Below are 144,179 nucleotides of genomic sequence, written 5' to 3'. Positions count from 1 at the left end.
CGAATTGCGACTTGAAATTTAGTACATCATTGTATCAACAATGTACTAATGGTAAGTCCAAAGTAACTGCAACAGAAAAAAAGTGGTCATGGGTCAACGAATAGTTTTTTGGAAACAATAAAGTATTCGAAAATAAATATATTTTGGGAAATAAAATAGAAGTATTTATAAGCATAATGGGCTCTTAAAATATTTGCGTAAGTGCAAATTTATACGGAGAAAACAATCAATCATAATACTAGTATTATGCGAGACTAACAAAACAAATTGGTTATCTGTTTTTGTAAGAAAGGGATCTACGCATATATACAAACTCTGTTCTGTCTTATTTCTGAATTGACTAATTTAATACGACTGTTAACAAGTAACATATTTATACGTTTAAACAAAACAGAAGATAAGTAGTGATCAAATTATTCAAATAAGGGACAATATCCATCTCAAGTTATATCACAACTGGAATAACAATTATGCCCTTCGGAATAGAATGGCGTCATTCAATATTATATATAGATGAATAACTCGACCAGATATAACCAGTTATAAAACGCCTCTTAAACCAGAATTTTGTGTTATCAGCGAGATCTCTGTTGCTGGCAGAATGAAGTATAAAGTGATGTTTTTTCCTAAATTTAATTCTATGACAAATTCATTTTCATACACTGACTCTGTAAGCCAATATGCTTTTATGTTATTATTTTATTATAATTCAAAATATGAAAAGAATAAACAAAAGGGCGACATTCAATGAACCAATTCCTCAATAAATTAAAACATGCAAAATGACTAATGAGATATGAGATAGAATTAAATGAGTCCTGTTAAGTGTCCTGCTGAGCTATTTATCGGTTTGAGGATACGTTCATTGAATGCCGCCTTTCCTTGTTGATCTCTATCTCATATTGCCTAAATAAATACGATACTACCTCAAACAAAACATTTATAACCGAACAGTTACAAACATGATATAAGCTTATTTTAATATTTTGGATATAAGCATTGCGTCTCAAAAAAACAGACTGCTTGTCTTTCTAGAGTCAGAATTGATCCCAGTGACTCAGCTGAGTTCTTGAATAAATGTTCTAATTCAAGCACTGCAGCCAGTAGTCTTAAATATCTAATTCTATTTTTCTTTGAAAAAGAACATTTTTAAAATGCTTCCACTATTGTAAATAAGGTTGTCGTATAAAATTTGGTCTCAAAGAAAATATTTCGAAATATTCTTACTGACGCCAAATCAAATATAAATGAAAAGGGAATAATATGTAGATTTTATGATTGACGTATAATTTGTTGCGACCTAATGACTAAAGCAGTTAGTTTAGAAGATAGTGTCTGTATACACATGTGCACATTCAATACTCATACCAGACTAATTCATTTGATAAAACTATTCATGAGTATTTGATAACAGTTATTAGTCGTTATTATATTAAGCACGAGCAAAATAAGTTCCCTGCTGTCTTTTGTAGTTTATTATTTATTTTCTTTTTGTTAATAAAATATAGCAATAAATTCAATTTAGATAAAGGTCTAAAAATGAAAACAAGAAAAGCGTTCGGACAACGAAGATCTGCAATTTAAATTTTGTTGTGATTAATGCTTCCGCGGGATCACTTTTTTTTAGATTTCTAAAAAAAAATAAGTAACCGAGAAATATAACATATTTTAGGTCGTTATCATATAAGGTTTCATACTCATTTGATATATATCAACATAAAGTGTATAAAAGGCCGGTAAATAAATCTCTCATCTGTAACACGCGATTGCCTCAATATTTCATGGAACGGTTCGAACCATTAAATACAAATCTTGGTAAACAGACAATGAAAGAAAACAGATATAAAGATCATTGTAAAGTATATATACATTGAACTATTTTTGGTCTATTTTAACCCATTAACGACAAACACAGGTTCATTTGTTGAAATAATGGGGAAAAACTGTGCTATTTTACTTACAAACAATGATTCAATTACAATATTATGTTATATCATTTTTTAAGATAAAAAGTTAACTATCCATTGTTATAAAGATTGTTGGACTTTAAAGAGACTTTTTGCATAATGGTTATTTTCCCTTCTTTGCTAGAAATCTGTAAGATAAATGTTACAATTCACTCGAAAATATTTGGAAACAGTATTTTTGACACGATTACGTCATTTCGTCTGCATGATAACAATAGTATGCCCGCATGTCATTTCTCAAAGGATTGTTGATTTTACGCCCGATATTTACTTGAAATTAGTTTCATCTGTGTGATCGTTTAGATACGTGTACTAATCGTGAGTGAACACATGCAATCCCATGTAGCACTCTTACCAACTAATATAAACTAATATATATTTGGCTTTCCTCAGTCCATCAAAATCTATCTCGAACATGTGCAAGATCAAGGCATTCGAGAAGGAATTGTTTGCAGTAAATTATTCATTGCAAGCTATCTAAAATGGAGCATCGTCTCCTGCTAAAAGTTAAAATTATGTAACTCTAGTATGTCCAATCCTACATCAAAGAAGAATTAAGACAGTTTAGGAAAGATAGAGATGGTGATTTTTCAAGTCAAATGTGAATATCATGTAGTTTCTTAAAAACAGGTTTGTCCAAATTTGATTCACATACAGATGAAATAAGTTTCTTTTTTAAAATCACTATTTGGTAACGATAAATCTACTGGTTGAGAATCTAAGGATGTTTACGCCAAAGATTCTACTTTTACATTTTCTCTTATTCCTACTTGTAGTTTAACTAATTCGTTTCTACCAACTTGTTATAGTATTTGGCGCTAAATGACTATAATTTGTCAGTGTCGCCGTTAAACCCAAACAACAAACGTTTTAACAATCTATAACTTCAGCTCAACTATTATATTGTCAACTTCCCGATTTCGTTTAGGGACAAAAATGTTTTGGGTAAATTTTACGTTATTTTATGTATGAGACAATTCGTTTGAATAAGAAAATGTTTATGTCGGCAATTTATGCAGTTGTCTGCTGTATTTTATACCATTGCATTTGCGCTTGTAAATAATAAGAAAATATCGCCTATTACTATCGTGATTCAATATTTTGAATTATTCATTCTGAGAAGAAAATGTTTATATTTTGGCAGTTTAACAATTTTCTACTTTAATTTATCGATATACAAATTCCTTTGTATTGACTTTTGTTAAAAAAAAGTTTACATTTTTGATAAGACGATAGCAAGATACAAACCTCAGGCGATGCAATACGCGATCTTCAGACACTAAAGTAAGACGAATCTTAAATCATACAATTCGTGAACCTTAGACAATACAATAGGCAAATCGAAATGATAACAAAAAGAAAGCCAATGACGATATCAATCATACATTAAAATTGAAAATGAAATTACCTTTGAGTAATTTTTACTATAAACAAAAAGTAAACAACTAATTACTTTATTTTGCCGCCAAATAGCAGTACGGTCATGGATAACAGAAAACAGTCTTAGTCGTGTCAATTGTAATATATAAAAGAAATCTATAAAGGTTTTTCACTCATCACTCATTTACGCATGGAAGTTTCTTAATTCGTACTTAAATCACTACGTAAAAATATATATGAAATGTTCTGTATAAATGCAAACAATAATCTGAATACAAATGTAAATCAATACTTATTTATGTAAAAATGCAGTTTAAGAACCTCCAACATCTTTCCTACAACACTTACAGTGAATGTGTATGTATAGAAACCGGGAAGAAAGGGAACGTATATATTGGCCGTATAGAAGCCGTTTTTGTTAACCACCGTGTTTATTAGACGCCTCGTGCACGCGGCGTCTAGTAGATATGCATTCGTTTAGTCAGCAATGGGGAAAATTTTAGTCTTGTTTTTGTTTAATTTTTTTGTTCTAACAAAATTACACAATTTTCAGATTTTCGGATAAAAATAGCTTTTTCTGATGATCAACATGTCCCCGAGCGTCATGGAATTAAATAAACGTTCAACAAAAGATATACTTCCATGGTTAAATATCACATTCTTTTTACTTTTATCTTCTTTTTTTATAATTTACAAAAATAAAATAACGTGCCAATGAGCCAGTCTATATTCTTAAGCAGGAAATTATCGAGCGGAATATTTTCGGCTATTATCAATATCAACAGAAAGGGCCGAAAAGTTGCGTTTGAGGAAATTAGGGTATAATCAGCGTAATTCCTTTAATTACCTTAATATATTTTCAATCTATATATTGTATCGACGATATATAGAATATCTTTTACAACAAACACGGATAAGTGAAAACTTGCATTTTGAAAAATAATAAAAAGGGGTTGAATTGTAAATCTTAAATTTAGTATACAAACATTTAATTATGCCTCGGTCAGTCGGGGAGTATTTCTTGACACTGTAGGCTAGGTGGATTTTGGTAAAAAAATTTAACCCTTATACCCTTTTAGGTGTTTAAACCACAATACCGAAAATAAGATATTTTCGCGAAGCTACAAAAATAAGAATATTGCATTTATCTGTTTAAATAATTATGCTACAGCATTCTATAATTTTACAGCAAATCAAAATTTCAGAATAAAAAAATATCTAAAAAAGTGCAGTTTGAACCGAAAATACATACGTACGAAAATACCTCAAATGGCCGTGTAAAGCGAAAATAAGATCGGGTCTACGAAATTGATATAATGTATTAAAAACGTATTTTTGTTGTTATTAAATTTAAATATAAGTTATGAACCATGTTTACAAATTTTATTTTCGTAGTCGCTTTCTTGGGTTATTTTAGCATGCATATTATTTGGGTAATTAACCATATTTACCGATCAAACGTGTAATATTTCATTACAAAACATTTCATTCTTTATTATTTCATTCATACAAATTATTTAATAACAACGAAAATACGATAAAAATGCAATAAAAACTAGTTTATTTCTCTACCTCTGTCTTTGTCTTCAATTTATTGTTTACCAATCATTTCATTTTTATTTGTTACCCAGTTTGTTTTGCTTGGAGTAGACCTTTCAATCTTTGTCAAAACAGACAAACATTGTTTACTGAGTATTCAGAATTTCTGACATGGCATTACTTTGCGAACTTATGCATTAGGTTGTAGACCCAGGCGGCCCGGGATCGATTCCCGGCACCGGAACACACTTTTGTTCTCAAGTTTGTTTTCGTCTTCATTAATTCAACACGCAGCACATGCCAAAAAAAATTGATTACAGCTTCGGATATTCAACTGCAGAGAGCAATTGCTGATTTTGTACATTACCTGTGACTGTTCACATCATTTTGCGGCGTCTTTTGTGTGCAGCATCAACATTTAACTTGTCTAATTATTTATATTCGCAATTTTGAACTACATTATTATTTTCTGTATATGCATTGAACGACGGGTTTCTCATGGAAATTGCGTTGACTACAGATGTAAAAACATTTTTGAGCTGCATTAACACTGATGCTTAAGTTTTTTAACTAATTTAAAGATACCAAAATAAAGAAACAGACAAACCATTTAGAGTTTAAAAGCAGTAAAATTAAGTATAGGTTAAAGTCTCAAATTATTTATATAATCAATCGACTTACTAGATTTGAAATACTGCAATTCTACTGGACAAAAACTAATTTCAAACACTAAGATAACTTTAGTTGTCAAATAAATTTGTTCCTGTTTTTTAATGTATGGTTGTTAAATGTTAAAATATATTTATTATCAATGTTGGAACTTATTTGCAGATCAGTGGAACTTAATTGTCAGTTCTTTACTCGATTTTCTTCATTGTGCACAAGTTAAAAAAGGAATAATAGTGTTTTGTCATTTTTTCTTGAAATATAATAAATATTGAATTAATGTGTCTACACGACTCTAATGCATTGCCAAATGTTAGAATGTTTTAGAAAGAAATGCATTTTCAGCAAATTCTCTTCGTAAAGCTGTATTGTCTGCTTTTTGCAAATGCTATTTATCAAATATTATTAGTCAAATGTGTGCTTTTCTATTTCTTTATATTTATTGCAAAACATTATACAATATAATGTTCAATAATAAAATACAATATATATCAACAGTGTTCAAATTCAAAGTATAAGAGAGTTATTATGTTTTATTTCTCTACATTAATTACAACATCTTATAACATAATAAATTCAATGATATGTTATATTATTCTTTGTTACAGTACACGATTTTTAAGGTTAATGTCATCGTGTTAAACTTTGAATAATTTGTTCGTTACTGCCTTGGTAGATTTAACAGAAAAAAGGCTCATAAAGGCAACAAAATATGAAAATGCGATGCTTCATCAGTTTTTTATGTATCTATTTTTGTAATATAGGAAATCACTTTCACTTTCCTCGGAAAATAAAGTAAACAGTTCACGTTCTCCGATAACACAACTTCATTGATATTCTCTCTTCAAGATTTAACCGGATCAAGTAATCATCTTCACAATTCTACCATGATAAAACTTTACAATAAAAGTGAAAATAACAGGCATAGAATCTTTTTATGGATAGCTTCTTGTTTTTGTAACTTGTATTGGTATAATATTTAAGTTATTTCATTTTCATACTAGTACACAATATACAAGAGAGAATAGTAAATCAGTACAATTTAAACATTTTGAATTTACACTGGATATACTTATCGTCTTGATCCTATAGATGATCATAGTGAAATAAGAAGTCATTTATTTAAATACTCTTAGTAAGTATGTATCTATTACATGTAATTTGTTGAAATGAAATGTTACAAAACTTTGTCAAATGATGTAAGCATAGTCAGGACGGATCCTTTTATAGACGAGATTGGCAACAGTGTCAAAAAGCCCCTAATATCGGGTACCGCTAATTGTCCATTGAATTTATTTAGCTTTCCTTTAACATTAATTTTTTCACTTATGTCAGTTAAATCAGCATTGATGCCAATACTGTTTCATTGTTAAGATGCAGTATGGTAAAAAGGGTAATGCTATTACGATTGTGTTTATTTCATAATTTCCCTAAACCCATTACTTCATGAGCATTTTGTGAAAAATGGCTGTTTTCATTGAAAAGTCTCCCGTTACAAGTTCAAATTGCTATAATACTATCAAAACTGCTTCAACACTAATCAAACTTGGCACAAATGTTGGCTGGACCATTGCCCTTGCAACAACATGCTCAGGCTTAAATTTTCTGTTACCATGGCAACGAGGGGACATCTCAAAATTGCCAAAAATCACTATTTTGCGTTGATTTTTTTCATCAAAATTGATTTCAAAGTGCTGCGACTTCTCAATGGATTGAGATAGAGTCAAATGCTTTTCAGCGTTGGTTACACGTTACCTTATGATCAATCTGGGGTCATTTACAGTCTCTCACAAGTCCAAAATTTTCTTGGCGATGAGGGGGACTCCGCCCCCCTTCAAACCCCCCCCCCAAACAGAAGGGGGCACATCCCCCTTCTGGCAACCCCCTGATGTATCTTTTGGTTGGGGGGCCGCGCCGAAAAAGAGGTCACTTTTTTTAACAACATTTCTCAAACAAAAACAAGTGTTTGGGGCCTAAATAAGGCATTTTTTCATCATTTGAGACAACAAAAAGGGGGGGGGTGAAAAAGGCGTTAAAAGGCGTGTATATGAAGTAATGGGTTAAAATGCATAGGCGAATTTATAAAGATTCCATAGAAAATGCGCCTGGTTTCAATATACACACGAGCGGAACCAGATTCGTGTTACATTGAGAACAATCTAAAATCCGTACGTTTTTATAGAATTTTACCATATAAAATATAAATAATTTAATTGATATTTTGTAATAAATATAAGGAGTTATTTCGATTTATGTATTTCAAGATACTGACGTATTTACCTTGCAAGTAAACAAGAGTACTTGCATGATATCTTTGAAGTATGCTTGGTATAAGGTTCAAATATTAGCCAATGTAAATCATTATATTAATGGGGTCCTAATCTTTATATTTGAAATGTAATCGTGTAATTTAGATTATACAGTTTTTTATAGTTAAAAGAATAAATTATTTGTTATGGCTTTGAAAAACATAATATGCCATATATTTTCTCTTTAATCTTGTAATCTAGAAACGTATATTTGTAAATTGTAAGTAAGCCTTTTTGTCTTCATTATTACCACTGCTGCAGCTAAATATTTTTAATACCTCTGAAAGATAAAGACAAGTACACAACATGTTCACAATGGAAATTTTTGTAGACCAATTTAAACTATTCTTGTCACTTATCCAACGAAATTGGCCATGCGCACTGTGATAGTCGTGGTATTTTGGACAAAATCTGCAGACTGAAAGACGGTTAAATGATTTCTTATTATTTTGGTTTTGCAAGTTTATTGTTCATTCAGACATTTTTACACCAATTTGTCTCGGTCTATTCAATTATATGTATGCCTTATCGCCTTAATTTCACAGATTATCTAATAAATTGTATGATCTATTGACATGAGTGTCAGACTAAGCAATTGACATCACTTTCTATAATGCTACAAAAGTGTACGAAAAAGTGCAATTTATATCTAAAACCTAATTTGGCATTGCATGAAATTATTCTTTATATGTATTATATATGAAGTGTATTTCAATTAATATCAGAATTATACATGTATATACAGTTAATTATAGAATGTAAATTGAAGGAAAGATTTAGATCACTATAGATAAAGATACAATCGTTAACCTTAAAGATATGCTTATGATAACAATAACTCTGATATATAAAGTAATTAAACATAAATATTAGTTTTAAGTGTTGTTTTTCTTTTGAGGTAAAAAAAAACATTTTCCATTTAACGTTTTGATTTTAGTTAAAATTAGTAAATTTAAAATACATAGCTAATTCTAAATTCACCAAATATTTTTAAGATAAACTTGTATTACTGTGTAGTTTAAGTGTTTTCCTTTCAAAAACTACTTCGAGATAACCCCCTTTTTTCTTTTTTACTCTTACAACAGAAAGAGTTAAATAGAACCGTTTAAAAGTTTAGTTCTTTATTCATCTCAACACTATTGCGTTTACTATTATTTCGGATTTTTTATCGCTTAAGATTACTTACAACGGTAATAAAATGTAAGTGTTAGTGACTGCTTTTTTCTTTGTTTCGTATTACTCAATCATACCAAGCTGTATTTCTTACTCATTTTCGTTTATTTCCACTGCACTCAAAGCATCTTCATTTTTAAAAATATTTTATGACTACAATAAAAATAAATGTACCTTCAATCTGTATATCAAGACTTATATCGGTGAAAAAATTAATGGAAGAAATATTGCATTAATTAATGAACTGATTACAGCAGTATGACAACAATGCGTCTAGTCAAAAGAAAAGAAATGATGGAAGGTGCAATAATTTGGAATAAATGTACATGTGGTGTTGCGGGGAGTAAGCTACAATTGAGGATATTTCAATTTAATCTAGCAAATATGCCCGACAAAATAAACAAAAACGATAAAACACAAGAAACGGATAAAACTGCTAATTTTGTAGAGAATAATCTGATTGTTTCTTGGTTCTTAGGAAATTAACTGATACATTATCTACGTCATACAAAGAAACATTCTACGTAACGTTGAATTCCAATGATATTCTATAATGAAAGATAAGATGTTTCTGCTACCTGTGTGCTTCAAGTGTTTGAAGTATTTAATTTGCTTTGTTAAAAATAAATCACATTGTTTAAAACGCGTTATTATCGGTACAATATCATTTGAAGATTAAAATATTTCATGGTAATTAGCTTATGAGATTCCGAAGACGAATATATCATTTTGAATAAGTTGTTTGTACATTAAATTCTACCTCAATGCTAAGTATTTCTCATAAACACAATAGACCAACATATCAATTATTCACCGATAAAACAAAAGTGTCTTACTGTACATTGATGCAGTAATATTTAAAGCGTGATGGTCATATTGTTCTTGCGTTTAAACTTTAAAGTTATTAAAATATTAGTTAGTGCTTCAGACATCACTCGTAATACGATGGATTCATATGTTACTCATTAGAATTGGATCTTCATTTATTGGCAAGCTATCAAATTCTAATGAGAACGGATTCAGATTGTTAACTAAAAGGCAATCGAATATTTCAATTATTTTGTATTGCATCCTTTAGGAATTTTTATGTTTACAGCTATGACATTGTTATAGTAAATAAAGTAAAAAATAAGAAAACAACTATTTCTTTTGTTGATTGTTTCTTTGTTCGGTTATACGTTTTTCCTTTGTTTTCCTTACAGCTAAGATATAGAATATAAGCTTACCAGATGACAAAATGACAAAGAAAAAAAGCTTCATCAAAATAGGAATCGTGCATGAAACACTGACGACTATAGAATCTTGCGATGCACAATTCAAGTAGTTTTCTTACCTTAATCATATGATTAAAGCATATTCTTAATAAACTTTTTGTTAGATTTTTGTGCTTTTTGTTGTTGTTGTTTTAATTGTCTCCAATAGTGCCAAATCTTAACATTTTTATGGCGATATAGTGAAAATGATGGGGTGCAGAGTCTGAGGAAAGACATGACTCTATGCCAACTTTATTTTCTTAAACACAAACACAAAAATATTTTATGAGATCAAACCGCTTGATAGTATATAACGAAAAAAATTTCCTATCTGACTGAAAACATCCGCCCTCATGTAACCACAAATCGCGATATTGTAACACGTTCCGTTCTGTGAGCCTTCTAAACTTATTTGTGCATGAAAAAATAACAATCTGTAGTAGTACTCATTTAGTCTCTTTTCAAATTGCTTAAGAGGTAGATGTGTATGGTATTATATTCTAAGCTCATGCAAATTTAAATAACTTCTATAATAGTTTTCAGTTTGCTAACCAAGACATACGCCTTTAATCACATTAGACCAAACTAATTGCATCAGCATTTCATTTGTCTCAACAATAGTACCCTTTCAAATGAAATTACATTTTACTTTATGAGTTAATACAAAAAAAACATTGTTCGAAATCAATTTAAACTGTACAATAATTGCTTATATTGTGTGAGAACAACAAAACGAAGTAGAAAGTAAAGTGATGATAAGTGATCAAATAATTCAAATAAGGGAAAATATCCATTTCAAATTATCTCACAACTTGAATAATAATTATGCCCTTTGGAATAAAATGGCGTCATTTTACATAATATTTGTATAGAAGTACAAATAGAAATATTTCATATATCTTGGTGTACAAATAAATGTCCGTTGCAACAGATATTTGTTACAAGTATTGAAATTTTTAACATTCATTCTAAGGGTGTAACAGCTTATAATTTCGAATGCATTTATCAATGATATATCTTACACTTAAACAATTAGCAACTTTTGTATTTAAAGCTTTCGCATTGAGAAATCAGATGTTATTTCAAACCACCTAACATTTTTCCTTACCATGTCAGCAGTGACACTGTTTTGTTGTTTTTTTCCTGTGGTTTCATGTATGTTAAAATTGTAACGTTTTGTTGACGTTTGAACAGCAACTACTGGCTTATTGTTTTGTAAATTGTATAAGAGTATTGTATTGTATAAACTCATGAGTTGTAACCTTTTATTTAATTAACTATCTATCTAGCTATATTATTATGTTTCTCAAAGCAAAAGTTTTGTTGATATGATATTAGAAACAATATTAAGAAAATCATTTCTATATACGAGAATAAACAATTCAAATCTGAATAATTAATTCAAGATTAAAATAAAAAAATACGTATCAAAATCTTTCAGATTAGAGACTAATGATTACATATTTAATGGCCCTTTATATCGGGATTGAATAAGTGATTGCAAGCTTGAAGTTCCATCATTAACTTAGGTTAAATATGTCTTTAAAAAAGTTTCTGTTTTGATGAGTAAAGTTAAATATATAATGTATACATCTCATTTATTTCTAAGAAATCTAAGTCTTTTAGAAAAAATTCTCGGCTGGTGATGGGGCAAAAATGTAGCTGAATAAATATCAGAATCCACATTTGAACAAAAAAACCATTGGGGTGAATACTTATGTTCATGCTGTCTATAAAGACAAGTAATTGAATATATTTGTTGATGATACAATATTATTGACTGGTCAATTTCCCAAAACTATTTTTATCTTCCTATATATTCCAGCCTAGATATACCATAATTTAAAACTAATGTTTAGCTTAAAGTAAAGAGTTAAACTAAAGTTTTTGAAGGACAAAAGCAAAACAGAAAGGCAGTCAATATTCCTGTTCAACAACTTGAGACTTGATGAAAAAGCTAAATGGTCCTGATAAGTCTTAATTTTATCAATTTCAATCACATAGCTAACAAGAAACATGTGTAGGGCGTTTGGTACAAAAGAAATAGAAATAAATGATAAAACAATTCAACTCGGTGTTCAAAATACGTCTAAGTATCACATAGGAAACTACTATACGCTCCGGAATTGAATTGCGTCATTTAAGGTGATAAATTGATAAATTAGCCAACAAAAAAGAGCCTGCTATGTATCCTGCCATAAGTAATAATAACATAGCTGTCAATAAGAAGTAAATGTATGATAACTATAGTAAATAAGTTCACTTTTCTGTCCTACATATTCTACATTCAATTATTTTTTTAAATATGTAAAGGAAGCACTTTTAATATGTATATATCACACATCACAATCAGGAAAGTATGTCATCCCTTGAAAGCAATAAAAACAAAAGGTCAACAGGGATAATTGTAGCGAATCGGTTTGTGTAAGTGTGTTCGAGAGAGATAATAGAAAATACAACCAAACAAATATTAAGTATTCAAATATTTATTGATCTTTGGTATGATTAATATCATTAAGTATGATATTAATAAACTTGAGATGGATAGGTCTATACGTGCGTCGAATATTGGGGATTCTTATAATTTTATTTAAGAAAGAATTTATCACAAACAGTGGAATTTTATCCGCTAAATGAAATTCACAGGTTTGGAGTTTCGAATGAGAGGAAATTATATTCGCGAGGGGCTCAAGAGCCCCGAGTGAACATTGAATGCCGCATCCGAAACGACAAACGGTGAATGTTTCAGTGATAAAAATCACATGTCTAAATATCAAGCAATCAACAGTGGTTCTGATAGCATATAAACACGCCCACATATTTGGTCCTTCCTATGTTCACTAGTTTCGGGTCGTATTAGAAATTTACATTACGATTTATATTACTCGACAATGGTATCTCAATTGTAATCGGGTTGACAAATATATCCTTATTGTCGGTGTAATACGACCTAAAGAAGCATTTGCTAGAAAAACAAGTTTAAAAGATCACTGTCTGCTATTAGACATTTATTCATTTAGCAATGACTTGGGAGCAAATAGGTGTCAACCTCTTAATGGGCTGATAAAAGGTGCCACTTTTATTGGCAGTCAAAATGAACATTTAATAAAATGCCAACATACTAAATCAAACATAAAAACCTTTTATACTCGTTACAGACGGTCAATTAAAAATGAAGGGACGTAAATGCTGTTTCAGTAATAGGATAAAGCGAAAATAAAAAGATCGAAATTATTATTTTATGTAGAAAATATATCATAATGACATTTTTATCTATCGTCAATTCCACCTAATATGCAAAGCAATTTTATCAGCATATTCATTTCAAATGTCAGAAATTAATTTGATAACTATATAGAAAAACAGCTGGAAACAGTTTCGGGTGAAATATATGAGGAAATTTCTTTACAAACATATTTAATTTAGTTGATATTTTAGTAATAACAATAAGCAGTGATTTCCATGTATGTATTTCAAAATACATCAAATAAAGTGACCAAGACACTTTATTTGCCTTTATGACATATTTGATGTAATATGTTTAAATTGTTTACGTTATAAGTAGTCAATGTATATATTTATGTCAATCGGTTCGCTATTTCTTTTTATGTTTGATATGTTGTCATGTAATTACAATATACCCGCTTATTTAATTTCATGGTAACAAAAATGGATCACTTATCTGACAAACACGCAATAAATATCTAGATGTGCCAAAGTTACCGGGGAAAAAATGAAGACTTAAATGACTGTTTAGTAATTTGTTCCAGAAAAGAAATGGGATTTGTTTATGCTATTGGGTTTATACTGACATTTTAAACATCACTTTGTCTAAGTCTTTTCAATTTTATGTAAACTTACTACGCTTTATTTCTTTTCATTTCACAGATTGTCAGATAAATATAAATGCGTCTCAGACGTTGCAGACAAGATAACTTATATCATATTCTGGAGGGAATACAATACAAAGTGTTATTCATTTCATAAATTTGAAGTAGCAGTGTGCCCATCCAAAAATAAATGGTTATGTATATATGAAGACCCTTAGCCTGAAAAATGGTATAATTTTCATTTCTCAAAAGACTTATATTCTAACTAGTATATTCAGTAAATTAGTATTTTGTTTAAAAGCATCTTTGTTTACATTTTGGTTTCTTAATAATACATCACTGCATGTTCAGAGCTATTTTTTCAGTTGTTGATTTAACTATTATTGAAACACTATTAGACGTATGTTTGGCATTTATAAAGAATTTAAAAAATATGTATTTCCGGGGCAAAATATACTACCTTTAAAATAAGGAAAACATATCTTACTGTGGCCAACTGTAAAAAGTTGCCCCGTGCTTCACTTCAGTGTTGTTATATCTTTCTGGTTCATCGCGATCATTGATGCCAGCACTATTAAGTGTTGAGAATTAAGTATCGCTCAAGCCGATGCTAGGGGGCATGAGGGATGTTGCACTTATTCATTATACCTCTTGTACAGACTCGATCAAACCGAGTCTGCAATTTTCATGTATCATTATTGATTAATGCTTCCGAGGGATCACTTTGTTTTCAGATTTTTATACTTCACAACAGCAGGTGTCAAGTGCCGTGTGGCAGCTGTAAAAAGTTGTCGCGTTCTTTACTTCAGTATTCTTATATTTTTCTGGTCCGTGGCGAACATTGATGCCAGCACTTTTAAGTGTTGAGAATTGAGTACCGCTCAAGCCGGTGCTAGGGAGCGCGAGGGATGTTGCACTTATTCATTTTACCTCATATACAGACTTTATCAAACCGAACTTGCAATTTTCATGTAATTCTGTTGTGATTAATGCTTCCGAGGGATCAATTTGTTTCCAGATTTGTTTACTTTAAAATACAATGTACTATCATAAATGTTTTATTTTGAAATGTGAGTATCAACATTGTTTATGATTAATGCTATCTCTAAAAATACTTTGGATTATGTTGGATTATGCTTCAAATGAAACATGAAAAGACACAAGTAGCATGCAATCATTAAACTGCAATAAAATTACCTTACAACATACATGTTCTTTTATTTACCGGTGGTCCTGTGTAATGGGATGCATTCATTGAATGCCGCCTTTCCTTGTGGATTTCATATTCTCTAAATAAATATAATACTACCTCAAACAAAATATTTATAACTGTACAGTTACAAAAAATGATATTAGCTTATTTCAAAACTTTGGATATAAGCATTACGTCTCAAAACAAACAGACTTTGTACCTTGCTAGAACTAGAATTGGTCACAATGACTCAGTTCAGTTCTAGAATAAATGTTCTAATATTCAAGCGCTGCTGCCAGTCGTCTTGAAAATTTCATTGTATTTTTCTTTGACAAAGAACATTTTAAGATGCTTCTACTTATTTGAATAAGGTTGTTGTACAACATTTGGTCTTAAAAAAATATTCTAAATGACGCCAAATCAGGTATAAAAAAAGCATATAATTAGTGGACTTTATGATTGACAGATAATTTGTCGCGACCTTTTGACTAAAGCAGTTAGTTTAGAAGATATTCTCTGTATATACATGTACATGTAAATATTCAGTTCTCATACCAAACTGAATCACTTGATAAAACTTTTCGTAAATACTTGAGAACAGTTATTAGTTGTTATTATATATGGTACGAGCAAAATAAGTTCCCTGCTGTCAAAGGTACTTTATTATTTGTTTTTCTTTAGTAAAAAAACCATAACACAAAAACATTTTCAATTAAGATAAAGGTCTAAGAATGAAAACAAGAAAAGCGTTTGGAAAAAAATCTGCATTTTTCAATTGCTTCCGAGGGATCATTCTTTCTCCAGATTTCTAAAAATGAGTTACCGAAAAATATAACACATGTTGCATATTTTTTGACATATTCTAGGTCGTTATCATATGAGGTTTCATATCCATTTGATATATATCAATAGAAAGTATATAAAAAGGCTGGTAAATAAATCTGTTATTTGTAACATGCGATTGCCTCGATATTTCATGGAACCGTACGAACAATTAAATACAAATCTTGGTAAACAGACAATGAAAGAAAACAGATGTAAAGATCATTGTAAAATATATACAATGAGCTATTTTTGGTCTATTATAACCTATTTACGACATAGACGCGTTCATTTGTTGAATTAACGGGGGGGTGTAAATGTGTTATTTTACTTACAAACAATGATTCAATTATAATACTATGTTATATAAAGAGACTTTTTGCAAAATGGTTATTTTGCCTTCTTTGCTAGAAATCTGTAAGACAAATGTTAAAACATATGAAAATAATTGGAAACAGTAATTTTGATACGATTACGTCATTTTGTCTGCATGATTATGTCATTATCGCCGCATGTCATTTCTCAAAAGAATGTTTAATTTTTACGCCCGATATTTACTTGTATTAATTTTCATCTGTGTGACCTTTTAAAGAGATAAAATATTATAGAGGTGTACATGTTAGATTCCATGTAACACATTTATAAAATTCTTACAAAATACAGTTTGGCTTCCCTCAGTCTATAAAAAAATATTACTTCTTTTAAGTAATCGATCAGGATTTCAGATTGAACTGTGGCAAAACGTTTTTGTTTTGTTGTTGTCGTTGTTGCTTTTTTTTGTAAACTGGCTCTATACATTGTATCATGAACATGTGCATGATAAAGGCTTTCAAGAAGGAAATGTTTGATAGCAAAATATTCATTGCAAGCTATTCAAAATAGAGCCCTCTCCAATTTTATATCTTAGAAGATCAATTACATCAAGACAGTCACAATGTGGCCATACCACGTGACTTTTCGGGTACGGAACACGCCGATTTTTCACCCGATTCAGGTATGTTTTTTATTCATAACTTATTTATTACTCAACCGATTTTGATGAGATCAGGCACAGAGTACCCGTAATTATATCAGTTATCCACGGTATATCAAAATTCTGAAAACCCCTGAATAGTTTTTCAGAACATTCGAGTACAGTTTTCTTTTCATAGCCTGGGCCGAGGGGAACGGTACACACTCATTTGGCATAAAAGGCGATTTCTAGCAAGTCATATGTTTTTTGACACTATTTCATAGAAAAATACATGTTAAATCTGATATATTTACTATGTCCAATGTATTGAGTGAATGCAGTGATGTTTTAGCATATTTTCATAAAGTGATGTTGAAATGATACGGAACACACTGTTATTTCAAAAGATACGGTACACACACAATTTCTGTCTTTGGAACAATTCTAAAATAAAATATATAAAAAAAATAATTTAAATTATAATGTGAGTGATTTTTTTCATAGTTATACATTTTATTAATTTAAACGAGAACCTTGGGACCTGTTTTGCAAAGTATCATTATGCCTACAGTTTGGTGTTAACAGGATTATTCAAAAAATAAAAGAACATTTTGAGAGTACGTTGCGCAAAATTCGATTTTATATGTTGAGCAATTAATATTTGGCTATAAAATGTTAAAATTTTAGGGAGGGATACAGAAGACATTCAAAATTTTGTTTTGTTTTGATTTTCATTTAAAAGCAATAAGGTATATTCTTTTGGATTATAAAACGAATTGTGAAATTTATGGACATCTGTTATGTGCGATTATTATTTCATTTAATTTGTTTGTTCGAATATATAAATGACTGTCTAAACGTAGTATGAATATATAAACAAACAAGAAGTTAGGAGTAAGTTGGAAATATATGTTCCTTGCAAAATGTTGTTTAAATAATCGAATTTGGAGAAAAAACGCTGGTTTTGATGTAAGTGGATTTTTTAAATCACGGAAAGTTTAAAGTTTTTTTCGGCCACATGATATTTGGTATGAATCATCTGCCAGGGTCCCAAACTAACTGCATGTATCTAAATTATCAAATTATCTACATATGGACAAATATATTTCGCAGTTTTTTTACGTGCAATCAAAATTAATGAAGAACCCATATGGGAACAAGGCCTGTTATAATATTTAAATAATACCCATTTTGTCAATCAAATGCTATGGATTTTGGAGGCTGCGTTCTGTTTTATATACTACATGAAGTAGGTACGAGACCACAAGTGACTTCGATGTTTCGATTTTTTATGTGAGAAAGTTTCCTTTCTACCGTTAAGAATGTCGGTCGTTTTACTCAGTGCCCGTTCGTTCTTTGATTTATAACCAAAGGGGCACTTGTAAAAACTCGGAAGTCGCCACATGATAATGTCAGTTTTATGAGCCGTGAAACCAACCCAAAAATGACTATAATTACATGAATGAAAAGTTTATTTTTAAAGCTTCATGCCTTTAAACATTAAAAATTTAAGCAATGGCGACTACATTTTTTATTTGTTTTGGGTCGTCAAAACCAAACAAATAATGGTAGCAAAATTTCAGGCTCTGATATGCTTATTTGCAAAATAAGAAAGTAGTCCGAACCCCTGTAAGCGGTTACTTACCTTTATATGTACTCTAACGCCTGAAAAAATAAGGGGGGATCACTGTGTTAAGATTGTCAAATGACGGGCGCATTAATTTTCAAGCCTTCTCGGGAGAAGAAAAAGTAGTTCCCGATTGGTCAAAGATTTCAAATATTGTGTAATTCTTTACAGATATACATGTAATATTAAGCTCCATGATTATTTACATCAGTGTCAAACGAAATTAATAAGGGTTACAAACCCTAATTTAGAATGATATGGTTTTCTTCAGGCTGTTATCTAATAACTTCCCCCCGTGGTCGAGGGGTTACAAGCTCGTTTAGGAAGAGAGATGTCCCTGAGTTCAAATCCAAGTTAAGGCAACTCATGTTTTTTTTTTTTTTTTTTTTTTTAATTGTTTAAGCCAAATAAACAATGAATTACATATCAGTGTTGCAATAAGCCTTATAGCCAATTTACTACAGTTATGACACTAGAAACAACATTGGTGGCCACTATACAAAAACAAATTGGTTTACAATCTCACAGCCTTCACCCTTTTCTGACATTCTGGGACCCAAACAAATTCAGCGCCTTCTGTGATTTGATTTAAATTAAACATGACCATGATATTGCCAAAATTGTACCTAATGACTTGCTTATCATTAACAAAATATAAATATATATAAATTGTTATCCAAGTTAATGATACTTTTCAGCGATTTAGGTAAATGACCTTGTGTTTTATTTTTTCAGGATTGAATCCAAAAAGACATATCTTACTTCACTTAAACTAAAAGAAAAAACAACATCAATAAACAACAATAAACACAGCATTATATAACAACATTTTCTTTCTACAGAGCGCAACTACCTGATTCTGTAAAGATCGAAGTGTTTAACTATCCTAGGTGATTTTAAATAGGACAATTACATGTTGTAAATGTTAAGCGTGATCTCTTGAAATATACCAGGGTTGTTCGGAAAGTTTTGAGACTGGGTCAATATTTAGCGTTGGAAAAGATAAAAGCAAACAAGAGTTTACTATGTATTACTTTAATACCTCATCTATTATATAGTGTAAAAATTTCATAACAATAGCTTCATGTATACAAAAGCCTACAAAGCGTTAGGCACAAACACTACCGGTGACCCGGCGCACGCAACGACGGTTATCCGACGTTGCCGTTATTTCCAGAGTTTAACGTCACCGTAGAAAAGTCAACTGCTACTCCTTTTCAAAGTATCTTCCTTCACAACGTACCACATTTCTCATGCCTCGTAACCCACTTGGCGAATACATTTCTATACCAGTCAGATTTAAATGTTGCAATAATGCTAATAACTCTAGAGCGCCCAGTTCAAACTAGGTCCTCACTGAAAGCGCGTTTCTTGGCAAGTGTCAGTTTCCTTTCCTTGTCTTTTGTTGACTTTTTCTGCCATCCCGAAACTCTTTATGCCATCTAAATACAATGGTCGGTACTAACAGTACGTCCGTTGTTTGCCTGTTCTAGAAAGTTGCTTAGTTTCTGTTGGCGTTTTCCCAAGATTAACGCAAAACTTAATAAAAAAACACGCTGTTCCTCTTTTGACGGTGTTTTCCATAGTCGTTGTCTTGTCGCGCACGTATTGCTAATAATGATCGGTGGTAACGGCTTAAACAACTAGCGGAAATGACGTCCTTAAGTTGGAAGTGACGTCATAAAATTTTCGTGACGTTTGGCGCGCAATTTTAGGGGCTCTTTTTATTCAGTAAGAAAACTTATAACAAAAAAAATAGTCGGCGTGCGCCAGGATGCGTAGAACAGGTGTTGCTATGGAAACGATTATTATGCCGTAATAAGTAACGTTTACAACGTTTTTTTAAGACATAACTCGGATAAATAACATATTAAAAGCTATAATTTGTATTAAATAATATTCGCAGCTGTAATTAGAAACAGAGAAAATCATATTGTCTCAAAACTTTCCGAACAACCCTCGTAGTGCACAAATACATATAAACATTAAAAGTAAGCATTATGATACATTGCAAAACAGGTCCCTGGGTTCTCGTTTAAATTAATAAAATGTACAACTATGAAAAAAAAATCAGTCACATTATAATTGATATTAAATTTTTAATATATTTTATTTTAGAATTATTACAAAGACAGAAATTGTGTGTGTACCGTATCTTTTTGAAATAACAGTGTGTTCCGTATCATTTCAACATAACTTTATGAAAAATATGCTAAAACATCACTGCATTCACTCGATACATTGGACATAGTAAATATATCAGATTTAACATGTATTTTTCTATGAAATAGTGTCAAAAAACATATGACTTGCTAGAAATTGCTTGTTATGACAAATGAGTGTGTACCGTTCCCCTCGGCCCAGGCTAATGAAAAGAAAACTGTACTCGAATGTTCTGAAAAACCATTCAGGGGTTTTCAGAATTTTGATATACCGTGGATAACTGATATAATTACGGTACTCTGCGCCTTAATCTAATCAAAATCGGTTGAGTAAATAAAATAAGTTGTGAATAAAAAAACATACCTGAATCGGGTGAAAAATCGGCGTGTTCCGTACCCGAAAAGTCACGTGGTATGGCCACATTGAGTCAGTCAGAGATAGAATTGGTGATTTATCAAGTCAATGGTTAATATCATGTAGTTTGTTAAATACGTCTTTGTCCAATTGCAAATTTGATTCTTATTCAGATGAAACAAGTTTAAGTTTAAAATCACATTTTGGTGATAAATCGTCTGGTTGAGCATTTGCGGATTCTTAAGTCTGCATTTTTTTATTTCTCGTATTCCTACTTGTACTAATTCATTTGTTCCAGATCTTTTTAGACCTAAAGGGTTCGGGGCGCGGTATTACCAGTAATGTGCCAGTGTCGTGCTAAAACCAAACAAACAAACTATTTACCTTCAGCTCAACTATCATATGACAAATTCATTTTCATACTTTGATTCAGTAAGCCAATATGCTTTTATGATATAATCTTATAATAATGTAAAATATGACAAATCAAAAGGGCGACATTCAATGGACGCATTCCTCAACTCTTATAATACAGTTTTTAATAAAGGATATTGGAAACTAAAGTTCCACAAACTTTAGAGGTGAATCAGTTTTTTTACCTTGAAATGCATTCTTTATGTGGTCTTTGTTTTGATTGTAGTGCCATATTCTGTAACAAGGTGGTAAAATGGACTAAAAAAGCGGACTTGTGATTTATAAAATAATTTTCAAATTTATCAAATGCCCATATATCTTGAAACACACATGCAGAAATCAACGATTTTTAATTAGCATAAATATCGGTGAAACAAATCGTTTCTTGTATGCAAGATATATTGTATCAGTTGATTTTTATAAGGTACACAAACATTTTTGTCTCTATTGATAAGTTTATCTGTAATATTTCTTTTATTATTTTTGAGAAATAAAACCTGATTAATTCTCACTAGTCTAGTACTATTTATGTAAACTTGCATTTTACTTTAAACAGTGTGAATTGCTATAATCAACTGTATATTGTGAACTGTTAGTCCTTTAAAAATAAGTAAATTATTAGAATATAATGATTTTTATCATTGCCATCTCTTGGAGCGATGGAGCGATGTACACAATAATACACAAAAGTCAATCTATGATCAGGAAAGTTGTAAGTATTTTTTATCTACTGTTTTCCATCAAACCCATGGGTCACACAATAGTTTGTGTATAATATTTGGTAAAATAAATTAGATCCAGTAATCCATGCCCAAAGTAAACAACAAGCATGATGTTGATATTTTCATCATATGAGCATTGATACATGTATGTAATAAAATATACCAATAACCTCTGATCAACTAAAACAATATTGTCATTTCTATATAAGCTTTACAAAAAATGAGTCATTAAAAAACATATTTACCTAACTTTGTAAAGGAAAATATATTATTTTAATAAATATTTGATTTCTCATACCGAATACCAATTAAATATTTAACGCTTCTATTGCTTTCTGTCACGTTACTTTAATGAGGAAATTTCGTTGTTGCACGATAAATGAGGAATTGCACTGATGCATTCCATTTTTACGAGGAATTGCATCCAATTTTGTTACTAGACACTTAAATACAGAGACATTTGTATGCAATCTAGAACTTTTGTAAAACAATACTTGTCTGTAAAGTAAGAGCTAACATGCTATTATTTATTTGTTTTTTGTAAAGTAAAGGCAACGTCTATGTTTTGAAGAGCAGGGTCCTGGAACATACATTATTTTATTTGTTATATGGGCAAACTGTACAAGCAAAAATGTTTGAAATTGCACATAATATCACTGCCCTGTCGCTTGAAACGTTTCTCCCGCATGAAATTTACTGAAGATTAATTTGGAGGCAAATCATTTTATATAATATCAAAGTGAGATCTTGCAATGTTTTCTTTATAAAAATAACTAAAACGTTTCCTCACATGATATAATAACTTACAGCTGTTTGGTTCAACAGTTCACATTTCATTCCATGTCCATTTTGACATAATATAGATTTTGTCGATACATTCAATGTTTTCCTATAATCACGATATTAGCAGCGTGACGGATGTAAGCATCCTATATCCTATTTGGTAGGCAGTTTCCAGATCGTGTGTACATACATATAATTTAATTATTGTCCAATCTATAAAATATGTCAGAATAAATTAAACTGATAACGATACTAGCGAAGATCCATCATTAAACCAAGTCAGACTTTACTAGTGTTTTTCTTAGTGTCTTGCGTATAGTTCTGGGTGATTTCATAATTAAAAAAACGTCTATGGCTTCGGATTTGCCTATTCATTATTCAAACGGATACTATTGCGATTTTAACAACATAAAAGTCTTACATGTATTAGCAATTTCAAATTTTGTGGCCAAGTAGTTAAAGCGTCGGACCAGTAATCTAAGCATTGCTGACTTCGTGGGTTCAAATCCCGTCATTGGCAATCCGCATTACTTAGTACTGTTTGGTTCCAGAAACAGAATTGAAAATGTTTCAATTAGCTTTTAGCCTCCAACACAACTTAAATATATTAGTATAAACTGCAAAATTTCTAAATTTAAAAAAGAAAATAATATTTACTTTAACATTGTTGAAACGATTCCACAGAGTAAATGACAAGTGTTAATTGATCTATATTGCCATTGAATAGAAAATAACAGAACATTAGAACATCGTTATAGAAGTTTAGGAAGATGCAAACGATTAATTTTTTTCGCTTGATTTTACTTATCTAGAATATCGTGTAATTGTTGAACACTTTGTCATTTTGTTTGGTCTACTAAGTTCCGGGTCTTTGCTTTTACAATTAGACAGCAATTTTATACACGGATAATAAATTTGTAGATTATATTGTTTTGTTTCTTAATTGATTGATTCCACCAATATGATATCTAATGCTTTAATGTTTCTATTCGTGTCAAATTTTATGAACATCATTATGTTACATTAATAATGACATACAACTATTCATATATTCAACTTATTGTGTACAAGTTAGGCTCTGAAATACTTCTACTAAATTTCATAAAGAAGTCGAAGCTATGATTAAAAGTAAAATAGAAAAATTATAACTGTAAATCAAAAAAGGACATAAAAATGTAAATTCAAAGTGGTTTAAAAAGGTTTTAAAATTCTACTTTTGAACGAATAAAATCATATTCAAAATAACATGATGAATAAGTTACATACAAGGTTACCAAAAACAACATACAAACCTAGTTTTATTTAGGCTGTTCGTGGACGAAGGTAGCAAGTTCAGTCTACATCCCACAGTCCCTCTCACAAGCTACATCATAATTAAACATTTGAATAAATTTAAAACAAAAACAAACAAAAATAATCAATATACATATGCCATAAACTCAGTAATGTTAATATTTTTATATAATGAAGTCACCAGCTCTTTTTATAATATTATTTATTTAAGTGTTAAAGAAATTCTAACATGATAATCTGAATAAAATTGACATCATCTTAAGAATGTAATTCTGTGTGTTCTGGTGTATCTATTAAGAATTGTTGAGTGAAAATATTATTGCGCGTCTCTAGGACGCCATGTTTACTAACATCGTTTATACAAAGAACTTAAAAAACATTAAGAACTAAGAAAAACAGATATTGGCACTTCTCATAAATCTAGGCATTTTATTTGTATATACATGTATATATTTACTGAGCGTAGGACATTTATAATTTCGGAGTGTTCTGGGAAATGAAATCAGTTGAAAACACAATAATCAAGTTCATGTTCAAACAATCACTTCACATTTAGTTTTTAAACTTTTTATTCCTTGGTTTTAAATCTTAGTCCTTGAATGAGTTAGCTTATTCTGATCACTTCTCGATATTCATTTCTATACATTTTTGGTACAATACATAGTTTAGTTTGGTACAAAACGTTTCATACTTAACAATTTACAAGCAAAATTTCAAAATATTTGTTTTTATGCTGTTTGAACTTTGACTTACATGTAGAACAAAACAGATGTTTGATAATAACGTTCATCTTAAATTTTTTATCCTAAAGTTATAAATGCTCATCAAGTCAAAAGATGTGAAACTATAGTTTTCGTCGTAATATAAAGAAATTAAATTTTATAATTGTAAAAGCATGTAACGTAATCAGAACTTACAATATATTAAATACATTAACAACATCTGCTTTTCACTAAAATAAACTAATATGATAAATATAACAGTAAAGCCTTTAATGTCAAAGAAGATGACAGTGTGTATTAAATTAGATAAACAATTTCCGAAAAAAGAAAATGTGGGCTTTATATGTGTCTCTTTTTTCTTTGAAATTAATGAGCATTCTCAAATACTTGGCAAGATCTAGTTGTGATTTTGGTTGTGACAAATCATGACATATATGTGTCAATTATTTTGAATTTGACATTGTTTTGAACAAGCATTTTCTCGTTTACCATATACAATAAACACTAACACTTTGAATGACACAGGATTAAAAACAGTGTACATATAATTTCATCAATTCATTATATTAACTTATCAAAAGTAATAAAAGATAATGTTAGTTATGTCATTTCTTAACAAATTAAACAAACAATATTGCTTTCCTTTTTCTTGTTGTAGAAAATATTGGTCAGTCAACAATTTGTCAAGTACTGTACGTATATTTTCCTATTTTATCTTAGGTTTTAAATTGAAAAAGTTGTAAAATATCAGTTACCGAAAAAAGTTTACAATAAATCTGAAGTTAAAAAGAGGTTTTATAACAAATTCACTTACATAACACTAATTCTGTAGCTGTACACCAATATGCTTATTTTCATACGCAAAACTAGCATTTCTTTAACGCAATGATAAAACATCCACTAAAACGAGGCGTTTACCTTTTGAAATATTGATAAAGGGACACGGAGAAGAGTTTGGTATTTACCCTAGAGGTCAATGAAAAGATATAGAAATATCAAACCTGCAGCATACTATTACATCTATTCTTTTGACAGTTATAAAGTATGATTTTTAAATGATGTAAAATAAGATATGAATTAGAATTTAATGGAAAGTCAAATATTCCCTTCTATAAATAATAATAGAAAAGATTTAAACAATTTCGATGAAATTTTATAGTGCTGTAAGCGAAAGGCTTAAGATCACTCTCGACTCAGTGCCTGGAACCAACCAATAATAAACAATGAGTGTCAATTGAACGTCAGCATGCCCAAGACAGCTGCTGAACCCACACGACAAGCAATCCTTAGATAACTAGACCGATGCATTCCAAGCCTCTCAAAAATATATGCGTACAATAGCAAAAGATCTAGATATATTGAATATAAAAATTTGTTTATAATAAACAAAATGCTGAGCTTTATATATTAACTATTGGTCTTATGTGGTAAATGACACAGTGCAGTTCCAGAATGACTGTTCTCTTATTCATAAGTACAATTCAAGAATTGCAGCTACTCGTTTATTGGCGTCCGCGCCGAAGCGCGGCGCCTTTTATGGAATGAAATCAGATTTTGTGAAAGGGCGACAGCAACTTCTCGAGCCTTTTAGGTCGGTCATAATAAAAGCCGATCATTTCGATTGGTATGAGAGTGCTTGATTATTAATTAAGAATGAAATGTCGCCATATGTTACAATGAATAGCGAACTGGAGAATTTCGCAATGCAAACATTTTCAAATGAAATAACCTTTTCCGTCAATAAATCGCGCTCTTGGGTTTTTTTTATTTATCATGTTGTAGAACACAGTGGGTTATCATGGTATGTTATTGTTGTACATGTATCCTAGAATGATCAGTTGATGACCTGAATATTCCGAAAATCTATTTATAGATATATCTATTTATCACTCCTATCGGTAATTCCCGGTCTCTCCCGGTCTATTTTGACCGGGATTTACTAGTGACCGGCGAATAGTACCACACGTTTATTGTCCGGTCTCTCCCGGTTTTGGAGTAGATGTTTGATATCGTTACAATTCGAAAAAAAACCAACAACAACAACAATAGCATGTTTCATTTTATCTATATGAGATAAAAACAACAAATATGTACAATAATTGAGAAAAAGGTACATTTTTATAGTATTAATATGACATTATCAACTTTGAAATATTTTATTTAATTTGTTATTCGTGTTTAGTAAAGATGCCGATGAATTATTCAAAGTTACAAATTAGATTTTATGAATTATTCTATTGATTGGTAATTTAAAAAATGATAAAGAAAATACAAATGTACATGTACATGATTTAAGAATAAACAATATTATATATTGAAAGATTAACCATAATTTACTGACTTTTTCCAGTTAAGTTTTGATTTATAATCGTCGGTCAATTCTTAAAATTTATTTTACAATTTTAATAATAAAAAAAAGAGAAGTAAACATAAAAACTCAGTATTAAAATAGCACATAAAACACAAAAAAGAAAAGACAACAATATTCATAAAATTTGTTTTGTTTTTTTTTTTATTAAAATTAATAGATATAACAATTATTGTATAATAAACAATTATGATCAACATGGTAATATAACCAGTGTCATATTTTTACTAAGTGTGAACAAAAACCTTAAGAGGGGGTCTTCGCTAATAGCGATAACATAATAAGGGACAATTACACATGTTGAACATGCGTTACACATATGGATTATAGATAATTGTATACATGTATATCCGTTGCTATTAATAACCACGATCATAAAGAAATAACAAGTAATATTCCTAATCTCTAGCATGAACAATGTCTTTCGTCCGCTCATTCATAAGTGATATACAATATTGGTAGTTTATAAGAATATCTTGTCATCATATATCTACTAGTTCATCTTCACTTGCTGCATTTCTTGCTTGGACGCCCTTTGATGCTTTGCATCAATGCTTTTCTTGTATTATCTTTGTTAGAACTCTTTTTTTTTTCATTGACAACGGAAACTTTCGTAATTTCTTCGAGTATAATTAGGGTAGTCCTGCTGCATCTCGTCTGAAATTAGAATATTTGGAATAGAGTATTCTAACTGGCGCCAAATCACATGTAAACGAAACGCCTTTAATGGGTTAACTTTATCATAGACATATAATTTGTCGCGACTTAGTGATTAGTTTAGTCATTTATGAAGATATCCTCTGTATACACATGTAAATATGAAATTCTTATACCGAACTGATTGACTCGATTAAACTATTCATAGATATTTTATAGCCACGAACAGAAATAAGTTCCTTGCTTTCTATGGTAGTAAATTATTATTTTCCCTTGTCAATAAATAATCAGGATCAATTTGTTATTCAAATTATTTTTTAAAGTTTGCACAATGTCTTCTTCAAGTTTGACATTAGTCTAATAGCTTTGGAAAATAAATTGTAAAGCGTTTTAATTATATTCTCCAGGTAGTTATGTTTTTATACTACTGCACCTTTGCAGCCTCGCTTTTCATTGGGTCGGGTTATATTTTCAAAGACCCGTTTATATTGGGCCACATTACCTGTCAAAAATGTTTATAACTAATAATATGCGTGTACTTTTAAGTATTGTATTGTTATATCCGTTAGATCTCTAAAATAGATATAAGACGCACCCTGGTCAGATTTAAAATAAATTTAAAAAATGACATAGTACTTTTACTTTTTATATATGATGATATATTTTAAATCATAGTCTCCTATTCGTGGCATGCATTTTTTGAGCAAAACACTTGAATGTTTCCAACAATAGAAAGTGTGTGTAAAAAATGACCGATAAATAAATATTTCATATTTACATGTTGTTGACTCTATATTTCATGGATATATACGAACCATTCAATATATATTCTTGTAAACAAGGCTGTGATATAGAATAATGCTATGTATATAAACAATGCGCTATTTTCGGCTTTTCTAACCTATTTACGAAATCGAAGTAAAAGCATTCATTTGTTGAATGAAACAACTATGTTATTTAACTTACAAGCAATGATCAGATAACATTCTTACATAATATCATTCGTTAAGAAATCATTAGTAGCAAAGATTTATTTGGCTTAATAAAAATGCTTACTTTACTGTAATTTGTGATTTCCTTCGTCGTCGTCGTGGTCGTCTAAAAGACGATTTTAAGAAGTAAGCTTTACAATAAATATGACCCTCACTAATTTTGATAGATATGTCAATATTTCGAAATCCCTGTTGTGACATTTCAACTTCTTGGGTTCCTTGGTTCACTTTATGAACTTCATTGGTTCAAGATCTTAACATACATAATTCACGAATTCACAATTTCAACTGTATGAATTCAAGATTTCAACTTCATGAATTCACGATTTCAACATCACGAATTCACCATTTCAACTTCACAAACTAACTTTGTGATTTCACATTTTGAACTTAACGATTTCAACTTCGTAAATTCACGATTTAAACTTCGTCAATTCATGAATTCAACTTCGTGAAAGTAACATCTTGAGATTGTAAACCTGAAATCGGGAATTTCAAAACATAAGTTCATGAATTTCTGCATGAAATATGATAAACAAGATCAACAAGGAAAGGCGGCGTTCAATGAACGCAACCCCCACATGACCCAGCAACAAGAACCAATGGCAAGGAGCCCAGGGGGACCCCAAACAAAAACAGGACAGGGCAAAGACAGAGCACGGACAGGTTAATGAAGTTGAAATCGTGAATTCGTGAAGTTGAAATCGCAAGTCCACAATGCTGAAATAGTGATCATGAGTTGAATGCGTGAATTTGCTAAGCTGAATTCACGAAGTTGAAATCATGAATTCATGAAGTGGAAATCGTGATTTCGTGAAGCTGAAATCGTCAATATAAAGTTAAAATCGTGAATTTATGAATACTGTATGAAAACGTGAATTCACGAAGTTAATTTGTGCATTCACGCTGCTGAAATTGGGATTTCAAGCTGTTCATATGTCCCCACTGTCCTTTCGTACAATAAATCAATATTTTCTTCCCCCAATGATTGTTTGTCTTTGACTTGCATTAATATCAGTTTATCACACTAACTATACTTATATATTTAGCTTTTTTAACAAACTAGAACTTCAGCTCAGCTATTATATTTTCATTGTAAAACATTATTGTTTTTATTTAGGAAATATTAACAGAAATCTACTGCGTAAAATATACTTATTATAATTTTATGGAAGAGATATTTTCATTTGAAAAAGAAGGAAGTGTCAATGTCAACAATTAATCATTCATTGTCTGTTCTAATTTATCTCATTTCATTTGTTTCTGTATTTGCCTTTGTAGATAAGTAATATAAAGAGCATCGAAACACGAGGCTATCTGATTTGTACGAGGGGGCGTAGCCCCCGAGTATTAATCAGATTGCCGAATCTTTTGATGTTTTTTCTCTTTTGTATCATAGTCAAACATAAAAACACGTTCCCTGATGTCACAATATGAAACCCCAGAAAAAAGGAACCAATGAACGAGCATCTGAATATGATATTTCTATCGCTATCCCTTTCTCTGCCGTCACAATAAGTAAACCCAAACAAAAATGAGCCAATCAATGGACATGCTCTGGAGTGCGGGTAACTAATACCTACACACCAGTTAACGCACTGTGCATGTATATATACGCGATTTAACAGTGACACGTTTTCAACAGAAAGGTCCCTAAACTATGATACAATAACAAGATATCGCCTAACACCAACGCAATACATGTATAATATATTGAATAATTCATTCTAGTAAGTGGAACTATCAATATCTATGATACAATTTAATACACAATATTAAAGCTACTAAGGTGATATTTCAATATCACATTTGCAATGTTCATAAATATTATGTCCGGTTTTTACTGAAATTCAAATGTCAATGTTTTATGAATTTGCAGATAATATATTCAATGCATTTTAAGCTCATAAATAATATTTTAACTATCAATCTGATAACAACGCTTGCATCATCCTTATATTCATTAACACCCACCAAATGTTCTAAACGTATCTGATCTTTGTCATATTGATATATAATTTTCGCGCAGCTAACAAATAAGTACATTTTACTATTTATATATGTCACGTGATCTTAAAGTATGAAGACATGGGTTTTACAGTCAGTAATTTTTGTGGAATAAAATGCAAATTAAAAGTTGTATGGACTAAATTTTTGATGGATTAGTAAGATATTGTGTTGTTTCACATGCCGCCGAAAGGAAAGCAACAAAAATAAAAAGGAAAATAGAAAAAATAAACGTAAAGAGATTTCGCCTTTGTTAGAACAGACATGTACACATAACACAGAGCGTGTAGACAATGGACAAACGGGGTTTGCCAGTTTACCTACTATTTTACCTGTGTTAACTAACAGAGATAGTTATGACGTAAACAATCAATCAAACGAAAGGAACATCAAAGTGACATATTTGTATACAATACACCAACAGTAAGTAAAATAAATAGTGAAATGAGTACAATGGGATCTTTTCAACAATCATTTCCTGGCCAATTATTGCAGTCACCTCCGTGTAAGTATAATCAACAATATCTTGGTCCACTACCGCCAGGTACACCGATGATGAATCAAGGTACAAATCAAACTCCACCATGGGCTATAGCTATGATGGAAACTATGAACTCCCGTCTTGATAAGATCGACTCCCGACTTGATAAAATTGACAATATTGAAAAAGTAGTAAACTCAATGTGCTTGAAGCTCAATGATCTAGATATTAAGGTAAAAAGTATAGAGTCGCGAGTTTGCGATGTAGAAAACAACAGTACATTTATCAGTGAAAAGTATAATAAGCAAACAACAGAATTAGCGTCAACTAAAGATAGTGTAAAGACCATGCAAAAATCATGTGACACGTTAAATTCTAAAATCAAAACAATAAGTAAAACCCAGGAAGAACTTAGAACACGCATCTTGGACAACGAATTTAGAAATATGAAGGACAATCTAATATTTTATGGCTTACCGGAAGTACATACCACATCACCGGAAGCAGCCATGTTATTAACAAGTTCCTCTACAAGTAACACTGACCAAAATATTAATGTTCCGCCACAAACATATGATACAGCAACAGACCCTCATTCATGTGCCTCTATTGTAAAAGAATTTATTAAAAATACATTAAAAATCAGTACTGAGATAGAGTTTGATAGAGCCCATCGCCTTGGTACACTAACCAAACCCGAACATCCAAGACCAATTGTTGTGAAATTTCACAAGTATAGTCACAGAGAATTAGTAAGGAATACAGCTTTCCATATGAAGGATGTCCTTAAGCAACATAGATATGGTGTTGGAGTACAGATACCCAAAGAGTGGCGAGATGCGAGGAAAGAACTTAGTACAGTCTACCAGAGTGAAAAAAAGAAAGGAAAATATGTCCGATTCGTTGGGGAGAAATTATACGTGAATAACGCACACATGTGGTTCCAGTCATAGCGCTTCTTAGAGGTGTCAAGAAGAGCAATTACACATTTTATCTTGGAATATAAATGGACTGGTTCGAAAACTGTGTGATCCTGACTTTATAGAAATAATAAAGGAAAATGACATTATTTTATTAACAGAAACGTGGCTGTCAAAAAACTCCCATTATAATTTAAATATCGATGGCTATTGTACTGAACACTTATATGGTAACAAATCTATAAATTCTAGAAAAGGGAGACACTCTGGTGGGATTTCTATTTATTATAAATGTAGTTTGAAAGACAAAATTAGTATTATTAGCAAAAATCAAAGTGGTATATGCTGGTTAAAAATTTGTAAATCTATTATTACTTGTGATACAGACGTTTATCTTTGTTGCACATATATCCCTCCACGTGACTCACAAGTATTGAACAGATTTGATATTGATATGTTTAATCAATTCGAAATAGATATAGAAAGGTATAAAATGTTAGGAAAAGTCCTTGTTACAGGTGACATGAATAGTCGCACGGCAGAAGCATTAGATTTTATTGAATTTGATCGTTATTTAGATAGTAATTAATTATTATTAGCGAATGATTACAATTGTACTAGGGTAAACAAAGACCACGTGCTTGACGCACATGGGATACGCTTAATTGATTTTTGTAAGGCGACAAATCTATTAATAGCAAACGGTCGTTTACACCTTGATAAATCTATAGGTGAATACACATTTATTGGTCATAATGGAATGAGCGTAGTTGATTATCTCTTATTTAGTAATGAAGATTTTCAATATATTAAAGAATTTGAAATATGTAAACCAAATGATTTATCTGATCACAATGCTCTTCATTTTTGTATTGAGAGAATACGCCCACAACAAAATCCACGTGACCCAAGTTCAACCCATGAACTATTTTTAGCGTGGGATGACTCAAAAGTTGATATATTCCGAAATTATTTATCAGTCGATATAGAACGGCTTACACAGATAAGCAATAATTTGAATAATGTTTCTGTAAATGAAACAATAAAATCTTTTACGACATACATGCAAGATAATGCATTTAAAGTATTTGGCAAATGCAAAAATACTAATCGAGAAACAAATTTAAAAACTAAGAAAAAATGGTTTGATAAAGAATGCTATGAGGCCAGAAAAGCATTAAATAGAGCAAGAAATGTATTTTTGAGAAATAGAACGAACGAGAATAAAAGCATTTTCATAAATAAAAGAAAGGTATATAAGAATATAAAACTGAGATGTAAACGTTTATTCAAAAAGACAGAGGGGAAACGAGTGTCAAAATTAGCAAAATGTAACCCAAAGTCTTTTTGGAGAAATGTAAGAACACAATACAGGCAACCTACTATAGAAAATAGTAACATAAGTATTGATGATATGTATATACATTTTAATAGTTTGTACGGTTCTACACCACTGTATGATCATGAAAATAATGATGTACATAATGATTACGTATATGATAATGATTTAGATGTTGAATTTACATCGATGGAGATAAAAAATGCAATATTTTCGCAAAACAATTCTAAATGCCCAGGTACTGACCATCTGATTGCAGATTGAAGTATTTAAAAATTCAATTGATATAATTTGTCCATTTCTCACACGCTTTTATAATAAATTATTTAATGATGGCGTATTTCCTTAATGCTGAGGAGAAGGTATTATAGTACCAACTTTTAAAGGTGGGGCTCCTGAAGCAAAACACTTTTGCGAATTACCCTAAATAATATTTTGTCCAAAAATATACTCAAAATTATTAGTTGATAGACTTATTAAATGGGCTGATAAACATGAAAAATTTATTGATAATCAATATGGTTTTCAAAGGAATAAGTCAACTATTGACTGTATTTTTGTTCTACATGCTATAATAACAAAGACTTTGTCGAATAAGAAGAAACTCTATGTAGCATTTCTAGATTGGGAGAAAATGTTTGACCGTATTGATAGAGTTTTATTATGGAGAAAGTTACTCTGAATGAAAATATAAGTACAAAATTTGTTACTACAATCAAGTCAATGTATGGTATTGTTAAATCTTTTGTAAAATATAAAAACATGCATTCTGATCTAATTAATTCTAAGATTGGAGTGAAACAGGGAGATCCAGCAAGTAGCATATTGTGTTTATTTTTTCTCAATGATATATAAAATAATATAAATAGGAACATTCCTGGTATTGTTGACATTGATGATATACAGGTATTTTTGTTGTTATTTGCAGACGACGCTGTAGTTTTCACACATGATCCAAATTCATTACAATCTATCTTGAATGATATAGAACATTATTGCAATATGTGGAATCTGAAATTAAATGTGTCTAAAACAAAAGTAATGATTTTTGAAAATGGTAGACATACATCTTATGATTTCTTTTTGTATAACACAAGAATTGAAATTGTAGAATCTTTTAAATATTTAGGTGTGTATCTTTTTAAAAATGGAAACTGGAACAGAACTCAAAAATATATTGCGCAACATGCGTCATATTCACTACATAATTTATTTATTGTATGTAACCAGTTGGAACTTCCAGTTTCCCAAATGATAAGTTTATTTGATAGTATTGTTTTACCAACATTAAATTATGCTGCAGAAGTGTGGGGGCATCATGCTGGTCCGAACATAGAAATTATACATACAAAGTTTTGTAGAAGATTGTTATGTGTAAAACAATCAACCAATGTAGATGTGTTATATTATGTTAAAAACAGATGCCGACAATGGTGTAACTTATAGTGGTAAAAACTGGGCATATACTGTTAAGACTATTTTAGAGCAGACTGGCTTGTTTTATATGTGGGAAAATCAGTTTACTATAGATATCGATTTTAGTATTATTAAACAACGAATTTTAGACATATTCTATCAAAGTTGGTATTCCTCAATTAATAACTCGTCTAGATTAGATACATATTGTTTATTTAAACATTCATTCGAATTTGAAAACTATTTGGATTTTATCGTTGAACCGAAATTTAGGGTAGCTTTATCCAAATTTCGTTCATCTTCTCATAATTTGGCTATTGAACGTGGACGGCATAGAAATATACCATTTTGTATTAATATGTTCTAAATTCCAGGACTTAAGATCAAAATATATAAAGAGATATTATTATACGTGGCCAACTAAACAGAAATTTGTTAATCTCATATGTGCAAAATCAAAAGCAATAATTAATAATTTAGCAAAATATATATACTATGCAAACTTGCGAAATAACTAGTCATCTTTAATGCAGATACAGATATTATATTATTGTGCTCTTCTGTAAACCATGTCTTTGTATAAAAAAAATTGTATTGCTATGGAACATGTTGTTTTAATGCAATAAAATATTTGTAGTTGTAGTTGTAGTTGTAATTTAGACGTATACTTTTATCCACGATAACCTCTTATGCAACTGTTTTCGTGCAATAACATCTGCAGAAGTCCTCGTAATTGTAAGATATATGTTATAGCTCGTCCTGCGAACTTGGACTTTAAATGCGTCCTCATGCTTTCGCAGATGTTAAACATTATGCATGTAAAAAGTACAGACAAACATTCTACGTAAAGTTGAATTCCACTGATATTCTGTAATGAAAGATAAGATGTTACTGCTACCTATGTGCTTAAAGTGTTTAAAGTATTTAATTTGCATTGTTAAAAATTAATCACATTGTTTAAAACGCGTTATTATCGGTACAATATCATTTAAAGATTGAAATATTTCAGGGAAAATGATAATTTGCTAATCGGTTTCCGAGGACGAATATATTACTTTGAATTAGTTATAGATACATTAAATTCTGCCACAATTCTAAGTATTTCTCTTAAACCTAATAGACCAAAAATATCAATTATTCTACAATAAAACAAAGGTGACTTTCCGGTACAATGAGGTAGTTATAATATTGGCTGGTGGTTCAGACATCACTCTACGATGCATTAATATGTCTCTCATTAGAGTGATCTATATTATTGGAATGGTACGTAAATTGTCATGCGACAATTCTTAAATACGATGTAAGAATGTTAACTGAAAGGAGCCAACTATTTAAATTATTTTGAATGAAATAGAGAAAATAAGAATCCCTTAAGAAAGCCCAACACAACACAAATTGAAAAATGTTGCAGGCTCAGTTTGATTGAGCCTGTTGATGGACGGTACTGTCAAGTGCAAACTACCGTCAACGCCCCCTAGCACCGGCTTAGCAGAATTCAACATTTAACATGAATTGGTACAATTTTGGAACATCCCCAGATGTGTTCATATGTCGGTTATCATGGAACCTTAATTGTGACACGTAAGTGCCATTCCTTGAAAAGCGGCATATGGTTATATGACTTCTTTTTTATATTTTTTTATGTTTAAAGCAATGACATTGCTGCATTGTTATACAGATAATAAATAAATTGGGAAACAATTTGTGCTTTCGTTGGTTTTTCTTTGTTTGTTCGTTTGTTTATTTGTTTGTTTGTTTTTCTGTGTTTTTTAATATTTTTAAAAAACAGCTTAGAAATAGATGATGGACTTACTATATAACAGCAAAAATATTATCATAAGATTCTCAAACAAATGTTTAATATCCGAAAAAAAGGAAAGTCCTCTTAAGCGCTAAACAGACTGACTTTACAGTCAGAGTCTTGAGAACCTTCAAATTATATAGTAAAAGAGGATTTTTTTTGTTTCAATAACTGTATCACATTTCAATGAAATTTTTATCTATGTCATATTCTTAATCAACTCTAAGACTTGCTTACCTGTTGAAATCGCCTTCTTATTATTCTTGAAGTTTTCATCAGCAATGTTCTTATGGTAAGTCCAAAGTAACTGCAACAGAACATAGTCAACAAATAGTTTAATAAAGTACATGTATTTGAAAATAAATATTTTTTTGGGAAATAAAAAAGAAGTATTTATAAGCATAGTGGGCTTTTAAAAGCTTTGCGTAAGTGCAAATTTATACGGAGAAAACAATCAATCATAATACTAGTATTATGCGAGACTAACGAAACAAATTGGTTATCTTTTTTTGCAAGAACGCGTATATAAAAACTCTGTTCTGTCTTATTTCTGAATTGACTAATTTAATACGACTGTTAACAAGTAACATATTTGGACGTTTAAATAAAGCAGAAGATAATAAGTGATCAAATTATTTAAATAAGGGGCAATATCCATCTCAAGTTATATCACAACTAGAATAACAATTATGCCCTTCGGAATTGAATGGCGTCATTCAACATTATATATAGATGAAAAAATAACTCGACCGGAAATAACCTGTTATAAAACCCTCTTAAAACCAGAATTAATGTGATCAATGAGATCTCTGTTGCTGATAGAATTAAGTAAAGAGGATGATAATCGCAAATTTCATTCTATGACAAATTCATTTTCATACTTTGATTCTGTAAGCCAATATGCTTTTATGTTATAATCTTATTTTAATGTAAAATATGACAAATCAAAAGGGCGACATTCAATGGACGCATTCCTAAACTCTTATAAAAAATTATACTTAAACATTAACAGTTGTAAAAACAATGCTTAATTATTCACTTTAACGGCGCGTGTGATTTTTATAATATGATTTAACTGACATTCAAAGTGTCTTTCTTTACTTTTATGCAACATAGCTAATGAGATATGAAACAGAATTTAATGTGTCCTGTTTAATGTCCTGCTTGGCATTTTGCCTGTGGTCCTATGTTAGGGGCTGCGTTCGTGGAATGCCGCATTTCCTCGTTGGTCTTTACTTCATATTCTCTAAATTAGTATGATTCTTCCTCAAACAAAAAATATTTATCCGAGCAGTTAAAAATGAAATAAGTTAATTTATAATTTTAGACATAAGCAATGCGTCTCAAACAGACAAACTGTTTGCCTTGCTAGAGTCAGAATTGATCCCAATGACTCAGCTCAGTGTTTGAATAAATTTTCTACTATTCAAGCACTTCAGACAAACGTCTTAAAAGATGCTTCTACTTATTTATATAAGGTTGTTGTATAACATTTAGTCTCATAGAAGAATATTTATGATTGACGTATAATTTGTCGCGACCTTATGACTAAAGCAGTTAGTTTAGAAGATATTATCTGTATACACATGTGAACATTCAATACTCATACCAGACTAATTTATTTGATAAAGCTATTCATAAATATTTGATATTTAGTTATTATTGTATTACGCACGAGCAAAATAAGTTCCCTGCTGTCAATGGTAGTTTATTATTTATTTTCTTTTCGTAAATAAACTATAGCACTAAATTCAATTTAGATAAAGGTCTAAGAATGAAAACAAGGAAAGAGTTCGGACAAAGAAGATCTGCAATTTTAAATTTTGTTGTGATTAATGCTTCCGATGTATCACTCTTTTTCCAGATTTCTAAAAAAGTAAGTAACCGAGAAATATAAAATATTTTAGGTCGTTATCAAATAAGGTTTCATATTCATTTGATATATATCAATATAAAGTGTATAAAAAGGCCGGTAAATAAATCTCTCATCTGTAACACGCGATTGCCTCAATATTTCATGGAACTGTTCGAACCATTAAATATAAATCTTGGTTAACAGACAATGAAATAAAACAGATATAAAGATCATTGTAAAGTATATATACATTGAGCTATTTTTGGTCTATTATAACCTATTTACGACATACACACGTTCATTTGTTGAATTAATGGGGGGGGACTGTGTTATTTTACTTAAAAACAATGATTCAATTATAATATTATGTTATATCATTCTTTAAGATAAAAAGTTAACTACTAGTATCCATTGTTATAAAGATTGTTGGACGTTAAAGAGACTTCTTGCATAATGGTTATTTTGCCTTCCTTCTTTGCTAGAAATCTGTAAGACAAATGTTAAAATTCACTTGAAAATATTTGGAAACAGTTTTTATTTTTTATATGATTACGACAGTTTGTCTGCATGATTACGTTATTATGTCCGCATGTCATTTCTTAGTGGATTGTTCGATTTTTACGTCCGATATTTACTTCTATTAATTTTCATCTGTGTGATCTTTTAGATGCGTGTAAAAGTATGTGAGTGTACATGTGTAATTCCGTGTAACACCCTTATCAACTAATAAAAATACATTTTGGCTTTCCTCAGTCTATCAAAAAACTCTTATTTCTTTTAAGTAATCGATCAGGGGTTAAGATAAAAATGAGGCAAAAAGTTGTCTTTGTGAACTGACTCGAGCTCGTTAAAATATATCTCGAACATGTGCAAGATCAAGGCATTCAAGAAGGTAATGTTTAACAGTAAATTATTCATTGCAAGCTATCTAAAATGGGACCTTGTCTCCTGTTAAAAGTTAAAACTATGTTACTCTAGTATGTGCAATTTTACATCGAAGAACAACAACTTTATCATTCATGTCCGTGAAGGAGAGATAGTGATGGTATAGATTAGCTTGGTTTGGTAACGATAAATCTACTGGTTGTAAATATAAGGATTCGTTAGCCAAAGCATATGCTTTTTTCATTTCCTCTTATTCCTACACGAATTCTAAGATTTAACTTATTCATTTGTACCAACTCTTTTCAGGCCTACTTGTAATAGTTTTCGGCGCGCTTTTACCTGTAATGTGACAGTATCGACGTTAAGAACAAAACAACATTTAACAATCTATAGCTTCAGCTCAACTATTATATTTTCAACTTCCCGATTTCTTTTAGAGACAAAAATATGAAGCGTAAATTTAACGTAATGTTATGTATGAGACAATTTATTTAAATAAGAAAATGTTTATGTCGACAATTAGGCAGTTGTCTGCTGTATTTTATATTATTGCATTTTTTTTGCATTGGCCCTTATAAATAATAAGAAAATAACGTCTATTTATATCGTGATTTAATATTTTAAATTATTCATTCTAAGAAGGGAAGGTTTATATATTGGCAGTTTAACAATTTTCTACTGTACTTTATTAATATACAAATTTCGTTGCATTGACTGTACGTATTGTTAGCAAAATACGAACCTCAGATGATACAATATGCGAACCTCAAGCAATAAAGTAAGACAAAATGGGCGAACCTTAGACATCGAAAATGATAACAAATAGCAAACCGAAGACGATAACAATAAGTCTCTCTTTTTAAGCTAAACTAGGCCAGTCGTATAACACTTCATTAGCCAGAGTTTTGATTTTTTACTGTGTTTTACTTAACTATGGTGGCTGATTTACGCCATGTCGTATTTTCGCGTCTTCGTCCCAAAATGCGAAAACACGAAGGGACGACAAAGTTGGACTTTCGTCTCTTCGTGTTTTCGCTTTTTCGCATTTTCGAGGCAACAAAGCGAAAATACGACAGAAGGAGGGCGAAGCGAAAAAACGACACATAAAATCTGTCGTATATTCGCATTCCATTTGTCGTATTTTCGCTTTTCCGCGTTCAAAATACAAACATGCAAAAACAAAAAGAGACGACAAAGTATTACTTTGTCGTCCCTTCGCCTTTTCCCCTCTCGCATAGTTACATGTTCGCATTGTTACATTTTCGCATTGTCACATTTTTGCGTTCCGGTTGTACATTCGAATGGAGACATCAATTCATTATTTAATAGTCCTATATAAGATATGTTGTATTTACGTAGTTGTATAATTCAAAAGTATCATCCCGCTCCTTACACATGTAAAATAATTAAATAATATAACAGTAAGGCTTTCAGATTGTTTTGAATCAATAAAATATTTAATGCAACAATTATTATAATAAATACAGTAATTTGTTTCTACCATCTTTAGATTATCAGTATATTTTACTGCGTTCCGCAGGTCTTTAAAACAAAGATCTCTTGATGGTTATTCTGTCTTCCCCATATTGCACGAATATCAATAAAAGGAGAACTATAACAATTCATAGAAAAATTCAAAAAACATTGTATTTAGATCATATCGTATGATACTGTGCTTCTCTTAGTTCACGGTACTTAACTCAAGGAAACAATAAATGAATGGTACAAAAAAAATGTCATTTGCTGTAATATTTAGGTATTTTCAGATTGATGTCTCCATGCGCATGTGCAACCGGAACCCGATAATGCGAACATGTAACAATGCGAAAAAGCGAAAATGCGAAAATGTAATGAAAAAGCAAAAATGTAACAATGCGAAAAAGCGAAAATACGACAGATGGAATGCGAATATACGACTTTTATGATTTTATGTGTCGTATTTTCGCCCACCTTCTGTCGTATTTTCGCTTTGTTGCCTCGAAAATGCGAAAAGGGACTTTGTCGTCTCTTCGTGTTTTCGCTTTTTCACATTTTCGAGGCCACAAAGCGAAAATACGACATGGCGTAAATCAGCCACCATACTTAACAGCTTAAGGAGAAATCAAAAGATTAATCGTGTTATAAAATGTAATAGTTGTAGATATAAAAGTATTATCTAAAACACAGATTTTTAATTATTATTTGTACAGAAGTTTAAATCAAATAAAAATTAACTAACGTATTTACCACTTTTCCACGCCATGATCCAATGTCAGAAAATATATTAAGAAATAAAAGCAATGACATAAGTAAATTATGAGGAGTAAAGAAAATATTATCCATTGTGAATATACAGAAACGATTTGATACCAGACAAACTGTCTAGGCATCTTTGCACTTTGAAACATAAATTGTTTGTTATTAAAGTCATCTTCAGTTTACAAAACGGTTAAATTCTGCCCCAATTGCTTTCAGGTGAAACATAAACATTTGATTGTTAGAACGAACCTTTTTCATAAAAATTGAGATTCATATTTGTTTCGCTTATGATAAACTAATGATCACGCACAGATCAATTATATTTCTTCTTTTTAAGGAAAAGAAATGTACAGTTTTAACATTTTGTATACAAGCAAGCGCCGGTTTTTTTTTTGAAATATAAACAAGAATAAAAAATCATGGTAGAGGAGCACAATATCGGGAGAAAAAAAATTCTCAAAGATCAAGCTTTGTTTCGATTGACCATTATAATAATTCATATTTAATACTTGCATTTTTTGTCCGTTGATATTATTTTAAATTCCCAAATTTTATTCATCCCCCTTTAAAAAGAAATAACAATTTTGGATTTAATTTTTGGACAATAGTTAAAAAATATATTTTAAATAAAAATTTTAAAAAAACCAAAATTTTTTGGTTAAAAGGGATTTTGGGAATTTTTTCCCTACATGTTTTATCGTTTAATTCATTTTAAAAATTTCTACCTGTTTTTTTTCTTTTTGGATTTCAAATAAAAATCAAAAAATTTTTATTTTAATTTAAAAAAATTGCCTTTTATTTATTTTAACGAACCCCCGAAAAATTAAATCACATTTCCGAAAATTTATGAAGTATTTCAATTTTTAAAAACCTCTTTCCCACAAAGATTTAAATCATGAAATTTTTAATTTTAGGAATACTAAATTTAAAAAAAGGGGCAAAACCTTTTTAAGAAATTTTTAATTTTTAAAAATTTTAAAAATAATTTCCATTTAAGTTTAACCCTTTTAGTTTGGTCAAATAAATTAGTTCCTGTCGTTTTAAAATTTTATAATTTTGGTTAAATTTTTTTAATTTATTTTTTAAAACCCCTTTGTTGAATTCTTATTGAAAAAAATTTTTATAAATTTATTGTAGATTTTTTGCTCGTTTTTTTTTTTCATTTTTTAAAATTTTTTAAAAAAAATTTTTTTTTTTTAAAATTTTTTTTAAAAATTTTAAAATTTTTTTTTTGGGGGTCCCCCTTTTTTTTTTTTAAAAAAAATTTTAAAAAAAGGGGTTTTTTTGGGAAAAAAAAAAATTTTTTTTTTTTAATTTTTTTTGGGGGTTTTGGTTTTGGGGAAAAAAAAATTTTTTAAAAAATTTTTGGGGGTTTTTAAAAAATTTTTTTTTTTAAAAAATTTTAAAAAAATTGAACAAAACCCCCCCAAGGGCCCCCCCGGGGCCCCCCCCGGGGGAAATTTTTCCCCCCCTTTTTTTTCCCAAAATTTTTTAAAAAAAAAAAATTTTTCCTTTAAAAAATAAAAAAACAAAAAAAAAAAAAACCCAAAAACCCTTTAATTTTAAAAAAAAACCCCAAAAAATTTTTTTTTGGGGGGGAAAAGAAAAAGGGGGGAAAAATTTTTTAAAAAATTTTTTTTTTTTTTTTTTTTTTTTTTTTTAATTTTTTAATTTTTAAAATTTTTTTTCCAAAAAAAAAAATTTTTTAAATTAAAAAACCCCGGGAAAAAAAATTTTTTTTTTAAAAAAATTTTTTTTTTTTTTTTAAAAAAAAAAAAGGGGGTTTTTTTTTTAAATAAAAATTTTTGGGTCAAAACCAATAACCCATTTAAATTGATATAAATTTTAAAAAAAGAATAACCCAAATTGGGTTTCCCTTTTTATGTATTTAAATTTACAACCCAAATTTAACCCCTTGCTTTTTTTTTTCCTTTTTGGAAAAAAATGCAAAAAAAAAGTTTATTTTGCTTTATTAATAAAATTTTGGTAAAATAAAACGTTATATCGACAAAACAAAAATTTAAAAAAAGAGAAAACTTAAAATGATATTTTTGAAACATTTTGATGTTAAGTATGAATTAAAAATTTTTACCCAAAAATTTTTAAATCATTATATCAAGGGGTCGAAATTTCATTTTGTTTAAAATTTGTTTTTTGGTTTTAAATTTAAGTTTAAAACCGTTTTTTAATAGTTAAAAAAAATTAAAAAAAAATTTTTTAAATTGGGGTTTTTGGAAAAACAAAAATATTCCCCATTTTAGTTCTTTTTAATTTTTGTAACCCTAAAAAGGGTATTTTTTTGTAAATTTTAAAGTAAGGGCCTTTTTAATTTTCACTTTTTGTTTTACGGGCGGGGCAGCAAAAAAATTTAGGGGGTTTAATCCCCTTTTGGAAAGATAAAAACAAGGGTAAACAAATTTTCCCACAAGGGGAAAATTTTAAATTTTTATACCCAAATTTTAAAAACTTTCTTCATTTAAATAAAAGGGAAATGATCATGCGCACCTTTGAAAAAATTTTTCAATGTTTTAAACCAAAATCTGCGGGCTGGAAGAGGGTTTTGAAAATTTTTTATTGTTCTTTTAAAAGAATTTTTAAATAAATTTTGGTCTCGGTCTATTAAATTATATGAAAAGGGCCTACTCGCCCTTAATTTCACAGATATCAAAAAAAAAGGTTTTATGAATTTTTATGCCCAATTGGAATTTGCCAAAAAGAATTACACTTTTCTGAATAATCCCCTACAAAATAAACGAAAAAGTGAATTTATATCTAAAACCAAATTTAAAAAATTAAGTTTTTCATTGAAAAATTTGAAAATTTATTTTTTTTAGGGCCCTGATTATTTGAAGAAATTATTTCAATTTTTAATAGAAGATTTTAAAAATGTAAAATAAAATTTTAAAAAATTTTGGTTTGTAAGTTTAATTGTAATTTTGAAACATTGGATAAAAGAATAAACCCTTTTTCCCTTTAAAAAAAATATCCTTTTTTTTGATAATTTAATAGCAAAATTAAAAAAAAATTTTTAAAAGTTTTAAGGGTTTATGAATTTCAAAAAAATCTTTCCATTTAATGTTAAACATTTTGAAAACTTTTAAAATTTAATTTTTTAAAAATTCGAATGTTTTATTATAAAGTCACAAAAATGTTTTTAAAAATAAATTTGTAATTCTATTAAAAAAAAGTGTTTTTTTTTTTCGATATTTTTTCCAATAACTTTAAAATTTTTCCTGTTTTATTCTAACAACAGGAGGATTTGAAGGGAAATTTTTTAAAAATAAATCCCGTAATCTCTCAAAAAATTTGGGCCATTATTTGGGAATTTTATTGCAAAAGATTAAATTTTTTTGTTTAAACACTGCAAGGGTACTGTTTGCCTTTTTTTGGGTTTTTTTTTCCCTTAAAATATAACTCCCGGGTTAATTTTGCCCCTTTTAAATTTTATTTCCCTGGCTCTCAAAAGACTTCTTTGTTTTTTTAAAAAATTTTTTAATGTTTAACAAAAAAAAATTTTTATAAACCTTAAAATTTGTTTTATCAAGACTTAACTAAGTAAAAGGGAAATTTAAGGGAAGAAAAATTCCCATAAAATTTTACTGATTACAAAAATTTTATCACAACAAGGGTTTTCTAGCCCAATAAATTTAAAAAAAGGGGGGAAAGGTGAAAAAACTTGGAAAAAAATGTACATTTTTTTGCAGTGGGGTTTAAAATTTGAGATTTTCAATTTTAACTAGCAAATATGCCCGACAAAATAAAACAAAAACAAATTAAAACAAACCCAGGGAAATAAAAACTTTTTAATTTTGTAGAGAATAATCTTTTGTTTTTTTGGTTCTTAGGAAATTAAGAAACTTTTAACCCAAGCATAAAAAGAAACATTTTTATAAGTTGAATTCCATGATTTTTTAAAATAAAAGGGTAAGATTTTTTTCTCCCAAACCTGTGTGCTTCAAGTTTTTGAAGTTTTAATTTTCTTTTTAAAAATTTTAAAACTTTTTAAAACCGTTTTTAGGGTAAAAATTTTATTTAAAAAATTAAAATATTTAAGGGAAATTCTTTTTGGGAAAATTCCGAAGACGAAATATTCTTTTGTAATAAGTTTTTTTAAACATTAAATTCTACCCCCCAATTCTAAGTTTTCCCTCTTTAAACAAAAGTAGAACCAACATTTTAAAAATTATTTTTTACGATAAAAAAAAAGGGGTTCTTGCTTATATTGTTTAAGTAAAAATTAAAAAACTTTGAGGGTCATATTTTTTTCGCATTTAAATTTTAAAGTTATTAAAATATTGGTTAGTGCTTCAGACATCACTCGTACTACTATGGATTCATATGTTACTCATTAGAACTGGATCTTCATTTATTGGCGTGCTTCCAAATTCTGATGCCAGCATTCTTAAGAACGGATTCAGATTGTTAACTAAAAGGCAATCGAATATTTCAATTATTTTGTATTGCATCCTTATTAGAATTTTTATGTTTACAACTATGACATTGTTGCATTATTACTTATGTAAAAGAAAAGAAAACAACTATTTCTTTTGTTGATTGTTTCTTTATTTTTTGCTCGTTTATACGTTTTTCCTTTGTTTTCGTTACAGCTAAGACATAAAATATCAGCTTACCAGATGACAAATGACAAAGAAAAAAAGCTTCATCAAAATAGAAATCGTGCACAAACATTAACACTGAAACACTGACGGCAATAGAATCTTGCGATGCACAAATCAAGTAGTAAAACAACTGGTTTCTTACATTAATCATATGATTAAAGCATATTCTTAAACTTTTTGCTAGATATTTGTTTTGTTTTGAATTGTCTTTTGTTGTTGTTTTTAATTGCCTCAAATAATGTCAAATCTTAACATTTTTATGACGATATAGTGATGGGGTGCAGAGTCTGAGGAAAGACACGACTCTATGCCGAGTTTATTTCCTTAAACGCAAACACAAAAATATTTTATAGACCTTTTTACAGTACGATTTTTCCATAGCAACGTATGTTGCATTTTGCGCATGTGCATTCTGCGTAGGGCAAAAGCGCAATACCGATAGACTTAAAGTCTTTAAAAGACGTGATTTCAAGTTATGTCACCCAGAAAAAAGAAATTTTGGGATGAATTAAAGCGGTAAGTACTTAAAACGTGAATTGATATTTATAACAGATATACAAAATTAGCGGGACTTATAATTCAACGACCAAAAATCCTCTGTTCATGGTATCATTAGGTGACTTTTTCATCAGTAATTTAAATTAAAACAGCAGGGTGTTAAAGATCACATTTTATTACCCATGTATTACATAATATTACATAATATTACACAATTGGTATTCCTTTGAAAGTGGATTGACAAGGCGGTAAGTGTCAAACAGATTGACACGTGACCGGTTGTTATTTGCCAGCTACTTAACAATATCATTCAACCGGGTCGTTTTAGTACCATGACATAGTTAATTTCTTAAAATTATGAAAATGATTAATCGTAATTTAAGTAATTGTTATGTATACCAATCTAATCAATGTTTATTGAATTTGTGAAGTGACAAACAGTGACCGTGACGTGCATTTCCATGTGTTACAAGGAACCGGACAAAATGTGTGTTATTCCACCACCCATCTTACTAGTAACTTCACAAGAGTTTGAAAAATTATTTAAATATTATGTGACTTAAACAATTTCTGTTTGGCATCACAGTCAAGTCGGATAAAGGATAAAATTAGCTAAACTGGAAACTAAAAATGCATTATATCACGTGTTCCGACATTTTTCTCAGAATGATATTTAACTTCGATTTTAAATGTTAATAGAATTTATATTAAAATGTTATATATTACATGTATATGTAATAAAAATATTTTTTAATATAGACGTTTTCAACAATTAAATTGACTTCTTTATTTGCTAATATATATATATTTCCACATATTTTTACAATAATAATCTCAATGTCAGGTCAGTGATCGAAAGGGGGAATTCTTAAACAATCGTCTTTTCCATGCCTTTTTGGGCAATCCATGCCTTTTTGGGGCAATCTTGGCCACAAAGCTATGAAGGCATCTTTTGTGTTTCTGTTAAAAGCTATTTTATATGATTTTATAATTTTTAAATTCTTAAACAATCTCGGAATTGTCTATGAATTTCTACTTCATTTCTATGTAGGTCATGGCTTTTTTACACTACGCAAATTGCGCATGCGCGAAAAAATACTACTTACGGTCATTTTTCATAGCAACGGACCGCGTCGTAAAAAGGTCTATATGAGATCAAACCGCTTGATAGTATGAAATGAAATATATTATTAAATATAAAGATTGTTGACAGGTTATATGGCCCTATATAAACGGCTGTTCGTAAATATAACCCGAGCCGCTAGGCGAAGGTTATATTGCAAACAGTCGTTTATATACGGCCATATATCCTGTCAACAATCTTTATAACGAATTTATAATACAGCACGCATCATTTTTTAGAGAAAAAAGTAAGATTTCTTCATGAATCGACAGTAGCCGTGTATAAAAAAACTATATAAACGTCATGATTATCCAATGAAAAGCGACGTTTAAAACGTGCAGTATTATAATACCTATCTGACTGCAAATCATCCGCCCTCCTGTAACCATAAAGCGCGATATTGTAGCACGTTCCGTTCAAATTGCTTAAGATGTAGATGTTTAAGGTATTATCTAAGCTCATGCAAAGTTAAATAACTACTATAATACTCGTAGTTTTCAGTCAATTAAATGTAACCAAGACATTCGACTTTAAGCACAGCAAGGAACCGATAAGACCAAACTAATTGCATTAGCATTTCATTTCTCTCAACATATGTACCCTTTCAAATGAAATTACATTTTACTTTATGAGTTACTACAAATAAATATTGTTCGAAATCAATTTCAAACTACATTTTCTTATCTCCTGTATATCCCAAGCCTAGATATACCATATTTCTAAAATTATGCTTAATTTAAAAACGATTTACTTAAGATGTTGGGGAAAAGGCAAACAGAAATGCAGTCATATTCCCTGTTCAACAACTGGAGACTTGAAGAAATGCGAATAGTCCTGTTAAGTCTTATTTATCAATTTATCAATAATCCTAACAAGAAACATGTGTAGGCGTTTGTACAAAAGAAATAGAAATAAATGATAAAACAATTCAACTCAGTGTCAAAATACGTCTTAAGTTATATCACAATCGGCAGAAAAACTATACGCTCCGGAATTGAATGGCGTCATTTAAGGTGATACATTGATAAATTAGCCAACCAAAAATAGTATCCTGTCATAAGTAATGATAACAAAGCTGTCAATAAGAAGTAAATGAATGATAACTATAGTAAATAAGTTAACTTTTTTCTTTCCTATATATTTCACATTCAATAAATTTGAAAAAGTATTATTACGGAAGCACTTTTTATGTATATATCAAACATCAAAATCAGAAAAAGATGAGATCGCTTGAAAGCAATAAAAACAGAAGTTCAACAGGGATAAATTTAGCAGACTTGGTTTGTTTAGTTTGTTCGTGAGTGATAATTGAAAACACAACCGAACAAATATTTAGTATTCAAATATTTATTAACCTTTGGTTTGATTAATATCATTTAATATGACATCATTAAACTTGAGATGGATGGGTCTATACGTGCGTCGGACATGGAGGATTCTTATAACTTCATTTTACAAAAACCAAAGATGACTTTATACTTGACATAATATAATACGGATATAAACAAGCCATAATATATACCTTATTTTGTCTGTGTACAACTAGTTGATCAAATGATAAAGAAGCATTTGCTAGAAAAATAAGCTAAAGAAGCATTTGGTAAAAAAAACAAGCTTAAAAGATCAGTGTCTGCTTTTAGACATTTATTCATTTAGCACTGACCTGGGAACAAATAGGTGTCAACCTCTTAAAGGATAGAAATTTAATGACGTATAAAAGGCGCCAATTTCGTTGCCAGTCAAAATGAACAATTAATTAAATGCCAACATACTCAATCAAACATAAAAATATTTTAAACTTCACTCCTTACAGTCGGTCAAGATAAAGCGAAAATGTAAAAAAGATCGAAATTATTATTTAATGTAGAAAAGATATTGTACCAATGTTTATCTTTCGACAGTTCTATCTTATATGCAAAACAATTTTATCAGCATATTAATTCCAAGTTTCAAAAATGGATTTGATAACTATAAAAAAATCAGCTGGAAACAGTTTCGGGTGGAATATATGAGAAAATTTCTTTACAAACAGATTTAATTTAATTTGATAATTTTTGTTATAAAGATTAGCAATGATTTCCATGTCTGTATTTCAAAATACTAGTACATATTAAGTATTTTACTTGCAATATTCAATATCTAATAAGCTGTCCAAGACACTTTATTTGCCTTTATGTCGATAAAAATAATGTTCTTTGATATATGTGATGCTATAGGTGTGATAAGTAGTCAATAATTATTTCAATTCGTTCGGTGTTTTTCATTTTATACATGTATCTTATATGTTGTCATGTTATTAAAACTTTACCACTTTGGATAACAAATTCCACAAACACGGCAATAAGTATTTAGATACTGCCAATGTTACCGGGGAAAATTTAAGACTTGAATGACAGTATAGTAATTTGTTCCAGTACAGAAATGGGATTTTTTTATGCTATGGGTTTCTAAGTTTATTGGTTTATACAGACATTTTTAACATCAATTTGTCTCAGTCTTTTCAATTTTATGTATACTTACTTAGCTTAAATTCACTTAATTTCACAGATTGTCAAATAAATGTATTATCTAATAACCATGCGTTTCAGACATTGCAGACTTCATTACTGATATCATATTTTGGAGAGAATACAATACAAAGTGTTGTTTTTTTGCCCCTTAAATTTAAAGTGGCAATATGCCCATCCAATAAAAAATGGAAACGTACAAGTGAAGACCCATTTGCCTTAGAAAAACTGTAATTTTCATCTCGTTTAGGGCACACGCATTATTTTACTTGGGGACCATATGCCGCTTTTCATGGAATGGCACTTACGTGTCACATTGAAGGTTCCATGTAACCACCATATGAATACATCTGCGGATGTTTCAAAATTCAAAATTGTACCAGTTGTAAATGTTGAATTCTGCTTAAGCCGGTGCTAGGGGGCGTGGACGATAGTTTGCACTTGACAGTACCGTCCATGAACAGGCTCAATCAAACCGAGCCTGCAACATTTTCAATTATTCCGTGTTGGGCTTTCTTTAGGGATTCTTATTTTCTCTATTTTTTGCGGACAATAAGTTATTGTATAGTATGTTCTGTTCATATTAATATGTATGTGCAAAATCGTCCAATGCAATGAAAAAAGAAGTTTAAGCAAACATACAAATTTTGTATTTTTTTCCTGCTGCAATATGTTTTTTGAATGGTTTAGGCACGTTTTCGTAGATCTGATTTATATTTATATACTGATGGTCTAAAGGCGCCAGTTTCTGGCAGTTTGAAATGTTGATGAATTACAAAACATATAAACATAAGATGTAGACGTGCAAAACATGGACAGCATTGTAACTGTTTCTTTGAAATAGGAACAAAAACTATAACAAAACACTACCTTAAACATACCGGCACGCCACATTTGGTAATATCTAACCGACCTTTAATTCATATTGTTGAAATTGAAAACTTAAAACATAATCATGATGTTTGGAAATTTTCAGTTTTTAAAATGGCTTGGCTTCATTCAACTTGTTATGATATAGACTTGCTCCGTCACAAACAGTCTATCACATAATTGTATCCTCTGCCAAAAATCATCCGCCAAGACAGGTCTATCACTTCGTTAAATGTTTCTGAATATGATTTAAAAGTCAAATATGTGTATTGTTTGAGATCCTTTATGACCTAACAGATAAACTGTTTTTTAACGTTTATTACAACGCTCAGTAACCTTTTGGTTGTCAAATTATACTTCAAGTTGGCTTATATATCTTTATAAATAAGGAATAAAACGTCACTGACATTCATAAGAATATTATTGCAATGTTTATGACAAATACTGAGTCTTACATGTCCATATTTTAGCTTGCAATTTGCATGCAACGAGCGCATTTGCTTTCAATAGAAAGAACGAAGGCTTTTTGTTATTGCTCGGAAAAAAAGCCGATGTTAACGCAATCTTTTTTGGGTCATATCTCGGGTACTGATCCCCCTAAACGACTTTTCTTGATACCTTATTAATAAAAGCCAATTTTTCCGCAAGTGATCGGGTACTGATCCTACTTGATTTCTATATCAATGCTGAGAGATAAATGGCGTTTAAACTAAATGTCTAAGATCTCAAGATCAATTGTAAAGAAGAAATTATGTCTCGCCCGAGGCTATAACCAGTGATCGTTGCTTACTAATCTCAATGTTCTCCGTATTGAGGAGCTAAGCGGGCGGGCATGGAATCTGAAAGGAAGCACGCAATGCAATGAAAGTTCTAGAAGTGTTGAAAACAGAAACTATTCTACTACCATCTTTAACATTTATGCAAAATACAAAACAATAAAGAAGCAATTCAAATGTGCAAAAAGATGTTGTATGCTATACTTGAAATTTCTTTTTACATGTATCTGGAAATAATTCTTATTCTCTCAGCATTTAGTTTGACAATAACAAGAGTTCATATTTGCCTAAAAATTGTGATTTATTTAGCATGACGAACAGAATAATCTTTATTCATCCTTAACAATTTTGTCGGCTATATTTAAAAAGATAATAAATTATTAAACCCTTCGCCCTGCGGCCTCGGACTTCAAATACGTCTTCGTGCTTCTGTTGGCACACTAAAACGGTACATTAGCCCTCTACTAATGAATGATTTTTCCATTGGCTAAAAGCCAAGAAACAAAAAAAAATTTACCTTTGTCAGTTCAAAACGGCCAGCTTCTTGGTTTCTTTCACATAAAAGGAGTCTTTTATGCGAAGAAAAGGAAACTTATTTGCATCTCAATATAATCTGCAAATGAGATTTTTTAAAGAAAAGAAAAATCGGGTATATGTCTCTATACACAAAGAACATCTTTTAGAACATTTTCTTTCAAACTCAAACCTCAAAAGAAAAGTGAACCCAGCATTTGGTTAGTTTTTCCAGACCATTTCCGTCTGTGCGCTGGAGGGAGTATGAAAAACTGTACTTAAACAGTTGATCGATTCACATAATGCGAGAATGGTCTCAATGTTGTGTTCCATTACATCTCTTCATAACGATGAAAGTATAACAATATGCAAATATTTGGTGCAATCTTAAGGTGTATAAAGTTATAGATTTTTATATGTGGATTTTAAAATTATTGTACATATTGTGATTAAGAAGGATTACATATTACCTACCGTGAAAGAACTATTGAAAGTAAGAGGGGTATGCATAAAATCGTCCCTAAACCTATTAAAATAGCAATGGCATATTTTGTTCCGGAACATTTTATTCTAATTACGTGTACATTTTATAATTAGTCATTGCATGTAACAAAGCTTTCAACAAACTACAATGAGCTTAAAGTCATAAATGTAAACTTCCATTTAGCACAAACCTAAAAATCTGATAACATATGCTGATAACCGGCGTTCTTAAATTTTTCCATTACCGTTCATGGACAGGCTCAATCAAACCGAGCCTGCAACATTTTCAATTTTGTCTTGTCGGGCTTTCTTTAGGGATTCTTTAATTCTCTCTATTTTAGTACTGAACAAGGTCAGTGAGTTCTGCAGTTGAAAAGAAATGAGCCAGTAAAGCAGCAAAGCTTTTCGTATTCAAGTAATTTGTTATCTTTTTTACTTGTCTACTTATTTACATGATTTTGGGACCCCATATCTACTCTTAGACTATTAAATCTACAATATACCTATCAATTGTGTACATTACCAGTGATATCAAAACGAAAATAAATCATAGCGACATTATGTGACAATAGAAAATGTAAATATCTGCCTACTGTGAATAGATTTAATGACTATTTTACATTTTCTTGATGAGACAAGTTGGTGATATATTCTTGACATGAGTAATGCTAACATTACCAGGACCACCTTGAATTGGACGGACAATTCAATTATTTGAGATTGATAAATTAACTCGATTACATTAAACTTAAAACAAGTGGGGTCTTTATTGGAATTTGGGATACTTATAAAAAAATATCAGATATTTGTCACCTGAAGAGTATCGCCGACGATAAGGCACGATCCACTATACTTATTTTGTTGATAGGACTTATGAATAAGCAAATAAAGTTTTTTTTTTTAAAAAGACGACATCGGAGCTCCTAGGATGACTGCGGTGTTTTCCGATAAATACCAGAACGCCATGTCGGTGACGAGGTTATTAAAAACAAATACAACAAATGTTTATGTAGAATATTTATCATAAAAAATAAAATCAAGAATGCAGTAAAACAGCAGGAATGACGTAAGTCTGAGATAACTTAGACACTTTATCACTCTTTTTTTTACATTGCAGTATTTTTAGATTGCAGTACTATCTCATATTTGCTTACTTAAATCTGATCCGTGACCTCATTTTATGTAAAACATATCTAAATGTAATATATTAATATTTTCATAGTTAATCAAACGTACTTACTATACTTTTTACATTCTTAAACATGAAAAAAATGTTTGAAATAATTATTAGAAACCGTAACAACAATTCAAATTATATACATATCGCACAAATATCTATACATATTCCTTCATATTCTAAACATATCGCTAAAGGCTAATTCTGCATGTTTGTCAATGTTTTTAGATATGCAAATATTTATTTTTGCTGCGGTAACTTTGATCTTTACTGCCCCAAAGACCAACAAGTCATATAACAGTATAAGATACTAACATTAAAGAATAAGTGAATGCATTCGTTACGTTGACAGTGAGCCATGTGGCCTCTTACTGAACCCAAAGGACCACCCTAAGTATGTTTCAACCAAATATGACATCTCTCAATATATTAAGACTTACGAGTTTGTTTTATTGGTTTGATTGGGTTTTACGTCGCACCGACACAGTATAGGTCACATAGCGACTTTCCAGCTTTAATGATGGAGAAAAGTCGAGCATTATTTCTTGAATTATTAAGCTGGGTGGATAGTTTCCTCACTTGAAACAATACAAAGTCTCTGTCGGTATTCGAACCCACGGCGTTGACGGGCAAGTGGTTTGAAGTCAAATACCTTAACCACTCGGCCACGGACGCCCAAGACTGAATTAGCAAAAGTGTGAAAATCTATTTTGAGAATCGGTGCTCTTGACTTTGACCTCAGTGTCTCTTCACTCCACCTGATCAAAGATGTGTACCTACCAAATATGAAAGGCAGATCGATTTATAAAGGTTGTATGAGCAAAGTGTAAACATCTATATTAACAGCAGTGATATTTACCTTGACAAGGTGATTTAAACATATAACTATAACCCATAGTTGTCATGTATGTACAGATTACTTGAATAAAAAATTAAACTGATTAAATAGAAAGTGATGAATATAATTTCTGTTATTGTGTGAGTTTTTACGACAGGAACTTTATAACAGAAAGAATATTTTACATAAACGAATATCTGTTTAAATTCAAAGAACAACAATAACGAAAAGGTTACAAATTCTTATTTAAGTTTTTGTTTAAAGAAATCATCGAAGTTACTTACTGATTGATAAAAAACATTCAATAAATTAAGACATTTTCAAATATTAACTGCAAAATGTGTTATGCATCAGCTAAATGGACTCCTCAGATACTGACGAGAGTACCATATGACACAACGATAGCACCATCTTTATGTAACAACATATATGACTTTTTAACAAATCATATCAAATAATTATAATCTAGTCCTAGGACAAGTTGAATTGATTTCACTGCGTCAAACTTAATCGTAGAAATATAATGCAATGCTGAGTAATATATTATATCATATTATAGTTGATTCCAACTTTACAACAAAAGCATTAAAATTTTATTATTTTGAAACTTCAAAATAAAAATCAACAAGGTTTATTGAGGGTCTTGTGTAAAGGCCGCAGATCGTCTCCGGAACAAAGGGTTGTCTTTCAATTCTATTCCAATTTCTTCGCTTTTATGAAACGACGATTCTCTGTAGAAAGAAGCTGTCAAAATGACAAAAATATCTCAGAATTAAGAAACTATTTACCTGAATACCCTCTAAGCAATACGAATACTATATTGGAAGGTAATTTTTTATCAATTATGTTATAACCATGAAATTTGTTTCTTATAGACATATTCCTTATCAGAATTTCAAACATTTATGATTAAAGAAAACACTAATTTTGTATAGAACTTGATAATTTATATTAGAAAATGTGTTTGTTTGAGTTTTTTATTGAGAGATAAGAATTAAGGCCACCATGTTATCAGTTTTTTTTAAAAAACGGTATCAGCTGACAATTACTGACATACAACATGCTTTAGAAGCCAAATTTTATATAACACACAGTGAAAATTGCTCATCAAACAAACAAGTAGAGGTAAAGTAGAACATAATGAATGCATGTGCACTTTTAGACGGAGAGCCTTTCGTACTAGACTAAAGTTGGTGTTGGCATATGTTTCCATATCAGCGCCATGGATTCAGAGAGTTGCCATACGGATGACTCTTTTTCTATTACCTCTTTGCTTTCTTGGCGAATCTGATAGGTATCCTCCCTCTTTTGCTTTGCTTTGCACTAAATCTTTCTTGCATTCCGCGATCCCCTGACAAATACTTTCCATGTCTTTTACAAACTCATCGAAATTGAACGAATCTTTATCTTCACAGAAATATTGAGCCAGTTTGCCAGATAATTCGTGAAACACCTCTTTGCGATTCTCAATTTTCTCAAGAGCAGAGTTTACCTCCTTAAAATGCAGATAAATGTATATTGTAAAACGAAACATTGGTCAAATAGAGAGCTTGTATGTCTCCCATAAAGCAAAAAAAAACGTGCAGGCTAATTTTGTTAATTGAGCATTTTCATGATAGTAGTGATATATAAATAAAAAAAGTAACGTCTAACACCTCTTAATACATGATTTAGCACAACTCAACATTAAATTATGTTATAGCATTTTTGTAACAGTTCTGACTGAGCATTTATGAATTTTAAACAAACATGATGTGAATAGCATTGTAATTTTCTGCATTAAATGTTCCCTTGCACATATTTTTACTCATTTATCCAATTCATTTTCAAATATTGAGATCCTAAGAAAAGCTTTTTTATTAATAAAATTCTTGAAACAGAAAACAGCAAACCAAATGAAAATGTGAGTAATCTTCAAATATCTTTTCTTCCTTCATTTCCTTTTCTTCATCAAGAAATTTTTGCAAGCGGTTTGCATTATTCCTCAAGCTTTCAACTTTGCAGAGAGTTTCGTGCAATCTGAAAGTAAAACAAATACTATCCTTACAAATGTTGTTGTCTTTTCAATGTAACATCAATGAGTAAATAGCCTTGTATTGTTACATGTCATTACCAAATATAAATTTTCAAATTTACTTATTTTCCAACGTTGACAATGCATCAAATGCAAGTGAATAATAATCGTCTTATTTTCCACTCACAATTTTGTCAAAAATAGTCAAAAAGGAAACTCAAAAGGTCGTCAAACACGATGAAATTGTAAAGATGACATACTTGGTTTGTTTATGTCTGATCATGGTACGTTTAATCACTGAACATCCACCGAATTGTTCATAAGGCGTTTATCATGGAACCTTTTCGTGAAATTCCTTAGATTGGCATAAAGTCCGCATGTAAAAAGATGCGGGTATCCTTAACGAGAAAACAATGTTCAAAACCTAATAAAATAGAATGTTTAAATTCGAGAGAAAACTTAAATTGTATTTTGTTTTATTTATAGTGCATTTAAGAAACCAATAAACCAATGTCTACTCTATAGGTAAATGGTGAACATAGCTTTTTTGTTGTTATTATTATAAACGCTCTGGAACGATTCAGACCTTGGTGCATTTCGTAGAGGGTCAAGGAATTCTTCTGCAAACTTTAAAGCGTCTGTGTTTTTTTCTATCAGCTCATTAACCAGATAATGTAACAAATTCATTTCTTTTGTTGATTTTGACCCTGTGTCCATGTTCATTTTCATCATCAGCAGATTTTTATGCGAGCGTATATAAAAGCCTACCGCATTACCGGATGGGTTTCCCTACAATGAGTGTACACAAAAATTAGACATTTGTAACGTTACGTTTCTAAAAACACTAACTTGTTTTGTAACCTTTTAATCTATTGTCTTATACCTACATTTTACTCATTACCCAAGTGTATAAGAGCAGGTGACTTGCATGTCATTTTGCAAACATAGAAATAATAATATGTTTGTAGGATATTAAATATGTAGTTTTTGTTCATGCCTTTTAATATATGGCTTAACATTTCAAATAAGATCCAGTCTTTACATTTATTTGCACGAGCTTTAAGGGTATAAAAGGGTTAAATTATATTGGTTCGGTCGGTTATTATAAGAGAAGTAACACAGAACGTCTATGTTATTTAACCAGACATGAATATTGTCCATAAATAGAATAAAATTGTATGGAACAAACTATTACTTATCTTAGTTAAGCAATGATCTTATGTATGCACCATTCGCTTTTAAGGCAATATGTTAACATATTTGTTGCATGAGTATTCAACTTTAAACTTCAAACAATAATAAATCTCCACACACACTTTATTTTCTCTAAAAATGAATTTTTATGTTAATGCACGAATTAAAAACAGCAGATCCGACGCAAATTGATGCACTGCTGTTCTCTTATGGTATACATGTGTCACAAGTTTAAGTACTGCTTGATTCAGGTGAATAGTATGAAATATGCATAGCCCCCAATTACACCAGAAGTAAATAATACACACGATAGGTCATTGAGTATATATATTTTTAATTCTTGTAACATACTAAACTTTATTTTTTTCAGAGACATTATTATTGATAAGTAGTAATATACAATATGAATTAAAATATAAATGAAGTTTTGGTATTTACCTTATTTATGATGTTCCCCACATATAGAACAAACCCTAAGAATGTCACCAGTGACTCGTTATTCATCAACATCTCACATACTGATGACAGTATATTAATATCTTGGCAAATTGTTTCCACGTCGTTGGCATCATAGGTTTCTTTGAAGACAATCATTTCTATTCTTAAATGCAAGTTCGGTATTTTTGCCAAATTGTAGAGGAATCGTTGTACTTGCGAGAGATTATCTGTGCTACCGTCGTATTCTTTTATCTTGCCGAGCTAAAGAATCGGCACGAGAAAAAACTCTTGAACGATACATGTTTATGTATATTCTTGAAATATTGCATTTATTTCAAATAATGTATAAATGTATTTACATGTAAATGGTAAACACTATTCATATATGTTTTCATATTTTTTATCAAAATAATAAAAAATGTTTTATGTTAACCTTTTACCCCATGAGCATATCGTGAAGAATGGCCGTTTTCATTGAAAAGCATCCTGTTACAATTTCAAAATGCTATAAAGCTTCAATACTGATCAAACTTGGCACAAATGTTGACTGGACCATAGCCGCTGTAACAGCATGCTCAATCCTCAATTCCTTGTTACAATGACAACAAGGGACGTCTCAAATTTTGCATTGTTTTTTCCCATCACAACTGATTTCAAAGTGCTGCAACTTCTCAACGGATTGAGATAGAGTAGGGGCTTTTCAGCGTTGGTTACACGTTACCTTAAGACTGACCTGAGGCCATTTTTAGCCTGTCACATGTCAAAACTTTTTTTGGCGATAAGGGGGACTGCCTCCCCATTCAACCCCCTCCCCCTGAACAGAAGGGGTGCATCCCCCTTCTGGTAACCCCCTTTATGTATCATTTTGATGGGGAGCGGCGCCGAAAAAGTGATCACTTTTTAAACAACATTTCTCAAACGAAAAGCAGTGTTTGGGGCCTCAACAGGACATTTTTAACTGCTTGAGGCCTAACACGTCTATATGAGGTAAAAGGTTTAATAAAATAAAACATCAATAATATGCGTGAGACATCTACAACTTCGGGATCATTATTTCCAATATTGTTAGCGTTGAAAATTGATAACGTTAACGCGGATATGTTTGTGACGAGCCTCAATCAACATAATTCTAACTAAATTAGGCAACCTTTCAAGATATACTATGCTCAAATTTAATATTCAAAAATATTCATAATTGCTACACAGTCTCTTTATTTTAAAATAAACATGTTCTGTCTTCACACAAAGTAGAGATGTTATGTTTTAAATTCTACATACTATCGGTGGTCACAATATGAATATATAGTGTCATTAAAAAACTGGCAGTTTTTTAAGAAAAGACCAACTTTAAATGTCCTATAATTGGGAACGAAGCTTAACAATTCACATACATAGTTTACTCATTCTTTTATTCAAATTAGACATATTCAGTACGAATTTCATAGATTTCAATAAATTTCTGTTAAAATATTTTTTCTCCAGGATGAGCATAGTATATATTATATCCATATTGATTTTTAATTATTGAGATCTTAACGGGTGTCATATTTCTAAAATATACCAACGTGAACTGTTTTGTCAAATTTACCTCGTCTTGGCCTGGAATCAGGTTTAGTAACTCCGACAATCTGTCAGGCCTTATGCTCTTGGCATGGCCAGATTTGATTCCCTCAACTATAAGATGAGCTGGATTACTTTTAAAAAATATTTCAAGTGGGAAAGACTTCTTCGAATCATCTTGCGTTGCCTGAAAACAAATAATACTAGTATATTATCAAATGTAAATTTATTTTCTTTGTTAGAAAATAAAACGTTACATATATATTCAAAGAAACATTCACGGTGTAAATATCAGTGACACATATGATGTGTGCAAACCAATCCGTGAAAAGATAAACCATTACGACATTCAGTAACTTCAACATGTCTAGCCCCTTATAGATGAGATTTATTAAATTCAGCCAAATAAATCTCTCATATCTATCTTTTGATTTTTCAAGATCTGGTGAAATCTAATTTTTTACTGTAATATGTTAAACGCATTTATATGAAGAGCGTAAAAGAATTGTATTTTCCACCTGTCAAATGTTCAGTCTATATTTACCTTTACATTACCAGATACTTTTATCGTAGGTTCTTCTTTTTTGGAAAATAGTGTTTCCAAATTACTAATATCAATCTTAGGTGGATCCTTTTTAGCATGAACATGTCTCCACACGTTATCTTCATTTTCTGCAATACAATTTAAACAATCTTTGTAAAATGATTTTTTTTTCGCGTTTGATGCAAGACTACGAAAGCCTAATAGTGTCAAATAAAATAAAAATATATAAATGCAAAGGCGTTATAACGCGAATAAAGGCGTTAAAACGAGAATCAAAAGGCGTAATAACGCGAAAAAATGCGTTATAACGTGAATCAAAAGGCATTATAACACGAATAAAGGCGTTATAACGCGAATCAAATGGCGTAATAACGCGAATAAAGGCGTTATAACGCGAATCAAAAGGCGTTATTACGCAAATCAAAAGGCGTAGTAATGCGAATAAAGGCGAAGTAACGAGAACCAAAAGGCGTAATAACGCAAATTAAAACGCATTTATAATGCCAACTTAATACCATATTTATACTTATCAAATGGCCTAGTAACGTGAGAAAGGAAGACCAATATTGATCTGAATTTATTGCACAAGATATAAACTCGTATAGAATAATATAATATAAATTTACAATAACTATCATTCTATTTGCGGAGTAATAATGCAAACTATTTATCATAAACTAATGAAGACTCTTTAATATTCGCCAATATAAGGTGACTTGGTGACTTATAGGTCCATTGGAAAGGACGTTAATACAGTTACTCTGAATTCACATGTATCACATCATTGATTTTACACATGTCACTATAGTAAATAAATTTTTCTTTTCTTTTCTTATCTTATATCTTATCTTATCTTATCTTATATGTGCGTCATATGTTCAATTATCTTCAGATACATCCTGTATGATTACTTAATAACCTGTAGTATCTGTTAATTATGTGAATGTCGTTCCTAATTACGCAATAGTAGGCTATAGTTAACAAGATGTAGAAAAACGTAAAGTATAAGTTAGTCACATTAGGATGAAAGTATAATTATCTTAATTATTGATAGGTATGTTTAAATGGGTTATAGTGTTTCAGTTAAGTCATAATTATAGGAGACATTGTCTTCTTTGTCTTTTTAGAAAAGTATCTATAGTTGGGTGATAGTTAAACTCTAATCTGACGAAAACTTGTCCTAATAAAAGATTTAAAAAATCAGACTGTGGTCTTAGGACGTTTCAGTACAGAATTGAAAATATAACGTACATTTTGATCAACATTGCTCTTCTTTCCTTACATTACTAGGCCACTGTTTGGAATTTATATGGTATTAAATTAGCGTTATAACGCCTTTTGTTTTGCGTTATAACGCCTTTTGGTTCGCGTTATTACGCCTTTAGATTCGCGTTATAACGCCTTAATTCACCTTATAATGCCTTTTGATTCGCGTTATTATGTCTTTTGATTCGCGTTATAACGCCATTATTCTCGTAATAACGCCTTTTGTTTCGCGTGATTACGCGAATAAAGGCGTTATTACGCCTTTCCATTCGCGTTATAACGCCTGTATCGCGTTATAACGCCTTTATTCGCGTTATAACGCCTTTATTTGCGTTATTACGACTTTTGTTTCGCGTTATAACGCTTTTTGAATCGCGTTATTACGCCTTTCAATTCGCGTTGTAACGCCTTTCAATTCGCGTTAAAACGCCTTTCAATTCGCGTTATAACGCGAAACAAAAGGCATAATAACGCGAATCAAAGGCGTTATAACGCGAATAAAGGCGTTATAACGCGAACATAAAGGCATAATAACGCGAACCAAAAGGCGTAATAACGCAAAACGAAAGGCGTTATAACGCTTATTTAGTATCATATTAATTCCTAAATCAGTGGCCTAGTAATGTAAGAAAGGAAGAACAATGTTGATCTAAATGAATTGATCAAGATGTACGTTATAATTTCAATTCTGTACGGATACGTCCATAGGTCACACTCCGATGTTTTTAATCTCTTATAAGGAAATGCTTTCGTCAGATTAGAGCTTAACTATCACCCAGCTATAGATACTTTTCTAAAAAGACAAAGAAGACAATGTATCCTATTATTATGACTAAACTAAAACACTTTCACCCTCCTAAGCATACCTATAAATAATTAAAATGTACTTTCATCCTAATGTGACTTACGTATACCGTACGTTTTTCAAATCTTGTTACCTATAGCCTATTACCTATAGCGTAATTAGGAACGACATTCACATAATTAGAAGATACTACAGGTTATTAAGTAATTATACAGGATATATCTGAAGATAATTGAACATATGACGCACATATAACATATAACATAAGATAAGATATATGATAAGATAAAATAAGAAAAGAAAAGAAATTTATTTACTATAGTGACATGTGTAAAATCAGTGATGTGATACATGGAAATTCAGAGTAACTGTATTTACGTCCAGTCCAAAGGACCTATAAGTCACCAAGTCACCTTATATTGGCAAATATTAAAGAGTCTTCATTAGTTTATGATAAATAGTTTGCATTATTACTCCGCAAATGGAATGATAGTTATTGTAAATTTATATTATATTATTCTATACGAGTTTATATCTTGGGCAATAAATTCAGATCAATATTGGTCTTCCTTTCTCGCGTTACAAGGCCATTTGATTAGTATAAACATGGTATTAAATTGGCATTATAATGCGTTTTAATTTGCGTTATTACGCCTTTTGGTTCGCGTTACTTCGCCTTTATTCGCGTTACTTCACCTTTGATTTGCGTAATAACGCCTTTATACGCGTTATTACGCCTTTGCATTTTTATTTTTTTATTTTATTTGACACTATAAGGCTTTCGTTATTAGGCTTTCGTACGAGACAATATGTATTTACTATCAATATTAAAATCATTTCTGGGACCGTTTTACCAATGATAATATTATTTTAGATTTTACTTATATGAACTTAAAATTGAGTAAATATATATCAAAATACATAATAATTTTGTACATCCATACCTTACTGATCGAACTGTATTTACCTTCGTATTTTTTATCCGGAATTTTCACCCAGCTCAACTGTTTCATTTCAACTGAAGGAGTTGGTATATTGGAAACAATGTTAGGACACGTTGATATAGCAGTATTAGGTTTATCAAAAGATGGAAGGGGTGGTGCGGGAGGAGGCAGTGGTGTCGATGACAGTGGTTTAGATATTACTGGTGCTGACTGTTGTTCTAGCGGTGTTTCTTCCACTGGTTCGTTTGTTAGTGCGGATTCTATCAACTGTTTTCGCAATGGTTCCGGTAATGAAAGTAGCAAACATTTTGATGATGGTTCTGTCAATTGTTCTTGCGATGACTCTGATGTTTTTTGTCGTGAAAGGTCTAGCGATATTTCTTGCATTTGTTCTTGCAATAGATCTGTTATTTGCTTTGATGATTGTTGTATCAGTTGAGCCGTTGATGGTTTTGTTGTTGGTTTTTGTGATAAAGTTGTCAACTGTTCTTTCAACTGTGCTTGTGGTGGTGTTGACAGTTGCTCTTCCAAATGAATTGTTGACCGTTCCTCAAATTGAATTGTTGTCCGTATGGTTGCTGACTCTAAGTCTTGCTTTTCCCATTGTTCTTGCAATGGTTCTGTTGTTAGTATGTTTGATGTTGAGTCTTCTGGCAATATATCTGACGTTTTTTCAGCCGATGGGTTAGGCTTTTGTTCTTCCGACAATTCTTGTAATTGCTTTGTTGTAAGTTTTGCCGGGGACTCTTCAAATGTTTCTTGCGGAGGTTCTGGTGTTGATTCTGGCAATGGGTCTGCAATTTGGTTTTGTGAAGGTTCTTGCAATGGTTTATTTGGAAATTCCAGACAATTACCTTCATCCAAAATACTAAATGAAGAAGTTGTTGATGGGGAAGCACATACCAAGTTAGATGAGATATGGGCTGGTGCACATATTTCATTCGATGATATATTAGAATGTATGTCAGTCTGACATTTGGTTACAGATGTAAAATTTATTTGATGAGACCCATTTTCAAAGTAAGTATCAAAATAAGCGTTTGTATATTCCTCTTCAAACCTGATCGCATCAAACTCTTCATTGTCTGATTGCACTGAATCTCTTATTTCAATACTTGATTCCATAACATGCGTTCCCTTCTGCATGGGTATTTACTTTCAATAATTATTTATCTCGAGTGGTGACTTTCATCAAAAATTCCAAAATCAACTAAAAGCTTTAAATATTCACTGAAAATAAATAATAGATGTTGATCGTCTATAAATTGCACACCTTAAAACTAGTATATAAATACTATTTACTGTTCTAGAGCGTGCAAACAAGTGCGAATCAAATGTATCGGTGGAAAGCTCAAAATGAACCTAAAACATGAAAATATTGCTAACATTTATTTCATGATATACTATTTGTCAATGAAATAGCAATATTATATACGAAGATGGGTCGATAGGAATGCAATATAAAGTATGTTTTCTAATTCAGCTTGTGATTCTTGTGCTTGTGTACCCAACATCTGCTTTCAAATGATACCAAGACCATGCATGTTGTCAACCGATTAAGAATTATATTCGCATTTCACATGTAACTGACTGGTGAACTCTCAGTTTAAGGTGCTGAAATACGTGCTTACATAAAGCTCGAGCTTAACTAGCAAAATCCACTGTTGTTGTTTATAATGTTATTTGTAATATGTTTGGAGTTACTGTTTCGAGGAGGATGCATTCATCAATTAAAGTTGCATATACGTCTAATAAAAAATGGCCGGTAGTTACTGTCAAGATAAAGACAAACTTATCATTGACAAAGATGCCAGACTTTCACTTACCCTGATAGCCAATATCGCAGGTATATCAAAAGGTCAACATATACGATACTGAAGAATCACTTGAAAGGTAAGTACATAGCCGAAAAATGGATACCCTATTTGCTAACACCTGACCAGAAAAAATATCAAGTCAAATTGGCTCGAAAATACTGAAAATGCTTCCACAGATATGACAGTCTCCATTTAACTAGTAACGTATATGGTAATGAAAGCTGGTTTAACTATTTTACGCCACCTTCCAAGTCGTACATTAAACATTAAGTTTTGGCCCACCGAAAATGTTCTTTGGCAATGCCTTTCCAAGCTATTGACAAGTGTAACGAAAGTTATGCACGCTACATTTTCACCTGTTATACTGTTGTCCAATTCCTGTTTCTAGAGGCCGTTCTGTCACATATAAGTATTATTGAGATGTCATGTAAAGAACAGTTGAAAGGTATTGTCTTCACGACAACGCTCCTGTACGACACAAAGTACAAAATTGTATTGAAATTATTGTCTTATAAAAATAGTGACTGTCCTTAAACAGTCTGCGTATTCTCCAGACGTGGCATCTTGTGACTGTATCCTCATTTCTTAGACTGAAGAAACATATTTTGCATGTCAATACTACAAGTGTAGACATGCACTTGGGTCGGCAATTTTACGGTTATTAAAAGGTACATCTAAGGAGGACTATGTTGAAGCATTTAAAAATTGCATTTAAAGTCTGTCTGAAACTTTGCTTTTCTATCCGGAGATTATTTTGAAGGCTTATAATAGAGAATTTAAATCTTTTGTTAATTTTTTTGACCATATTGCTCTACATAATTACCCACCCTCGTAGTAAAATAATTTACCTATTTAAAATTAAATGGTTTATATCATATAATTTACCATTCAATTAACTTGACACAAAGCAAAACACGGACGGGTTAATTACTATAATAATATATAATAGCAAATAATAGAAATATCTGGAAATCGGGGCGAAAACACGAATGGCACAAATCAGCTACCATAGTTTTGTTATTTATTTCAGTGTTCTATAAATTTAAAGTAGCAAGAAGACATAAAATGTTTTTCTAACTAGGACGTTGTATCTAAAATAGATCTTTATCTTGAAAAAAAAGAAAAGTCTTAAGGTGTTTACTTTATAAATCACGTAACACAATCTACCTAAAATATTTCTCAAACATTGTCGAAACTGTGTTAAATTGTTTACGTGTGTTCATTCGACAAATAAACACGTATCTGAGAAACAAGATCATCCGGATAAGATAAAAAAAAATAGGAAGAAACATCAAGCTATCTTAGAAATATAAATTATGAACAGTCGCACTCAAACCGAGTCAGTTATTATTAAAGCTATACACACGTCTTAATAAAACCAACGTGTTACACTCCTGTACGACACAAAGTAGATAATTAGCTTTTGAGGACAAAAAGAGAGCTTAATTCATGTTTGTAATTACCACTTTTGCCACAAAAATAAGTTCAAAAACAATATATTTCAAAATTCGCTTAGGTCAATAGGGAGAGTACCAGGGGTCGCTTATTCGTTCCTCGGGCGAGACGAAATGTCATTGTGAAAATTGATCTCGGACATTGTCTTTCTCACCGCTGATTCAAAGATCATGTTGAATAAGAATTCCATAACTTGCGTAAAAATGTTAATTGCTGATTCATTATCAAGAAAGCAAGTTAGGTAGACCGACCGCCAAATGTGTAAAAAATGGCGTAAAAAACAATAGAAGCAATTTCATAACTCATTAACACTTAAATGATAATAATGAATACATACCATACCGTATGATAAGGTCATTTCCATTATAAAGTTCAAATACTTCAAATTAAAGGTGTTACAGTTATCTAAGTTTTCTTATATATGAAACACGGAAATTATTGCATATATATCATAAGACAAGCTGCTAACTTCTTTATGTCCAGAGCATTGCCCTTAAATTGCTCAAATGATAAGCCAAACTTCTTTTAAGAATGTCGTAAATACAATTTAAACCAAAGATCGGCTGAGGTCTTCTAATGTTATCTTTCTTTCATACGATAAGATATGCGTGACCACGGTAAGATGTTCAAATAGTATGTACAGTACTGGTATTTAGTAAATAGCATAAAAAATAAATGCTATAATGTGTACATATAATACAATTACTTAAAAACACATTTAACATGCTTTAAAATATAGCCTTGTTTAAACTATTTAATCTTATTATACCAAAATTTATAGTAAACGTAAAATTTTTGCTTTCAATACTTACTTCAATTCTCTTGTTACGGCTACTATTGACAGAGATAATTGCTTTTGTTGATGATGTCGTTGTTGTTGTTGTTTTTCGTTGTTTTTTTCAGTAGAATAAGTATGGAATATACCTCATTTAAGAAATATTCCAGTGTTTGAAAGCGCAAAGTGCGAGCGAAAACATTTTTTCAGAGAGAATTTATTCCATATTCACTACAATAACGCATTCTATTTTAATGACGTCGAGTTAAATAACGCAAAGCTGCATGTACCCAGCGTGTGATATTAATCTATAATAGTAGGCGTAGCAAATCATATAAAACTACCATTGTCATATTTACATTTTAAAACCTTTCACACTTTAAAAACATATATGCGTAACTTTAATCAACAGCAAATGCACGTTTGCGTTAGATACATGTTAATCTTTTAAATATTGTAGTGATTATCAAATGAATAAGAAGTATATTTATATAGTTCAATACTTAATTAAATGCATATGAGAGATTTATGAGCACAACAGTTTGCCAAATGCTAGAGACATGTTTTGAATATTTACAACTAAATGCATAAGCAAGGTCAAATTGAATAATATTATATTTGTTTAAACATACTCTCAAAGTATATATTGTGCAAAAAAAGTTAAGCTTAAAATCATGAAGGAGTTGATTTAATGCTGCATTCATACTATGTCAATAGTAGTTATATTAAAACTTCTGATTATTCATACTTACTTTTTTATATTCAAAAATATGATAAATAAACTGTCCATGTGGTAATTTACATAAAATTAAAAAACTATGTTTGATAAATTGAAAAATCTAGTTGATAATCGTCAGTAACGATAGAGCATGCAAGTGTGCAAGATGATTACCTCATATTTTTTTTGCAATTCATTTAATATAACTAATCATTTTAATATAATTGACGTGAATATTTTTAAAGTTTAAAATGTTATAAAGTAAAGTTGAAATATTAAAAATCATTCTCTTTTTTATCTCGTAGTTTATAGCATTTTTACCATAAAAAGAGTTTGGTTACTAAATTCACAATTTATGAAAACCAAGCTGTAACCTGTAAACAGTTTTTTATAGTCTAAGTGTATATCAATGATGTAAAGCATTTAATTAAAATATTGGTTGCAACTGTAACTGTTAGCTGTAACTGATAATTTTGTTATCTTTTTGCAAATTACAAAATACAAAGCATGTAGATCTACATAAGAAATAATACATACAAAACTGATTTTTATCTCTCAAGAAAATCACTGTTTGCAGTTCGGATGCGAGGAATTATATCACGAGGGCGTAGCCCAAGTGATATAATGATGCGCATCCGAACAACAAACAGTGATTAAATTATCAAGCGATAAAATCATCGATTTGGATATATTATTTCGATTTTAACTCGACATTAAGAAATACGAGTAATGCTGCCATACCTGATATTAAGCTAAATTGCGCCTGGTTTGTTTCCGTACTTTCAGGGCGTTGCATTTTTAGTGGTTACGTCACATGTCTAAATATGGAACGTCAACAGTGATTTTATTGCATAATAACACACACTTTCGGTTCTTCTCTGTTCAAAAGGGTAAAACACGGGTCGTGTTAGAATGATATATATATATATTTGCTTACTATATTTAATTTCTTTCAATTGTCATTCTTTTTAGAGATATTCTCAATTGGATATTTATTTGTACCAGTTGATAAGCTTGTGTAGGCAAATAAGAACTTATTGCAAATATACAAAAAAATTCTTTTTTCTGTAGCATTGTGCTATCAAAACATACCTAACAAGTTCGTATGAATATCATTTGGTTTAGCAATAAACACTGAAAACATTATTTGTCATGAAAAATTGAAAAGGCGAGATAATTCAATGTCTCAAACAGATAAAAAAAACCGTATGAATTGATTTTAAAATATTTCTTTCTATTATTTCCAAGAATTTGATGACCTGATGAGATATTGTGGATGAATAAGTGTCACTATCTCTTATTTAAATTATTTTTTTAAAGGGGAGGTAATTCATTTTTCGTCTTATCTCTTAACACCCCCATTGGCCAGATTGGAATGCTCCCAGACCACGTGTTATTAAAAAAGATCATAGTGTACAAAATCCCCATGGGGTTGAGAATTGGGTCTGTTACAAGATATAAAAGCTGAAACATTGATATGCTCTAAAATATTGGCAGTATTTTAACATCATTAAGCGATCAGATTTAAAGTGCGTATTTCAAGATGGACGCAACGTATAATAAGAATTGATTTCAAAGACAATCAACTAAATAGAAGATATCAAATTAAAATTAAACATTTTCTTAAATTGCACCTATTTATGAGATATAATCGAACTTCTTCCAACATTTTCCATTCTCTTAGCATCATCTATAAACATTATTCAAACATTAAAAGTTCGGAGATAAGAAAAAAATATAACAACACTCAGGCGAAAAAAAGGACAACTTCTTAAGTTGCCATACAACATTTCGCTCTTAATTTGCTGGAACCGACATTGATTACCATTTGCAAACACTGTAGAGCCAAACCAGCCTGATTGTTTGTGCAGTCTGGCCAGGCTCCATACTATTGGTAAGTCATTTTATTTTTGGTATTTTATATTGAAATCTCTCAACCATGCACTGCTCTAAATTTATAGATGGACACATTAATGTCGCATAATAGTATGACTATGAACAATGGTGTAAAAGGGAGATCTACCGGGTGTTTTGATACTACACAATGCTATAGATGACAATTACAGGCAAGTCTAATATTTAGATCAGTATAGATGAAAATAGTTAACTTGTTCTGCAATTATAGTACATGTAAATGAAAAATAACATAACTGGGTGCTTTTCTTGTGGTCATGTGTTACTTTGTGTTGTCGTGTGCTGCATTCCGTAAACCTCGTTCTCCCTTACTGATCACTGATTCATTTTTTGCGTAAGAATCATTGAATATTTAAAAAGAAAACAAATTATAAATATGTACGAGGAATATGCAAATGATAAACAAACGAAATATGGATACTTTTTTCTTCCCGATAATTACCCTCTCATTTATTTTGACAACCCGGGCAATTTCCCTCCCCTTAGTTTTACAGGCCGAACAGTTCCCCAACCTTTGTTTTTCCAACCCGTACAAATTCCCTGTTTTACTTTTATCAGGGTAGTCAATTCCTCTAACGTTGTTTTTTTATCAATTAAAGTGATTTTTAAACAAGAGGGTCAAAAGGGCCTTTAATCGGCCACTTAGGCATATTGTCTACATGGACAAGAATTGATTGTTTCATACGACAAATTGATTATCAATTGTTATTTGGTTTTCAAGAAATTTGTTAAATATTTGGATCTTCTTCGTTCATAATGTTTGAGAATCATTTGTTCTGATCGGGTCATATTTCTATAAGTTCTTTTCTTAATTAAAATGAGCCGCGCCATCACAAAACCAAGATAATGCATTTGCGACCAGCATGGATCCTGACCAGCCTGGGCATCCGCGCAGTCTGATCAGGATCCATGCTGTTCGCTTACAAACCCTATAACAAGTAGAGAAACTGATAACGAACAGCATGGATCCTGATCAGACTGTGCCGTTGCGCAGGCTGGTCTGGATCTATGCTGGGCGCAAACCATTTATGTTGGTTTTGTCATGACGTGGCTCAAGTTATGTGGTAAGTATATGCATGAAGAAAACGTGACGATTGCCTTGCACGTGGACATGTCGCAGGTTCCATGATAATGAAAATCGCATCGTCAATTACGAATATTATTTGTAATATTCTAAAAGCACGTATGATTAGACCAATAGCTTGTTTAATTCGTATCTACATTTACTGATTTTAAAATATTGATGAAATATGAGTGCAAGATCAGCGACGTTCACGAAGCGCATGCCCGGAGAACATTCAGTCACATAAGACCCCCGAAAAGTCATCCATAAGGGCACTGAAAAGAAAGTGATCAAAGAACAGGAGCGGCATCCTGGGCAGGAGAGTGGTGCAATTAAAGTTAATGTGCGCGTGTATTATTTTCTCTATATATTTCTTTTATTATTTAATTCCAACTCGGTTCGTGTAAGTATCTAATGTACATTCTGTAAGTGCCGTGTACTAGACAATTCTAGAAATGTAAGCGTTCTTTATTCTTTTTTGATCAGCTCCATTGAAAATTGAATTAATCTTTTGGAACAACTTTCTTTTGAAAGTTATACTAATGGGTTTGTTCTCATTTATTCAATGGAATTTAAGAAAATATAATTTTTGTTCCAAAGAGAGTAATTATTTACATCTGAATTAAAGATACCATCAAAAAACTATAATGTCAAATTATACAAGTTAAATGAGTGGCTGCATGCAAAATGACTTTCAGGGGATCAGTTCTATTCAAACTTTAAGCACAACAGCACAATGAAATATCAATCCATCACAACAGTTTCATTAGTTACTTTTTTCGTAGCGTCCTAAAAAACATGGTCTGCCTCTGAAATGCAATGAATGATTAAATGGTTCATATTGAAAAGTTTGTTTCCACATGATAAATTGCCCTCTGAAAAAACTGTTGGAACTAGTTTGATTACTTGAGTGATACAATGTCAATAATGTCAAAAGAATTAAAATCACGTGGAAATTGTGAAACATTTTTAACATAGACCTTAGATTGGCTTTAAGTAAAAGCTTTTCTCCGATGGCTTTCAGCATGCTTTTCTTATTTTTATGTGCAATTTATATTTATTTCTCAAAATGAATACTTAATATCTCAAGTTTTAATCGTAATGGAAATGGAAAACAAGTAACAACCACTCTTTATTTTAATACAGATAATGTCGGCAACTCTCATAAGCATATTGCAAACATGGCTACATAGATAATAGCACTTAATTCTACACTTTATTCCATTCTTTAGTTTAATTTGAACTGAACTACCAAACAACAAGCATCTGCGAGCAATAATTACATGCATCTTTTTGAAAATAATATGGAAAGGGCTACAATCGAATAGAATTAAACATTTACGATTTCCCAATCCCTTGTTGGTGCTTATGGTATCTTAACGAACGAACGCACCAAAGAAAAAGAAGGCAAGTTTCTCGTTCAAAGTCGTAATACGAGTCAGACTTTGCTACCAGAATTTAATACATCATGTTTTGCTTCTAATTTTACAAATAGATGGAAATACAACATGAAAACACCAGATATGACGTATGCTTGAGTTTTATCAGACATTTAATCATTCAATATATATTGGTGCATGTTTTGATTGTAGTCATATATAATTCTTGTTTGTGTATGTTAGAAATTGACCTGACGTTTTAAGTATAACAGTTGGTATTTTGCTCCGTTTTTTATAGCTGCTTATCTTGCACCATATGTTTGAATGCAAGTAAAAATCAAAGTACGATTGTTAGCTTTTTATGTTTCTACCTGATATCTCCCAAAGAATAAATACATTTGCCAATCAGTTTAAAATCCTTTGAATTTTTTTAATCATTGTTTCCACTTCTATGTTTGTGTTCTGTACGAAAAAGATGCAATTGCTCTTTGAAAAGTTCACTCTATATCAAGACTGCTTTGTGGTAAGAATATTGATATAAGTGCTTGTTCTTTTCTTAATTTAAATTATGTGCTTGAGTAAATTGTGACGATTGCCTTGCAAGTAAAATTGGACATGTCGCAGGTTTCATGATAATGAAAATCGCATCGTCAATTACGAAATTTATTTGTAATATTCTAAAAGCACGATTGTTTAGACCGATTAAAAGTACTTGTATTATTCGTTTCTACATATACTGAATTTGAAATATTGATGAAAGATGAGTGCAAGATCAGCGACGTTCACAAAGCGCATGCCTAGAGAACATTCAGTCACATAAGACCCCCCGAAAAGTCACCCATTAGGGCACTCAAAAGAAACTGATCAAAGAAAAGGAAATGGCATCCTGAAAGCCGGGGCAGGAAAGTTGTGCAATTTAAATAAATGTGCGCGTGTATTATTTTCTCTATAAATTTCCTTTATTTTTTAATTCCAACTTGTTTCGTGTAAGTATCTAATGTACATTCTGTAAGTGCCGTGTACTAGACAATTCTAGAAATGTAAGCGTTCTTTATTCTTTTGATCAGCTCCATTGAAATTGAATTAATCTTTTGGAACAACTTTCTCCGCTATTGAAAGTTATAGTAATGGGTTGTTCTCATTTAATGAAATTTAAGAAAATATTATTTTTGTTCCAGTGGGAGTAATGATTTACCTCTGAATTAAGATACCATCAAACTATTTGTCAAATTATACAAGTTAAATGCGTGGTTGCATGCAAAACGACTTTCAGGAATCAGTTCTATACAAATTTTAAGCACAACAACACAAAGAAATATCAATCCATCACACAGTTTCATTAATTACTTTTTTCGTAGCGTCTTTAAAACATGTCTGCCTCTGAAATGCAAGGAATGATTAAATGGTTCATATTGAAAAGTTTGTTTCCACATGATAAATTGCCCTCTGAAAGCTGTTGGATTAGTTTGATTACTTGAGTGATACAATGTCAATAATGTCAAAAAAGATTAAAATCACGTGGAAATTGTGATATATTTTAACATAGACTTAGATTGGCTTTTAGTAAAAGCTTTTCTCCGATGGTTTCTTGCATGCTTCTCTTATTTTTATGTGCAATTTATATTTATTTCTCAAAATGAATACTTAATATCTCAAATTTTAATCGTACTGGAAATGGAAAACAAATATCAACCACTCTTCATTTCAATACAGATAATGTCAACAACTTTAATAAGCATATTGCAAACATGGCTACATGAATAATGGCACTTAGTCCGCACTTTTTTCCATTCTTTTAAGTTTTATTTGAACTCTACTGCAAAAGATGAAGCATTTATGTGCAATGACAAAATGTATGTTTTTGAAAATTAAATAATACGGGCTACAATCGAATACAATTAAACATTTACGATTTTCCAATCTATTATGAGTTATTGGGGCATTTAAACGATGAACGAACGGACGAACGAACCAGAGAAAAAATCAAGTTTCTCGTTCAAAGTCGTTAAATGAGTCAGACTTTGCTGCCAGATTTTAGTACAACATGTGTTGATTGTAATTTTACAAATGGATGGATATACAACGTAAAAAAAAGAAATGGTGTATGCTTTAGTTTTATCAGACATTTAATCATTCAATATCTATTGATGCATGTTTTGATTGTAGTCATATATAATACTTGTTTATGTACCTGACGTTTTAAGTATAACAGTTGATATTTTGCTCCGTTTTTCATAGCTGCTTATCTTGCACCATATGTTTGATTACATGTAAAATTCAAGAAAAAGACTATAAACAGTTCATGTTTCATCCCAAAAATCAATACATTTGCCAACCAGTTCAAAATCCTTTGCATTCTAATTTTTAAAATCATTGTTTACACTTCTATGTTTGTGTTCTGGACAAAAAAGGTGCAATTGCTCTTTGAAAAGTTCACTCTATATCACAATTGCTTTGTTGTAAGAATATTTCTATAAGTGCTAGTTCTTTTCTTAATTTAAATTATGTGCTTGAGCAAAATGTGACGATTGCCTATCACGTAAAAATTGGACATGTTGCAGGTTCCATGATAATGAAAATCGCATCGTCAATTACGAAAATTATTTGTAATATTCTAAAATCACGTATGATTAGACCGATTAAGAGTGCTTGTCTAATTCATATATTCATGTACTGATTTTGAAATATTGATGAAAGATGAGTGCAAGATCAGCCACGTTCACGACGCGCATGCCTAGAGAACATTCAGTCACATAAGACCCCAAAAAAGTCACCCATTAGGGCACTGAAAAGAAACTGATCAAAGAACAGGAAACGGCATCCTGGTAGCCGGGGCAGGAAAGTGGTGCAATTAAAATTAATGTACGCGTGTATTATTTTCTCTATATATTTCTTTTATTATTTAATTCCAACTCGGTTCGTGTAAGTATCTAATGTACATTCTGTAAGTGCCGTGTACTAGACAATTCTAGAAATGTAAGCGTTCTTTATTCTTTTGATCAGCTCCATTGAAATTGAATTAATCTTTTGAAACAACTTTCTCCGCTATTGAAAGTTATAGTAATGGGTTGTTCTCATTTAATGAAATTTAAGAAAATATAATTTTTGTTCCAAAGGGAGTAATTATTTACCTCTGAATTAAGATACCATCAAACTATATGTCAAATTATACAAGTTAAATGAGTGGCTGCATGCAAAACGACTTTCAGGGGATCAGTTCTATTCAAACTTTAAGCACAACAGCACAATGAAATATCAATCCATCACACAGTTTCATTAGTTACTTTTTTCGTAGCGTCTTTAAAACATGTCTGCCTCTGAAATGCAAGGAATTATTAAATGTTTCATATGGAAAAGTTTGGCAATCGAATAGAATTGAAAATTTACGATTTTCCGACTCTTTGGTACTTCTAAGGGCATTTAAAGGTATGAACGAACGCAAAAAAAATTTTCTCTTTCCAAGTTCTATATATGAATCAGACTTTGCTAGCAGAATTTAATACAGCATATGTTGCTTCTAGTTATACAAATGCATATACAACATAAAAACACCAGATATGACGTATATTTGAGTTTTATCAGACATTTAATATATGTTGATGCATGTTTTGATTGTAGTCATATATAAAACTTGTTTGTGTATGTTAGAAATTGACCTGACGTTTTAAGTATAACAGTTGGTATTTTGCTCCGTTTTTCATAGCTGCTTATCTTGCACCATATGTTTGAATGCAAGTAAAAATCAAAGTACGATTGTTAGCTTTTTTTATGTTTCTACCTGATATCTCCCAAAGAATAAATACATTTGCCAATCAGTTCAAAATCCTTTGCATTCTTATTTTTTAAATCATTGCTTACACTTCTATGTTTGTGTTCTGTACGAAGTGTATAAAATATAAATGTTGTACCATTAAATCATGGGTTTTTTTTCTAAGATTTCTAACCTATTAAACAGTTTATGGTGTTGTTACTCGAACTGATGTCATGCACCAAAAGTTTATATCTATATCATCAATTGTTCACAAGAGTGACAAAGTTTAAATCCCGTCTATATATGTATGTTATTTAAGAAATAATATCGGTATCAGTGGTGTTTATCGGCTATATAACCTCGGTTTAGAGTTTTAATGCGTAGGAATTGACCATGAAAGTCGTGTTTTATAATCTCTTTTCGGTGTTTATCGGCTATTTAACACCAGTTTAGAGTTTTTATGCATAGGAATTGACCATGAAAATTGTGTTTTATAATCTTTGTACCGTTCTTTCACTTTTCTTTTTCCATGTATGATATATCACAGTAATGCATTGTGCATTGGGAACAATTTCAAGTAAACATGTAGCTGACCTTATCATTTACTTTTTACCATTTACTTTTCTATCAATTATTTGTGTGTTTCAAACACACATTCATGTGGTTTTAATTCAACATGCTTCCAAAATTATATCAACCACAAGAACCAAAAGAATATCAATTAATATAGGACATTGTAATTACATATGAAGGGTCCAAAACTCTTCTTTAGGATTTCTGGACAATATCTTATAAGTAATCAAACGCAATAATATTATATCTTTATTTACATATCAAAACATTTCAACAAAACAAACAAATCAACAATGTAACAACAATAAACAAACACAATATTCAAGAGCACTTTTGCGACTAGACGTAGGGAATAATGATTGTTTATCAATAAATATATAGAGAGAGAGTCACACATCTTTACATCATTAACGATCATGTAGAAGACTGTGTATACAAAACACTTCTACGTCAAGCACTATATCCATATAAATGATATAAGTATAGTAGGTGAAACCTTTGAAAACGGTGTTATTATTGGAATGTAATACCAATACATTAAGTATTGCGAACACGCCGAAAATTGATGGAAATAATTGTTTTAAAAGCGACAGGCAGTCAATTTGAAGAGAAAACGATTCAACTCAAGTGTCACGTGATTATCGCACGCGCTGAGATATAACCATTGATGTGGTAATTACGCGACAGCATTAGAATCACGTGGTAAATGCGTAGAGTTCCGGAATTATGCATCAAACGTCTATCGTATTTCATTTCATCTGATTAAATTTTCAATAAATAGTGCCTCAATGAGGTATTCTTTAGACATGACTAGAGCTGCAAAGAAAGATATGCTAATAACGTTAAATTGTCAGAACTGTGTTGAGATCTTTACTTGTCTTTTTTTCTGCTCGAAAGCCGCCTCAAAACTGTTCCCTTTCTAATGTCGTTTACAATATTTTCAAATGGTTTTTTATTGTCGGCTGACAATTTAGAAGACCCAAAGTGTCCTGAAGAAAATTGTAATCAAACAAATGACAACCATTTTAACTTTTGCAAAATGCTAATTGCATCATTTATTATTGTCACTTTTTATTGGTTTTATCAAGACTAACTACTTCATCATATTATTGTTTGTCTTAATAAATCATACATTTCAGGATTAAATCATTCATAAAGATTGAAATCTTATTCTTCTTCATGTTGTTTTCAGAAGACTTATACCACCTTTAATATATGTCCCTATACATATATCTTAAAATATTTTTATAGCATAAGTCAAAATGATTATCATTACACTTATACGTTCACATCTTTAACAGCCAAATCGATTTTATATTTTATAGAGTTAAATTTTGTAAAGTGTCATCCCAACCACAAGTGCACTCTATGTGCTAACGGCATGTTAGTCTTTTAAAAACACATAACAATCAGGTTCCAATTGTAGCACTGATAACGTTTTCATACTTCCGAATAAAACATTTTCCGATATATTCTAATTTAAACTTTCCTCCTACAACGTAAGTTACGCATCATTTATTTACCTTTTCTTTTCTCCGACTTTCCAAATTGCGCTGTGCGTCTTTTCTCTGCTTGCTCTGCCATCACTCGCCAAGATTCAAGTTCATGTTCACATGATTTAACTTTCTCACAGAAATCTTTAAATGCTTCAATAAATTCATCAACTTTAAAAGTCTTTTCGTTTTCGCAATAATGCACCGCTAGTTTAGTACATAGCACTTTAATCTGGTCTATCGACCCTTCAATGCTGGTCAGATCATTTTCTGCTTCCTGAAACATTGAGAAAAGTACCATTTAGATTGTTGACTTTATATTGCTAAATGTCACATCGACACATTACGGCAATATGGCAACGTTAAAGATGTTGGAAGAATACCTCAGTAAATTGAATAAAGTTAAACTGGGCACGTAAGCAGCACCACCTAAATTCAATGTCTAAGCTGCGAAATATGTAAGCAGAAAAATACGTATAATCGTTTTGAAACAATTCTTTTCACTGTTTAATTGTTGTTGTTGTTGTTGTTGTTTTTTTTGTTTTTTTGTTGTTGTTTTTTTTTGTTGTTGTTGTTTTTTTCTGTTGAAACACTGTTTAAGAAAACAATTAATATCATTCTGCACTCTACTTCGTAAAACTTTGAATGTGCTTTTATTTTCATTCTTGAAGAAGTATATTTATCGTCGAGTAAAATGTATGCCAGAGTTACTTATACAAAGTGCTTTTCATGTTAATGTTTTATTTGTGAAGAATTAAAATATTTATTTTCCTTAGTTAACAGTTATTTATCACAAATTACCAATCTTACCGAAATAAACCCTGAAAATTGTGTTTTGACTTCCTCTTCAGCTTGTTCCAATGAGCCTTTCAGACGATGCACATTACTTTGTAAGCTTGTGAATTCTGATATAATTCCATCTAAGCTAAACCTAAATAAAACAAAAATATTTTTTTACAATTTTTAAAGAATTATAAGCATGTTGAGTTGCAGGATTATGTTGCATGTGCGAATTATTTGTAATACGTCAAATTACGTAAAGGTTAAGGTTTAGTAGTACATATTTACCGCGCGACAAATTTAATTTTGTAAATACGTTCCAATAAAAGTGTTTTAAATTAGTTCTATAAACAGTCGATTTACTAGACTATTTCACAGTTTGCCCATTTACCAAAGTAAATGTGTTACGATTCATTTGAAATACTGCAATCCTCAAACACTAAATATATGTTAAGCTTAATAAATTTGAATTTGTAACAACAGTATGTTATTTATTTTTGATTTTTAAGATTTACTTTCTACAGAAGCAAGTAAAGTATAAAAATAAGGTCTGTGAGATTTATAAGTGACATACTAAAGGATACATCATTCACAATCTGTTTTGATTAGACATTAAAATGAACAGACCTTGATGCTTGTTGTAGAGGTTCCAACAAATCTCCGACAAATGTAAGTGAATCTTTGTTTTTCTTTTGAGCTTCGTCGACAAGGTAATGTAGCAAAGTCATTTTCGCTGTATTAGACTTTGTCATCAGCAATTTATTGAGTGAACCTACACGAATACCTATTGCCCCTCCAGCGCTGCTTCCCTGAAATCATTTTATAAATTAGTGAAAACAGATGTAATTATGACAAGAATCAATTCAGTAAGTAGCGCACTCTTTTTAAAACAAACAGTGATACACGACACTCGTGTGAGATTTGTTGAGAAAAGCTTGATGATTGATGTTAATCCGTGACTCTGAGTCAACTTAAATCGATGCTATTCATGATAATCTTAAATGAGCTCAGCAAAAATTATTGTGTCTTTTTTTTCATTTTGACAAGTTACTTTTTTAATCAACAGAAACTGTCTACGGAGGGAAAACCTGTCGTGCTTTAGTAACAGATGTTTTGCAAATATATGCCTAAGTATACATAACAGATAGAATTAATAGTTAAACACATGTTGGTTTAACGTAGGCACTACTCAAAATAAACTTCTTTGCGAGTCAAAAAGTACATTGTAAAGATTAGTAACAGTGAATTTTGTACGTTTGAACAGACTCAATCAAACCGAGCCTGCAACATTTTCAATTTTGACGCGTTGGGCTTTCGTTAGGGATTCTTATTTTCTCTATTTGTTAACAGAATTGTTTGTCTTCATTACCATTTAATTCCAGACATATTTCATTGACATGATACGTTTGCATATATTCGTCGAATCGATTAGATTTATGATAAATCGAACCAGGTATATTAATATAAGGACATAATTATCAAGATATTTAAAAGAGGTGTCAGTTTTTTACGTTGATAGTGGTGTGAGCTGCAGCTTGAAGTTTGTATTTTAGTCCACTGACAGGGACAATGAAAAAACAGTTTACAGTTTTGACGTGTTGATTTTCATTGTACTAATTTTAGAAAAATAATTATTTAAATAGTACATTAATGGTGATAATTACCTTGTTTATAAAGTTACCAGCATGAAGGACAAATCTTAAGAACCCTCTTAATGACTCATTGTCCATTAACTTGGTGCAGAGAGATGTTAACACTTGGATATTTGGACGAATTGTGCCAACTTGTGAATTGAAATCCTCTATTAAAAGCATCATTTCGATTCTAAGCTTAAAGTCAGGTAACTGTATCAATTGATGAAAAAACTTTTCTGCCTGACCAAGTCTCTCCGTATCTCCCTCGTACCCTCGAATCATCTCAATCTGTAAGACATCATGAGCTATAAGCGACTTATATATTGAAATTTGAAATTATTTCTGAAGTGCAGTGAAATCACATATAAGTATATATATGACATAAGTATGTAAGCCTTTTTGAACGTATTAGAAAGACCTTTAGTATGTCATCAAATACAGATGAACAGTTTAAATAGAACAATGTCAACCAGATTCAAACATGTCAGACCATTACTACAGTATAAAATTGCGTTTGACTATAATATGTTTGTTGATTTGCTTATGTTACAAATTACTAAAATAATTCACTATGTAAAAATTAATAACCAGATTTTGACTCTCATGTACATGTAAAAAAAACAAAAGTAATGTATGTAAACAAACACGTAGCAATTGTCTGAAATATAAATAAAAGAATTGATAACCAGGTATTGCATTATACAAATAATACAGAATTAGAAATTTTAATAACTTTTTAAAACTTTAAACAATATTTACCTCATCTGGCAGCGGCAGAAGTTTCATCAGGCCCTTAAGCTTTTCTATACCAAGATTTTTAGCATCACCTTCTTTAATTTGCTTGATAACAACGTCGTTTGGTTTTCGGAGCTGCTTCAGAAATATGTTCAGATTCATGCCCTTCTTTGGGTCAAAAAGTGTTACCTATGTTTAAAATGGATAATATATAGTTAAACATTTCAATTTGTTGTCATAACTTTGTTGATAATTTTCAATAACTTCATAGATAATAGATTCATATGCATTGCTATCTATCTGTGAATATGATGCCAATATGCTTAATGCATGGTACACAGCCAAAGGTAGACAAATGTTGTTTAAAAATATTCATAAGCCTTGCAATTATTATTACCTCATGGACCTGTGTAGAAGTTCTATTTTGAGCTTTACTGTCGTCTGTATGTTGTTTTGGAGCAGCTATTTCTTTCTGGGAAAACATTTCTTCTACTTTTGTGTAATCAAGGTCGATTTTATCTTTCATGTTCAGAACCTGGTTCCAAATGCTTTCCTCTGAAAAATATCACGCACGGTTATTATTTGAATTCTTATTCGTTTCAAAATACATGTATATAAGTTATTTGGTAGTCTAAATAGATTTAAAGATTTTTTTTTATTTATTAAAGATAAAAAAATTTGGTACACATACAGTAAAAACTTGATATCAAACTCGACAATAACTCGTTTTGTTCATAAATGTTAATACAAATGTTGATTTAACTTACTCTTGAAAGCATAAACTGGGATCTTGTTCCATGTTAATGTTCTCATTTTCTTAAAAGGAGTTGGTGTCTCAATTGGTTTTGGTGGCGGTGGACCGTTTTGAGTTGCTGCTGGCATTCCGAACATAGGTGCACCAGGAGGTGGTGGCGGTGCTCCTGGTGCGGGTGGTGCTCCTGGTGGGGGTGGTGGGGCAGGTACACCGGGTGGTAATGGTACACCAGGTGGGGGTGGCGGTACTGGTACTCCGGGTGCCTGTGGAAGTGGAGGTGGTGGAGGGATATTTGATGTTCCAGGTAACGGTGGAGCCGGTGGTGGTTGTGGCGGAGGAGGAGCATTTGGAACTCCAGCCAAAGGTGGCAAAGGAGGTGCCTGTGGCACAGATGTTGCATTACACCCTTCTATTGCAGACGGTGTTTCAGAGCGTATCAATATATCTTTTAATGTTAGTTCTGTTTGGACGGCAGAATCATTCATTTCCTTTGTTTCATCTTTGCTAATTGGCGTTGCCGTTTCTGCTGCATCACATTCATCAAATGCATTACTTTGTTGTGTCATTTTCTCTAAATGTGTCAACATCCTGTCACTAAAACCAAAAAGAACAGTATTAAATCATAATTAACCTTACATCGGCATTTGAAAAGAACTAAATGGTTATTTAATTCATTCAGTTTTTATAATTTCACGTCTATACATTCCCTATGCCAGATATCAAATGTGTGCACTTTAAAGCAAGATGTACTTTAGATGTAAATATTTCACATCTTCAAAAAGACTTAACTCAGTCGTATGCAATTAAAACCAGTTTTATCTGTGAATGTTTCTAAATTCAGAATGTCACAATTTCTGTATTTAAATGTTGAATTCTGCGTAAGCCTGTGCTAGGGTGTGTCGACTTGCACTTCTAGCACCTTCCATGAACAGACTCAATCAACCGATCGTGCAACATTTTCAATTTTGCTGTATTGGGATTTCTTTAGGGATTCTGATTTTTCTCTATCTTATATGAATTTCATAACAATTTGTATGGAATGTGCCATATATTTGTCAGGAAAAATGTAAATATTAGTTGTTTAACAGAAATTGTTAATGTCCTTTTTGTAACAGATGTTATTTTATATGAAGTGCCGTGTATCTCAGAAATGAAATGTTATTATTATTAAAAATATGCCTTTATAATTTAATTCGATATAATATGTGTTATGAAGAAATAAGGTAATACATCCATCATACGTTTGTCATATTCCGACATCTTACGTGCCTTATAAAAAAACTAGTAGACGCCTGTATCACTAGGAGAAAAGAAGCCTATCTATCCGACGCTTTCTACTAAATATAGGACTGGCCATATTTTATAAGAGTTATTGAATGACGGATGTTTTTAGATCTTAGTTCTATAGCAAATATGGTTCTTATATACTATTCTAAACAAACGTTCTGTACCTGTGTGCGTTCCCATCGTCGAGTAAAGACTGTAGCACAGTGAGCAGCATTGTGTCGTGAGGAGTCCCTTGAAACTGTTTAAAATATCAATATTACTGTAAAACTATTACTGGTTGAAACTTATTGATAAAACTTATAAATGTTAAAAGTCACTTTTAAATAATAAAAAAACAATGTGTATCTGTTAACAAGTATAAGTCACAGTCTTATTTTTTCATCCAATAACCTGACCTTAATTTGATTGTGTTTGTCAATGATTAAGTTAGTTTGACGCTTTAGACGATAATGAAAACTTTAAATAGAAACCATCCTTCCTACATTGCTCCTTCCGAGCTTTTTAAAAAAAATTCATAAGCGACTATTTCTAAATCTGAATAAGACAATTGATAAAAATTAAAATTAATTATTGCAATCACTATCACACAAAACCCTCCACCAAATTTCCTACTCCCTTCACTGACTTAAACTCAGGTTTGTTGTATTCGATAATACCTTTACTATAGCTAAAGTCTTAACGGTTCAACAAAAATGATTCAGAAAACAAAAAATGAAAAGAAACTCTTTTGTAAGACAAGTTTAATAAAACTCTTTTCTATAAAACTATCCTAAGATTTCTGTAAGAATGTGAAATAAATGAACTTGCTTCTTAAAACGTGTGGTTTATATAATAAATAAAACGGTCTATTTTTACCTTATATACAATCTATTTATTAAGAAAAAAACCTATTATTATCTTTAAAGACTACTGAGAAATCAAAGACAATTTCAAACGTATTACTTTTTCATGGACCGCAGTAAAAACGGAGTTTATGTCATTCATTTCAGTTGTTTTGCTCTCCATAACAGCTTCTGTGTCGGCATGATATTCTTCTTCGAACACGTCACACTGAACCAGTAAATCAGGATCGTCCTCGCATCTCAAACTGCTGATTGTATCCTGCAGGTTCAAATCTGCAATTGTTTTAAAATTTATCGTTCAAAATGAAATGCTTTTTTTTTCAATTATTATCATTTTATGGGTATATGACCATGGCACTTATAATGAAAGGTCTTACGAATACTTTCTAGCTTTACTACTGTGCTTCTGTAAGCTTCCTAGGTAGCTTCATGATCTGAAACAATCCTAAGCGTATATTAGGATTCGAATCCAAAGAGATTATGGCTTTTCTCTAAAGGACTGATGTGTCTCAATCAAAGTTCTATAAAGTTTAATTTCTTTTCTTAGCATTACACCTTTTAAGTAAAAACAAATCATGAACTCGCTGGTTTAAACAATTTTTTCATAGAAATTATTTAACCAAACTCATTTGCAATCCATGCTTGATAAAGATATCACAATAATCTTATATGGTCATCTTTGCTTATATAGTTATCACATTTGCTTAGAGGGTGTTTTCATTTCAATTATCACATTTGCTTAGAAAACGTGTTTTACTTCAATTATCACATTTGCATAGAAAGTGTTTTATCCAGTAAGCTTAAGTTTTAACTTACATCAAGGCTTACGTTTATACACAAACATTGTTTTATATTTACCGAGAAACTCGTTCCGGACTCGAACCCTATCTTTAATGTTTTCATTTGCGAAAATGATAGCGTTAATGAGAGCCATGATGATTGTCTTGTAGGCAGCAAGTTCAGAATGCCTGACTTCATTCACCAGTAAACCCATTCGGAATCGCATTTTCTGCCAAAGCTGAAACATAAAAAATGAGCCGCGTCACGACAAAACCAACATAATGGGTTGCGACCAGCATGGATCCAGACCAGCCTTCGCATCCGCGCAGTCTGATCAGGATCCATGCTATTCGCTATCAGTTTCTCTACTTGTTATAGGGTTGGTAAGCGAACAGCATGGATCCTGATCAGACTGCGCGGATGCGCAGGCTGGTCTGGATCCATGCTGGTCGCAAACGCACTATGTTGGTTTTGTCGTGACGTGGCTTAAATGACCAGTTATGTTATTGTATAAGGTAAAAAAATCTGAAGAAAGTGTGATCCCACGGAAGCATTAATCACAACAAAATTACATGAGATTTGCAGACATGTATATCTACACAAAGTTTTAAAACTACTTAAAAATGATTCATCACTTATTATTATGAATTGGATTTCAATTGATGAACTCATCTTTAAACCGATGATTCAGACTGCTATTACATCATAATGCTGTCATGAAAATTACAAATTCACAATGTATTATTTTCATCCGTTGAGAAGTATATTTATCGTCGAATCATATGTACGCAATATAATAATTATAAATAACTATGGTGTAAATGTTACAAAGAAAACGAAAGGAAATAAGTTTTATGTCTACCATAAATATATGTGTTATTATCATTCAAATTATAAAGTTTGTCTAATAGAAAGAGTGAATCTTCTTTTTTCACGACACAGATAATTCCCACAGTGTTTTTAAAACTACAGTTCACATATAAGTTATTGTAGCTCATCATCTAAAAGGCAATGGTGTGCTACTCGTATATAAACTCGTTGTGACAAAATATTTGATATTGTAAATTGTTTATACATTATATATCATTATGTGCTTTTATAAACAAGTCCTTATAATATTGTAGTTTTGTAGATTTTTTTTCTATACTGTCAGACATACCCTGTATCTTTCTAGAGCCTCCAGTGTCAGGTAATAGCCATCTTTCGAGTAGACACACAATGCCGACAATAACTCAAATATCTGTATCTTCACCATTACATGTTTGGTCTCTAATGCTGAAAAAATACGAAAACAAATCATACTGTAGATTTGTTATGTATGAGTACATGTTGTATCTATCTAAATTTTCGTTTTCTTATCTCCCTTTTTTTTTTTTTTATAAAATTATTTTTAATTAATATGAATGCTCATGGGGATGTTTCATAGGTTTTTTTCTGAAAGTGTATCTATGATGTGACTTAAACCAAATTTATTAATTAAAACGAATTGCCAATTTATTATTGTTGATGTTTTTTATGTAAATTCGGGTTGAATTAGCCTTGATATATGCGGATCGTTCTGTCTGCAAACATTTAGTTTAAAATCTAAGATGAGTTATAAAAATTCGCTTATACGAATGAATGAGTCATTCATAGTCCTTGAGTCGGATTTGTAAGAAATTATTAAAAAAAAACTTTCAAATATTTAAAACTTTCTTTCAACTTTTGATATGCAGTCTCCAATTTGAAAAAAAAGTATGAGTACTTTACCCTAGATATATAAAATTCAGTAAAACATTTCTAGTTTCAATAAGTAAAATAAAATAATGACGAAATGATTTATGTTTAATGAATGTATTAATATGCCTTAACATCTGATGTACTGATAATTATAGGTTATTATACATTTTACCGTACAATATGGGAATATAGTTGGACCAATATGACTTTTCACACTGTGTACAAGTCCAAATATATTCCTTATTGTACAGTTAATGTATAATAACCTTTTTATTATATATCTTTCGTTTAATTTGAAATATCATCATCATCATCACCCCAACAAAAACACCACCAATATCATCATCAACACACACCACCACCATTATCAACAACAAAACCACTACCACTATCATCAACACCATCAATATAACCACCAAAACCACCACCACTACTACCATCATCAATAATAGCCCTGTGACCCCTATCAGATTTTTTAGAAGAAAATGTAATAATTCATGAATGTTTTTGTTGTATACAAAGATTCTACCTAAGTTTTAGGATTTGACTGATACAACGAATACGTTTTAGACGTTATTTATTTATTTATTATTTTCTGTGAGTTCAAGAATGCATTGATACTTACGTTTATCATTAATATCTGTTTAATAAACGTCATAATTATATAACAGTAAATTCGAAAAATATCACATTGACACCCCTTATCTCAATTATCACATTAACAATAGTATAACGCTAAAATTTAACGCTATGTTTATATAACGCAAATGACGTCACGTCAAAATATATGTACGGTCGTTTAGTGCACATGTACCAAACCGTCCAATATGAAAATAATATATTTTTGGATCCAATACGGGAATATATTGAATGGTCACGAGGTACAAAGGCAGATTGTCGATTGGTTAGATGTATTTGATATATATAATGATTCTTAATACAATAACGTGTTCACAGACCAATACTTTTGCGTACATGAAGTGATCATTGTTTATAGATAGAAAAAAAACATGGCCAATATGACTCATAGCTTAAGATATTTTGCCTCATATATGACTAAATAACTACGTTAGTCTGGTCAATTGCCTAATGTAAACTATTGGATGACAATATTTAATGACAAGCTATCGACGAGTATTAATACGTGAAATAGGAACATAAATTGTATAGGTAAAATAAAAATATATATTTTTATAGCATTTGTCGTGATTCGTTTCATATCAAGTTGTGTGACAATACCACTACAAAAATAAACAGTCAAAGTAAACATCAATAAGTCACAGCCTTAAAATCAATCACTAAAATCATAGCTTAATTGGTTACGGATGTAATGCCTTGAGATAGTCGCCCATTACTTTTGTAGATTTTTATCAAATGATTATAACAAACAAGTTATTATATGGTGAAATAAATATTTTGCAGATTTTGCTGAAATGTAATGTGTTGACATTAGACAGGAAAATGTCCTTAAGATTTTAAATGCCTTTTCCTTTTATTTGAAATTGTCAAAAGTAAATAAATTAAAGTCATTATTTGAATATCTGGTTACATAATATCACTGCATGCATATCCTTGAACTGTCGCAGGTAAAACGATAATTATATCTGTAATGTCTTATATGGTGAGATAGATCCGATATTTATGAAAATGTACAATAGGGTAATAATAAAATATTGCTTATTCAATGAACAATCAGTATAAATATAGAGACTTTTGAAATTATAAATACTAACCTCTTACGAGGCAGATAACGTATTCCCAATGGTTAATGAAAAAGTCCTTCCCCGATGCCGAGTTGACAAGTGAAGTTGCACATTCCGATAATAACGTCATCTTCGTGACGTCAAACAACGTCACCAATCCCGCACAGGCGAGAAACTCCATTTGCTCCAGTAATAAGTCAAGCCCGCGACATGCTATGAACTCCTCATTGAACGAACCGCCTTCTTTTGAGATTTTACTGTTTAAAACAATAAGGAATGGTACTTTTGAATATTTCAGAAGATCAACTACTACTTCTGGGTCACTATGATCTAGTTTTGGAAACTTTAAGCGTTCTACAATCCGGTCTCTAATTGAAGCAAGTTTTGGATTCACCACAGGCTCTCTATGAAACACGTCATCAATCCCGAAATCTACACTAGACCATGGTGTCATATAATCATCGGAACATGTGGCTTCAGTTTTTACTGTTTCCTTGCTTTCGTCCGCATCCTCTCTAGCTAGGTCGTCCGCATCCTCTTTTGCTAGATCATCCACAGAGTTTGATTGCATAGCATTCTCTACAAGATCAGTTTGTGTCCAAACTGTGCGTTTTATTGGTTCCTGTTTGAAACTGAGCATTGAAAAATTCGACATAGATCTTTGTGAGATCATGCTAGCACGAGTATGATCTCTTGTCCCAATTGATGCAGTAGATAATTGGTCAAAGAGCGATTCTACTGAGCGGTTGTTTCTCAGGATATTATCCTTATCGTCGGTGTCATCGTGACATTCAACAGTTATTGTTACTTTATTTTCGTTATTATCGTTCGCATCTGCTGCAATCTCCTTTGATTCTTTATCATTATCAAGCGTTCCCTTTGTATCTTGTTTAATGATGTCTTCCTCTGATTTGGATCCCTGTAGTTCAACACACGAGCCATTCTTGTCAGTTTGTTTGTCATTTTTGGCATGTTTGGATTTCTTGCTAGGTTTAAGCTTAGACAAAAAATGTAGTTTTTTCCGAAGGTTTGGAAATTTCCGATGGTGTGATCGAGAAGTTCCGGTTGCATCTTGCGGACGGTGCCGGATACGGTCCAGAGTTTGCCTTAATTTCAGCATGGTGGAATGGCTTTAAAACCTACAAATAGTAATGAATTTATTTATCATTGAAAAGTAAAAAATAATATAACTTAATAACGTTACCGCTAACACACTCCTTAGTTGATATCCATTCAATGTTCAACTGTATCAATGTTCAACTGTATCAGTCTCTAGAACAATACCACCCTTCTTTAGTTCATTTGTTAAAGTGAAACCAAAACAAGAGATTTTTTTCCGAATTACATAATTACGTAATCAATATATATAGACTTCGAATAATTACGCTGTTTGAATCATTAAATATTATTGGCAATATCTAATGCATAGGGCAGGTTTCAAGTGACCAAATATAAATTTATTTATTCACACGGGAAGTAGCTTGTTATTAAAGTTATACCGAAACTTTGTCATTGTTTATATAGTACGCTTTGAAAATAAAACAGCCTTTTACAACCCATTAGAGCCGTTAATGTGGTAATTAGTTTTATACGTACAAACAACGTTGAATACGTCAGAAACGCTCGCACATGAGTACGTTGATAATTAACAATTATATTTTTGATATACTTTACATATGGTCCAGTATTAAAACTTAGACTGCCAAAATCCTGTATAACCCCATGGACTTGTTTGCGTGGGCCTGATTTAAGTATATGGTAGTGTTCATCTGTGCTGTTCTTTACAGAAATTAGAAACTTCGACGGGAGAGATAGCACTATGAAAAATGAATTTTATATAGGCCTAGTATCGACTTTTTTTCTTCTGTGAAAATTAACACAGAGAATTTTTTAAGAAATGCAGCGTTTTCATTGGATGACAAATAAAGTTGGACACTAATATATATATATATATATATATAAAAATAAAACAGCCTTTTACAACCCATTAGAGCCGTTAATGTGGTAATTAGTTTTATACGTACAAACAACGTTGAATACGTCAGAAACGCTCGCACATGAGTACGTTGATAATTAACAATTATATTTTTGATATACTTTACATTTGGTCCAGTATTAAAACTTAGACTGCCAAAATCCTGTATAACCCCATGGACTTGTTTGCGTAAAGACTTAATTTGGTTGGGTTTTACGTCGCACCAAAATAGTAACGTTCATATGGCGACTTTCCAGTCTTACAGGTAGAGGAAGACCTCAGGTGCCCCTAAGTTATTATTTCAGGCCCTAAAAGGCACCTTAGTAGAACTGCCGACGTTCCGTAAGTACATAATATATATATATATATATATTCACACATATCTTCACTTACGGGGCCCATATATAAGACCGAGTTGAGTGGCATTATTTCATGCAGTCAATTTTTATATACGCCACTATATAGGCCTATAATGAACATTTCCATACAACAGAACTAAGGGGTACTAAGTTATATATATAAACTATATATTTGATTTTACCATAGGTGAAAACATATTGACCAATAACATAAAACCCCATAATAAATATACACATTTGTGGGACATATATCATTTACTACTAAAACCGGCCTACGGGCACTATGTTAGAAGGGTAGCCTACGCCCCCATACATCGTTTTAAACATGCCAGAGTTGCGAGGCCTTATGTATGCCCCACATTAAATATACACCCCACAAGTATGGTCTCAAATAGACCGATGCCCCGTAAATGGAGGAATGTGTTTGAATATATATATATATACAAACAACCGTTTATATAGGACAATATAACCTGTCATAAAGACTTAATTTGGTTGGGTTTTACGTCGCACCAAAATAGTAACGTTCATATGGCGACTTTCCAGTCTTACAGGTAGAGGAAGACCTCAGGTGCCCCTAAGTTATTATTTCAGGCCCTAAAAGGCACCTTAGTAGAACTGCCGACGTTCCGTAAGTACATAAAAGTACCCAAAGTCCCAGGCGGGATTCGGGCTCACGGCGACGAGTGACAAATGGGTTAATGCAACGACCTTAACCACTCGACCACGGACGCTGCAACATGATCACAATTGCTTATTTTATCTTATCACTATAGTGTGGAATATGTTCTCCTGTTTTAAATAAACATTATCTTTGTGAAATATAGTACGTGCATACAGAAAATAAACACGGTACGTAGTCAGTTCTTTATATAAAATGTTCAAGCAAAATATCAAGTGTACTGTACAGTTATTGTTCATGTTTGTTAATTAATTGCGGTCCATGTAATTCCTTTCAACGCAGTTGTTTTTATATAAATTATGTAATTCCAATGTAAATCTTATACAATTCCCATGTAAATATTATACAAAGAAAAAGTAATGTACACTTACATGTTTAACATTGATTTATATCCCAACGTTAACCCCATGATATTTTTGAATGCGGAACGTTATTTACGGTGTACGCTAACACATAGACACGGTGTCCGATGACAAGTGATTGATATTTGTAATAAACAATAAGTAGTATACTATAATATTTATAGTCTTACACAATTGTACGTTACATTACGTTAAAGATCCCCGTTGATTTTTTTATATGAAATTAGAGAGAAAAAATCCTAGCTAAAGATTTATTTGTCATTTTTTGGGGAAAAAAATTAATTTAAATATTTTAACTGTTTAGATTTATCAGAAAAATGTCGTCATTGAATATTTATACTTTTAAGTTCCTATCTAGTTTAGTAAAAAAGGAAAATATGCGAATATAATGAAACACTCTTTGTTGTTTTTTTTATATTTGTTATCATCTCCAATGGATCTAAGATAATCCAGCATATAAAACTAGATCTGATATTTGGAACACTCAAAAGCAAGTGAAGATCTACGAGTCATTCTATCGTGAACTTCCGGCATAGCTAGACCAACAACTCTAATAAAACACGGAGAATTACGAAGTTTGCCGATTTTGCACGACTCCTTTGATCTGGTTGTTACATCTGTCGAAGGTGAAAAGATCAAGACGATTATAAAAAGATAAAAACAAAAGATGTTTCGTATTATTGTTATGTGACACAGAAACAAGGAAAATAAACTGTTCATTTTTTTTTTAAATAATTCATGCATGCATATAATAATGATGTAGGATTTGAAAACATATACATGTAGATGTTAAGGTACATTTAATGGCTTTATTTTAACGTTCAGACTGAAATATGTTTCTATTTAATTTGTCGTTTTTATTTATTTATTTATTTATTTATTTATTTACTTATTTATTTATTTAATTATTGCTCAGTCATTCATAAAGGCAAAAAATAAATGGTGGGAAGGGCTTAATTAATTAATGTTGTAAGAACTTGTTGCCCAACCCATTCGCATTTTGAAATATATACTCATTATTTGTATATATGTTTGTAAACTTGTATTGAATGCAATAAAAAATGTTTCAACTAATAAATGGTGTTTATTATAATTGAGCCGCGTCACGACAAAACCAACATAATGGGTTTGCGACCAGCATGGATCCAGACCAGTCTGCGCATCCGCGCAGTCTGATCAGGATCCATGCTGTTCGCTTACAGACCCTATAACAAGTAAAGAAACTGATAGCGAACAGCATAGATTCTGATCAGACTGTGCAGATGCGCAGGCTGGTCTGGATCCATGCTGGTCGCAAACCCATTATGTTGGTTTTGTCGTGACCCGGCTCATATTATAATGAAATCCTGGATCCGGTTTGTCAAATCACATGTTCGAGTATTTATACTGAACGACTAATCTTCTCAGTGTCATTAGAAGCGTAGAAAAGTCTGTAAAGTTAACAAAAAATACACAAAAACAAAAGAAAATGTACGTTTTCTTGACATTTAAACAAAACAGAGCTATTTGATGAATAAGAAAATGAATAGTTAGTTATTCAATTGCAACGTAAAAATACACAGAGATAAATACTCAAAAAATGATACAATAGTAAAAATACAACTTACCAATTAACCGAAAAATTGTCGCGGTAACTTGATTTAAATCTTCCAAAAGAGAGCAAGGCACTAGCCAGTGTAATATAAGCAACAACGGACAATATAAACTTCCATTTTTCGAGTCCTGCTTTTAACACGATAACTTTGTAAAGTAAGATATCCGAGATGATTGTAAGTCATTGGTATACATGTGTCCGTATTTACTTCCTCAAACACCGGATTCTGACAAGCATTTTGTTATTCTAATGTACTTGACAATTAGAATTTGAAATTACTGTTTTCCTGTGGATGAACAAATGATACAATACATTATATACGAAAACGTAACTATTTAAGTGATTTATAAATAACTTTTATAAAATGGAAAAACGCGTAACGTGCTCTGTCATTATGAGAGTGGAGACGCCCAAATGCAGTTGATGAAAGCTACTCATTAAATAAAATCAAGGACATGGGTGTTTCTTAAAGATAATGCTCCTGTTAAAATTGAACGGTCTAGGACAGGTTTCTTGAAAATATAACTCTTTTCATAGTTTTTTTTTGTTTGAACAGCACAATACAAGTTTATAATAAGCATCCTTTTTACTTCTTTTTTTTATCTTCCTTAAGTTGACATTTGACCGCAGTTTACTTCATGCTGAACTACAGTGATTAATTGATTATATCATAATATAGCATGTCAAAATCATTGTATATATGTATGTCTGGAACATGTCTGGTCTCCTTTCGAATAATAGTAGAGCTATCCCAATCGCAACTTTTCGGCCCTTTCTGTCAGTCAGTGGACGTTCCGATCGACCCGGGCATCCGCGTTGGCGTCGGCATTACAATCTTTGTTTTAGTTCTGCATGTAACATCATATCTAATCAACCACTTAATATATTTCCTTGTAACTTCATTTCAGACCGTGATATTAGGTCACGATCCAATACCCATAACTCTAGCTTGGGTTTTGACAGAATTCTGGCCCCTTCTAACTTAGATAATTCTTTGTTAAAGTATTGCATACAGCATCAATATCTTCAAAACTACTTACGGTATTCACTTGAAACTTTATACACGTCTTTGTGGTCATAAATGGAGGTCACATTCCAAGGCCTATAACTCTAGCGTGGAATTTGAAAATGCTACCTTGGTTTAGGTTTTGTTTGCAACATTAATCTTTAGTAAAACTATTAATGGTATTCACTTGAAACTTTATTCATGCTTTTTTTTATTGTAATTCATAATCACTTTCTAAGACCAATAACTCTAGCATGGATTTTGAATGAAATAAGGCCTTTGTCAACTTAACAATTTTTTGGTCAATATCCAAAACTCTTAAAGTTCTATGTCCCGTACAATATTTGATTTTTAGTCTTCTTTGTTAATAAGACTCTTCTTTTACTATCAAGCCCTGGGGAATAGTCGATTACGCTGTTCTATCGACATTTCTTTTCTTTTTTTAATATTTGCAATGCTTACAGTGTTAATTCGGTTATGCTTAAGAAACTCATAATAGGTCGCAAACACCAATTTACCACTGTAATAAGATGTTTATAGAAACTTTGAAAAATGATTTAAATATTACCAGACCACGTTTTTATATGACAAGGAAAATTATCATAATTCTGTTTATCAATGTAAGTTACTCGCTTTATATATACTGTTTTGTTCGCTATATAGAGGTTTTTAAAATTTACTTATTCCTTGTATTGGCTATAAGAAACATCGGATATAGCTAGCGTACACAAAATTCACGAGTTCGCCTTAAATGAGTTTCGCTACATTATTCCATTGCGATGCAAGAAATTACAATAGCAATGTGAATAATATATAGACTCATTTTTCCATTAATTGTTTGACTGTTATGATATGCTTTTCATTTCATTAATAAATACCTTAAGCCAGACTTCCCAAATGTTATTGACACATATAAATCACAATCCAAGGAATAAATTTACAAGTTAAGTTATCTTCGTGCGTATGGGGATAAAGTTGTCTATGACGTCGTTGATTGCGAGTTGAAATCCATTTTGGGGAATTACATTAGTCTTTGTCATCAACAGTTTACTATTCAACTTGTGGAATTTATTTGTGGTCAATCTCTATCTGGGACATATGTCCTATTCTACATGTTCTATATAGATTCTCATCAGAAACTCACTAATTTTTGCAAGTTACATGTAGCAATAATTTATCCGAAACAGCTATACTGGTCAGTATATTGAAACTGGTCTGCAACATATGGTGGCTGATCACGCCACGTCGCATTATTTTCGCCATGAAAATTTGCACATTATTGCGTTCTCAAGACGAAAAACCAAAAAACACACACACACACACACACACAAAAAAAGACGACACAATCGGGCAAAAATACGACACTTAAGATGTCGTGTTTTGCAATGCATATTTCGTGTCGTTCAAAAAATAAATAAAAATAATATTTGGGTTACCTACCTCTCTATGAGACCCGATCCTTTATCAATATATTGGTCGCTTAATTAATACAAGTATATACGTGGTCGCTTACAGTTTCATGTACTTAAATTAACAAGATAATAATCCTTTCATGGACTGCTAGTAGATTCTGTGGACTTTTTAAATGCAGTGATACAAAACAGGGTCTTTCAAATTCTATTTGAAAGACCCTGCATAGAAAGACCTGGGACACTGGGGCGTAGGATATCCTAACATTTTAAGTTCAAGGGAAGACATTAGATAAAGCACTACCCAGGTCAAAGGGGGTGCTCTAATTTAATTTAATTAATGCGAAATTTCCAACCATTTTAATCCAACTAATCATCATATGATTCCAGTTAAATTTTATCATATATAAAGAAGCTGTGGTTTGTTAGTACTTATTAAATTACTTACTTTTTAAACATGTTGAAATTGTTGTTGTGCTTTTTTTATTTTTAGTATTTTTTGATAAATAAGTTTTTAATTAAAGTATTTTGATATTTTTTCGGTAGCAAGACACTCACCCTCCAGACACTTCACTCCTCAAATTTTGAAGACACTTCACCCCTCAAGACACTTCACCCCCAAAAATCAGTAAGACACTTTACCCCTCATCCATTTTTTTTCTATAAAGTAAATTAGCCAACAACATAATGCTTTTATATGTTTATTTTAATTATTTTTAGTATTTTTTACCCCTCAAGACACTTCACCCCCAAAAATCAGTAAGACACTTCACCCCTCATCCATTTATTAATTATTAATTAACACATTTTTATTAAAGCCGCGATTTACGCGATGACAGCGTTATGAACATATAGTCGTGAGCAAACGGTCACCCTACAAACAACAACAACAACAACAACAATTTCAACATGTTTAAAAAGTAAGTAATTTAATAAGTACTAACATGTTTATGTTCATGTAACCGAGACTTTCTTCTTTATTAACATTCATTCCCATTGTTGATAGATTTATGACATCAGTAACTTGACCGTTTGAAGTTGAGATCAAAAAATCCGCTTAGTGTAAGTGTTGTAATTGTCGGATATTGTTAAATTCGTATGGTAAAAAAAGGTTTACTTTACAGGTTATAATTTCTTGATTAAATTTATTGGTTATAAACTTTTGTCTTTACAGCTTAGTCCAATCTTTTAAAGGTCAAAAGTTGGGATTATTTTGTTTTTTTCTGACCATTTTTGTTGTCACTGCTATGAAATATGTCCATTAATTACTTAATAAAACCACAGGCAAAAGTATCGGACCTGGGAAGAAAAAATATGACCAGATTGATAAAAAAAACCTGTGTTCATCTTAAAAGTGTCAAAAAAACAAAAAAAATGTATATAATGACCCCCTTTAAAAATATACTATAAGTTAAGAGAAGGCCGGAAACTCCAGATTCGAGCCTACGAGCAAGGGATTCATTTCCCGGGCCGTTGTGAAAACAATTGGCCAGACAATTAAAAAAAACTTTTATCACTATTTCACGTTTATATAAAGCTTCAAAATGAGACCAACCCCAAGTCTCTAGCCCTTCCCGTTCGTGAAATATCTATCAGGAAACGAGCGACTTCGTGCTAAAAATCCTTGGTAGACATAATTGCGGCACAACAATTCGTTACATAAACATAGACTAATACATGTATGTCAGCTGACTACGGGTCAAAATTACTTGAATTTACTAAATAATATTACTAAATACATTAAGTTGGACCACTCACAACCGTCAGTAGCATCTGATACACGCAAAATTTGAATTTCAAACATTTCCACGGTCTTTAGATTACTTTCTACGCCATTGTCAATCAGCTGTTCGATATTTTGTAACGAGTCTTCTGATTGGCCAATAGCAACGAAAACCGGAACGTTTCACACAAGATGCATAATGGCGTAGAAAGCGATTGAAAGACCGTGTAAATGTTTGAAACTCGAATCTCATGTGTATTTGATAACATAGTTTTAGGGATGGAAACCTGCCTCTGTATACATGTATGTTCATTGTTGTAAATGAATTTTAGAAATTTTAATTATTTAATTACAATGTATTTAAAAAGTGAAAATTACTGGGGTTTTTTTGGTGTTTTTGTTTTTCCGAATGTGGAGCGATTGTTAGTACATGTACAAGCATATGCTGGAAGGTATTAGCACTATTGGAAGAAGAATATTACTGATTGACAGAAAAATATTGACAGTACATCAAAATTATTTCTATTGATAAAGCTCCTGTTGAAATCTACCGATAGTTAATAGTTTAACTCTTAATTCATTGAATTTGTTTTATGTATTTGAGTCAATCATGACAAAGTAATAGATATTTGCATACATGTACATGTATATTACAACATTTATTTTGCAATTTGTTTTTTCTTTTAAAGGTTTGATGAAAAAGAAAATGTTTCTGGTGTTAATAATGCTAAGTCCTCGGTCCAGAGAGGGGTGAAATCATCTGTGCTGGCACAGTTTCCATTTGTTGAAGGGTACATGGATCAGATCTTGCCAAAAAAAGATGCTTTGAAACTTGTGAAATGGTAATAAATGTTAACAATTTTGTAATATAATATTGATTTATGCAAGGCAAGTGTACAATATTTGTTTGAAATTATCTTTATTTTAGACTAGGACATAGTATAATAGGACAAGCCGCTGGAGATTAGTGCCAAGTTCTCCTTTCACCTTCAAGTTCAGCACTTCTTCTTTCAGGTGATGATGATTAATCGCCAAATTATGCTGTATATTACATTATCAAAATAATATGAAGCATGTGTTGGCCATTTCTAAGGAAGAAAAACTGTACTCAGTATCTGAGGATTAATGTGACAACTTAACTGCAGACAAAAAATACCCTTTCACAACAAAAAAGCAGCAAAATTTGTTGATTTATAATTACCATCTAGAACTTGAAGGTGAAATAATTTGCTGTATATTTAAAAATAGCTGAATGTAAACAAAGTTTTATTTTGACTTCCAAGTTCCATGTTAAATGAATTTAGTTGTGCTAAATTCCAAAATACAAAAGATAGTTCAGCCAATGAGTTTCTTTTTGGAAACTGTAACAGGACATCAAAAAGTAAAAATGTTTTTGAGAAAGAAAAGTGACATCAATTTTGGAGGTTAATGACCCTTTAAAAGAGTTACCCGGTAATAAGAGACATATAAGCCAATATGTGCACTATTTTAATATTTTAGTAATAAAATGGTTATGGTATGAATTGAAGTTTACATTATGGAACAAGATGAGACAAGTTCTAACATGTGTTTGAATATGATACTTTTCAGTCATGAGCATATAGAGATTCTGGCCAACTCCAGCGGAGAACCAATATTTTTCAGACAGAGAGATGGACCTTACTTTCCGACACTCAAACTTCTGCATAAATGTATGATACACAATAAGTTTTATTTTCCTAAACAGTTTTACTGTGCGCCATGCAAAAAATTTAAAAATCAAACATAAGAATTAAATTTTTCTTATTTAGAAACAGAAGTTTTATACTTCTGTCCTATACATTTACATGTAGTTGAAAGTTGTTCAAACATAACAAAAGACCAAAAAAAACTTTGAGTGTATTGCTGAAAATTAATGATAGTATAATTTACTATATTATATACTTTAAATCATGTTTTGCAAAACCTTTTCTTTTTCCAGATCCTTTTATGTTACCACACATGCAAGTGGACAAGGGGGCAATCAGATTTGTTTTGAGTGGTGCAAATATAATGTGTCCTGGACTCACATCACCTGGTGCAAAGATGACAAAAGTTGATAAAGATCAGATAGTGGTACATATTTCTAGTTTTCTTACTGTATTCAATGTGAAAAATAAGAAATATTAGATTGAAGCAGATTATCTCTTGCTTTCACTTATTTTATAATTGCATTATACTAATATCAGTGCAATTTGATTCATTACTATTGTAAAAATTAAGTTTTGTTTCAATCATGGCCTTTTATAAGTTAAACTGTCATGTTAGTTGTACCTAAAATTCCTGTTTTATTAAATGTATAAATGGTTGCTTTATAACATTGTTTGATATTTACCTAATTCTAGAATTGCCTAATCGTTTATGCAATGTACTTCTGTAGGGAGTTCTTGATAGGCATTTGCATGTAGCCTTTGAATTTTTTAAGTTATGTAATTACATTCATTTCATTGACAAATAATACTGTTATAAAGATTAGGGCTTGCTCTAAATTCACAACTAAAATAACTATTCAGCTACTTTTCTTTGTGTCTGAGAGAGATATGATGTCATGTATATGGCATCCAAGAAATTCACTTGCCAATCAAGTGTTTACTTACAGCAACATTTATCCATTATTTAAATTTATGTTAACTTACAAACTTATAAATTTGACAGCATGATGCAATTAACATTTTACTGGATTATGTTACTTCTGGATCCAATTATCTTTAACATCAGTTTATATTATTACTGTACAATGTTTCTTCATTATCTACTAACATTTACTAACCATTTTTGTTACTGGGCATAGTTACTTTAGGATAAAATAATGTTTTCATGAATCAAAATATTTATATTCAGGCAATAATGGCAGAAGGGAAAAGTTGTGCTCTTGCAATAGGTGTCACAAAAATGTCAACAGATGATATGTAAGTTATGTTTTATGCTATTGTTTACCTTTAACACTACTTAATTTATATTAAAGATGTTGAATATGCCTTTAACACTAGTTTATTTATATTAAAGGTGCAGAATTTGGTACATTTTGTTATTATATCCTCGGCTTAACAAAATTGTAATCTTTAGATAATTAGTTAAGTAAGGCTGTATGGCCTTCTGTAGACACAATCTTGTGTCCTTCTCCAAAACCACTTTACAAATTTTAATAAAATTTGACAGAAGTAATCAACATGAAATTAAAAATCTTAAAGAGTTAAAAACTAGAGGAAATGTATGTAGTATGTGCAATGTCTTAGATATTCCTACTTTAGTTTCATAGAATTTGCATGCCTTTACATGAACTTCCTATGCTTCTCATGTGACATGGAGGGTGGGGAATATTGCCCTTATCTGCCTGTCCTAAGACTGACAAGACAGTGGAATATGTGGGGCATCCTTGTCCTATGGATACATTTTTAAAGTTTAAACATAATTTAACATTAATTTAAAATGTCTTCATAACAAGGGATCATAGTGTAATTGTTACTGTTTTCAGTCATTTGATTTTTACATATATTTTTCAGTTTCATCTTCTTTTTTGTTTCAGCCTTGAAAAGAATAAAGGTATTGGCGTGGACAATATACATTATCTTAATGATGGACTTTGGAACATGAAAGCAGTTAAATAACACCAGTGATGCTCTAGTTTTAATTTATATAACAAAACAAAAAATGTGCTAATACTTCCATGAGATACCACAGTAGACTATCTGAGTTATACAGTCAACAAATCCGGGCTTTACATTCTTAATAATATTGCATGAGTGTATTATTTTGATGGGGTAACTTGATTAGGTTGATTGTGTAAAGTTGTATTTACAGGAACTTACGGGCCACTTTGAATACAATTTTTCACAATTGGCTAGAGTGATGTAATCCACCATAATACCTGTAGAACACTTACATAATTTTCCATTTATTATGTATCTTCAGTAACATATGTAAGAAAATTTGAGCAAAATGAAAGGAATAATTTTATGAATTAGCATATGAATATATAACATCAATGCACACTTGCAACAGAAGTTGGATATGGAAAATCATTCCGCATGAATGTATTTCTTCTACAGTTAAAAATAACCATATTTTTTATCAGAAAACTTACATGTGTATAATAAAATTGTATACATGTATTACAAACCAGTCTATGAAATTAAATGAAAACAAATTTTATTATGTCAGGGGTTAATGTTAGATTGAAAAATTGGAAATTAATGTTGATGACATATTCTGAATGTTTCAAGTTATTATTTCTTACTGGCCAAACACACTTTCAACTGAAGTACTCAATATCCTGTTAGATATAAATTATTTATTTGATTTTTTTACAAGCTCTTGATGAATTTTATAGTCTTGAATCTAAAACAATGATAAACAAAATTTGATGTAATTGAATCATGTGTTGGGAATTCCTTTTTTATAAAGCTACAAATCACACAGAAAAATAACCACATTCTTATTCATTGTGTTGTTAAATTTTAGTATATTTGACTGAACTGTTTTATTTCCTATGTGTTTTGTGTGAGAAATTCCAACACTTTTTCTCATCAAGCAAGAATACTCCAGTCCCTCTTGATCTGTCTTTCCGATGCGAACACCCTTCTTTATCAATAACTATTGATAACAACTCACAACCTGCTTATAGCGACAGATTCTACCCATGCAACTTGTTCCAACCAAGATCAGCTGGCACATTTGTGTTGTCTGATCATTGTCTGCAGTGTTTGCTGTTCAATCAGTTAATGCTTTGAAAATTTCCCTCAAAATAATGAATGGTTTTGTCCAGATTGAAAACTAGACAAGGGTTTAAACAACTTTAAGTACAAAGATGTACAAAGATTTTTTCCCAAAATCATTTATGACAACATAACTTTTTTTAAGTAATATAAAGTAATAAACATGAATGTCGTTAGTAAATACTTAATATCATTTTCTATATCACATTGAAATAAAAATTGGTTTAATAACATAAAAGTGAATTATTGCCAACATTACAAAGAGGTTTGTTAAATGATGCCATTGGCATTTTGTTAATGAAATTTAATAAACAATTACATGTATAATAAAATCTCGATCAGAATATTGTTGTTGTTTGTTTTATACACCATTGTTTATATTTTAGTGTAATATATATACATGTATGTATAGACATTAGAAAACTGATATTCTGTGTAAGTATGATAAATCCTTTTAAAAGTTGTATGCCTCCAGACGAGCCAAAAAATATCAAGAAAAATAAACTTTGAGAACAATTTACCGGTACTATGATTGTAAGAGAAGTAAAAATATACACTTCAGTTCATTAATGATTTACATGTTATATGCAATGAATGACTGATTTTGCAGTATTTATCACCATATTTCTACTGCGTGACTAACTCGGTAAGAACTGTTTTTGCATATTTTCACCTTTATTTGGTAACTTCGGTACATTTTAAGTGCTGTTTGTAAATTACTTTCTTTGTTCACATTTTACCTTTCAAAGTTTCCATGAAAAATAGCATAAAACTGGAGGCATGCTCCTTTAAGTAAGAGATATATAACTTCAAGTGGTAGTAATGGTACATCAGTTGATTCTCTTTCACAGGAACAATGGTATACTGTGACATGAATGTTTTCTCCAGCTTTATAGTTTTATCACCACATGATTTTTTGATTAGCTGCCTTACAGTTGACTGTGACATGAATGTTTACTCCACCTTCAAAATTTTACCATGATTGAATGTTTACTTGTTTTATCATGGCCCAGTGTTGCAGTTTTATAGACATTAATGTTTACTCCATCCCAAAAGATTTTACATTACATGATTAGTTCATTATACCATGACATGAATGTTTAGTTCAGTTTTACCATGATGAGAATGTTTAGTTCAATTTTACCATGATGTGAATGTTTAGTTCAGTTTCACCATTACGTGAATGTTTAGTTCAGTTTCACCATGACGTGAATGTTTAGTTCAGTTTCACCATAATGTGAATGTTTATTTCAGTTTTACCAGGACATGAATGTTAAGTTCAGTTTAACCATGACATGAATGTTTAGTTCAGTTTTACCAGGACATGAATGATAAGTTCAGTTTCACCATGATGTAAATGTTTATTTCAGTTTTATCATGACATGAATGTTTAGTTCAGTTTCAGCATGACGTGAATGTTTAGTTCAGTTTCTACCATGACGTGAATGTTTAGTTCAGTTTCACCATGACTTGAATGTTTAGTTCAGTAATACCATGATGTGAATGTTTAGTTCAGTTTTTATCATGACATGTTTAGTTCAGTTTCTCCATGACATGAATGTTTAATTCAATTTCACCATGAAGTGAATGTTTAGTTCAGTTTTACAATGACATGCATGTTTAGTTCAATTTTACTATGATGAGAATGTTTATTTCTGTTTCACAATGATGTGAATGTTTAGTTCAGTTTTACCATGACATGAATGTTTAGTTCAGTTTACCATGATGTGAATGTTTAGTTCAGTTTTACCATGACATGAATGTTTAGTTCAGTTTCACCATGACATGAATGTTTAGTTCAGTTTCACCATTATGTGAATTTTTAGTTCAGTTTTACTATGACATGAATGTTTAGTTCAGTTGCACCATTATGTGAATGTTTAGTTCAGTTTTACCATGACATGAATGTTAAGTTCAGTTTTATCATGACATGAATGTTAAGTTCAGTTTTACCATTACATGAATGTTTGCTCTGAGAGTGAGACCAGTCTAAAGGAATTAGTTTTATAGTTTAGGCTGTTTACTCTTTACTATCTATATATATCTATTTCTGAGTACTGCCAAACCCCACTGGCAAGTTTGATGTGTTAGTAAATGGTGTGAGAGAAAGTAAAAACCTGAATATGAACATTATCAGGACAGTGAGAGACATTGAAAACTTCCAAGTCATTGTTAAAATGTATTTATTAGTATACATGTAGCAAGGGTGAAAGAAATATTAAAAGTAAAAACACAACAAGTCAACTAATACTGTATTTCAACCACCACCTGTATGAATTGGTCAAGATCAGGCAGGGTGACTATGTCCTTTGGAAGCTGTTGTGTTGGAAAACAAGAACTGATGGTAGTCTAATGTAACTTGTATTTTTCTAAGAGAGAGGGGGTGCATATGTCTAGTAAGCCAACATGGAGTTTTAAGTTTAGGTTGGAAGGTTAGTGGCTACTACAAGGTAAACTTTGAAAAACATAATAAGTTTAAAGTCTAATAGATACCGTGTAGAATATATTTCGTTTTTTGTTGTTTAAATTTTTTTTAATCTATGTAGATGACAACGATTCATACGCATATTAGTCATCGTGCTTTGGCAACAATAACAACAACAACAACACGGTCTAAAGGTGGAGGTTCGACAAAATGAAAAGGCAGTGTTGTTGCTTAACGGCTTTATTTGTGGTCGGATTTATACTCTTAATTGCTGGAGTAGCTTTTATACCTGCCTCTAAATCGATTATCCATAACGAAATAAATGAGGTAAATATATTGTCCATTTAGCGAGTTGAATAGTAGCCGGATATATAAATTCGTCTGCATCGAGTAATTCATTAATGGTATTTACACGCTTATGAAGTTGAAGTTTGATATTCGCAATTGACGAATTACTGAGCTCTGTCATTGCTTATTATTTAATGTAAACGACAGTTGCTGTCAAGCATGATATTAATGATTTTGGCCTGAATTTTGGTTTGTCCAAAATATTTCCACAGGTGGCCATGACCATTTTGAAAGTAGCTAGATTTTCTTATTATCAAAGCGTTATATATTTAATTTACTTTGATTTTAAAAAAAAATATGCCTTGTCACTTGTTTTTTTCTTTCAAATTCCTTGTTGGTTGGCCCTGTCTGACATTGTCTTTTCTAGGACACATGATTGCAGGGTTCACACTATTTTTATCAAGGAAGTGGCTAGCCGTACGGGCCCGTACGGCTAGCCAAAAGTTCTAGCCGTACGTGAGTCACGTACGACTAGCCAGGACACACTGTATTGGCTAGCCGTACGGCACTTTTCAAAAATATATGGAAGGCGAAAGTGCATAATTATGTTAATTATGACTTTAAGCGAGGATTTGAGTCAAGAATGTTTACTTTTTAGAGATTAATCGACGTGTTGGCTACAGTAAAGAATGTACGTACTTTGTCATCTCAAGACGTCGAGAAAAAATAGCGTTTGGTTGCAGTTAAATAACATCAATTGAAATAGTTTACAAAATTTTGATAATAATCCTTTTTTGTTTCGTTAAGTTTTATTTTTAAATTGAAAAAAAAAAAAAAAAAAAAAAAACACCGAAAATAATTGTTGTTGGGCTCTGATAATTGCGTCAATTACCGACGGTATAGAAGTTTGTCCATCGTCCATCATTTAAGGAAAGTTTGCATTATTAAATTATTTTTCCTTTTCACTGTTTTTTTTTAAATATTATTTTTATTTATTTATTTATTCCCCTCCGATCATTATTTATTCGATCCATGTGCTTAATTAACAGATTTAACAATTCATCTTTCATACAAATCATAAGCATGAAAATTAAGGCAACTTTGACACTTAAATTAATTTTATTAAGATAGATTATACAACGCTTACTCGTATTCATTTTTTTTGTGTGCAAAATTGCGGAGCATCTTTATTAAAGTTAACACACTAGGACAAATGCGAAGATTTGATTAATATCGTCGTTTAAAGACACAAAATAACATATGCATTTTCGACTTCCATATAATTTTGAAAAGTGCCGTACGGCTAGCCAATACAGTGTGTCCAGGCTAGTCGTACGTGACTCACGTACGGCTAGAACTTTTGGCTAGCCGTACGGGCCCGTACGGCTAGCCACTTCCTTTTATCAAAGATTTTTCGCATTTTGGAAACAATGTGCATGTAAATCCGACATCTGAATAATTGATGTCCTTTCAAAAAAATGTAAAATGTCCAGTCAGCCAATTTGTTTACATGGATACTGGAAACTGCAGGGAGGTAATTCTCAACAAAATAAAATTAATATTTTCATTGAAAAAGTTGTGGGGGACAACTCTTGTTGCTGTTAATAAATATTTTCAGAATATCATCCGTTGAATATGTTGATGTATAAAGTTGTTTACGGAGTGCATACAAATCATTTCATAAAAGAATTATATCTTTCTTTCATTATTTAACAAGGTGTTGATCAAGCATCATTATCAGAGGATGCACACTGAGTCAAGTCATATTATTATATCTAAGATATCTAATCCCAAATTGTAAAATACACCTGAAAAAGAGGGTCGCTGATCTGGTTCTTCAAAAAAAAATAATCTTGCTACCTTTCAAAGTTTTCAGAAAAAAGATCAGTCCTGGCTTGATATAAACAACATCAAATTTTGTTTTTGAGGGAGGAAATTCATCTCAATTTTTGAATTTTAGAATAGACACTGCCTTGTTCAATTCTCTTAGTCTCATTATTAAAGTAATAACATAACTAACAGACTGCTACCTTTCGTTTGGTACATTGTTAGGTAGAGTGTCAGAACAAAAAGATCCAGATGATGATCTGATTGTAAAATAGATTGCTAATTAGTTATATCTTGGTGTACACAGTATATGAATTATAGTTACTAAGGCTCATTCCTTATTTGTAGCATATTACTGTATAACTATAAAACAAAGGCATGGAGCTTTCCCATTGAAGTATAATGAAGTCATTGTGGTTTAGGTTATAAAAATTACCTTCTAACATCTAATTTGTGTTAACTGTATTCATTTTGAAGTTACTGGTTATCAATATCCAATAGATCAATTTCACAAACAAATACTTTGAGGTGCAAACTTATTGATGGTCTCAACCAAAATCAGCAGTCTGAAATTTTATCATCAATTTGTAGCCAAAAAATAATACTTAGAAAATAATATTTAAAATATACAAACATTTTGTATGATAGCATTTACATGTATCGTATGTGGTATAAAGAGAAATATTATAAATAATGTTTTCTTTCTTAAGAATCAGAAAAAATTAGTTCAAGTTAATGGTCACTGAGATATTTTTTTGGAAATTATGATAGGACACCAAAAACAAAAAAAACAAACTTTTTTTAGAAAGAAATTAAAAATGAAAAACCAAAAAAAAAAACCCCCTTAAACTTGTGTTATAAAAGGGTCTTTCAAAATAAATTAGTAAAATTACATAGGTACTTATAAATCAAAATCTTATAACTTAAATGGTTATATTACAAATCATTCAATAAAAAAACAATAAATCAGAAAAAAAGAAGTATTAATTTTGATGTTGATATTGGACATGACTTTGTGTATATTAGTGAAGAAATCAATATCTAATACAATGTAGTGCTGTCCTTGAAAAATACTGAATCTGCTACTATCAGTATAGTTATAGACATTGAATTATGCATTTTTTTTCAGCTTCAATTAATTTTTATTGAGACATTTGATTAGTTTAAATGTGCTGGGTTTGACAAATATACATTATACATTTAATTTGCATTTTAAGGCATTTGGAACCCTACACCAATTTAAACCGATTTCTGACATCCTGTCCTAAAGTTGTGAAAATATCTCACTATTTAATTTTTGTCAGAAGAGATCATAGTCACTTCTTTCCTTTTTTTCTTTGTTAGCTCTATCTTGAACCCTGAAATTGAAAAGTAGTAACAAATATTAAAGATGATTTCTAAAACAAGCATGCATAACACCTTGATGATAATAAAATATCACATATTCAAATGGTTTCCACTGCACTGGCTATTTAATTTTGTAAAATAAGACCTGTTTCTCTATCTGACATTTGATTGAATTGTTGCGATCAAATGTACATTGTATATCAATGCTAAAGTGAAACTGATGTTTTTCATTTTCTGAATATTTGCAAATACATTATTATGTTGAAGGAAAAAGTGCTCCCTTCCTGATTGTTTAAATTAAGCCATGAGTCATATAAAACAGTTCATACATTGTATATAATTTTATGTCCTGTTCAGTGTAACTTTCAATTGTCATTAAAGTAGAATAACATCATGATGAAACTTCCTGTACTTTGTTTTTCATTATTGACAATACTTTATAGCTTAATTTGATAAAGACTTTGACCTTAATAAGTTTTCTAGGCTAGTTAATATAGATTTATTTATGAGATTTTGTTTTATTATCATGAATTAACTTTTACAACACTTTATAATATCTTAAATGGACCTTTCCATCTTTCAATCTGAACAAAACCATTCAACATTTTTAGGGAAAGTATCAAAAGATGTACATAATGGCAAACAGTGCAGACCATGATCAGAAGGCATGGATGTGCTGGCTGACCTTGGTCTGCACTGGTGGTACGGGTAGAATCATTTGTTGCCCCCAGGCTTAGAGATAATTAATGAGTTTATTTTGGTCTATAATTGGTCTATAATAATGGTGTATTGATATTATGTATGATTATCGTATCATATTTCACATAAAATTAAATTTTTATAAAAGTGTTTGTAATTGAATTGACATGTGAGTTGTTCCCTAGGCTTCTGTAATTAATCTTTCATGAATATACATTCAATTAGATATTGTCACAATACAAAGTGTGTATTTTTTTCTACATTTTTCACTATTCAAGAAATCAGCCAAATTTCCCTTGTTTTAAATTTAATACCACATTATGTACACTGTATTGTAACAACATTGTCCTTTTTAATCCCTTAACCTGCTGAACATGTATAATGGATTAACCAAGCATTAAATATGGAACAGTCCATTCTAATTTCATTAATTTATGCAGCCAACAATTAGAGCATGGACAATTTGCATGGATATGCAGACTGGCCTGGTTCTATACTGAAGACAAAGGCAAATTAATTTTGGTTCCAGCAGGTAAAGGGTTAACTTGTACAGGTATGACTACAGTGTTGGGGTCATAAGGTACATTTAGTACTAATGTACTGAAAAAAAGTAAAAAGAAATATAGATAAGCGGTATCAGTGATGAGATAAATGTTGAACCTATGCATGCAAAGTTGGAGTGAAATAATCATGCATGGTCTTACATACATGTGAACTCTCCCGCTTTAAGTGGGAGACTCCCTCTTTCTGCAGGCATATTTTCAAAGATTTTTCTTAAAATAAGGGGTATTTTCACAAATTAAAGAAATCTCCCTCTTTTTGATGTCAGAACTTCCTTCTGTGTTCATTGCAAATTCTAAAATCTCCCTCTTTTTGAAGATAAATCTCCCTCTTGATCATGGAAAAAAGTTCACATGTATGGGTCTTATTATATGACATTGATTAAGATACCCACAAAAAACATATGAATAAGTTATCATCCCTTTGAAAAAGTGATCATATCATTTGAGTGAAAAAACTTCTTTTAATCATGAGCATGTCACTTGAAATGCATGTAACCCAAATGAACAGAAAGTTCAAGGTGCTCGTGTTTTCGTGCATCAAGTGTGGCTTGCAACTCTTACATTGTATTACTAGCCAGGTGTACATTATATTTTGCTGTGTAGCATAAATTGTACAATCTCAGTATATGCTCTTACAATTCTAATTGGTTTTTTGGTTTGCTTTTTAACCCTTAGCTCCGCCTATACATTGTATGACTGAAATACTGTTGGGAAAAGGCTTGAAATGAAACAAACAAACAAAAATTACCCTTAGCCTGCCACTGGCAACTGAATATACCAGTGGGACCATGCAGATCAAGATCTGATATCTGTTCATGGTATTCACTGTTCAATATTCATTCAGTGTATATTTAGAAAACTTCTCTAAAATCATGAATGGTTTTGTTAGACAAGTCCATTTAAGATACATGTATTTAGTCCGGTAAGGGTTAAGGACAACACAAGCTAAAAATAGAAATCAAAATGATTAACATGTTCTTGTCATGAATAGATGAATATGTGTATTTGAGTATATTTATACTCACCTCTGGTTGCCCATAAGGGCGATGTCCTCCAGAAAAGTATTAGTCATTTATATTTTGGAGGATTATAAGTGCAAGAAGATGACCCAATTCCAGAAGCTTCTCCTGGTTTTTTAACGTGCCAAGTGTTTAAGTACTCAGTCACGGGACCTCTATTTAAAGTCTCATCCCAAAGACTGATTAGTAATTTAAGTTGGCCTGAGGTTGGGAATCAAACCTACAATGTCAAGTTTTCAAGTCTTACGTTTTAACCAATTGAGCTATGCAGACTGGCACTCATGAATGATATGATAAAAGTTTTGTCTATAAATCCAGACAATCATGACAAACTATTTTCAGTTGTTAACCTTAGTACAAAAAATTATTTAATGTAACTCTGATATACACATGCAATAATTTTACATTCCTGTTATTTTGCATTCTGAAAATAGAAATATGATACGCCTAATGCGCAATACATTTATTTTGTACTTTTGTAAAGAGAATAACAAAGTTTAATAATTTCCATTTATTACAGTTAGGTCAAGTGGTAAATATGTCAGTTTTCTCTGAAAATGTAAAGTGAGACAAAATTAATTTATTTTAAGCATTTTCTGTTTCTTTTAAATTCTACTTGTCATGAGATTTTTTTAGTCTAGTCATGCAATACTCATGTATCTAAAGGTTAAAAATCAACTTGCTGTGATGTCATATTGGTTTTTTTACTGATTTTAGCTCGACTATTGAAAGAATAGGGAGACCTAATGTGCTCACCCAGACACTGGTGTCACACTTTGGTTAAATTTTTGCTTGAAAAGTGGTATTAGGAAATAGGTTTAAACCTCACACACTTATTTCAGAGGCTCATGAATATGATAGGAGGCCCCATCACCGTCCATGGCTCATAACTTTTACATTGATCTTAACAGAATTATGGTCCTTTTAAAACTTAGAAAATTGTAGATTATCCAGGCTCTGTTTTAATTTCAAGCAAATTATTCAGGTTGTTTTTATTTGTTTTTTTTTTTAAGCACTAAGGTCGAGCATGCTGTTGTACTGACACAGCTCTTGTTGGGAAAAAAAAACCCATGCTTAAGTCTTTAGTAAATTATAGTATTGTAACCATAAAAAATTTGGCAAATTTAACAAATCCATCAAAATATTTACCATATATTTTTCCAAATGATAATTATGTACACACCTGTTTCATGCCTTAAACATGAGCTGGTTGTAAGAAACCTTCACAAATTTTGGTAATTTAAGAGATTAAACTGTCTTGCTAAAATGAGAAAAGGCCCTTGTAGACTAAATTGTTATATGCAAACAAATCTCTGAGCCATGAGTTTTTAATGCCACACTTGTGTGCGCTTCATGTAGTCATCATCATAAATCAAATAGTGTCTGCAGGTTGTCTAAAACTATAGCATCAACATAATTGCATAACACATTGTCAGATGACTAATGATGGTCAGAAGAAAACAGGTCAGAAGAAAATATAAGTTTTAAGAATTTATTTCATAATGTAATTCAAATATGTTTAAATTAGATTTAAATATTTCTTAAGCATACGTTATTGACAAAGATTGTAAGATATATCTTATATCAAATTTCAAAATAAATACTTGTTTATCAATATGTACACATAAAATACAGTACAATATCATGTAAACTACTACATACTGTAGGGTTATATTTGAGGGTTATATTTAATATCATATCTTCTAATGACAACAACCTCTTTATCTGTTTTTGGTAAAGGTGATAAAAATCAAGCTCATCGTGATATAGGAAACACTTGACCTTGATAAACTAGAAAAAAGTGTAATTGCACCGACAATCATTTACCTATTTTTTTGATGTCCTCTCGTATTACTGAGCACATTGTAACCATCATAAGCCAATTAAACCCTGTAAAATTTATATTCTGTTTAAGAAATAATACCCTCCTTAGAATAAACCTATTTGTAAAATGTGAAATAATCTTTTACAGAGCTCTGCTCCTTGCCTTTCCTACAATTTAATTCATTAAATATTATACAGTCATTAAATGTATATTTTCTGTTTACGGTTAAAATACTTTAACATTCATCCTGCTTGTGGCAGATTAGTTTCCTCATTTTGATTATTCCCCTTTTAAAGTAACTGTTGATATCTTGGCAAACTTGATAAAATTGATGCTTGTATATATAGATGCTTATTCAATGTCTGATGAATTATAGTCTATACATATATATAGCTTTAAATACTGGTATTCTTAAAATTTACTCTTACCCTGTTGCAAATATAAGCTTAAAATAAATATATACTGTAACAATCTATAAGCAGTAGATGGCAATAAGATAAATATATAAACATAATTCAACTACAGTCAAACGTGTATTAAGGGACCGGGCAAGGGAACCACCCAAAACGGTCGCTTAATGAAACGGTCTCTTAAGACAGTCAGCATGATATAAAAGTCAAAATTAAAAAAATGACATCTTTTTTATTCGGTGGGATTGTTTTTCAACTTCATTTTTATATCTCTGTTGAAAATAGTACGCTCCGATAATCTAAATGGATGCAAATGTAAAAATAACTTTCTGATATTTATTGACAAAACAGTTTCAAGATCCATTACGTACATGTTTGACATTTTTTCCAGAATGTTTTAACTTCTCCGTTGTTTTTCCTTGTCTTCAACACGAAAACCCTATTAGTGAAGATGTTTTCTGTTGTGCATTTTTTTTCATTTGAAATACACAAACTACATCTATTTGTTACGATTAATTTAATGGCTAATCAAGTTCAAGGTCAATTTAATGCAGTCTAAATGTCAACAAGCGAAGCGTATACACAATCTCAGTATGGGCGGAGCCTTGCATTGTTTATCCGATATTATTGGATAATACACGTCACGCGTATACTTAACTTCATTTGCATACGCTAAAACGGTATGGGAAAAAGAGTTTTTCACACGTTTATTGTTGTGTTTTGATTGTTGACACTTGTGACATAACGAGGTGGCGTTCTCTATAAACACAATTACTTGACAGGTAAAAGTGGTCGTTTAATGAAAAGATTGATGTCAATTAGGTGACTAATTAGCGGTCGCTGGTCGCGTTGAGCAAAAGTCGCTTAATACATTAAAGATATAGAGAGAAAATGATCGGGGGGAATTTAAAGTGGTCGTTTAAGACAAAAGTCGCTTAATACATGTGGTCGCATGGGCAAGTTAGACTGTATATCATATCATATTAGTACCCGCCTGCAAACACTTCGTATCAATATTAAACAAAGAATGATCAAAAGGATATATTTAGCCTGTAACTTTAAGCAAAATTCCATATCATTCAATGAAACTCAAAATAAAATAATGCCAAACGAATAATTAGCATTTTAAGTTTAGAGTTGAAATGTTGAGAAATACAGACTCCTTTGCAAGTGTGAACATCTGACATTGTAAATGCAATATGATCTTCAACCCTAAACCTGCTGGAACCAAAAGTGTTGAGACTTTGCCACCATTTTGATATTGAATTTCCTTCAACTTTAAAAGGACAGTTTCAAGTTCCAAGCTGGACAAATTCATTACAAAAATTCAAAAGATAAAGTGTTATGGTGTGTACAGCTATAATATTACATGATATAATGTGTTTATTTCTCAATTTTCAGCAAATCAACCTAAAAAACAAAGCTACTAAAGATAACTGGGTGAAAAACCCAACTCCTATAAAGTTTCAAATATGGGCGTGGAACCTCACTAACCCAGATGAAGTTAAAGCCGGCACTGGTAAACCAACTCTAGTCCAAAGAGGACCATATACATACATGTAAGCTCAATGTTATAATAAAAATAGTGTATTGTAATGAGATGACTCTTTGAAATTTTTAGCTCCTATCCAAGTGTTAGTTTCAGGTATATAAATTTTTTCCTGTTTTTGTGTCAAAAACATGGCAAAACTGAACATGTTGCAGGCTTGGTTTGATTAAGTCTGTTCATGGGCTCTAGCAGTAATTGCAAGCTACTGTCCTCAGCTCCTCACCCCCTAGGATCGGCTTTAGCAGAATTCAACATTTGACATGAACTGGAAAATTTTTTATATTATGAAACATCCTCAGATGTATTAAAATTATCAATATGAAACATCCTCAGACGTATTAAAACTATCAACCAATTGTCATGAAGTGTATGAAGAAAGATTTTATCAAAATTGCCATAATTTATGATCCTATCTTCAAGGCCCATCTGGAAACGGCTTCAACATAACAGACAAAAAGATGTACATGTACTATTATTTAACTAATTTGAATGAATATGAAATGAATTGAGCCGCGTCATGACAAAACCATCCGCGCAGTCAGATCAGGATCCATGCTGTTTGCTTACAAACCTTATAACAAGTAGAGAAACTGATAGCGAACAGCATGGATTCTGATCAGACTGTGCGAAGGCGCAGGCTTGTCAGGATTCATGCTGGTCACAAACCCATTATGTTGGTTTTGTCATGACACAGCTCAATTATTATTTTTCATAGTGAGAATCGACAGAAAGTGGCCATCAAATATAATGATGATAACAAGACTGTTACGTACAGGGAGAACAAGTTCTATTCATTTGACAGAGCTAATTCTAATGGAACAGAGGCAGACGAGATTGTGACAGTCAACATTCCACTCATGGTAATATAAATTTTGAGCATTCATATTTTTGTTATAATTAAAGTGCATAGTCAGAAAACTTTATAGTTTACATAATTTTGTATTATGTTTCATTACCTTTCTTTTAGAGAATAAATATGTTCATATATGAACCTTTCTAATATCTTTATGAACTGGGGAATATATGTTTTAAAGTATTTTGGGGTACTATTTCAAGAGAGTGAGACTAAAAAAATGATTGAACTGCAAACTAAATACTGTATTATATACCGGACAAGGTGCTTGAATGATTAAATGCTTAAATCTTGCCTTTTGACTGGACGGAATGAACTTTAAAAGGTTTAACTCATCTCTTCACACTGGTTTATATAATTTATTATGATAATCAATGAAAAATGTAAGAATCGGCAAAAAGAAAGATATTTGTCTATTTTGTGATCGTGATTTCTGTAAGCGTCTTGAGGTACTGCTCCAATACTGTATTGAGTTAAATCCTTCAAGAAAAATAATCATTATAAGGGTCATGACCTTAGCAAATCATATGACTAGGAACGTTTATGGTGGGTGCCCTTCATGGCTGTGGTTAATTGATAAGTTTCTTGATGCCATGATCTTAAATGTTATTTTTTCAGGGACTTTTGTATTAAATTAATAAATCTAACAAATTTTCCTTCTTTTAATTTCCCCGTATAGTTGATAGCCAATGTGTTGAAGAAGGAATTTGGTGTACTACAGACACTTGCAGCAGCATTACTCGACTGGGCCAATGAAGACCTGTTTGTTACACTCTCTATTAAAGACCTTGTTTGGGGCTATGATGAGCCCCTCATCAACAAAACAATCAGCCTTATTAACTCATTAGGTTTTCATTTAAATATCAGTGATAAATTTGGCATTTTTGTTGGGGTAAGTCACCATAAATTATTTTAGATCATGAATTTTTTTGTCATTTAAGATGTTGATGTTATAAATAAAGAAGATTTCATCAACTTTGCTACCATTGAATCAATAAAAATGTTAGGGTACTGCTTTCATGTGTGTTAGTAGAAAGTTTAACTGAGATTGTTTGATATTATATTTTTGTGCTTTTCCTTTTTTTAGTTTGATTTAAAAAGAAATCTTGATGATATCACTATTGGTTATTTATTTTCATTATACTGCAAAGTCAGCATTATTTTGTTACATAAATTAAGAAACATTGAAATTTAATAGAAAAAAATGAAGATTTTTTTTTTTGAAAAGTAAAGTTTCTTTCCTATTGTTAACAATACAAAGGACAAAGCCTATACTCACAAAGGATGTGGAAAACACTGAGTAATTATGACATACATTATATTTTTCCAGACAAATGGTACAGATGATGGTGTGTATAATATTATGACAGGAGAAGGGGATTCAAGTCAGTTTGGCATCATCAAAACCTGGAACTTTGCTCCGTATGTCTCTGTCATACATTAAAGATTTTACAACTTTTAAATTTTTTTTTTAATTCAATTGATATTTTAAGTACGGTAAGTTTGACACTCCTAAAATATGCTTGTTCTTCTTTGCTATGCCGAGCTATAAGGTGATTTAGATTGAATGTAAATATTATTATAACATACAAGTTTTTGGGTTTTTTTTAAATTGAGAAATTTTATTTAAAGGGACTCCACTTAGGTTTTTTAACATGACTGGACTGGAAATAATTTATTTTGAGATTTATGCTCCCTGTGATGTAGGACTAAACCAATAACCTGTGTGCAAAATTTCAGATCATTCGGTCACACTGTTTTTCCAGAATAATATTCTAATTGTGAAAAATGACCTGCCTTGGTTTTCACTGTAATCTGACTAAGAATAACTCAAAAATACTATTTTCAACATATTTCCGGGTATTTTTCTTAATAATCTTTTGCAAATTGTTATGTTTTAAGTGCCCCAATGGATCAATGTAAGAAATTCAAACTTAATGTTTTTAGACTTTGGGACCTCAGTGGAGTTCCTTTAATATTAATTTATTTATTCATTACTCATCTATTAAGTCATCTACTTACTTTTATTAGTTATTGCATTAAGTACCTATTATATGATGTTATTTTGTATATATACTTTATCTTGTATCATTTTTTATGAATCATCACTTGCATTAACTGTTTCCATTTGTTGCACTTGAAAGATAATAACTAAATTTAGAATAATTTGTCAGTTTAAATGTGCGGAAAGTACATGATAAGGAAATTTTAAACTCATCTGATAAATTGTTTTATGTATTTCTTTGGTATGACTCACACCTTGTTTAAACAGTTTTCATAAGTTGTATTAAAGGGTGATAACTTAATTTATAAAAATTTGTCAGTTAAATAACTGAAAAAATACATAATGAAATAAAATAAAATAAAAATACATAATAAGAAAATTCTAAACTTGTTTGATATATGATTTTATGTATTCCTTTGGTATATGTTGATGACAAAACTCTAGCAGTTTAAATGTCAACATGATTTGAGCCGCGTCACGACAAAACCAACATGGTGCGTTTGCGACCAGCATGGATCCAGACCAGCCTGCGCATCCGCACAGTCTGATCAGGATCCATGCTGTTCGCTATCAGTTTCTCTACTTATAATAGGGTTGGTAAGCGAACAGCATGGATCCTGATCAGACTGCGCGGATGCGCAGGCTGGTCTGGATCCATGCTGGTCGCAAATGCACTTAGTTGGTTTTGTCATGACGTGGCTCATTTTATCTTTACCAATAGGTGATTAGTTATACCTGAATTGCACAGAAAGATTGGCACATCCTCAACTTTTATCCACCAGTATAACTGGAAAGTCATTATACATGTAATTTATATGACATTGAATTGTATTGTTGTAACTTTGAACCCAAGTTTACACCATTTATCTACTAGTAATTACAATAGCTGCTTTTGACTGTGAAAGAATTTAGAAACCAGAATAAGCTATTTTGGCTTGTGGTCGGCAATATCTACGAGCATGATCAAGTTTTTACATGCTGGAAAATACTTAACTTTAAAAGTGGAAAGTAAAAGTAAGAATAATGGCATACACTTATTTTGTACTTCTATGTCCTGAATCAAGAATAAATTAATTGATCCATTTGAAATTAAGTCATATCATTTTCAGAAACTAAGGAAATAATTGAGCCTCGCCATGACAAAACCAACATAGTGGGTTTGCGACCAGCATGGATCCAGACATGCCTCAGTCTGATCAAGATCCATGCTGTTCGCTATCAGTTTCTCTACTTGTTATAGGGTTTGTAAGCGAACAGCATGGATCCTGATCAGACTGCATGGATGTGCAGGCTTGTCTGGATCCATGTTGGTCGCAAACCCACTATGTTGGTTTTGTTGTGACGCGGCTCAATTATATTGCTTCTATTTCAGTGTGCTAAAAGTATCATCATTATTTATTGGCCTTACCCAATTTCTACTAGTTACAGGCTTGCCTGCTAGAACTACATTCAATTTTGGTGACTGTTGTATTATTTTTCAAGTCCTGTAGAGGGTTACAGTGATACTGGTATATTTTGTTGTGACTCAGATTCACCTTTGACCATTTTGTTTTATTGTGATTCTGTTTGAATCTTTGCACAGTACACATACAAGGATATGATACATTACACTTATTAATTCTAACCAAAAAAAACACACTTCTTTCTTTAAAAGAAAAAAAACATATTTTCAGTGCTAGTGTTATTTTGATTTAAATATACATTAATATACACTTCATATATATTACAGGAACCTTACATTCTGGACATCTCACACTTGTAACATGTTGAATGGCACAGGTAAGTATACTTTTTAAAATTAATTAAATAGTTTAGGTAATACCAATAATATATTATAATGAGAGCTATCTTAGCATAAAGTTCAATGTTTATCTGTATGCTCAGGGATCATAGGTATATTGTTTACCTGTGTGCCCAGGGATCTTAGGTTCAAGTCTTACTTGGATCACTATCAGGACCAGTACTGGTTATTCCAAAAATCATGCAGACTTAGGGCATGATTAATATAAGTTCCACATTCCATTGTAGTATAGATTAAATGTTTTACTACCTATTATAGTAAATAGGTGCATCATTATGATTTTGTGCATGAAACTGTAGTTATTAACTTTTTAATTAGAGCAACACAGTCACTTTTAATGTCTTTCAAAGATTAATATATTAAAATAGTTATTATTGCATCATGAACGGTAATGTTGTGATATTATTCCCTTTAAATGTGTCTGACAATTACTGTAGAATAATGAATTATTTCAGATGGTACAATTTTCCACCCATTTATGGAAAAGTCGGATGTATTATATGTGTTCTCATCTGATTTATGCAGGTAAACTGTTATGTTACATTATGTCTTCAAACTTACATAGTTTTTTTTTCAGGAATTATTTTGTTCATTGTGGAAAGAGGGCAGTGATTTCAAAACTAAACAAAAATGGTCACATATTGTGAAAAAAAGAAACAGCAATTTATTAATTTCAGAGAAAATAGAAAAATGCAAATACATGTATATGTATTGCATTTAAAATTTGTATTTGTTGTGAAACTATCAAGCATAGTTAATGTAAAGGATGTGCAATAGTTATATTTTATATAAATATTTACTGAATAAGTGATAATGTTTTTAATTCATGTTCATCTCAGTGAAGAATCTTTTTAGCTCGACTATTCGATAAGAATAAGTAGAGCTATTGTAGTCACCCGAGCGTTGGCGTTGGTGTCGGCGTTGGCGTAACCACTTATGTTAAAGTTTTTGTAATAGTTTAAATATTTTCAAAGTCCATTGGCATATGGCTTTGAAACTTTGCACACTTGTTCACCATCATTACCCCAACCTGTAGACAGGAGGAGGTAACTCTATCAAGCATTTTGACAGAATTATGCCCCTTTTCCAACTTAGAATTTACGTTAAAGTTTTTGTAATACCTCAATTATTTAAAAATTCATTGACATAAGGCTTTGAAACATGTTGAAATTTTATACTCTTCTTTGAGAGCATAATAGGACTCTCTCCAAGGCCTATAACTGTAATATGGAGTTAAAGAAAAATTTTGCATTTTTCTTTACTTAGAAAATTGTACCTTTTAATCAAGGCTTTTTTTACTATCAAGCACTAAGAATAGTCCAGCGTTGCTGTCCTACCGACAGCTCTTGTTTTAATTGTTGTCATGGAGATAAATACATATCTAAGTTGTACCCAAAATTAGAAGTTCTTATTCATTTTTTCTCGGCTGATATTTTCAGTTGATTTATTTCTACATTTGCTTTAAGAGGTGATAACTATTGCCCTAAAGAAGTAAAATCAGACATAAATGATGTATGTTTCAGGTCTATATATTTCACATACCTGCGTGACAACAAACAGAAGGGTATAGATGTATACAGATTTACTACCCCACCTGATGTATTTCAATCTCCTACTGACAATCCAGCTAACCAAGGATACTGCACTCCCAGTGATAACTGCTTTCCATCAGGACTACTGAATGTGGAAAACTGTCATTTTGGTAGATAAAACTGACTCTTGTATAAGATTAATTGAGCCGTGTCATGACAAAACCAACATAGTGTGTTTAGCTTGACTAGATTCAATGAATAGGGAAAGCTATTGTACTCACCCTGGCGTCTGCATCACATTTTAGTTAAGATTTTGCATGCAAGTTGGTATCTCTGAAACTTCTCTCATTTGCTCTCTTTGATTATCTTACATGATAGACACAGGACACATAACTTTGAGTTAACTTTATACAGAGTTATGCCCCTTTTCTTACTGTTGAGCACTGATTATAGTTAAGGGAGCTGTGCATAAGTGCTGTCTAATGGACAGCTCTTTTCTGGCTCTTTTCAAATAAAAGTGGGGCCATCCTTCATTGTCTGGCTTCTGTATATGAGTATCACTTATTGTTGTGATTTTGAAATTATTTCAGGTGCTCCACTCATATTCTCACAGCCCCATTTCCTGAACGCTGATCCTGCTATTATACATGGTGTGAATGGAATGCACCCGAATCTGGAGGAACATGGTACATTTATTGATGTTGAACCAGTAAGAAATCATTCTTATTTTCTTGTAGTAATATCTTTATCATTTCTTCACTAAATCAGTGTAATGGACTTGTCTTCATTTGAATTTAGAATGGTTCATTGTGAAAATTTGGTATTTCAGATTCATTATCTTGATCTAGTAATTTGTAACAGCTTTTTTGAAAGGGGCATTTAAGTTTGTTTTTTTTTGTTGTTGTTGTTTTTTCTTCTCAAATATTCTTTATTAATTCTTTGGTTTTTGTTAAATGTAGAAAGTAGCAGGAAATAATATATGTATACTGGTCGGCAGTCGAAGAACATTTGTCACAGTGATTTCTGTCCCAATATAGGTCTGAAATATTTTGAAAACTTCCTTGGAAACAACTTTTCCTTCTACTGAAATGTGTCATCCAAGTGTTGTACATGATGTTGATTGATTTATGGAGTACTGAATAATATCCTGTTTTCTTGTATTATCAAGGGGCTAAGGCCTAAACTGGCATAGATGAACTTTACATAACATTTCTAGGTAGTGATATTTTACACTGTAGACACGTTTTCAAATTCAGAAGTGCCAGTTTCGTCTGTTTAAAGCATGTCCCGATAATTCGAGAAACCTTGATAATATGAGAAATAGGAAAAATTTAAACCTATAGATACATGTGTACAAAACATTCATAGACATGCAAGGAACCATTAGACCAGGGCTGGCAAAATCAATTGTCCGTATTGCCCAGGTTGTCCCACAGCCTGTACAGACAAGTGAAAATTTTCAAGAATTAACTATGTAAATATCATACAGACAAGTTGAAAACTGCTTCACTTAAATGGACAAGTAAGTCAAAATCAGATTTTGCCTGCCCTGCCATTAGAATATTTGTAACCCTAAACCAAGACTAGAAAAATATTTACAAAATATGTTTTTTCCTGTTTCAGTACACAGGGGCTGCTTTTTATGCTGCTAAGAAATTACAAATTAACATACTGTTGGAGAAAGTTGATCATATAGAGTAAGTTATCTACACTTTAAAATTCTTGTATATTTGTGCCATTTAATTTTCTATGATAATTAATTAATTAATTGATTAACTAGGTTTTCGATTTTGAAAATCCTGGTTATTGGAATGGCAAATGGTCGATGTTGGGGTGGGCGTCAGACAGGTGGTTTCTTGACGATAATTAGAGTTTGGAAAAAGAAATCGTTATCAAATTTGGTACATAGTAAGCTTATGCAAAGTGCTTGCTTTTGATTGCTTTTGAGTCAACAAGGGTCGTCAATGTTAGTAGAAATGGGTTCCTGTTTGAAACCTGCTTTCATGGCATTGCTATGTTTATTTGTTGTTTATTTGAACACTAAAGAATTTTGTTCATGATTGCATGTTTGTACTCTGATTAAAGTGACATTGATATCTTTGTTTATCTCATGTGTAAAAGAAAATTTTTTACCATTTATTATACCCCCACCACAAAATGTGGGGGGGGCTATAATGGATTCGCTTTGTCGCGTCGGTCTGTCCGTCCGTCAGTTGGTCCGTCCGTCCGTCTCCATTTTCGTGTCTGCTCTATAGATCCTATACCAATTGAAGAATTTTCTCAAACTTGGCTCAAATGTTCACCTCAACAAGGGGATGTGCAAAACCCATGTTGCCCATGTGTCAGCTCAAGGTCAAGGTCACAATTGAAGGTCAAATATCAAACAATCAAATATTAGACAGTATGTCGTGTCCGCTCTGTAAGTCCTATACTAATGGAAGGATTTTCTTCAAACTTGGCTCAAATGTTCACCTCAACAAGGGGATGTGCAGAACCCATGTTGCCCAGATGTGAGCTCAAGGTCAAGGTCACAATTGAAGGTCAAATATCAAACAATCAAATATTACACAATATGTCGTGTCCGCTCTATAATTCCTATACTAATGGAAGAATTTTCTTCAAACTTTACTCAAATGTTAACCTTAACACGGTTATGTGCAGAATCCATGTCACCTTTGTGCTGGCTAAAGGTCAAGGTCACACTTGAAGGTCAAAAATTGACTTAGAAAATGTTCGTACATGTACTAAAATATTTCTGAAACTAGCACAGGTATTTGCTTGAAACTTAAAATATATATGAAGTGTTACAAATTAGATATGCAGGTAAAGTTTCATAACTCTGTATTGCATTTTGACAAAGTTATGCCCCTTTTTAAGTCTTTGAATTTACATACAAGCAATACTAGACAATATGTCGTGTCCGCTCTATAAATTCTATACCAATGGAAGGATTTTCTTCAAACTTTACTCAGATTTTCACACCAACTGGGCAATGTGCAGAACCCATCTTACACTTGTGCCAGCTTAAGGCCAAGGCCACACTTGAAGGTCAAAAATTGACTTATAAATTGATTAGTACATTGGGAAAATGAAAGGTTATTTGTAACTGTTTCGAACATGATTTGATAATATATATTTATACTATTACCTGTACAGTTAGTCTTTTTTTCACCAGAGATATTTTTTCTTTATGTATTTGTGCCACTAAAGTTATTCCCTTAACCACCTTTCCAAGTTGTCTTCTGTCAAGGACATTGGTGGGGGAATGAATTGCATTCAGCGATAGTTTTAGTTTATTTTTTTCTTTAATGTCTTTCAGGCAGACAAATCTTTTGAAAAGAACAGTACTTCCAGTACTCTGGCTGAATGAGGTATGTTATTTAGTTCTTAGTTTTTAGATATATTGTCAATATTGTATCATATTTTCATATGATGTTTATATGAAAGGAAGTTTTTAGTTCGACTATTCGAAGAATATGAGAGCTATTGTAGTCGCCCCGTCGTCGGCGTCAGCGTCCGCGTCAGCGTCTGCGTTGGTTAAAGTTTTTTGTAAATTCAAATATCTCAATTATTGCTTGAGATATTCAATTGAAACTTACAATACTTATTTATAGTAACAATGTACATCAGATTGACAAGTTGGATAACTCTACCTACAATATTGACAGAATTATGCCCCTTTTTAACTTAGAAATTTTGGTTAAAGTTTTTTGTAAAGTCAAATATCTCAATTATTGCTTGAGATATTCAATTGAAACTTGCAATACTTATTTTTAGTAACAATGTACATCAGATTGACAAGTTGGATAAACTCTACCTACAATATTTTTCAGAATTATGCCCTTTTTAACTTAGAAATTTTGGTTTATGTTTTTTGTAAATTCAAATACCTCAATTATTGCTTGAGATATTCAATTGAAACTTACAATACTTATTTATAGTAACAATGAACATCAGATTGACAAGTTTGATAACTCTACCTACACTATTGACAGAATTATGCCCCTTTTAACTTAGAAATTTTGGTTAAAGTTTTTTGTAAAGTCAAATATCTCAATTATTGCTTGAGATTTTCAATTCAACCTTACAATACTTATTTGTAGTAACAATGTTTATCAGTTTGCAAAATCGCATAACTCTGCCTGCAATATTTGCAGATTTATTTGTTTTGAAACTTTACACATGTACTTAGGGTCATAATTGGAGGGTCATAATTGTTGTATATCACTGACCAAGTTCCATAACTCTACTTGCATTAAGGCTGATTCATCTCCCCTTTTCTACTTAGTCTCTTGGTTTATGTTTACATGCAAGTTTTACATATCTCAATAACTATTAAAGATATTTATTTAAAACTTCACATATGCATTTAGAATCATAATTGTAGGTCACTGACCATGATCCATAATTCTATCTTGCATTTAGGCTGATTTTTCTCCCCTTTTTCAGCTTATAAATTCCTGGTAAAGTTTTGCTTGTAAGCTGTTATGTCCATAACTACTGAAGAGTTTGTGCCTTTTTGGGACATTTTTATGCATTCATAATAATAAAGCAGTGATTTACTTGATAAAACATCTTAATAACAAACTTTTGTACCTTTTTCAGTCAATTTTATGTATTCATAGGATATTAGCATTATAATACTCAATAAAACACCCTTGTGACAATTTTTGGATAGTCAGTATTGGCTTGAGTATTCAAAAATTGTCACAAGGGTGAGTATAATAATGCTAATTACTGACTAAGAATTTACGTTCAAGTTGCATACCACCTCAGATATTTTCCTATTCCATTGGAACGCTTCTTGTTTCAGCTGGAAAAATTACAGTATTTATTTTCTTCCATTTCAGAGCTCTAGGATTACAGATTCATTGGCTGATGAGTTCAAATCTCAGTTGGCCACGCCACTTATGGCCATGCATATTGGTACATATGTAGCAATTGGTCTTGGTTCACTGCTTATTTTAGTGGCTATTGCCATCATTGCTTGGAAGAAGATATTTGGTGATGTAAGTATTAATGTGTTATACAGTAAACTGCAGCATGCTTTTAAGTTACTATAAACAATAAATTGCTATACTATTAGGCATACTGTAAATTGCAACACACTAGAGAGCATTGCTATACACTTTTAAGTTGTCTTAAATTGCTACACATTTTATTCTTATTTTATTGCATGAGCATTATAATCTTCATTGTTTTAAATTGTTTCAATGTCTTGTAATATTTTTATTGTTTTCAAAAATGTGTTTATGTGTTTTTCATCATTCCTGTTATCAGTAAGGCATGGGGAATTAGTTGCTATTATATAACACCTTCAGAAAACCTTCACTTATGCATTGAGGAAGCATGTCTGTTTCTTCTTGATATTTGTAAATGTCTGTAATAATATCCCCTTACCCTAAGTGGTCATGGTCACAAACTTTAAATCCATATTCCCTCACTACTGTTGATTAATATTCCATCAGAGACTTCAGGTTCTATTGTGTAAGGAAGATATCTTGCTAGCTTACAGAGATTGTGGTTCTACTTGGGTGCCCGCTCTTACCTGAAATAATGCACAAAGGATCACCTGAGGTTTTTTTCCACCAGGGAAGCTGAGAAGTTGTTGTATGACCTTTACAGTGTTGGCATGACTTGAAATCCAACATCAGGGGAAGTGCAGGAGAGCCTCACTCTTTACTTTTAGCATACAGAAGTCATTACCAATGTTTTCATTCCAAGAGTGACAACTATAAGCCTATTTGTCCAAACATAATGTATTTTCATACAGTTTTTATTGTAAAAAGTAATCATTCATTTTTCTATAATACCAAGAGGGTCTAATTCAATGCCTCTGTATAATGTGTAAAAGAACATAAACATTATTACCAAGAAAGATATTGCACTTATGCTGTTATATTACAATACCAAATTATGATGAAAAATATTGTTATAATTATCAGAAAAATTATGGACCATTGATGAATGAAATGGACAGTATGTAACTTTTCTAAGGTAGACATGGATGTAGGTTTAGAAACACATTTTTAACTCCTAGTTTGCAGTGACTGTCTACTAATAACAATTTTTCTAAGGTCATATTTTGTAATTTAGGTTGTAGAATTTATTTAACTTTCTTTCAACTTTAACTTGTGTTTTATGAAGAAAAGAAAAAAACAAAAACTTTAATGATGTTGAGAAAATGATCTATACTTTTACAGAGTGTAATATTAGATAAAAGATTATTATCCTTAGATTCATACGGAGCCCCTAAGGTGACATTTTCGACACATTTTTCCGGGCATTTAATTCGTTTTACGAAATATTAATTCATTTTTCGAAATATTGATTCTTAATACGAAATATGATTTCGTAATAACAAAATATTAATTTGTAATTACAAAATATTAATTTCATAATTACGAAATATTAAATCGTTTTTAGGAAATATTAATTCATTTTTATGAAATATTAATTTGTTTTACGAAATAACAATTCGTAATTCCAAAATGTTATTTCCTAATTACGAAATAATAATTTGTTTTTACGAAATATTAATTCGTTTTTACGAAATCTTATTTAAGGTCATTGTGACTTTGACAAAAGACCTTCTAATCTCACAAAGGGGTCATTTACAAGCCTGAATCAACCTTGCAATTATAAGCCGAATGGTTCTCAAGTTATTATATAAGTGAACAGGGTTTTTGAGTGAGAAGTCATTCTCAATCCAAAATATACTCTTTTTTCCCCATTGTGAAATACATGTTCCTATCAGCAATGTTTTAATTTTTGAGGCTATTAATCTTTTCTGACATGTTTCTTTAAAAAGAAACATGCTATATTATTACTTTCTTTTATCATATACATTAGTAAATCTAAAAGGGGGGGGGGAACTCCAGATTTTCACTAATCTAATGAATATAAAAAAGTATATGTATAAAGTATAAGTTATGTATGGGCACCGTGCGATCATAAAAAAACATATTTTATTTCAAAACTCAACAACATCGACAAAACGATGGATTTGAAGCACAGGACCCCCATTTTAACAAAATTTTCCTAGTGCTGTTCTACCACGGCTGTGGCGGCAACACTTTTGACAGGCAAATATTTTAATTTATATGTACATAAGTGTTTAGTTAAAAAACTTGGGGAGAAAAAAAATCACTATTTATATTGCATTTACTGCCTTATATTTAGTCAGGAACTTATTTTCAAGTCTTTCTTTATAAATATTACCAAAACTCTTTGACACTCTAGATAGAGAAAAATTATTTTGTATTTACCAATTATTATTTCGTAATTACGAAATAATATTTCGTTAAAACGAATTAATATTTTGCAAAATCGAATTAAAATTTCATAATTACGAAATGTAATTTTGTAATATTTCGTAATTAAGAAATAATATTTCGTTAAAAGGAATTAATATTTTGTAAAAACGAATTAATATTTCGTAATTACGAAATGTAATTTTGTAATATTTCATAATTACGAAATAATATTTCGTAATTACGAATTAATATTTTGTAAAAACGAATTAATATTTCGTAAAAACGAATTAATGTTTGAATTAATATTTCGTAATAACGAATTAATATTTCATTAAAACGAAATAATATTTCGTAAAAACGTATTAATATTTGGTAATTACGAATTATTATTTCGTTAAAACAAATTAAGTTCCCGGAAAAAAAGTGTGGAAAATGTCACCTTAGGGGCTCTGTAGATTCATTTGTTGGATGAGCATTTGAATAAAAGTTTGGCTATTTTACTCGCCTTTACATTGGTACTTTTTCATATGTAGGTAAAACATTTTGTCACAGTTTACATACAGTTTCATAAGTCATTTACCATTGAGGGTACGTTCTGGCATCTTAAATGTGAATCACAGCTATAGATCAGTGTACAAGGCCAATAACTGAATCTAACTCCTTTGTGAAGTATTATACAGGCTATTGTGTGACAGTTCAAGCAAACTGGTTTAATTTTTTTTGAGCACACTTGTCTGACTTAATTGCAGCTTCTAAATTCTGAAATACCTTTCTCTCCACCATATTGTCCTAATATCTAGAAACATTGTTCCTAAATTTCGATATTTAAATCTATATCATTAGTGATAGTTAAACTACAGTTGAGTTCACACTAAATCCACCCTTTTGTGCACCTTCTAGTGCACTAGAGCTTTGAACTGACATGCCAACACCGTGTGCACTCTAGTGCACTAGACCAATATGATCAAGGCTTCTGACCGGGAAAGGTGACACCTAAATTTGTTTATTGGATAATTGCATATCAAGTTTGACAAGGGGCATCCATTGTTAATTAAGCTGTTTGTAAGAAAAACAAAAACTTTGGGAATATAATTTGTGGCCTATTTCAATGAAATATTAATAAGTATAATTTAAAATCGCAGTTGTTAAACTTTTTAAGTGATATCAATGTTAAAAGCTTAAAATTAAAAACAAATATATTTATTATTGTAATAATCAATATTTTTTCTTAACCCAGTAATTTAACCTGTAAAGTTGTAAAATAATACCCCTTTAAAATCAAATTTAATAGAATTAATAAGGTTTAGTTGGTAAAATAATATAATATGCTCCATAATGGATATTTAAATAAGTTGTTTTTTAAAGCTTAATGGCCATGCATTTCAAACTTTTTCTAGTGTCAACAAATTGGAAAAATCTTGACAATTCTGGCCTAAATTAATCTAAGTTTTGTAAAACAACATAAACTTTCTTTTTTCAATAAGCTTCAAAACAAATCAAGGAACAGGTTTTATATTTAAGCTAATAATAAACTTAAGAGACTAATGTCAATCATGTTTTGAATATTGAAAAGAGAATATTTTAAAAAAAATCAATATACTGTGATAAATTTAGTATTCCAACTGTGTAAATGCCTTGACATATGTTTTTAAAGATATAGAATAATTAAAAATATATCCATAAATAAAATAAAATTGATAACTTTATACATGATTTCAATATTAAAGAATTTAATGTATAAGGGGAATTACTTTTTATTGAAGAGGATAAAATCTCCAAGTCATGCTTTGCTGTATTGAGGGAACTTTGTTTTAATTATACAACTCCCTCCTGCTGATAGGAGAGCCTCAGGGTAAATAACAAAGAACAGTCCCAAATTTTGCAGATTATTAAGTATGCCCATTGAAATTAGATTACTATATTAATTGCTCTCCTTAACAGCGGAAAATTTCTATTATTTCATTCGCATTTATCCACATTTCTTTGCCTTAAAACTGCAATAATAATAAATAACTTAAGAGGCAATTCCTCCATGTTCAAGATTTGAAAGAGAATATTAATCATCATTAATCTTTAAAACAATCCATAACACCTGTTGATTATTTATGTTTTTTCAAAACCATGAAAATGCTTGCAATTCTTTTTTTAATTTAGGATATAAAATAATTAAAAAATTTCCATGAAAATAGAATAAAATTGATAACTTTTTAATTCAAGATTTCTATATTAAAGATCCTTAATGTAATAATGGGAATGCTTTAAATACAAGAGGAAAAGTCTTCAAGTCATGCTGTGTATTGGTAAATTTTTTCTGAGAGAGGGACTGTTTTCATTACAACACTGGTCCTCTCTGCTGATAAGAGGGCCTCATGCAGGGTAAATAACAAAAATCGCAGATGTTAATGCAATTATTTTATTTTAAAATTTCCTGTTTTTTTCCCAAAATAAATGTAAGACATAGATAATGATATAATTGTTTGTAATAAATCAAATGTAAAAAATAATCAACAAATGGCAATAAACGCAATGCTTATATTATTATTGTCATTATTGTCTTTTTGAAGTGGAATTTTCTAAAATCCTTATCAATAAAAAACTGATTTAATCATCAATATCAGTTGGGTTAAAATATTCTAGAAAAGAGGCCCTCATATCAATATTTATCCACATTTTTTTTTGCAATTCTTGCATTAAAATTTTTCAAGCATCTTTTTTTTAGTTTCTGAAACCTCGAAAATGTTAATTTTTTTTCTATTAATAGATTTGACCAAATTTGCCTATTGTCAGTTTTCTTAAAAAAACACATTTTAAGAAGATAATATATTTTAAAGAAAATATTTAAAATACATGACTTAGTAAAACCTTTTTTTGCCAACTTCCTTTTTAATCTTTTAATGACAGATCTGTCTTTTTTTTAAAAATAAACATATCATACACTGAAGCAGAAGACCAGCTTTAACAGAAGATTTTCAAGTGTCCAAAAGTCGTGCTGTGTATTGGTAAATTTGTATTATAGTTACCCTGCTGATAGAAGAGCCCCTTAGGGTAAATAACAGGAAAAGGCAGAATGATAAATATAAGTAGGCAATGGTAAATTCTGTTATGTGCAAAAATAAAATTTCATTTACAAGTAGTAACAAAAAGAAAAAAGAAAACTGAAAATATATTTAAAGCATTTTAAATAATGAACTCATAAAAATAATCATATTTGCATAATTATGTTAACCAATGCATGAAAAAAAGAGATAAAAGATTGGTGTTGTCTCAAAAAATGGAAAATGAAAGATTTTCTAATCTTTTTGTTAATATCCATGTCAGTTAAAATATATACCAGTGTCCAACAGGTACATATCCACTTAATCACACAAATTCATACATACCACCATTATATGTAAATATTTTTATTTTCAGAATAATATATATCATTTTCTTTATATTAATCCTAGGTAAATCTTGGTTTGAGCAAGGTAAGAGAAGATTTTAAATTGGAGAGATAAAATTGACAAAATTTTAGGCCAATTATAAACATATTAATTCTTTAAATGTATTAAAGGCTATTAATGCTTAAAATCATAACCTTTAACTAAAACAATTATAAGATAAGATAAAAAAATAACTAATTTGTTATTAATTTGCCCCCCCCCCCCCCCCCCCCCAAAAAAAAAAGACAAAAAAAAAAAAAAACTGAATATTTTTCTGAATTAGCATTTCAACGTTTCATAATTATTTCAATTACCAGATTATAATAAAAAATAGAATCAAATTAAATATCAATTACTTTTGTTTATTTATTGCCACTAACTTATTAACATTAAAGTTATAATTATTTATATTTACTTATTCTAACAATTTAAGTCATAGAGTACAAAATCAGTAAAATTAATGACTTTGAACAATTATTGTTTCAAATATTTTATGCCATATTTTACAAAATCCAATATTCACACTTCAAATTTATTATGAAAAACTATTATACAGATATCTTTATATTTTTGTAAAAAGTCAAATTGTTATTCATTGAAATTAGTAGGTAACTGCTTAATACATCATAATAGGTCTGGTGCACTACAAAGTGCACTTATGAAGTGCACTACTAGTGCACTTTGTAGTGCACTAGTAGTGCACATCTAGTGCACTCCAATGCACTTTGTGTAACCTTTAGTGTGAACTCAACTGTACCCCTGGTTGTTTGGAGTGTACATTTATTCTAATACATTTCTTATCTTTCTGTAAACTCCAAATTAACATAATTTAATTTGATTTAATTTAGCCTTTAACATTGAAAAAAAACTGTTAGAAGAAATCTTATACATGCATACATGCCATATTTCCAGCCACCCAGATAGGGGGATTTGGCTTTAAAAAGCAGGGGATTTGGACAAAAAGTAGGGGGATTTTTAAGCAAGCACAAACCAGTCGTAATCTTAAAACGATGCAAACATATAATTAAATTTCCCCCATTTTATTATGAAAATGAACATTTCTACAAGATCATTTGATATTTTCAAGTTTTAACATACATGACTGTGAAAGGATAATATGTAAACAATTGCAAATAAACATAGGTACTTTAAATATTTGATGTAAATAAAATAAGAATCCCTGTAAAACAAATATAATTAATTGCATGTATATCATATAAAATACATTTTTATATCAGATATATATTGAATCATTTTAGTACAAATAAACTTGAATTTGATGCATTAAATCATTCAAATAAATATAGATCTACTTTAACAGCCAAAGTTTTTTCTGTACAGTAAAGATTTTTCTCTTTAAATGAAAGGTATCAACATTTTCACGGAGAATTTTTGTAGCCATAGAAAGGTGAAATAATAAAATGCTGCCTTAAAATTTTTACGTTGACACTTCATAAACAGTAAAAAAAAATCTGACACAAATCTTAATCCAGTTTACACCTCAATTTGTTAACACACATCGATTGCCTTATATGGCAGTAGGGAGTCTAGACGCTACGTCATTTGATACCTGTATGTACATGTAAACTGTGTAATTGATGCAGGGTTGTGTAAAGGTTTTTTGGAATGTACTGACTACTGGATAATAATTGGACCTAATTATTTTGGCCCTTTGGGTGTTAAAACAGGTATTATTTATTATTTATCTGATTGAAACGGATTTTTACCTCTTTCAATCCCTCCTCAGTGTTTGTTGCTTACTGTGAGACAAAGCTAGTTTATTATGCCCCCGCCATGTAATGGCCGGGGCATATAGTGTTACCCTGTTCCGTCATTCCGTCCTTCCGTCCTTCCATCCTTCCGTCATTCTGTCATTCCGTCATCATCAGTTTCCGTTCATTATCTTAAGAACGGTTGCACACATTCAACTGAAATTTGACATATGAATATGTCATGACAAAATACAGGTCAAGTTCGAATTTGGTCATGGTTCGATGATTTTTGGACAGAGTTATGCCCCTTTTACTTTGAAAATAATATGAAATTTCAGTTTCCGTTCATTATCTCCCCAACGGTACAACACATTCAACTCAAACTTGACATATGGATATGCCATGACAAATACAGATCAAGTTCGAATTTGGTCATGGTTCGATGATTTTTGGCAGACGTTATGCCCCTTTTACTTTGAAAATAATATGAAATTTTCAGTTTCCGTTCATTATCTCCCCAACAGTACAAACACATTCAACTCAAACTTGACATATGGATATGTCATTAGAAATACAGGCCAAGTTGGAATTTTGGTCATGGTTCTATGATTTTTTGCAGAGTTATGCCCTTTTACTTTGAAATTAATGTGAATTTTCAGTTTCCGTTCATTATCTCCCCAACGGTACAACACATTCAACTCAACTTGACATATGGATATGTCATGACAAAATACAGGTCAAGTTCGAATTTGGTCATGGTTCTGATGATTTTTGGCAGAGTTATGCCCTTTTACTTTGAAAATAATATGAAATTTTTCAGTTTCCGTTTATTATCCTCAACGGTACAACAATTTCAACTCAAACTTGACATATGGATATGTCATTAGAAAATACAGGCCAAGTTCGAATTTGGTAATGGTTCGATGATTTTTGGCAGAGTTATGCCCCTTTTACTTTGAAAATAATGTGAAATTTTCAGTTTCCGTTCATTATCTCCCCAACGGTACAACACATTCAACTCAAACTTGACATATGGATGCGTCAAAAGAATGCACCGGTCATGTTCAAATTTGGTCATGGTTCAATGATTTTTGACAGAGTTATGCCCCTTTCACTTTGAAAGTAATATGAAATTTTCAGTTTCCGTTTATTATCTCCCCAACAGTACAACACATTCAACTCAAATTTGACATATGGATATGTTTTTGGAATGCCCAGGCCAAGTTGGAATTTGGTCATGGTTCTATGATTTTTGGCAGAGTTATGCCCCTTTCACTTTGAAAATAATATGAAATTTACAGTTTCTGTTCATTATCTACCCAACAGTGTTACATATTCAACTTATATTTGACATATGGATATGTCAAAGGAATGGGCAGGTCAAGTTGAAATTTGGTCATGGTTTGATGATTTTTTTTGCAGAGTTATGTCCCTTTCACTTTGAAAATAATATAGATACATCTTAGGAATAAGCAGTTTAAGTATGAATTTGGTTGTGGTTCAATGATTTTAGACAAACTTATCTTTCCTGAATGTTGGAAAAATTTTGTACTTTCAGTTTCAGCACTCATACTTTTAGCCATTATTTTGGCTACAAATATGAAATATGTTATTTTTAAAAGGTTAAGACTGAATAATTTCAGTGTCTTGAACATTGTATGAAAATGGTTTGTGTTAACATTTTAAAGTTTTAAGGGCTTTGAACTTAAAATGAAAAAAAATAATTAATGCACCATCTGAAATTTTGGCTGCATGCGGGGGCATCCGTGGCATGATGACACATTTCTAGTATTATTTTTGCAACAACATAGATCATAGTTACATAAAAAATAATAGTTTCAAACATTGCTAATCTGTGATTCTTTGAGATTCTATTGCCTGATCATTATTTTTATCCCCCGCCGATGGAATCGGGAGGGGGATATAGTTTTGGCGTTGTCCGTCCGTCCGTCCATCCGTCCGTCCGAATTTCGTTTCCGGAGTAGTTCTCTGCAACTAATGGCTGGAATTCAACGAAACTTTATGGGAATGTTGATCAGCATGTGAAGTTGTGCACCTGGGTATTTTCGTCTGGATATTTTTAGTGTTTTTAGAGTTATTGCCCTTGACTTAGTAAAACGTCCTAATTTCGTTTCCGGAGTAGTTCTCTGCAACTAATGGCTGGAATTCAACGAAACTTTATGGGAATGTTCATCAGCATGTGAAGTTGTGCACCTGGGTATTTTCTTCTGGATATTTTTAGTATTTTTAGAGTTACTGCCCTTGACTTAGTAAAATTTTGTAATTTTCAATTTGTGTCGCATGTAACTCAAAAAGTATTTGACCTAGAGTCATGAAACTTTACAGGAATGTTGATCAGTATGTGTAGTTGTGCACCTGGGTATTTTTATCTGGATATTTTTAGCATTTTTAGAGTTATTGCCCTTGATTTAGTAAAATTTTGTAATTTTCAACTTCTGTCGCATGTAACTCAAAAAGTGTTTGACCTAGAGTCATAAAACTTTACAGGAATGTTTGATCAGTATGTGTAGTTGTGCACCTGGGTATTTTCGTCCGGATATTTTTACTATTTTTAGAGTTATTGCCCTTGACTTAGTAAAATTTTGCAATTTTCAACTTGTGTCACATGTAACTCAAAAAGTATTTGACCTAAAGTCATGATACTTTACAGGAATGTTGATCAGCATGTGTAGTTGTGCAACTGGGTATTTTCGTCTGGATTTATTTAGTATTTTTAGAGTTATTGCCCTTGACTTAGAAAATGTATGCAATTTTCAACATGTGTGGCATGTAACTCAAAAAGGATTTGACATAGAGTCATTTAACCTCATTGGAAAGTTGCTCAGCATATTTAGTTTGTTCCTGGGGTTTCGCTTGTGGATTTATCCAGTATTTGTAGAGTTATTTCCCTTGGCTTAGTAAAAACTGTTTCATTATGTTGTTATTTGATCCTTGAGTGCTTGAGTTAGAATCGACCAACTTTACAGGAATAATGATCAACATCACTAAATTACGAATAATGAAGTCTGGAGATTAAGATGTTTTTACATCTAGGTGAGCTATTGTGATCCCCCACCGTCCGTTGTCATGCGTCATCAGCAATTTCTTTAAACAACATCTCCTCAGAAACAAATGACTGCACAGCAACCAAACTTTACAGGAATGATCCTAGGGTGGTCCCCTGCCAAAGTTGATCAAATGGTTCCGGTCTGTTGCATAGCCTTATGTCTTCAGTTGTTGTGTTAATAATAACCAGTACTCGGCGGGGGATATAAATTCAACGAATTTGCTTGTTTTATCTGCACTTATCAACTTCAAAGACCCAATGCCGACAACAAACTCAAGGCGGGGTTGCATAGCCCAACAAAAATTGATACGTCACACATTCAGTATCGGACGCTGTCATTGGTTAAGCACCTGCAATACTGACACTGATTGACAGGTTTATCAAAGGAGAATTTGTTATTCCTTGACAGCTGAAGTGTGTCGGAGTAACTAACAATACAATTATACGTTAGACCCCTGCTGTTTAATGGGGAAATATTACTTCAGGCATATATAGTTGTAAAAGTTGTTTAAGTCTATTATTTAATTATGTTTATTGGTAAAAGTGATGCTTTAATTTTTTTGTTGGTTGAATTTTTGAAAATCAGGGGATTTCGATCCCACGGCGGGAGATCGGGAGACATGGTCGAAAATCGGGGGTTTTTGTCCCCCGGCGGGGGATATGGCATGTATGTACATGATCATATTTAATACTTTTGTTTTGCTTACAATGATTTAGATGATTTATTTTTTATTGTTATGTGTTTTTAACCCTTACCTTGCTAAATAATTTTTAATATGAAATGTACTTCTACATCTTTCAATCTGTACAAAACCAATTGTCAGTTATAGGGGAAAACATAAAAATAATTATTTTGTACTATAGGGAATAGTACAGACCTTGATTAAATTTTTGTGTTCAAATTCTTGTATACAAGATTATTTTTCATGAACATCTTAGATATTTGCTTGTAATTTAAAGCAGCACGCCTCCAGATTCATCCTAATTTTCATGAAAATTTTGAAAATGTATACAAAGGTAAAGTATTGTGAAATGAACAAAGAAAGTACTTGAAACATTACAATTGGCACTTAAAATTCACGCAAATTACCACAAGGAGGTCAAAATATGCATAAATAGCAATATGGTGATAAATACTACAAAATACAGTCATTAATTGCACATAAGATATAAATTATCACTTGAATCTTTAATTTGTTTACTTTTCTCAAAGTTTTAGTATGGTTTTTCAAAGTTTAATTTTCTTGAAATATTTTGGGTCATCTAGAGGCATGCAGCTTTAAAACACTTATATGAGATCATAATAGAAGGTTACTATCAAAGGCCAATTGAATCTTTCTCTTTGTCAATCCCTACATTATCCTGGCTATTATTTAACTATCAGAGCACTGAGTATACCCCAGGGCATTGTCCTACTGACAGCTCTTGTTAATCAATTTAATGACATTAATGTTACTTTATAATGAGATTTGTTGCAAATTTTTTTTGAAGTTTCTAAAATTTGGCACCTACATGGTATGTCTGTTGACTGTTCATTTTTGAAGTTATCATTTGTCAAATTTTGTTTGTGAACATGTTTTTTATATTTCTTGAATATGTTTGATTTGATAATTGATTTTTCTCTCATTTTGTTACCTTCTGCTAAGTTAAAATTGAGATAGTTTCCTAGTCCTTTGATTGTTTTTAACACGATTTTAATACAAAAACTTGTTACATATCTATTTAGAATTATAGTCTACAATTTCTACTTAATCTGTTCATTTGGTTTGAAAGCACAAGTCATTGAAATAAGAGTTTAAGCCATATACTGTACATGTACTTGTCACAATAGTCAATATCAAAGGAATGTTAAGTTAACAAAAAATATTAATTTGACCAAATACAGCAAATGAGATTTTGATAAATTATGGAAAGATATTCTCAGTAGTATTTCAAGATAGTATGGTGATTGATAAAAGTTGTATTTAATGACATTCAAGACTCTACCAGAATATACTTCTTATATAAATATGAGTAACATGGTCACTTTTGCTTTCAATATTAAATACTGTATATGTTTTATTTTATGCTAACTAGAAAAATACAAGGTTTTATCCATGAAATTTTATCTTTATCACTCACAGTCTATCACAGTGTGAGGCGCGCCTATTTATTTGTATGATTTCATAAATATACATGAAAAATAGTTGTTACCTTTATGGTGTATTTCTCGATTTAAATATCATTTACTTCACCAGTATATTATTTGCATATGATGGTTACGCGGCATTGATGACTTTAATTATACTGGACTTTACGGTTGAGCAGCATTTGTGTAGCTGTTGAACATCAGACATCCTCTTCTTTATGTTATTCGATATTTGTAAGACTTAAATATTTGCTTTCTTGTTGCATATGTATTTTTTTGAAGAACATTTAACATAATTTATTACTGACATATTTTTATTTAATCTATTTCAGAGGAATAGAGAGATGACAGACTTGTCTGGTGACAGAGCAGATCTTGTTCCTGGTGTTGATTCCTAAAATTAAAACAAAAAGACATGCAACAAAGTGCTTAGAAAACTGTGATATATATAATAACATGAGCTATAATTAGATTTTACTTGTTTCTGAACTAGGTTGAACTTGTTTATGACTAGACTAAAGTTGTTTCTCATTGGTTGAACTTAAGTTGTTTCCCATTGGTTAAACCTGTTTATGATTAGAGAAAAGTAGTCTCTCATTGGTTGAAATTATTTATAATTAGATTCAAGTTGCTTCTCATTGGTTGAAAATGTTTAAAATTAAATCCAAATTGCTTCTTATTGGTAAATTCGTTTAAAATTAGATCCAAATTGCTTCTTATTGGTTGAAAGAGTCAAGTTGTTCCTCTATGGTTAAATTTGTACATAATTAGCCATGCAATCACCAAATAATGTCATCACAATGTTGAAAAATAGTCTGTAAAATATCTTGACTTTTGCTACATTTTTAGGTAATATGTGTGGCACATTTTTCTTGCAACAGGGTGAGTTTCTTATGAACATGTATGTATGAAATTGTATTAGATTTTTGTTTTGTATGATGTTAGCATTATCTCATTACATAAATACTCATTAACAACAAGTTATTTAAAACTTAAAGAGTGTTGTATGTATTTTTGGATTTTGTGTTCTCCAGCCGGATTTTTTTTTCATGTTTTAGCATAAATTATTTTGTTTAATTTATTCTCTATGCATGCTTTGAGTTATAACTTACATCAAATATTATTATTCTTTTGTTATTTTATTTTTGTTAATATTTGTTTATATTTATTCGTAGAATTCCTTACCAAAATTTCTTTTTTAACTGATTGTACTTTAAGATGCATTGACTGTACTGTATTGTGGTTTAGTATTAATTTTTAAGATCAAACATTATTATATTCAGCCTTTGTCCCGTGATGAAACTAGTCAGCTGTAAACCTGGCTCCCCAACCGCAAGGGAATAGCGGGGACTTTGATCTAAATTGGCTGGTGCATGAGTATTAGTGGCTATTTCTATCATTATATATGCATACTGTATATCTGTTGATTATAATGTTTTGAGTATGTATGAATTATTTTCCACATTTGTTACAATTCCATAATTCAATCATGTCACAGCCTGTGTAGTAATTGTTTGAAAAGATATGTTTTCAAGATTCATAAAGAATGAAAAATATTTAGGAAAAAATCTTTTGAATATTGTAAACCAATGGTCATTTTTCTGGATTGTTGAGAAAAACCTGTTGGCATTATTTTATTGGTTTTGTTATTGTTCATGATGTTCGTGTAATAGTGCTATCATTAATCTGTTATTCTGTCATTAATTTCATTCTTGTATCACAGTGTATATCCAGTGACGTAGGAATTTATACATTTTTCTTTGCTGGTAAAAGTAGACTGTCATGTCAGCTGTATGCGCTTATTCATTACCTTTAATTTGGTTTTCTATAAAGTATTTACTTACTATGTTACATGTTTCAGACATAGGTCCTGTTACTTGTTTGACATAGGTCCTGGTTTGCACAGTTTTTACTTTTGCACGATTCTTGTGTTAATTTCTTATTCCTGTGTTACTGGATATACTTAGAGGATATTGAATGAGTGTAGGTTCAATACTAAATTATTGAACAAGCTGAATAAAATCATATTATGCGAGCCTCTGGCGAGCATCATATTGTTTTATTCAACTAGTGCAATAAATTTGGTATTGAATCTACACAAATATAATATTCTATTTATCACAAATATAGAATAAGAAGGGTAAACTGTTGAAAAAATAATTTTTTCATTGATTCGCCTATAGAGTAATGCTAACATTAGCTGCATTGACGTTATCTTTATAAATAATGCAAGTGACGTCATGTCAAAGTGTTATTACACTAATCTAATATCGTTTTTATTAAATGGCTTTATTACACTCCTGCGCTGTGGTTTATGTGATAGTGTATATACAATGTAAATTTACATGATGATTCTATTCCAAACTCATTGATTTTACTTAAATCAATGTGATGTCATTGGCACCGGTATTTAACTTGTATGATAACTTTAGTCATAAAAACAAGGTCCCCTATACTGCCATTTTGTGATAGTTCTATAAAATTAGGAAATATTTCCCAATTTTAGTTATAGATTATGGCAATTACTTTACTATGTCAGCCAGAAGTTTTCGTGGTATTATTATTACACTGTAATATTTATATGATGTAAAAATCTATCAGTTGTAAATTTATACCAATGTTGTGTGTATTTCAAACATACATCCAGTAATTTTGCTGTTTTTGCAGTTTCTGAGGTACTAATATAACATGCAACATATAGCCTATAACCAGGTATTATAATTGGCATGCAATTACCGTTAATTGAAATTTAAATAAGCTAACACAGAAAAAAATGTGTGGTAATTTGTAATCAACTTTCTAAATGTATTTTATGCCTATTTTGTTCATTTCCAGTAATCTTGATAATATAGTCTCTCTTATAAAAATATATTTTATTGGCTAATTTTTGTATTTGTAAAACTATATTCTTGACAAGTAACGGCTTTTTGTTGGGTAAAAAAAGGTTGAATAAGGTAGTTTTATATTCAACATACATGTTTTATTACGAAGGAATATATATACAATCTTAACTATCATGATATAACAGTGAACTTGTGATCTATACCAGATATATATATTCAATTAATCATATATACATATATTTCATGTCTTGTATTGTAAATAAAATCAGGAGTATAGAATTTTATTAAACTTGTATATTTTTGACTAAAGAAAAAATTGAAAGGTTTTTTTTTCATACAGTATAACAGTGTGAAAATAGAGGAGATCCCCAGAGCTAGAGCATTGAAAAACAAAGTAAAAATGTGAATACTGCAGATTTTGTTTTATTGAGTCTGTACATGAGATATTATTATGTATATATGAAAGATGCAACATCGCCCGTTCCCCTAGTACCAACTTAATTAAGCAGTAATCAGTCATCAACACAATAAAGGGTAGTGAAATCAATTATTTCAATTTCCCAATTGATAACCTCTTCAGAACAAAAACTTTTCGGGAGAAAAAAAATATTCTGGTGTTTTTGAGAGTTAAAGTATATTGTGAAGTATATTATGATTGATTGTATGATTGTTTGTTTACGGAGATTACTGGTCTATAGAGGGCCACTCGACTGTGGATTGCGCTGTAACCAAAATTTGATTACAAGAACCGAAGTCAGGCATTCTAATATTGATTGCATGTATAGAAATCAGTTTAACGTTATATGCTCGTAAACACCAGTGTATCACTTGTTTTTAGGGAACGTATCAAGAAACTTTTCTTTATGTACTGTCTCGTTTTCAGTTTGTAGGAACAGTTTTTCAGCGTTTAGAAATCATCTGTAAGATGTTCAGTCTACTCTATTAATTGTTTGTCCATGCAGTGACATAATGTTAATTTGGACATTATATTGCCAGAAATTATCAGAATAATTTTTTTCAGAATTATTTGAGAATATTTTTCATTTAAAATATACAATGTATATTGTTTGCATGAAGATACTATATCACTTTTTAGCTTTTATATATGTTGAATTGTCCGATCCTAAGTGCTATTAAATACTTGTCATTCCTTTCTTATTGTGTTTGTTGTATTATTTTACACCTGTAATGTACTGGGAGTGATAAAGCATAAAAAATATTAAACATTTCTGTCAATGTTTTGTCGATTGAACAAATGTGGCCTCTTTGTATTTGGACACATCTCTTGGACAAGTTTGATTACAGATAAAATCTTGCAAAGTACGGAAATAGCCGATGTGACCCGAAAAAAACAACAGTTAAAGCAATTGAAAAAGTGTAAACTTTTCAAAACAGATGTAAATAATTTAATTCATGAATTGAAATAAATAATGACATACCCAGAACATTATCATATTTCATTTGTAATATTTCAAGATTTTGGCTAATTCGAGGAATATTTATGTTTGCTAAAGCTTGATGTTTCATTTAAATGGACTTTCTCGGTAGAACTATATTTGGGTACTTTTTTACTTGAATTACCGCTGCATCCGAAAACTGATTGTGGTAAAGTTCCAAGAAGGGCAATCCATACAGCTAGAGAACCCGTGTACAAACTACATATATAAATTATTGCTGACAATATAATTCCAACACACGGGACTAACATTGGTATTTTTCGACCTCTCTTATCACTCCATGCTCCAAAAAATAATCCGGAGAAAATGATAGGAACATTCAAAAATAAACGATAGATTATGAAATAAATTCCCGCTTCTTTTCTAACCTCGTTTTCAATAACCGGAAGTTGCTCAAGGCTGTCACAAATTGTTATGTTACTCAGAAATCTCTTTTCACATACAGCACGGAGAAGGTATGGTCCTACTATAGTGTCAAACATGGTTACTCCCGTTCTGAAGAAGAAATACGTTACACCAATAATAGTAAGTTGAATTCGGCGCGAAGTCAAGCAGTTCTTAGCTTGTCCCGTGAATTTTCTTATTTCCATGTATACACGTAAATAACTACTGTTTGACAGTAGTATGGGCCATTTTCAACATAGCTCACAAAACCGTGTTGTTGAATATGAAGCTATAGTTCATACTAGATTTATATAATAATTATTATTATATTATTATAATAAATGCTAATGATGACTTTAATTCTGTCTTGTTTTAAAATATATGTTTAATTAAATAGTCATATCGCAAAAAGATATCGTAAAAAATACTATTGCATGAATATCATTTCAAACATTGAACATTG

The 144,179-nt window shown here is 31.0% G+C and overlaps 4 protein-coding genes across 8 annotated transcripts; 2 read left to right on the top strand and 2 right to left on the bottom strand.

The window, feature by feature from the left end:
• Positions 1–54,513: 54,513 nt before the first annotated feature.
• Positions 54,514–65,514, bottom strand: LOC132733574 (FH2 domain-containing protein 1-like). The gene is made up of 8 exons (XM_060720234.1): positions 64,313–65,514; positions 61,275–61,402; positions 60,759–60,917; positions 59,171–59,431; positions 58,125–58,327; positions 57,417–57,543; positions 56,791–57,019; positions 54,514–56,268 (listed from the first exon to the last, which is right to left on the bottom strand). Exons 1-8 carry the CDS (start codon positions 65,433–65,435, stop codon positions 56,156–56,158), a joined length of 2,343 nt encoding a protein of 780 aa, XP_060576217.1. The 5' UTR covers positions 65,436–65,514; the 3' UTR covers positions 54,514–56,155.
• A 12,456-nt stretch (positions 65,515–77,970) lies between these two features.
• LOC132733573 (inverted formin-2-like) lies at positions 77,971–94,713 on the bottom strand. Of its 3 annotated transcripts, none has more exons than XM_060720230.1 (14): positions 94,447–94,713; positions 89,492–90,600; positions 87,199–87,314; positions 86,118–86,277; positions 85,360–85,532; positions 84,582–84,655; positions 83,144–83,724; positions 82,774–82,931; positions 82,401–82,565; positions 81,672–81,929; positions 80,635–80,816; positions 80,038–80,158; positions 79,258–79,504; positions 77,971–78,723 (listed from the first exon to the last, which is right to left on the bottom strand). In XM_060720230.1, exons 2-14 carry the CDS (start codon positions 90,579–90,581, stop codon positions 78,605–78,607), a joined length of 3,444 nt encoding a protein of 1,147 aa, XP_060576213.1. In that variant the 5' UTR covers positions 90,582–90,600; positions 94,447–94,713; the 3' UTR covers positions 77,971–78,604. The 3 variants fall into 3 exon arrangements, with proteins under 3 accessions (XP_060576213.1, XP_060576214.1, XP_060576216.1); XM_060720231.1 differs by lacking the exon at positions 94,447–94,713 and adding an exon at positions 92,849–92,869; XM_060720233.1 differs by lacking the exons at positions 89,492–90,600; positions 94,447–94,713 and adding an exon at positions 90,666–90,777.
• A 2,958-nt stretch (positions 94,714–97,671) lies between these two features.
• On the top strand, positions 97,672–103,648 carry LOC132733572 (malignant T-cell-amplified sequence 1-like). The gene is made up of 6 exons (XM_060720229.1): positions 97,672–97,768; positions 99,261–99,413; positions 100,162–100,262; positions 100,532–100,665; positions 101,431–101,498; positions 102,116–103,648. The coding sequence occupies exons 1-6, from the start codon at positions 97,758–97,760 to the stop codon at positions 102,195–102,197; spliced, it is 549 nt and encodes a 182-aa protein (XP_060576212.1). The 5' UTR covers positions 97,672–97,757; the 3' UTR covers positions 102,198–103,648.
• A 2,229-nt stretch (positions 103,649–105,877) lies between these two features.
• LOC132733575 (lysosome membrane protein 2-like) lies at positions 105,878–139,481 on the top strand. 3 transcript variants are annotated; one of them, XM_060720236.1, is made up of 14 exons: positions 105,878–106,056; positions 115,109–115,266; positions 115,972–116,116; positions 116,789–117,001; positions 117,440–117,531; positions 119,844–119,893; positions 120,371–120,440; positions 121,439–121,617; positions 122,038–122,156; positions 123,071–123,144; positions 124,767–124,818; positions 126,298–126,456; positions 127,393–127,444; positions 139,365–139,481. In XM_060720236.1, exons 1-13 carry the CDS (start codon positions 105,940–105,942, stop codon positions 127,432–127,434), a joined length of 1,470 nt encoding a protein of 489 aa, XP_060576219.1. In that variant the 5' UTR covers positions 105,878–105,939; the 3' UTR covers positions 127,435–127,444; positions 139,365–139,481. The 3 variants fall into 3 exon arrangements, with proteins under 3 accessions (XP_060576219.1, XP_060576218.1, XP_060576220.1); XM_060720235.1 differs by lacking the exon at positions 127,393–127,444; XM_060720237.1 differs by lacking the exons at positions 127,393–127,444; positions 139,365–139,481 and having other exon boundaries at positions 105,879–106,056; positions 123,071–123,148; positions 124,771–124,818; positions 126,298–126,370.
• The last annotated feature ends 4,698 nt before the right edge of the window (positions 139,482–144,179 follow it).

The sequence above is a fragment of the Ruditapes philippinarum genome, unplaced genomic scaffold (assembly GCF_026571515.1).
Source record: "Ruditapes philippinarum isolate M1 unplaced genomic scaffold, ASM2657151v2 ctg3542_1_1_1_1, whole genome shotgun sequence".
Classification (NCBI taxonomy): Eukaryota; Metazoa; Mollusca; class Bivalvia; order Venerida; family Veneridae; genus Ruditapes; species Ruditapes philippinarum.
The sequence above is the reverse complement of the archived record's forward strand: the minus strand, read 5'-3'. Positions and strand labels throughout refer to the sequence as shown.

What these genes read in the sequence shown, in the direction of transcription:
- LOC132733574 (XM_060720234.1), bottom strand. Translation starts at nt 65,435, where the DNA reads ATGCAGAAGGGAACGCATGTTATGGAATCAAGTATTGAAATAAGAGAT. An exon ending in TGGGGAACATCATAAATAAG is followed by an intron (nt 58,328 to 59,170) that starts GTAAATACCAAA and finishes CACTCATTGTAG; the next exon opens with GGAAACCCATCCGGTAATGC. An exon ending in CCTCTACGAAATGCACCAAG is followed by an intron (nt 57,544 to 58,124) that starts GTCTGAATCGTT and finishes TTTTACTTTCAG; the next exon opens with ATTGCACGAAACTCTCTGCA.
- LOC132733573 (XM_060720230.1), bottom strand. Translation starts at nt 90,581, where the DNA reads ATGCTGAAATTAAGGCAAACTCTGGACCGTATCCGGCACCGTCCGCAA. An exon ending in GACGATGGGAACGCACACAG is followed by an intron (nt 83,725 to 84,581) that starts GTACAGAACGTT and finishes TTTTGGTTTTAG; the next exon opens with TGACAGGATGTTGACACATT. An exon ending in AATTTTCAGGGTTTATTTCG is followed by an intron (nt 79,505 to 80,037) that starts GTAAGATTGGTA and finishes TCAATGTTTCAG; the next exon opens with GAAGCAGAAAATGATCTGAC.
- LOC132733572 (XM_060720229.1), top strand. An exon ending in GCTTTGAAACTTGTGAAATG is followed by an intron (nt 99,414 to 100,161) that starts GTAATAAATGTT and finishes GATACTTTTCAG; the next exon opens with TCATGAGCATATAGAGATTC. An exon ending in AAAATGTCAACAGATGATAT is followed by an intron (nt 101,499 to 102,115) that starts GTAAGTTATGTT and finishes TTTTTGTTTCAG; the next exon opens with CCTTGAAAAGAATAAAGGTA.
- LOC132733575 (XM_060720235.1), top strand. Translation starts at nt 105,940, where the DNA reads ATGAAAAGGCAGTGTTGTTGCTTAACGGCTTTATTTGTGGTCGGATTT. An exon ending in CAGTCAACATTCCACTCATG is followed by an intron (nt 116,117 to 116,788) that starts GTAATATAAATT and finishes TTCCCCGTATAG; the next exon opens with TTGATAGCCAATGTGTTGAA. An exon ending in CAGTACTCTGGCTGAATGAG is followed by an intron (nt 124,819 to 126,297) that starts GTATGTTATTTA and finishes CTTCCATTTCAG; the next exon opens with AGCTCTAGGATTACAGATTC.